This window comes from Prionailurus bengalensis, chromosome D1, assembly GCF_016509475.1.
Source record: "Prionailurus bengalensis isolate Pbe53 chromosome D1, Fcat_Pben_1.1_paternal_pri, whole genome shotgun sequence".
NCBI lineage: Eukaryota > Metazoa > Chordata > Mammalia > Carnivora > Felidae > Prionailurus > Prionailurus bengalensis.
This window is the reverse complement of record NC_057346.1, coordinates 599944-744122: the sequence shown is the minus strand read 5'-3', so window position 1 is coordinate 744122 and position 144179 is coordinate 599944. Positions and strand designations below refer to the sequence as shown.

The following is a 144179-nucleotide window of genomic DNA, read 5'->3' as shown; positions in this document are numbered from 1 at the left end:
TTTAAGTAGGCTCCACACCCAGCATGGAGCCCAACACAAGGCTTGAACTCATGACTCTGAGATCATGACCTAAGCTGAGATCAAGAGTCAGATGCTTAACTGACTTAGCCACCCATGTGCCCCTCAATATATTTTTTTTAAAGCTCATTTAATTTTTTCCATATGGTTTCCCAATCTTACATATATTTTTGTAAGTTTTTATTTAAATTCCAGCTAGTTAGCCTACGGTGTGATATTAGTTTCAGGTGTACAATATAGTGATTCGACACTTACATATAGCACCCCAGTGATCACAAGTACATGCTGTAATCCCCGTCACCTGTTTCCCTCTGATGACCATTAGCGTGCCCTCTATAGTTAAGAGTCAGGTTCTTGGTTTGCCTCTCTCTCTCCCTCTTTTTTCCCCCAATGATCATTTGTTTTGTTTCTTAAATTCCACATATGAGTGAAATCATATGTGGCATTTGTCTTTCTTTGACTTATTTCACTTAGAATAATACTCTCTAGCTCCATCCATGTCATGGCAAATGTCAAGATTTCCTTCTGTTTATTTTTTTTAATTAATGAATTTATTTTGAAAGCGTGCATGCTAGCAGGGTAGGGGCAGGGAAAGGGACAGAGAGAATCTCATGCAGGATCCATGCTGTCAGCGCAGAGCCCAATTCGAGTCTTGATCCCATGAACTGTGAGATCATGACCTGGGCCAAAATCAAGAGTCAGATGCTTAACTGACTGGGCCACCCAGGCCCCCCTTCTTACGTTTTTACACTCCACCATATACAGGTCCCAAATCTGTTGTTTCCCCAGACCCAGGATTAGGGTTTGGTTTTACAGCTAGAGGGTTTTACATACCATCCAGGTCTCATCTGAATACAGCTCAAAAATGAGTAGGAAAAACACAGCGTCCATGGAATCAGGCAGAAAAAAAAAAAAAAAAAAAGAGTCAGGCCACTGAACGCTTTGAAGGCCAGGACAGGAAATATGGACATTGTTTGGAGGTGAGGTTAGAAGGGTAGGGAGAATACTTGATGGTAATTGAAGGACTTACATGATCAAAACTGCATTGAGGCAAATGGCTAAACATGTTGGGGGAAAAATCAAATCTCTACCTCATACTGTACAACGATTTCCAGGTGGATTAAAGATATATCTATATATGTATAATGAAACCATAAAATTACTATAAAAATATATAAATATTTATAAAATCTTGGGGTTTTCCTTTAAAGCAGGATACCAGAGGAGTAACCTGGAGGCATTCTTTTTAAACATGGTAAGAAAGAAAGAGAAAGACTGACAGATTTAGATGAGAAGATTAGAAACATATGCACATGTAAAACACCATAACCAAAAAAGAAACTCAAATGATAGTTGGAAAAATCTATTTGTAAATAAATCAAATAGATAAGGATTGCTATCCTGAATATATAAATGGCTCATAAAGGTGAGTTTGAAAATAGAAAATTGGGTAAAGTATTTGAACAACCAATGCCTGAAAGAAAAAATAATAAGTAACGAAGCAAATGGGAAAAAAACCCCAATATTTCTAATAATAATAGAAAAGTGTAAGTTAAAACAAGATGTCCTGCTTCGTCACTTACCAGCCTGGTGAAGTATGCTAGGCACTGTGGTTGCCGACCCCAAGCCTGCCCAGCCTCCTCCCTGCTAACAGGTTCATAGGGACATTTTCAGATTGGGTAGAGGTCCAACGTCCTCAGCCCCACTCCCTCATTTAGGGAGGCCGGTTTCTGCTGTCAAAACAGAAGGTTAAGTCAGCTGGAAGCCTGCTGGGGAAGACTGTCCTCCCTGGCCATCCCGTGAGATTTCTCTAGTATGTTCACGTCTAGTATGTTCCACTTGATGAAAACTCTTCACCACGACTTTGTCCATCAGCTCTAAACTCTACAGTCTACCTGCCTCATATCTGAACAAGCAAAATCGAAGCAATCAGGATCCCATCATTTTCACACCATCAGCCTCTGTGACCAGCCTCTGTGACTCGCCCCTGTCCCGCACCCTGTCAAACGCCAAACCTTCACCTGGATTCTGTCCCCTCTACTTCCTCAAGGACTTCCATCCTGCATTTCTTTCTTTCTCTCTACTTGATTCTACATGATCTTCTCCAGCTGATCATTCACACACATATCCACTATTATCTCCCACCCTAAAAGCAAAGCAAGCAAAAACCCATAAAATCTTTTTTGGAGATTCCTGTCCCCTTCTGGCTGACCCCGGCGCTTGGCTTCCCTTCAGAGCAGAGCACCTGCTGGACTGGTCTGTAGTCACTGTCCTCGTTCAGACTTCTGTCTGCTAAGACTGCTTCTGTCAAGCTCATTCGTGACCGCCAAAGTTTTTAAATCTTATGGTTTCTTCTTCATTCTCCTCTTTCTCACCCTTTTAGGAATTGTGTAAAAGTTCCTCTCCTTATAAGGACATCGGTTCTTTTGGCTTAGAGCCTCACCCGTATGACTTCATTTAACTTGAATTACTTGCTTAAAGGCTTTATCTCCAAAAACAATCACGTTGGGGGTTGGGCTTTGACAAATGAATTTTGGAGGGGGACACACAATTTCAAACAAAACAGTTATCTTAGTTTTAAATACCCTCTACATGCCAGGTTTTTTTTTTTTTTTAAGATTTTATTTTTAAGGAATCTGTACACCCAACGTGGGGCTCAAACTTACAATCCTGAGGTCAAGAGCTGTCTGCTCTGCTGACTGAGCTAGCCGGAGGCTCCCTGCGCCAATTGTTTTTAATCCCCGGCTCTGACCTGTGTCTGAAATCTCCAAATGCCCCCTTAACATCCCCCAGTGGATCTGAGGAACACCCCGTGTAACATGGCCCAAACAGGCGCCTCCCACTGCTGCCCTACCACTTTCTAGTGTTTTCGAGCCTACTCAACAGCCTCTCCATCTGTTTTGTAATTTCAGTCCCAAATATCAGAATTACCTTAGATTCTCACCTTTCCCTTATCTTCCACATCGATCTACCAACGACTTTATCAACTCTATTTGTAAGACATATTCCCAACCTGTCCACTGCTCTCTCACACCCCAGTGCAGCCCTTCATTCTCTCACCTGGACCGTAAATCTTCTCCTGATTGACCTGATTCTACTTTGGCTTCATTATAATCCATTCTGACTTCGGCTGCGTGCCCTTGTTAAAGGATCTTGTCACCCCTCTGCTTAAACAGAGGCCCAGGACTAAATGTGAAACCGAGGTAGACCCATGGTTTGAACTTCCCCAGAGATGATGCACGGAGGGCGAATGAACACATGAAAAGTGCTCAGCACCACCGGTCACTGGGAAGCTCCACCTAAAACCTAGGGAGATCTTGTTCCTCTGCCCCAAACCAGCAAGCTCCCATCACGGCTCACGGGCACTAACCGGTGCTAACCGGTTCTCTGCCTGCTCTTCGTGATGGTCCATTCTCATAGCAGCTGCATGACCTTGTTGGATGACCCGGTCACTTCCCTGGCTAAAGCCCTTCCCTAAAGCCCTAACGTAAGGGTGCGGGGTTCTGTGGAGAAAGGGCAGCCCTTCAACAGGTGCAGCCGGGACACGGGACAATCCGAACAAAGGGATTCAGCCACACCTTGCCCCATACACAGAACTACCTCACAGTGGGGCTTGTCCCTAAATGTGAACCCACAATTACAAACTCCTGAAGGAAAACATGGGAGGAAATCTTGTTGCCTCGGGATAGGTAAAGATTTCTTAGATAAGACACAAAAAGTGTGAACCTTAAAAAAATGGAGAAGTTGGACTTTAGTTCCACAAAACAGAACAAAAAACTTCTTGGTCTCAAAAGACATCACACAAAGACTTGTACTTGAGTGTTCATGGCATTTTTATCCATAACGGCTCCCAACAGGAAAGGCCATCTGTGTCCACCCGCTGGTAGATGCATCAGTTGTGGCCCGTCCCACAGCGAGTGGCCCTCGGCAGCAGCCATTCACCCCTAGGCAAGTGAAAGATGTGCCCAGCAAGGAAACCACATACTGAGTAGAGGGCTGGCTCCCTGGCCCTGTGCTCCGAACGCCCCCCCCCCCCCCCCCCCCCCCCCCCCCCGTTGCTCGGCTTAATGCTCTGCTGTGAAGCCTTAAAACTCTTCTTTTTAAAGTTTATTTTTACTAGTCTCTACACCCAGCGTGGGGCTCAAACTCATGACCCTGAGATCAAGAGCCACGCGCTCCACTGACTGGGCCGGTCAGGTGCCTGAAGCCTTAAAATTCATAATAATTGCTAAACTATGGGCCCCACATTTTTATTCTGCACTGGGCGGGCCCTGCAAATTAAGTAGTTGTCTTCACTGTGTGACTCCACTGATCTGACCTTCTCCAGAAGTTAAAATTCTAGTGACAGCAGGTTGGAGGGGATTGGTTAGAGGGGCAGGAGGAAACTTTTTTGAGTGTTCAAAGTTTTACATCATAGATCATGGTGTTGATTATAGAAGTGTGTATGTTTTTAAAAATTAAATTATGGACTTAAAGTTGGAGGATTTTACTGTGTATGAATGCTACTTCAGTAAAGATGACCCATATGCATTTCATGTAAAATAAAGTCCAGTGGATTTGGAAGAGAACTCCAGACCCCTCTCCCCTCTGCTGGGGGCACCCAGGCCATCCTAATCTCTTGGCCTCATTTCCCTTCTGGCTCAGTACTCGGTGGCTTCAGCCTTCTCTCTGTTTCTTACATGGGGCGAGCTTATTTCTGCCTTAGGCTTTTGCACTGACTTTCTATTTGCAATATTCTCACCATTATCTTTGCATGGCTGCCACTGGTAGTTTGATCTCAACCCAAGACTCTCTTCAACCATCTAACTGAGGGTTGTCTCAGACATGCAATCACATCACCTTATTTTATTTATGAATTTTTTAAAGTAGTCTCTAGCCCAACGTGGGGCTTGAACTCACAACCCCTGGATCAAGAGTGGGATGCTCTACCCACTGAGCCAGCCAGGCGCCCCGCATATCACCTTATTTTAATTATTTGCACGGCACCTATTAGCCCTGTGGTCTCATTCTCTGCTCATTTTTTGCTTACTTTCTCCTGCACCAGCCTGCTATCTCCTTGAGACTGTGAGCCCACTCTGTGATACTCAGCACCTGATCCTCGGTGCCTCAGACAACACCTGACACGGGGTACCTGCCCTGTGACTATTTGCTGGACGAATGAACGTCTGGTTAAACAGTGTTTACTGATCTGGAAAGAGCTTCTGGATATACTGTTAGGCAAAAAAGAGGAGCTAAGAAAAGTTATGTAATGATGATCCCGTTATTTGTAAAACTCATAATAAGGAAAAAGACTAGAATATACTGCAAGTTGTGGTTCAGCTGCTCATTAAATGCAAATCTTCTCTGGAAGAGGTAGCCTTTTCTGGTGGACTGTTTCTTCTGGGGGCCGTGGTGGGGGCCAAGGGGGGGGTCAGCCGAGGGGGTCTGCTGGAGGCCTGGGGTCTGCCAAGGGCCACGGGGGTCTGCTGAGGGTCCAAGGGGGTCTGCGGAGGGCTGAGGGGGTCTGCAGAACTGTTCCCACAAGTGATATTTGGGATTGGATTCTGAGGGTGGCAGTTTCCTCATTTGTTGCCTGTGTTTCTAGCTTTTAATCTCAGTTGCTTGGAAACCTCCACCCTCCACTTCCTTTCCCTCTGACTTCTGCCAATAGCATTACCTATGGCTCCCACAAACTGCCATACAACCCACCCTCCATCCCAGCTTCCCAACCCACATGGGCCTTCAATCCTAAACAAAGTTCACCTACCAGAGGATCTTTCAAACCCTGCCTAAAAGAGTGAAAGAGATCCCCTAAATTGGGGTCATTTTGAAACAGAACTGGTGGCCAGGGTGTGAGTTGCATGGTCCCTTTCCAAGTCCAAGATGAAGTGTCTCCACACTCAGGTAGTTGCAAACTTGTAGAGATTTCATCGGACACTCTATCTCCCTAGTGTTCTTGTTGTACCACGATTATGGAGACGTTAGTTTAATGAGCACCCTGGATCGTAACCTGTGCTTACGTATTCCCATCTCCAATCTAGACAGACTCCCCAGAGCCTAGGCCTACAGAAAGCGTCGCCGCTCATTTGGTCCAGAGAGGGCACCTAACAGAAGAGGCACCGCACCCGTTGAGATCAAGGTTTAAGATCAAGCATTCGCATACTTTCTAGACCTGACCTTGCCCTTATTCCAGGTCTGGGCTGAAACACTCCCAGTTCATGGCTCCGTGATCTCTCAACACCTGCACCCAGGAGCTGGCCGGTACCTGCAAGATTTGCAGGCTGCTGAAGAGGATGTGCAGGTGGCAGGATGGTGCCAAGATGAAATGGTGATCACGTGATGAGAGAATGATAATAAAATACAACTGGTCCTTGAACAACGTGGCGCTTAGGGGTGCCAGTGCCCTGCGCACTCAAAAATCCCCTTATAACGTTTGACTCCCCCAGAACTTAACTACTAACAGTGTACTATTGACTGGAAGCCTTACCAGTAACATAAGCAGCCAATTAATGCACACTTTGTATATTATATATGTTCTATTCCTTATTCTTACGGTAAAGTCAGCTACAGAGAAGAAAACGTTATTCAGAAAATCAAAAGGAACAGAAAATACATTCACAGCACTTACTGTACTGGACGTAATCACGTAGAAGTGGACCCACACAGTTCAAATCTGTGTTGTTCAAGGGCCGACCGCAACAGCTAATATTGTTGCACATGTGCTGTTTTACCAGGCAGCGTCCTAAACATTTTCCGTGGGTTGTCGCTTAATTCTCTTAGGTGAGTTAATACCCATAAGTTGGTACCACTAACAGTGCAAAGTGTTGCTATCTCGGCTTCTCCTTCCAACGCATACACACTGCCTTCCCGTAAAACGAAGACACTGCATCAGCCAGTCCTTCACAGCAGCCCAGTCCTGGTCTCACCACTTCCTGGCTGCACTCGGCCAGCTGAACTTGCCCTTGCCTCACACGCTCTTAATCTGAGATGGGTAAGCACATCAGCTGGGGAAAACATTAGATTGTCTTTTAATAATTTTTTTTTTTAGAGAGAGAGAGCACAGAGCCACGCACACACTAGTGGGGGAGGAGCAGAGGCAGAGAGAGAATCCCAACCAGGCTCCACTCCCAGCGCAGAGCCTGACACGGGGCTCGAGCCCACAACCCTGGTATCATGACCTGAGCCAAAATCGAGAGTCAGATCTCAACTGACTGAGCCACCTGGGCGCCCCTAGATGCTTTAGACACCAACTCAGTTCAAGTACTTAGTGTGTTTGTAAGAGTGCTTAGAAGCTGAAAGAGGTCATGTGAAAACTCATTCACCTCCAGAGTAGCCTGGAACTTTTCACAACTGCGCAATGGGTTAACCAGGAAAATACTGATTCTACCCTACCTGGGAGAGAATTGGGTCCATTTCCACTCTGGACCTTAAACTTGGCTGTCAGCCCATGCTCCACACCCTGGCCAGCTTATGTCAGCAAAACAAAGGACAGATCTGTCCCAGACCTCTGCTTGTGATCCATGGATCGGTTAACACCTGTCTCCCAGGTTTTATATTCTTGGTGACTTACACTGGTTTTTGTATATGTTTCTAGGCTACTCAATTTGTAGTTCACCCTGGCTTCTTGAAGGTTAGTTTCCTGTTCTTTTAATTTGGGCTTTGCCACCCTGTGGTCTTGTGAGCGATCCATTTCTGCAGCCTGGGTAGCAGGGTAGGAATTCATACAATTGGAAAATTAACTCTGTGCCAGGAGAGAGGTGGGTTATCTATGGGGTTTCTTAAATTTAAGATGAAATTTTGAATGCTTCAAAAAAGATTGCTATGGAAAAGAGTCGGCATTTTAAAAGCATGTTCCCAAACTGCTTGTACCTAATGCTTTCTTTGATTATGTCTGTTGGTAATTTGCAGCTGTTTTCTGTTCTGTTTCCTAAGTAAACCTTCCATGACTTTGTCCGAGCTACTCATGAAAAATGTTGAATGCAACAGGCCCAGATACAAAGTCCTTCCATTAGAGATGGGAAAATGAACGTATGGTTACTTAACTGCATTATACTTTATGAGAACGTCATAAAATACTTTGTCCACTGAGTTTTGGAAAGTGAGATCTGGGGGCGCCTGGGTGGCTCAGTCGGTTAAGTGTCCGACTTCGGCTCAGGTCATGATCTCGCAGTTCGTGAGTTCGAGCCCCGCATCGGGCTCTGGGCTGACAGCTCAGAGCCTGGAGCCTGTTTCGGATTCTGTGTCTCCCTCTCTCTCTGGCCCTCCCCCGCTCATGCTCTGTCTCTCTCTGTCTCAAAAATAAAATAAACGTTAAAAAGAAAAGAAAAGAAAAGGAAAGTAAGATCTGCTGGGTCTCTGGCAATCTCTGGGTGCCTAAGTGATTTCAGGGTGTCTTCCATGAACCCTGAACCTTGGGGAAGTGTGTGGGGCTGCTGGGGATTGGGGAGGAGGAGTGTGGCTTTCCTTTCCTACCATAGTTAGACCAGCACCACTCTGATCTGTTTGAGAAATTCAAGTGCTGGAGAAGATTCTACTTGTAAACAGGATTCTTTGGCTTTGAAATATTTGAAATCCCTCTTTTTTCCCCTCAAAGTAATGACTAATTCCTTTATGCCACCAGTTCCTTCTGGGTCTGCGTTGGCTCATCTCTCATTACAATCCAGGTATGGGTGTCTGGTCTATTGTCTAGACACATTTCTAGGCTTTTAAGGACTAATGGCGGTGACAATATGGGTCAAAGGAAAATTTATTCCAAATTTTAAGATGTAGTAAAGTAGTTAAGAGTGTAGGCTCTGGGGTCAGATCTCCTGGTTAGAATTCCAGCTTATCATACCTTCTGTGTGGCTTTGGGTGACTTTCTTGAATTCTCTATGCTTCACTGTTCCCATCTGATAAAAGGGGGAGGAATTATCATACCTACATTATACGATTTTGAGGGCCTTAGATGAGATTATCATGTGCTGTGTCTGTCAGAATGCCTGGAGTGTGACAAGTGCTCAATAACTTGTCATTAAATTATCATCAACGTCAACTGACATCACTTATAAAGGTCAAGGAACTGTCATTACAGCACCTTGTTCAAAAGCTGCTGTGACTGCACAACACTGTTTACTTCTGAAAAGTTATCTAGAGTTCCTTAGCTGAGGACGGCTTGACAAAGCGCAGTCCTCCACACAAGATCAGGGATCTTTGCTAGGTGCTCTCCTGCCTCTCTATCGATGCGTACGTGCATCTGCTGCCGGATCATAGATGTTAACCCAACGATCACTTAAATTATTTTTGTTTGACTGCTTTAATCTTCAAAGAGTCTTATCAAGGGGCGCCTGGATGGCTCAGTCGGTTAGGCGTCTGACTTCAGCTCAGGTCATGATCTCACAGTTCGTGAGTTTGGGCCCCACATTGGGCTTTGCGCTGATGGTGCAGAGCCTGCTTGGGATTCTCTCTCCCTCTCTCTCTCTGCCCCTCCCCAACTTGTGCATGTGCTCTCTCTCTAAGTGAATAAAAAAAAGTTGTATCAAAATATGTCATTAATAGAAAGTTTGAATTTTACCTTAAAACTAAATATATTCTGGAAATTGTGGGACAGGAAAATGATCACTCTTTTTGAAAGTAGAAAATTCTTGAGGCACCTGGGTGGTTAAGTTGGTTGAGCATCTGACTCTCGGTTTCGGCTCAGGTCATGATCTCACAGTTCATGAGATAGAGCCCCGTGTCTGGCTTGTGCTAACAGCCAGAGCCTGCTTGGGATTCTCTCTCTCTCCCTGTCTCCCTCTCTCTCTCTCTCTGCCCCACCTCCCCGCCATGTTCTCTTTCTCTCTCTCTCAAAAATAAATTAAAAAACTTAAAAAAAGTGGGAAATTCTCAAAGTAGTATATTCTAATAGAAACATTAAAATGTATGCTAAGTTTATCTTAACAAGAGTGTGGACACAATATGTAGATTTTAACATTGTGTTAGCATTTCAAATTCATAATAAAATGGACTCTAGAGAGTCTAGCTGGACATAGCACATTGCTGCCTTCCAAACATCCGAAATGAGGTGTTTGAATGTTCTATTCCTTATGATGATTCTTGTTTTTGTTTTTATCTTCTTTAGAAATTTCTAAAAAGTGTTTATGTTTTATCTGGTGTTTATTTAGGAACCAAAGCTGAAAGATGAAGGTCCATGAGCCCTTGGACAATCAGTGTCAGTGAAAGCTCCCCATAGGAGAGGAACACCAAGCAGACGTTTCTGGGAAGAGGTTACCTTCTGTTTATAGCTGACTTACAAACATGACTCAAATGATTAAAAAACCTGCCAATTAAATCCCATGTAATTTCTAGGTTGTTTGTCACGGAAATAAACTGGAAAGTGAGGAGATAGTTTTATTTAAGAAGCTGCTTTCGTTTTCTCCCATTTAATGTGATGCTTCTGGCTCACGATTCACTTGGATGAAAGGTCCCCTTGACTCCGCAGCCAGGCGCACCTTCCAAGTCCCTTCATGTAATGTCCCGATAGCATCTCGGCAGCTTTGATGGTATTTTTGCCTTCTCAATCCATTTGGTAAAAAGCCATGTGAAAACCTTACTTACTTCAGGTAATACTCACATTTGGAAAGCAGGCTAAATAAATGGAGTATTTTGCACTGGGGTAGATCAACTAGATTCTCTTAGAAATGCAGTATCTACTTGCTAAACCTGTGGCTTTAATAGTTTTGTGTGTGTGTGTGTGTGTGTGTGTGTGTGTGTGTGTATGTGTGTGTGTTTCCCTCGAGCCAAGGAGAAAACAATTCTACTTCTCTATGTTGATAAAATAGATTCTGTGGTAGTTTTTTTTTAAGATTATTTATTTTGAGAGAGAGAGAGAGAGCGCACACTAGTGGGGAAAGAGCAGAGATGGAGAGAGAGAGGCCCAAGCAGGCTCCACGCTGCCAGCACAGAGCCTAATGCAGGGCTCGATCCCACAAAGCCTCAAGATCATGACCTGAGCTGAAATCAAGAGTCAGATGCTTAAGCTACTGAGCCACCCAAGTGCCCCACAATTCAGTGGTTTTTAATACATTCACAGAATTGTTCATTCACCACCACTGTTTAATTTTAGAATATTTTAATAATTCCATAAAATAACTCCACACCCAGCCGCAGAAACTCTCTATTTTTCCCTCCAGCAGGCTTCAGCGACTCATACTAACTGCACTAAGTTATTTTCTGCTCCTGTGGATTTGTCTATTCTGGACATTTCTTATAGATGAATTCATATGATATGTGGCCTTTTGTGACTGGCTCCTTATACTCAGCATCATGTTTTCTGTCTTTCTTTTTTAAAAAAAATTTTAATGTTTACTTGTGGGAGAGAGAGAGAGAGAGAGCAAGCAAGAAGCAGAAAGAGGGAGACACAGAATCCGAAGCAGGCTCCAGGCACTGAGCTGGCAGCACAGAGTCTGACCTGGGGCTCGAACTCACAAACTGCGAGATCATGACCTGAGCCCAAGTCAGAGCTTAAGCAACTGAGACACCCAGGCGCCCAGCATCATGTTTTCAAGATTCATCTATGTTGTAGCTTGTATCAAAACTCCATTCTTTCTTATTGCTAAATAATATTCCATTACGTGGATACACCACATTTTATTTATCCATTCTTCAGTTGATGGACATTTGAGTCCATCAACTCTTTTTAGCTATTATGAAAAATGCTGATATGAACATTGTATGCAAGTTTTCGCGTGGACATATTTTCAATTTTCTTGGGTATATATCTAGAAGTGGTATCACTGCTTTTTCTTTTTTAACTTTCATTTAATTAGGTCTTTTTTTTTTTTTGAATGGGAATTTTATTTTTTTAACTTCTTTTTTTAATCTTTATTTATTTTTGAGAAAGAGGGAGAGACAGAGTGCAAGTGGGGGAGGAGCAGAGAGAGCGGGAGACACAGAATCCTAAGCAGGCCCCAGGCTTCAAGCTGTCTGTACAGAGCCCAATTTAGGGCTCGAACTCACGAACCGTGATATCATGACCTGAGCCGAAGTCAGAGGCTTAACCGACTGACCCACACAGGCGCCACCCATTTAATTAACTCTGAAATGTAATCTCTTCATTTTTATTCACATTTTTAGTTCCTTTATTAATCACCTATTTATTTACATAATTTATTTACAAATTATGATTTCCACATATAATTGTCATTTATGTAATCTAATTTTTCACAATTGCTTTTCATTTAAACTCTACCAAAATTATATATAAAAATCTACAATTTATTGTAGAAAAATCTACAATTTATTATGAGATAGTGGTACCAATCTCCACTCCTTCTCACCAGCGATGACCACTTTTTATGCTTTCAACTTTCCCTTTCATATTTAATTCCATATTTCCAAACAAAATGCCTATACTCTCATTCTTGACAGTTCATTTTTTAAAAAAAATTTTTTTTTTCAACGTTTATTTATTTTTGGGACAGAGAGAGACAGAGTATGAACGGGCGAGGGGCAGAGAGAGAGGGAGACACAGAATCGGAAACAGGCTTCAGGCTCCGAGCCATCAGCCCGAAGCCTGACACGGGGCTCGAACTCACAGACCACGAGATCGTGACCTGGCTGAAGTCGGACGCTCAACCGACTGCGCCACCCAGGCGCCCCGACAGTTCATTTTAACATGTGGTGTGTTAAACTCCTCTGTGACATTCCTCATAGCACTCATCACCCTTCTCCCCACATTTCCCTTCCTTTCAGCCTCCTAAAGTCATCAATACTCATCAATATACTCATCAATATATTGTATCAATATATTGTAATTTTTAAAAAATAGTCATCAATATATTGTAATTTTTTTTTAAAATTTATTTATTTTGAGAGTAGGGAGGGGCAGAGGAGGGAGACAGAGAATCCCAAGCAGGATCTGCACTGTCAGTACAGAGTCCAACATGGGGCTCGAACTCATGAACTGTGAAATCATGACCTGAGCTAAAATCAAGAGTAGGACGCTTAACTGACTGAGCCACCCAGGTGCCCTCAATATATTTTATTTTTTGTTATGTTAATATTTACTGTGTGTATTATTATGGCTATATAAATATATATTTTTGCTGTTGTCATTTAGTATACTATGAATATACTTTCTTGTTCAACTTTTTATTTTGGTAGTTATTAAAAATTACGAATTTGTTTAGATTTTAATGTACTTGATTGCTAGTTCTTACTCTGCCAGAGTGCTAAGAAATAGCACTCAAACACAGTAGGTTTTCTGTCATTTTCATCTTTTTTGTGGCCATCCCTTCTGCACTGGTCTGACCAGTTGCTTCCTAGGCCTGGTGCATAGCTGGAATCTTCCTTTACCATCGTCCCAGGGATTTTTTTTTTAGCTTTTTCCTGTGTTGGCACTGGGTCCTCTAAGAGCCAGATGCCAAGATAGGGTTCAATGAATGAAAATTCTATTAGGAAATTCTTGTGAGCAAAAAACAGAGAGGGAACTGGGAGAGAGTGGCTGAGCGACCCATCAGAGCACGAGGCAAGTGTGACCCTGAGGGTAGGATGGTGGGGTGGAGGTGTCTAAGACCTTGTGGGCTCTAAGGCAAGTTAAGCGTGTCTTCCTGTGGCCCATCGGTAGAGTCGCGCATATCCCAGGAATCGGCTTGCCTTAGGAATACAGTCATTTGCTGGGACCAGCGCATCGGAAGTGTGGGCTGTGCTGGAGGACGGAGCACAGCTCTAAGGGCCTGTGGTCAGTCACGCTCCTATGGCTGTAGGTGCACACTCGTGGCACCACAGCTGCCTTGTTGCTTAGATTTCGTATCTTTGTTTTCTCAGTTTACTCCTTTCCTTTGGCAGATCACGTCTCCTGGTTAATCTTCAGATCACTATGTCCTATACTCCTTCAATATTTGGTTATTCCCCTTTCGGGGTGCATTCACTGACATGGCACTGAGGGACTGAGGGAATCTTTACAGCATGTATTTGTCGAGCATGCTGTCGGCTCTTTCTTCCCGGGGACCCGGTCGTCTCATCATTCAGTGGGTTCCGGATCTGAAGAGTGGCTCAGGTCTGGGAACTGAGCCAGGCATTGTGACCTTTTATTGGGACCCTTGTCTTCAGCCTCCTGCTCTACCGTTCCTACCCTCGGATTGTAGATGCTCAGTAGTACTCTGAAGGGTGCCTGGCTACTTTGTCCCCAGGAACACCAGAGTTTTTTAATCATCTTGCTGCCGGTCAGGCTCTCCTGGCCGCATCTTTAACCTTTCTGGTTGTCATGGTAACCGTGGTCCTTGGCTTCTGGCAGTCAAGTGCTGCTGCCTGGTCCCTCTTACTCTGAGGGCTCATCATTGTGTGCGTCTCCCATGAAGCAGAACCAGCGCTGAAGTTCTCGGTGACACCACTCCTCTGCATTAAGAGCTGGCATTTGCCCCATGTGAGAAGACCCTACCGGGCCTCTCTGCCGTGAGGCCCTAGGCAACCCCAGTGCTGCTTCCGTGTCCTCTCCCATTGGGCAGGCGGAGGACTATGGTCAAACCCCAGCTCAATGCAGCCAGGGCAGTGCTGGTCCTGAAAGATGGGGAGGAACCACCTGTATGGTCACAGAGGCCCTGGGGCACTGAGGTGAGTGGCGGCTCCCTTCTGCAGCCCAGGGCTGATGGCGGGAGGCTGGGCACTGAGCGGGGAATCTGTTGAACCCTAGTTCTTGAGGACGTCTACGCAGGTGTCCCTGTGGCATGTGTCTGAGCTCTGACCACTCCTACCCGAGCATCTAATTGTCTCTGCAGCTCCTCTGTGTGATAAGCTCTGTGACTGTCCCTCGGCTGTGTTGTCTCTTCCATTGCAGGGCGATGAGGGTCTCTTTATAACCACCACAGGCATATACTGGCTCTTGGTTCGCTTTTGCTACTTGTCAACTTCCCTCAGTTTCCCATTATTCTTTGCAAGGGCAATTCACTTCACAATGACCAGCCATGACCTTGCAGGCATGGATGCTCCTATTTTTGAAAGATCTGAATGACTGGATTGGCCTGTTCTTCTTTTTCCTTAGAAAAGTCTTGCATATCTTCTTTTTTTTTAAAGTTTTATTTCTTTATTTATTAAACATTTTTTTAAAAGTTTATTTGTTTTTGAGAGAGACAGAGACAGAATGCGAGTGGGTCAGGGGCAGAGAGAGAGGGACACACAGAATCCGAAGCAGGCTCCAGACTGCAAGCCATCAGCACAGAGCCCAACGTGGGGCTTGAACCCACGAGCAGTGAGATCATGACCTGAGCCAAAGTCGGATACTTAACCAACTGAGCCACCTAGGTGCCCCCGCATCTTTTTTTCTTTCTGTTCTCTTTTTAAGGAGGCTTTCACACCTAGCTCGGAGCCCAAGGCAGGGCTTGAACTCACAACCCTGAGATTAAGGCCTGAGCTGAGATCAAGAGTTGGACACTTGACCTACAGAACTGCTCAGGCTCACCTTGCACAGGTTCTAAGAGTCATCTTTGGTGGTTAAAATTTTTGTCATTGGTGTAAACGGTATCTTTTCTTTAAAAAAAAATTACATTTTACATTTCTTGCTGGCAAATGTCATGCCTTTCAGAATTGTCCCATGTCGAGATTGGGAGAACAAACATTGTTAAGATATCTATCCTCCCCAAAGCAATCTATACATTTAATGCAATCCCTATCAAAATAACACCAGCATTTTCCACAGGGATAGAACAAATAATCCTAAAATTCATATAAACCACAAAAGATCAGGAATAGCCAAAACAATGCTGAAAAAGAAAAACGAAACTGGAGGTGTCACAATTCCGGATTTCAAGCTATATTATGAAGCCCTAGTCATCAAGACAGTATGGTACTGGCACAAAAACAGACACTCAGATCAATGGAACAGAATAGAAAACCCAGAAATGGATCCAAAACTATATAGTCAACTCAACTTTGACAAGGTAGGAAAGAATATCCATTGAAAAAGAGACAATCTCTTCAGCAAATGGTGCTGGGAAAACTGGACAGCGATGTGCAGAATGAAACTGGACCACGTTCTTACACCAACACAAAAATAAACTCAACATGGATGAAAGACCTAAATGTGAGACAGGAAACCATAAAACTCCTAGAGGAGAACACAGGTAGCAACCTCTTTGATCTCGGCCACAGCAACTTCTTACTAGACAGATCGCCTAAGGCAAGGGAAACAAAAGCAAACATAAACTGTTGCGACTTCCTCAAGATGAAAAGCTTCCGGACACAGAAGGAAACAATCAACAAAACTAAAAAGCAACCTATGGAATGGGAGAAGATATTTGGAAACGACAAATATGATAAAGGGTTAGTATCCAAAATCTATAAAGAACTTATTAAACTCAACACCCAAAAAAACAAATAATCCAGTGAAGAAATGGGCCGAAGACATGAATAGACACTTCTCCAAAGAAGACATCCAGATGTCTAACAGACACATGAAAAGATGCTCAATATCACTCATCATCAGGGAAATACTAACCAAAACCACAATGAGATACCACCTCACACCTGCCAGAATGGCTCGCATTAACAACTCAGGCAACAACAGGTGTTGGCGATGATGTGGAGAAAGGGGAGCCCTCTTGCACTGTTGGTGGGAATGCAAACTGGTGCAGTCACTCTGGAAAACAGGATGGAGGTTATTCAAAAAATTAAAAATAGAACTACCCTACGACCCAGCAATTGCACTACTGGGTATTTACCCAAAGGACCCAAAAATGCTGATTTGAAGGGGCACATGTACCCCAATGTTTATAGCAGCACCATCAACAATAGCTGAAGTATGGGAAGAGCCCAAATGTCCATCAACTGATGAATGGATAAAGAAGATGTGGTCTATATATAAAATGGGATATTACTCGGCGATCAAAAAGAATGAAATCTTGCCATTTGCAGCAATGTGGTTGAAACTAGAGTGTATTATGCTAAGCAAAATAAGTCTGAGAAAGACAAATACATGATTTCACTCATATGTGGAATTTAAGAAACACAACAGATGAACATAGGAGAAGGGAAGGAAAAACCAGATGAAAACAGAGAGAGAGACACAGACCATAAGAGACTCTTAAATAAAGAGAACAAACTGACAGTTGCCAGAGGGAGGTGAGTGGGGGGATGGGCTAGATGGGCGACGGGCATGAAGGAGGGGCACCTGTTGGGATGAGCACCGGGTGTTGTATGGAAGTGATGAATCACTGAATTCTACTCCTGAAACCAATACTACACTGTATGTTCGCTAACTAGAATTTAAATAAAAACAGAAACAAAAACAAAAACAAAAACAAAAAAGGATTGTCCTATCTTGAAGCATAGGGGCCTGGAAGGGCTGAGGCTGCCCTCAGGGACCGAGCGTGACCCGCGGGGGTGTCTCTGGGCCCGAAAGCATTGACACCAGCTGGCCCAAGATGCCTCGGCCGAAGGGGTCTTGTCAGAGCGTCACAGTGACCACCACCTGCCCTTTCGCAGGTTAAACAAAGTTCTCCTTTCGTTTCTTACATGTTTCGGCTTTGGTCAGAGAAGGGGTCGCCCAGCTGTATGGCAGGGGATGCCGGATGTGGGGTCTAACTGCTTCTTAAACAGACTTTTAACCAACCCTGTTTCAACGTCATTTTACTCCCCCTCCAGTTCCAGAGTTACCTGTTGTCCTCTAGACCGGCTTCCCGGTGCTTGTGCAGGCCGAGCGGCTGTTAGGGCCTCCCGCCGGCCCAGGGTCTAGCCTCCTGGGCCACTGGGTCCGTTAGCAATTGACCACCGCTTCCCGGCCTTCAGAGGGTCGCTGCTGTCCCCCTCGGGGTGTCTGGCTCGTCACCCTCTCCTGGGTCCCGTCCTGTAAGTCGGGCTCAGGAAGGAGCAGAGGTGAGAGTGTGCTCCGTGGCTCTCCTCGCGGGGAACCCCCTCCGCGGTCTGACTCGGGGATTTATGGGTGTGTGTTGACACTCGCCGTTTCTGATGCCTGAGCTCACCCCTCCTTCCTTCTCCCGCCTGGCTGGTCTAATGCTCCTTCAGGCCCCTCTTCCGGAGCCACTGCTGAGGGGAGTTAGAACCCGGGTCACTCCTGGGGGAACATTTGTCACACTTTGCTGCAATTGCTCGTTTCCTAGCCCTTCGTTTGTTGTACTCTTCGGGCTCTTCGTTTGTTGTACATGTTCCCTCTTGAGTCTGACGTCTCAGGCAGAGAGAGAGGATTTGAGAGGTATTCAGTATAATTGTATTGCCTGAATACGTACAGAAGGAAACCACATCGCTTTGAACCAACTTCCAATAAACGCGGTAACTTTTCTGTGGATAAATACGTTTTTCTTTTCTTTCTTTGCTGGAATTTAGAAACCAAAAGGCAAAATACTAGTTTAATTTCCATGAACATTAGAATCCTAGATGTCAACGTTTTAACCAATGTTAAATCCAATGCTTGGATTTCATTGCTGACCCGAGGCGTTCGGAGTAGATGATGTGTAAAGTTCTTTCGTACTTTGAAGTTCTCCGGACGTGATAGGCAGTGGTTGTGACGGTGTTGTGTTTGGGCTCAGAAATATTGCTTTAGACGCCTTAGAAGATGCCTTTGTGATCAGCACACTCAGCCTCTGGTGTGGAAATTCTGGTTCATGGGCGGTAACTCAGCCTCACAGGAAAACCGGACGGTAAGACTTTGCGGGCCGCTTTCTCCGCTCCTGTGTTCACTTTGACCAGGGGAGACAATCTCATGTGCTTTTAAGTTTTTTGGACCTTATCTGATAAAAAAAGGTAATAAATGCACACAAAACAGATAGTATGAGAAATATATAAAAAGTTATTATGTTAAATAAAAATCCCCTGAAATCCTGCTACCACTACTGCAAACACTCGGTTGCATGAATTTTCTGGTTTTCTCCGTGTTGGCCTGTCCTGTCCCCTCCCAGGGTTCAGACACGGCACACTTACTCCACACCCTCTCCTCCCCCTTTGTAACGGGTCACTGCTATTTCTCTACTCCATTAGGTATTCTTTAAAAACACGATTTTAATGGTTGCATGATAGTTATCATATGAATGTATGTAATTTATCGATTTTCCTATCATCACATAGAGCATTTTATTACATTTTCCTATTATAACAATAAGCTTTACTACATATATACATCTTGTCATCCTTGAGGAAATTCAAGGATCTAACTCTGAAGAATAAAAGTAGAGAGGTTTGTTTCACACTTGTTTGAGATAATACATGCAAAATGCATATAAATTAGAAAATATATTTACTTGGTTTGATTATTAGTGTTAGTACATGGGGCATTTTATTTGTTTCATTTCTATTGTTTGTATTATTAAACTAACTCAACTTACTATTTGAGAAAAAGTTAGATCATAATCTACTTCAGAATGAATTATATCATGAACCATAGTCTATAACAATAAATTAAAATAAATAAATGTCAGAGATGACTGATTTTTTTCTTTTGAAATTTTTATTTAAATTCTAGTTAACATAGAGTGCAATATTGGTTTCAGGGGTAGAATTCAGTGATTCATCACTTCCATACAACACCCAGTTCTCATCCTAACAAGTGCCCTCCTCAATGCCCATCACCCATCTATCTAGCCCATCCCCCACCCACCTCCCCTCCAGCAACCCTGTTTGTTCTCCATCATTAAGAGTCTTCTATAGTTTGCCTCCCTGTTTTTATCTTATTTGTCTTTCCCTTCCCCTATGATCATCTGTTTTGTTTCTTAAATTCCACATATGAGTGAACCAGAATTTTTAGAGTGAAAGCTACTGGCATTGACTGTGACAGAAAGTTTTGTAACCACTAGAGGGCGGTATATCACATTAATTAAAAAAATCTCAAAGCAGTTTAATACTTCTTGACCTACTTTTACAACTGATCATGATAGACATGAAATTACACTTCAAAACATTCTTGGAGTGTTAATGTTATTTAAGGACCTACTACGTGACATACATTGACAGTACACTGAGACGTGTTTTCAAAATCAGTAAGAAGACAACCGAGGTAATACAGGCGGTTGCCCGCATTTGGGCTTCTGTCTGCCTCTCCAGCCTCCTGTCTTGCCCTCCCTGACCTCCAGCTGCTGAGGTCGCACATGTGCCTTTCTCTTTGTCCGGAATATCGTTTGTGCTCCTCCCTGCCTGGTGAAACCCAGCCTACACCTCAGGCTGCAGCATTCTGTTTTTCCCAGGCAGAGTCAAGTACAAACAAGTATGTGCTTTCTCCACCCTGTTCCTGGGGGGCCACGTTCAGTCCTATTATGTGATTGCTTGTGTCTCTTTTCCCCAGGAAACTGAGTTCCTGGAGGCAGATGATGTGTTAACTCATTTTTATTTGTCCAACTGTGGTAGGGCCTGTCACACAGACAGTGCTTAAATATATGAACACAAGTGCTATGGAAAGTTGCCGGAACGAGATCATTTCCCCGTAATCTCTCCACGGATACTTCCACCCTCTTCTCCTGTACAGGCCACTGAAAAAGATCTCCAAAGCAACCTGAATACACACTGTGTTGACTTGCTGATGGTGAGGGAGAGTCCCGCTTTGCCAAATAAGAAAAGGAAGGGGGATTTTGGAGAAGAATGTAGATTTCCCAAATATTTCCCTGGGAAGCCTTGGGGGATGATGTCAGAAATACACAGCTGAAATGAAATCATTCCTGTTCTTCATTCCCTTCTTACACTAACCATATAGGTAAAGGGGGTTTGTTTGCCATTTGGTTAGCAGGTAGCCACCCTGATGCCTTTAGCATGAGGAAGACAGGGTGCCTAGAACATTCCACCGTGCTCTACAAAAGCTAAAGGAGTTAGACTCAAGTTTCAACACGCCTGAAGTATTCATCAGCTAATTAAACAAGTCTCCATCCAAAAGGCATATGTTTCTTAAAGTTTTTGTTATATGTTCACTTTAGATATGTTTGCAAAAAGATTAAAAAAAAAACCCTTTTAGCTAGTTTTTAATCTTGTAGATATGCCCATACTCAAAATCATCTAGAAACTTCTGCTCTGAAATGAGACCTGGCTATACAGGATAGTGGTTAAGTGAGCTCTAAAGTCAAACAGACTTTGGTTTCACTCCTTCATATGTCCTTTCCCATCCTTGTGACCTTGGGCATGTTACTCAACCTCACCTCACCTCAGTTCTTTCATCTGGGGTCTGGACCCAACAGCATGTACCTCACTGCATTGCTAGGACAGGATGAGGTCCTGCATACGCACAGTGTTGCACAAGGTCTGACATTATAAGCTTTCAAAAACTGTTAGCTGTTATTACAGGATACGGTTCTTTATTGCAAGACAAAGTCATTTTTCTTGGCATGCAGGCTTTTTGTTTTCTTTCAAGTAACCCATACCTAATGGATGTTTCCCCTCCCATGGCAGTAAAAGGGCTTATGTTTTCATTTTGATGAGACGTGTGCCAGTGACAACAGAGGGCTTGTGAGCATGAGAATCTTGGAGAGGTGAGGGAAACCTCACTCTATAGGACACCACGGCCCCGGCACTCCAGGAGCCTCGAGCCGACATCAGTGTCCACATCCACGCAGGTCTCACACTGGCTGTGCCTGGAGGGGCAGCACTGCCCGGCTGTCAAGCACCTTGCGGTCTTCTACCGTGGCAACAGCGACATCGCTCTCCTTCCATATCCCCGGTGTTGGCTTGGCATGTGGCTTTCAAATGCATTGTCTGGATTATTAATTCCTGTGGGTGCGAACGTTACTCTGTATAATCCATATCAAAATGGCATCTATATATAAGTGCTTCATACATTTTTAAGAAACTACTAAGTATATGTTTTAATATTTTATATAATTACAGTGGTATTTGTTATGAACCAAAAATTGCAACATAAGGTACAGCCCAAGATTTTAAACATTTTTAGAGCTTTGAAAATTATGGGGCGCCTGGGTGGCGCAGTCGGTTAAGCATCCGACTTCAGCCAGGTCACGATCTCGCGGTCCGTGAGTTCGAGCCCCGCGTCAGGCCCCCCGCGTCAGGCTCTGGGCTGATGGCTCGGAGCCTGGAGCCTGTTTCCGATTCTGTGTCTCCCTCTCTCTCTGCCCCTCCCCCGTTCATGCTCTGTCTCTCTCTGTCCCAAAAATAAATAAAAAACGTTGAAAAAAAAATTTAAAAAAAATTTTTACTTTTTGGGGCACCTGGCTGGCTCAGTCGGTAGAGTGTGTGACTCTTGATCTTGGAGTCGTGAGTTCCGGCCCCACATTGGGTGCAGGGATTACAGAAGACTTGTAATAATAGTACAGAGTTCCTATATACCTGTTTCCAGCTTTCCCCAGTGTTGACATCTTACATAACCATGTCAGAGTTATCAAAACTTAGAAACAAACATTTTCGTAAGACTGTTAACTACACTACAGATTTTCTTGGGATTTCACCAGTTTTTCTGCTACTGTCCTTACTCTGTTCCAGGGTCCGATGCAAGGGATCATATTATATTTTATGTCCTTTAGTATCTGCTCATCTGTGACAGTTCCTCTGTTACTCCTTTTCTTTCATGACCTTGACACTTTTAGAAAGTACCCATCAGGCATTTTGTAGAAGGTCTCTGAATTTGAGTTTGTGTGATGGTTTGTTTTCTCCTTGATTGAAGTTACACCTTTTTCAACACATTGTGTCAGGGATCACAACATGATTTCAACGTTTTTTATTGGTAATTATGACCTTGATTACTTACAGTCAAGTGATATCTGCCAGGTGTCCCTACAGTAAAATGACTTTTTTCTCTTTGTAATTAATAGATATTTTGAGGGAGATACTTTGAGGCTATGCAAAGGTCTTATTTCTCCTTAAACGTTGAAGCTAATGTTAGGATTCATTTGTGGATCCTGTTTGCAACAATTGTGTGGCTTTCCTTTTTGTTTAATTAAAAAATTATCTTACTTCATTTTAATTTTTTTAAGTAGGCTTCATGCCCAGCATGGAGCCCAATGTGGGGCTTGAACTCATGACCCAGCGGTCAAGATCTGAGATGAGATGAAGAGTTAGAGGCTGAACCAACTGAGTCACCCAGGTGTGCCACCAATTTTAAAGATGAATCTAAATTTCTCTTACCAGTTATTAGAAGTTCTGCCTTTCACAAATGTTTCCAAACTTTTCTTTTGATTTTTTTATATCCTTTGCCCAAAAGATTATTGTCTCTTGTAATGAGTCTTCCAGGTTTAGTCACTGATAGAACTGGCGTTTCCTTTGATTTCCTCTGAACTTATCTTCTCAGTTTGAAAGAGGATCCTTTTCTTCCTGAAGACTTAAAACTCAGTATATATATAGGCATTTTGCTTTCTTATATTTTAAAATGTTACATATATATAACCCCATCATCACTGTCATCACTTTTAGCACGCAAAATGCTATTCTCTTTCACTATAACTGATAACGAATCTTGATCTACTTTTGTCGCTGTCAGTGAGCCCTCTCTGGATCTGCGAAAATTCTGGCACCTAAATCCGGAGGATTTAGGGCTGGTATTGCATAGGGACTCTGGTCACACCACAGTCTCACAGAAGGACAATGTTGTAACATACAAGTACTAGTAAAATAAATACCTGTCCTGCTTTACAAGCTCACCAGATAAACTTGTTTGGCCCAGACTGACCAGATTTTAACAAATTTTTAAAACTATTTTCAACTATCCTTTGTTTGTAGAGACATCCTTTGGTATGCAGATAACAGGTACTAGGGTTGGGGATTATTAACCATGACACTGGCTTGGCACACAGCTTGCTGCTCAGTGTGGCTACAGCAGCACGTGACTATGCTTTCTTGCCTTTCTTTTTAATTAATAAAATAGAGTTTGAGGTGCTTGGAATGTTTCACAAAAAAACACGGCAAATCCCTTTGGCTTGCTTGCCCCACGGGAATGCCCTTTAAAAATAATATCCCAATTAGGGCACCTGGGTGGCTCATTTGGTGGAGCGTTCGACTTTAGCTCAGGTCACAATCTCACGGCTGTGGGTTTGAGCCCTGGGTTGGGCTCTGTGCTGACAGCTTGGAGCCTGGAGCCTGCTTCGGATTCTGTGTCTCCCTCTCTTTCTGCCCCTCCCCTGCTTGCACTCTGTCTCTCAAGAAATGAATAAAAATGTTAAAAAATTAAAAAAAAAATCCCAATTCACAAAATTGTGTCTTGATAGCATAAAAAAATGCCCCAATTATTTGCTAGAACTGACATGCAGCTTTCTATTTTTTAAAACCTGAGCCTGGGGCGCCTGGGTGGCTCAGTTGGTAGAGTGTCTTACTTCGGCCCAGATCACGATCCTGCACTTTGTGGGTTCGAGTCCCGCGTCGGGCTCTGTGCTGACAGCTCAGAGCCTGGAGCCTGTTTCAGATTCTGTGTCTCCCTCTCTCTGACTCTCCCCCGTTCCTGCTCTGTCTCTCTCTGTCTCAAAAATAAATAAACATAAAAAAAAATTAAAAAAAAAAAAACCTGAGCCTGGAATTTTCTGTTGCCTTCCTGAAACCTATGCTTCTACCCCCAAAATAGGAAAGTACAAAATGTTTCCTCTTTCAGTCATGTCTTCCCATTAATCTTCATTTTTCCTTTTCTTCTTTTTTTTTCTTTTGTTAAATGTGGATTTATTTTTGAGAGAGACAGAGTGCAAGCCGGGGAGGGGCAGAGAGAGAGGGAGACACAGAATCAGAAGCAGGCTACAGGCACTGAGCCATCAGCACAAAGCCTGACGCGGGGGTCGGACTCAACAACCGTGAGATCATGACCTGAGCTGAAGTCGGACGCTTACCTGATCGAGCCCCCCAGGCGCCCCAATCTTTGTTTTTTCATTTCCTTTTCTCCTCTCCCTTATTTCATCCAGTGGCCGCCATATGTAGCAGAAAGAACACGGGTGCTGCAGCCAGACAGACCTGGGTTTGAATCTCAATCTGCCACTGGCCAGCTGTGTGACTCTGGATGGGAGTAACATCTCTGAGTCTCTGAACTCTAACCTGTAAAGGGAGATGAGAATATGTGTTTTGGCTGCCTGCCTGGAGCAAATAATAATCCATGTACTGTAATGGTAGGTATTCCTGGGTGCGCACCCTCGGCCAAAACCACTCCTAGGAAAGGAGTATCTCTCTAAATACGTGATCAGTCCTCTTAGACAGATCTGGCTGAAGCATCCCTTGTCCCTGGGACTGAGTCCTGTCTTCTCTCTTCTGGAAACGTGAGGGAAGAAACGCACATAGGCATGGCCGCCCAAGCCCGCGGCTGCCAACGGGCCTGCTTGTCAAACACCCTCATGTGCAGTGAATCCTGCCTTATTCTCCCAGGACCACTCACCTCCACCTCGTGCTATTTTCGTCACTACCTTCACCCGAGGAGGTAAAATGCCCATTTTGGAAATGTCCATTTTACAATTTCATTAACAATTCAGATTTGAGAGCACAGTTATAAATTCTAACTTATTTGCATCTGTATTTAGAGTTCTCTATTTGCACCTCTTCCTAGATCAATCCTGAATACAAGGAAGCTCTGAGGGCCGGAGCAGGGGCTCCGGGTGGGCTTGTTGAATGGAGTAACGACCAAAGGGCCGGAGCCTCCGGGTAGGGACCCAGGAAGGATGGTGTTTGCCACCTGCTCTCTGTCTCCTCCAGGCCCGGGAGGCTCTTCTCTCTTCATTCTCTTAACAGTATTCTTTCGGTGAAGTCTGAAGGTTTTTTCAAAATGCAGAATGTCATTTGTGTCCCTGTGTTCACAGAGCTTGAAGTCACAGTGTCCTCACACTGATGTACCAACGCCCACTCACATGTGCACGTCTGCGCTGGGGACAACAAAGCACTGGGAGAGCAGGAAGGGGGGTGACCTTCTGGTTTCTCATTGTTGCTTCCAGATCACTGTTTCTTAACCTTGTCTGCTCATTACAATTCTTCTGGGGAGATTAAAAAAAAATGGAAATGCCCAAACCGCACCTTGGTGTTAAAGTTTCCCGTGTAAGTTCAACTTGCAGCTAAGGTTCTGTTCTAGACCCTTGTTTTCTAGATGTGGACCACGGACCAGACACATGTGACAAAACCCCCCCTTTCCTGCCCGCTGGCTGAGCTCTCCTCCCACTCCCACCAAGGCCCCCTTCACTTTACGTGGATATTTGCGCAAACGTCACCTTCTCAGAGACCTTCTCTGGCCACCCTACCTGTTGTCTGAAATCACCCTGCCAGCGCTGTGCCCCCTTACTGCGCTCTGGTTTTCATTCAGCATGCTTTATAACTCGGCTGGCATATTCTTATGTTGAAAATCTGTATTCCCTGCTAAAATGTAAATTCCATGAGACAAAAAAATAATTACTTTTGTTTTTTATTGTGTTCCTAATATCTGGAGCAGCACCTAGCACATAGTAGGGGCTTGATAAAGGGAACGGTTGAATATTTTCCCCTACGTTCGTTATGTTGATTTGCCTCTGGGTCCCCGCTTTAATTCCTAAGGCAACCGATGCGAATGACCACCTCTAACTGTCAGGAGCTCTCTATCCACAAGAGAGGTATGTCCACACAAATAACTACAGTCAGGGAGGCACATAATTTATACCAGCGGTAGTAGAGAGGATTCTTAGGAAGCACTCGAGGAAGTCAACCTCAGCAGTGTTTGAGGGGACTCTGGTGGATGGCAGTGGGACAGGAAAGGCATGCTGAGCCCAGGGTGCGGTGCTGGCTGGGGGAACCGGTGCCCTGAGGGAAAGGTGGCAAACAGGCTGCCAGCTGGGCGGGAGGCCTCAGGGGGCGGAACCTTGCGCACATTCTCTCCAGGGGCCAAGGGCAAAGTTCTGAGGACCTGTAAGATAGGCCTGGTACGAGAGATTTTTACTCTGGCCATCTCACCATGCTCTACAAATGCCATGCTGTCAGCCTTACTGGTGTGAGAGGTCAGAAACTCAGCCTGAAGCAATCCAGAAGAGAGCCTGAAGTAGAAAGGTTGATTGAAAATAAAAAGACATATGCGATTATCATAATTCTATGAAAAAACTTTGATAATCATATGAAGTTTCATGATCATACAAGGGGTTTCTCTGGTTTTCTTGTTTCTTTATTTAAATATTTATTTATTTATTTTCAGAGAGAGAGAGCGCGTGAGCACGAGTCAGGGGAGGGGCAGAGAGAGAGTGTCAGAGAGAGATCCTTGCCCCTCTTTTGGTTTTCTTAACATCCCTTGGCAACAACTCCAAAGTACAAAGATCCTTCAAAGTCTTAAACAAGTAGCTTTAATATATATATGTGGGATATTACTGACTGATCATAAACTTTTTAGGGAATGCCTGGGTGGCTTAGTCGGTTAAGCATCTGACTCTTGATTTCAGCTCAGGTCATGATCTCACAGTTGGTGGGTTCAAGCCCCACATTGGCTCTGTGCTGACAGCTTGGAACCTGCTTGGGATTCTCTCTTTTGCTCTCTCTCCCTGCCCCTCCCCCACTCTCTCCCTCAAAATAAATAAATAGACTTAAAAAAATCATCAACTTTTTACACCACTGTACCAAAATTTAATAGAATTTATTAGGAATTTTAGAAAAACAAAGCTTCACAACTACAGCTAATACATAATTTTAATAACAAAATATCCTGTTGTATTTTTAAATATAATGAATTTATTTTCAGAAGCATGCCCATTAAAAACAATGAAGCATTTCCATTCACTAAAAATGTATCAATAAAATACATAATAAACTTGTAGCATAAATGTAAACTAGTCAATTTATCTCCATTACCCATGTTATGATTTACCTTTATTTTATGGTTATAGTATTTTAAATTATTAACAAATGCAGAAATCGAGGATATATTTACAGGAGATTATCAAAAATAATGATTCCATTTAATAGTTACTGTTATTCTTCATCAGTATTTTCTCTGCACTCTGGATCCAACATCAGGAGATAGACTGGTCCTTGGCTGGCTGTTCTGTAACATAATTTCAGAACACTATTTTACTGTAGTATTCATAGGCAGATTCACAGGTGGATCTCCTTACAGATTATGGATGTTAATAACACTAAATTCATAATTCAAATTCTCAAGTGCTACATATACATCAACCTCAACATAATGAGTACCACTTCACATAAAGCATAATCTTCACCCTTTGCTATTGGAAAAGGTGATTAGCAGGTGCCTTTTATCATAATCTGGTGTGTAAATAGTCACAGTTTAGCAATTTTATTTTCTAAGGGAAGCTCCAGGAACTCATATAACACCCTAGGTGTAGTTTAACAACATATATTGGGTTAAAGAAGTTGCTTGAGAGGGCATTAGGTAAAAATTCATTAAATTCATAAATTCATAAAATTTATTAAAAAAAAAAAAGTAAATATTCCAAAATAAAAATTCTGCTTCTAAGAGTCATAGTTTTTACACTGAAAAGCCATGGCTGGTGTCTTCAGGATGCCCTGGGACAAGCTCTGAGAGGACAGTGTTTGCATGTTGTCTCTATTAGAACGCAAGAGACTTGAAGGCAGGAAAGTGTTTTCCTCTTTCTAGTCCCAGCCCTCACACACAGGCACTGTGTGTCTGACACAGTGAAAACCCAGGCAATATCTGTTCAATGAAGAAAAAGAGGGCACCCAGGGAGCTCAGTTGGTTAAGCGCTGACTTCAGCTCAGGTCATGATCTCACGGTTCGTGAGTCCCAGCTCTGTATCAGGCTCTGTGCTGATGGCTCAGAGCCTGGAGATTGCTTCAGATTCTGTGTCTCCCTCTCTCTCTGCCCCTCCCCTGCTCGTGCTCTCTCTGTCTCAAAAATAAACATTAAAAAAAAATTAAAAAAAGAAAAGGAAAGAAAAAAAGGAGATCAGTATGATAACTTCTATGAAAAGAAAAAAATCAGGCTGCTATAGTTGCCAAAAAGATGAAGTTCTAAACTTTGACAGGATAAAACTTGGGCTGAATAAGCCTTCCTAGAGAGAATGGCAGTGAAATGAAGCCTGAAAGAATGAGTAGGAGAGAAGTATGTAAGAGGACAAGTCCTGTGAGGCAGGGGATGAGGGGAAGGCAGTGTGGGCCCTGGAAGGACAGGGAGCTCCAGGGAGACCTACCTGTCGCTCAAATGTATATAACTTACAAGCTGGGGAGCAACCAGAGGTGCAGCTGGGAAGGTCGTGAATGCAGTTCTCCGGAGTTTTAATTCATCTTTTAGGTGACAGGTAAGTGCTGACACAGGAGAGTGATATGTTCATATTCTTGGTTTACAAAGATTACTCTGGGCTGATGGTATGAAAGATACCCTGGACAGATCACATCTCTTCAGGTGAGACATGACACATTCTTCTTCTTTTTTTTCAAATGTTTTTTATTTATAGAATAAATTTAATGTTTACTCGATGTTTTTATTTATATAAACCAATTTTTAATTAATTAATTTTTTTAAATTTACATCCAAGTTAGCTGGCATATAGTGCAACAATATTTCAGAAGTCGATTTCTGAATGCCCCTTACCCATTTAGCCCATCCCCCCTCCCACAACCCCTCCAGTAACCCTGTTTGCTCTCCATATTTACAAGTCTCTTATGTTTTGCATCCCTTCCTGTTTTTATGATTGCTTCCCTTCCCTTATGTTCATCTGCTTTGTATCTTAAAGTCCTCATATGAATTGAGTCATATGATACTTGTCTTTCTTTGACTAATTTTGCTTAGCATAATACCCTCTAGTTCCACCCATGTAGTTGCAAATGGCAAGATTTCATTCTTTTTGATTGCCGAGTAATACTCCATTGTATATATATATCACATCTTCTTTATCCGTTCATCCATCGATGGACATCTGGGCTCTTTCCATACTTTGGTTATTGTTGATAGTGCTATTAACGTTGGGGTGTGTGTCTCCTTGAAACAGCACACCTGTATCCCTTGGATAAATACCTAGTAGTGCAATTTCTGGGTCATAGGGTAGTTCTATTTTTAATTTTTTGAGGAACCTCCATACTGTTTTCCAGAGTGGCTGTACCAGTTTGCATTCCCACCGGCAGTGCAAGAGGGCTCCCCTTTCTCCACATCATCGCCAACACCTGTTGTTGCCTGAGTTGTTAATGTGAGCCATTCTGACAGGTGTGAGGTAGTATCTCATTGTGGTTTTAATTTGTATTTCCCTGATGATGAGTGAAGTTGAACATTTTTTCATGTGTCGGTTGGCCATCTGGATGTCTTCTTTGGAGAAGTGTCTATTCATGTCTTTTGTCCATTTGTTCACTGGATTATTTGTTTTTTGGGTGTTACGTTTGATCAGTTTTATAGATTTTGGATACTAACCCTTTATATGATATGTTGTTTGCACATATCTTCTCCTATTTCATTGGTTGCCTTTTAGTTTTGCTGATTGTTTCCTTCACTGTGTAGAAGGTTTTTATCTTGATGAGGTCCCAATAGTTCATTTTTGCTTTTGTTTCCCTTGTCTCTGGAGATGTGTTAAGAAGTTGCTCTAGCCAAGGTCAAAGAGGTTTTTGCCTCCTTTCTTCTCTAGAATTTTGATGGCTTTCTGTGTTATGTTTAGGTCTTTCATCCGTTTTGAGTTTCTTTTTGTGTATGGTGTAAGAAAGTGGTCCAGGTTCATTCTGAACTTCACCGTCCTGTTTTCTCGACACTATTTGCTAAAGAGATTGTCTATTTTTCACTGGATATTCTTCCCTGCTTTGGCAAAGATTAGTTGGCCATATGTTTATGGGTCCATTTCTGGGTTCTCTATTCTGTTCCATTTATCTGAGTGTCTGTTTTTGTGCCAATATTATACTGTCTGGATGATTACAGCTTCGTAATACATCTTGAAATCCAGGATTGTGATGCCTCCAGCTTTGGTTTTCCTTTTCAAGATTGCTTTGGCTATTCGGGGTCTTTTCTGTACAAATTTTTTCCATACAAATTTTAGGACTGATTGTTCTAGCTCCGTGAAGAATGCTGGTATTATTTTGATACAGATTGCATTGAATACGTAGATTGCTTTGGGTAGTATCGACATTTTAACAATATTTGTTCTTCCAACCCAGAAGTATGGAATATTTTTCAATTTTTTGTCTTTTTCAATCTCTTTCATAAACTTTATATAGTTTTCAGTGTGTAGATGTTCACCTCTTTGGTTAGGTTTATTCCTAGGTATTTTATGGTTCTTGCTGCAATTCTAAATGGCATTAATTCCTTGATTTCACTTTCCGTTGCTTCATTATTGGTGTATAGGAATGCAATTTATTTCTGTGCATTGATTTTATATCCTGTGAGTTTGCTGAATTCATGGATCAGTTGTAGCAGTTTTTTTGTGGAATCTTTTGGGTTTTCCATATAGACTATCATGTCATCTGTGAAGAGTGCAAGTTTGACCTCCTCCTGGCTGATCTGGATGCCTTTTATTCCTTTGTGTTGTCTGATTGCTGAGGCTAGCACTTCCAATACTATGTCGAATAACAGTGGCAAGAGAGGACATCCCTGTCTTGTTCCTGACCTTAGGGGGAAAGCTCTCGGTTTTTCCCTATTGAGGATGATATTAGTGATGTGTCTTTAATATATGACTTTTATGATCTTGAGGTATGATCTTTCTATCCCTACTTTCTTGAGGGCTTTTATCAAGAAAGGATGTTGTATTTTGTCAAATGCTTTCTCTGCATCTATTGAGAGAATCTTGTGGTTCTTATCCTTTCTTTTATTGATGTATCGCAGTGATTGTTTTGCGGATATTGAACCAGCCCTGCATCTCAGGTGTAAATCCCACTTGATTGTGGTGAATAATTCTTTTAATGTATTGTTGAATCTGGTCAGCTAGTATCTTGTTGAGGATTTTTGCATCCATGTTCATCAGGGAAATTCGTCTATAGTTCTCTTTTTTATTGGGGTCTTTGTCCTGTTTTGGAATCAGGGTAAATGAAATGCTGGCCTTGAAGAAGGAATTTGGAAGTTTTCCTTCCATTTCTATTTTTTGGAGCAGCTTCAAGAGAATAGGTGTTAACTCTTTCTGAAATGTTTGGTAGAGTTCCCCTGGAATGGCATCCAGCCCTGGACTCTTGTTTTTTGGGAGATTTTGATTACTAATTCGATTCCTCTACTGGCTATGGGCCTGTTCAAATTTTCTATTTATTCTTGTTTCAATTTTGGTAGTTTACATGTTTCTAGGAGTCTGTCCATTTCTTCCAGATTGCCCATTTTATTAGTGTATAATTGCTAATAATATTCTCTTATTGTTTTTATTTCTGCTGTGTTGGTTGTGACCTCCCCTCTTTCATTTGTGATTTTATTTATTTGGGTCCTTTCCTTTATCTTTTTGATCAAAATGGTTAGGTGTTTATCAATTTTGTCAATTCTTTCAAAGAAGCAGCTCCTAGTTTCACTGATCTTTCCTACTGATTTTTTTTTTTTTTTTTTGGTTTCGATAGCATTGATTTCTGCTCTAATCTTCACTATTTCCTGTCTTCTGTTGGTTTTGGGTTTTATTTGCTGTTCTTCTTCCAGCTCCTTAAGGTGTAAGGTTAGGTTGTGTATCTGGGACCTTTCCTCCTTCTTTAGGAAAGACTGGATTGCTATACACTTCCCTCTTATGACTGCCTTTGCTGCGTCCCAGAGGTTTTGGTGTTGTCATTTTCATTGGCTTCCATGTACTTTTTGATTTCCTCTTTAACTTCTTGGTTAGCCCATTCATTCCTTAGTAGGATGTTCTTTAGTCTCCAAGTATTTGTTATCTTTCCAAATTTTTTCTTGTGGTTGATTTCGAGTTTCATAGCATTGTGGTCTGAAAATATGCATGGTATGATCCATCTTTTTGTACTTGTTGAGGGCTGATTTGTGTCCCAGTGTCCAGATATTCTAGATATCTTCCTTGTGCACTGGAGAAGAATGTGTATTCTGCTGCTTTAGGATGAAATGTTCTGTATATATTTGTTAAATCCATCTGGTCCAGTGTATCATTCAAAGCAATTGTTTCCTTGTTGATTTTGTATTTAGATAACCTGTCCATTGCTCTAAGTGGGGTGTTGAAGTACCCTACTATTATGGTATTATCAATGAGTTTCTTTATGTTTGTGATTGATTTATATATTTGGGTGTCCCACGTTTGGAGCATAAATGTTTACAAGTGTTAGATCTTTTTGGTGGATAGACTCCTTAGTTATGATATAAAGCCCTTCTTCATCTCTTGTTACAGTCTTTATTTTAAAATCTAGATTGTCTGATATAAGTATGGCTACTCCAGCTTTCTTTGGCGACCATTACCATAATAGATGGTTCTCCACCCCTTTACTTTCAATCTGAAGGTGTCTTTAGGTCTAAAATAGGTCTCTTATAAATAGCATATAGACAGATCTTGTTTTCTTATCCATTCTGTTACTCTATGTCTTTTGATTGGAGTGTTTAGTCCATTGACATTTAGAGTGAGTACTGAAAGGTATGAATTTATTGCCATTATGTTACTTGTAGAATTGGAGTTTATGGTGGTGCTCTCTGGTCCTTTTGGTATTTGTTGCTTTGGGTTTTGTTTTGTTTTGTTTTTTTCTGTCTTTTCTCCCTTCAGAGAGTCCCCCTTAAAATTTCTTGCAGGGCTGGTTTAGTGGTCATGAACTTGCTCTAATTTTTGTTTGCCTGGGAAACTTTGTATCTCTCCTTGTATTTTGAATGAAAGCCTTGCTGGATAAAAATTTCTTGGCTGCATATTTTTCCTATTCAGCACATTGAATATATTCTGCCACTCCTTTCTGGCCTGCCAAGTTTCTGTGGATAGGTGTGCTGCAAACCTGATATGTCTTCCCTTGTAGGTTAAGGAATTTTTTCCCCTTGCCGCTTTCATGATTGTTTCCTTGCCTGAGTATTTTGTGAATATGATTATGATATGCCTTGTTGATGACTGGTTTTTGTTGAATCTAATGGGAATTCTCTGTGCTTCTTGGATTTTGATGTCTGCGTCTTTCCCTAGGTTAGGAAACTTTTTCGCTATGGTTTGCTCCCATAAACCTTCTACCCCTTTTTCTCTCTTTTTATCTTCTGGGACCCCTATGGTTCTGATGATATTCCTTTTCAATCAGTCACTGAGTTCTCTGATTCTTATATCATGCTCTTTTTTTTGCTTTGGTCTCCCTCTTTTTTTTCTGCTTCATTACATTATTCTCCATAAGTCTGTCCTCTATATCGCTGATTCACTGCTCTGCTTCATCCATCCTTGCCACCTGAAACATGATAAATTGTTAAACAAAGGCACTAACAGTAGGAATGAAGATAGTGGATGGATTTGAGGTGTATTATCAGGAGGACATATTGCCTGTGGGCATGGGAGAAGGAGAAGCCTGGATGAGATACACATTTCTGTCTGGGAAGTCTGGAGGATGGTGTCATCAACTGAAGTAAGAATTAAAAGAGGTAGAAGAGTTTTGGGGGGAAACTTGGGAAACTGAATCTTGGCTCTGCCACTGAATATTTGTGAGACTTGAGAAAATTCCTTGATGTCCTTTGCTTAGAATATTAAACAAGATAATGTGTGTGAAATAATTTGGGACAGTACTTTTCAGTGGTAGGAATCCCTAAGTGTGCTTCCATTCTTGTTTCTAAATATATCTCAACAAAATTTGGGTGCCATTAAAGAGTATTAATTGACATTTAGCATTCACCAAGGGGCTTTGCAAGACAACAGTGGTATTTTATGGGGCATAAAATCTTGCTTCAGAATATTAAAAACGTTTCCAGTTCAAATACATCACCTCATTTTATTGTAGCCTGAAAAAGGTACATCATATATTTAAAAACCAGGTATAAAAAAATCATAAAGTCTCAACCAATATTTTCAAGTATGTAGTATGTGCTAGTTTCTATGAAGTAGACAGGTAAATGGAAAAACAGCCTCAAGAATATAGTTCCAAAGAAGATCACTCATGTAAAAAGACAACCCACAAAAATACCTATGGAGTAGAAGTATAAAACCAGTGGTACTACAGTAATTAAGTTCAGAGGAGAATGTGGTCATCATAAGCTGGATTGGTCATGGAGAGATTCATGGGGGAAGTGACATTAAGTTGGTGCTTAGATAGGTTGGATTAGGAAGGTAGAGCAAAAGTACAGCTGGTGCAGTTTGGAGCTGGGGTGAACATGAACAAACAATGAGAAAAACATGACAGCATACAGAGTACTGCAGACTTGAAGGACAACGCATTAAATTTGTTTGGCTGGAAGGAAGATTCATAGTGTAAAAAGAGAAGTAGGTGGGACTATGAATTGTTACAAATTGTTATGATTCCTATTATTTACAAGGAAGTTATGCTTTGCATGTGCATTTCACTTAAGTAGTTTCAGGAATGTTACCTTTTTCTGAAACGATGCAACCTTTTTTTTGAGACGATGTAAATGGATAAGATGATCACAATAGTGGCACTAATGATAATGCAACCCAATGGTGTCTAGCATGTGTTGTGTTATAGGCACTGTTCTAAATACTTTACACTGGTTCTTCTCTCTAGAAGCCCTCACAGGTACACTAGAGGATAGATGCCAGTACCATTAAGATGATTATGACTAATCAGTGAAGGGATACAGGAAGGGATGGGCCAAATTTTGTTCCTCTGAAATCTTACAACAGCACTTGCTCTGAGTGGTGGAAGCTGACTGCCTGCCACCTGGGAGATCCTGCTCAAAATTATTTCTTTTGCTCATGTTACAAGTGTCTAAAATCCCACTTTTAGAAATTCACTATACTTCTTCCCAGAAATTGTTTTTAAATGATTTAAATGGTTTTAAGTCTTTTAAAATAATTTTTAGAAGTGAGGGGCACCTGGGTGGCTCAGTCAGTTAAGCCTCTGACTTTGGCTCAGGTCATGACCTCATGGTTCATGAGTTTGAGCCCCACATTGGGCTCTGTGCTGATAGCTCAGAGCCTGGAGCCTGCTTCGGATTCTGTGTCTCCCTCTCTCTGCCCTTCCCCTGCTTGTGCTCGCTCTCTCCTTCTCAAAGAATAAACATTAAAATTTTTCAAAAAATAATTTTTAAAAATGAAAAATTATCTTTTAAAATTCAAGCCAAGTATTTCAACAGGAGTGAATATGCCAGTCCATTTCTTTTCCTAAGAGGAAAAACTCAAAGCAACACCACCAAACACTGTGGGAGAAGAAAACACAAGGAGTGACAGAATGGGGGGAAACACAAAAAACAGTAATAAAACACACATGTGGGGGGTGCAGCATGGTGGATTAATATATAAACTTCACTCTCGTGAATTTTCCAGAGAGATATATAATTTTTGAGAATTATAGAAATTATAGAAGAAAATAGATCAGGAGTCAAAGTGACAGTTGCCAAAAGACTCCTGTACAATAGTCACTGCATCAACAATGCCACACCAAAAAGGCCGTTTCTGAGAACCATTTGCAGAGACCGAAATAAGAAGCTTCATGAAGGCAGGGGCAGCCTCTTTCTTCTTCTTTACTACCACACTCAGGACACAGCAAAAATCTAAAATGTGGGCAGGAAATGTGTAACTTTGTTTATGTAAGAGCAAATAATAAGAGATGAAGTATACTTGTGTCGTCGTACTTTTTCCTGTCAAGATTACAGAACTGAGGGTATGTGATGAAAAACAATTGAGCAAGCATCCAATGAATTCTCTAAGAAAACATTTTTTTTTTTTAGAAAAAATTTTAATGTTTATTTATTTTTGAGAGAGAAAGAGACAGTGTGAATGGTGGAGGGGTAGACAGAAGGGAGACACAGAATCTGAAGCAGGCTCCAGGCTCTGAGCTGTCAGCAGAGGGCTCGATGCGGGACTCGAACCCACGAACTGGGACATCATGACCTGAACCAAAGTTGGACGCTTAACAGACTGAGCCGCCCAGGCGCCCCTCTAACAATGCATTTCTTTGTCGAACACCTAAGTTGAGGATAGTAAGAGTCCAGGTGCCTCACATAGTCTTAATTCATATTATGGTAATTTGTATACACTATCCATGTGTGTTCTTTCTCCCTGTTAGACTGAAAATTCCTTAATGCACTAAATTGCCACTTACATGTGTATCTTTACCAGAATCCAGTGTCAAGGCAAAAAACCAAAACAAAATTCCAAATAATGATGTCTAGTTTTGAACTTTGAAAACACAAAAGGGAGATGGGCAAGGGTGGGATCATTACCATGGTAAAATAACCAACAATTTTCCGGTTAGGCTACATACCCATATACTACATATCAGTAGTGCAATGATATCAGTTTCTGTTCCCATGGATGATGAAATACTCTGGATGGAAAAAACTTTATATTTTGATTTTTTTTAATTTTTAAAAAATGTTTATTTATTTTTGAGAGAGACAGAGAAAGAGAGTAAGTGCAAGTAGGAGAAGGCAGAGAGAGGGAGACACAGAATCCAAAGCAGGCTCCAGAGCTCTATGTGGGGCTAGACCTCTTGAAATCATGACCTGAGCTGAAGTCGGATGCCTAAGTGATTGAGCCACCCAGGCGTCCTATATATTTTGATTGTTTTAAATGAAAGGATATTTGCTGATTCTAACAAAACGTCTCATCATTGAAAGTTGACTGGGAGAAAAACTCCCTAAAAGCCAATATCAAGAAAAATTAATTTCAATACAGGATTCTTACACACAAAATCATGACATTTCCTAAAATGAGAAAAATAAAAGCTTCTTAAAGTACTTACCAGAAATGGTATTATTCGTAAGGTATTTTTGATGGATGGATTTTTGCAAATGGTTTCTTGTACATCTGAAATAATTATACCATGACACAAAAATAATTCAGTTACGTATGCTGACAGAGAAGAATCAAATGTTAAGTTCTGGTGTCAAATACTCAACGTGGGGAACAGACTTTCTTCTTTGGTCACCAGAAACAGTCTTTAGCCTTGTATTAGGTTAGGAAACAGAAGTAATTTGATGACAAACAATTACATAAAATTAATGTTGATAAAAAGAAATTCCTAATACTTTGACTATTCTATAACAATCTTCCTTCAAATGCTGGGTTTTCTTGTCTTTTTTTCTTCCTTTTTAAAAAATACAGTACTTTTATTACTTTTTAAAGTTTATTTATTTATTTTGAGAGAGCAAGAGAGAGCAATCAAGAGAGAGTGAGTCAGGGCATGAACGAGGGAGGGGCAGAGAGAGAGAGAGAGAGAGAGAGAGAGAAAATCCCAAGCAGGCTCAGTGCTGTCATGCAGAGCTTGATGTTGGGCTGGAACCCATGAACCATGAGATCATGGCCTAAGCCGAAGTCGACACTCAACTGACTGAGCCACCCAGGTGCCCCTCTTCTTTTGTAAAACAAAAGGTAAATTTGATTCTTTGAGTATCTCAGGAAAGAAGAGATGTTTATTTAGCTATTAAGGCATAAAAGTTGAATAATTCGTCAACTCTTGCCTTTTCAGTGCTTAAGCTTTGGTCCATATAAAAGCAAGGGTCTGGGCAAAAGAAAAAAAAAAACCACCTTCAAGCAGAATCCTATATGTGAAGCATTTAAGTATGTCGAAGTATCTAATAGGAAAAAACCCTCTAAAAAAACTGACCTGAGTTTTTTACTCTGGATCTTCATAATTGGACATCTTACAGCCTTAGTTATATATTGCTTCTGGGGTTGTAGCTCCCTGCTTTTTATTAATATATTATTATTAACGTTTATTTATTTTTGAGAGAGAGAGAGGGAGAACTTGTGCATGAGCAGGGGAGATGCAGAGAGAGAGGGAGAGAGAGAATCCCAAGCAGGCTCCACATTGTCAGCGTGGAGCCCAATGTGGGGCTCAATCCCATGAACCTCGAGATCATGACCTGAGCCAAAACCAAGAGTTGCCCACCAGGCACTCTTATTAATATTTTATTCTTAAATTTTAATTTTTAAATTAACACAAAAAACATATAGAGCATATATACATATTGCAATTAATTATAATGAAGCTAATGTCTATGTAATGACTTAGACTGAGAAATGTGCACATTATCACTATTTTAGGAACTTCCCGGAGCTCCCATCTCCATGCCTCTCTGGGGATTGCACTTCCTTTCCTTGCCCACAGAGGTGACCGATTACATGGGCTTTGTGTCTGCATAATTATAGCACATGAGTATACATGCATATCATATTGCTTGTTTTACCTGTTTCTGAACTTCAAATAAGTAAAACTGACCTGATTTTTGTTCTGAATTTTTATTATTGTTTAAATTTAAATTTTGATTCATTTACAGTGCAATGTAGTTTCCTGGGGTAGAATTCAATGATTCATCACTTACATATAGCACCCAGTGCTCATCACAAGTGCCCTCCTTAATACTCATCACCCATCTAGCCCATCCCCCCCACCTCCCCTCCATCAGCCCTCAGTTTGTTCTCCATATTTAAGGGTCTCTGGTGATTTGTTTCCCTCTCTTCTCTCCCCTCCACCTTCCCATATGTTCATGTTTTGTTTCTTAAATTCCACATACGACTGAAATCATATGCTGTTTATCTTTCTCTGATTGACTTATTTCACTTAGCATAATACATTCTAGTTCCATCCACATCATTGCAAATGGCAAGAGTTAATTCTCTTTGATTCCATTGAATATATACACCCATCTTCTTTATTCATTCATCAGTTGATGGACACTTGGGCTCTCTCCATAGTTTGGTTATTATAGATAATGCTGCTATAAACATCAGGGTGTATGTACACCTTCAAATCTATATTTTTGTATCCTTTGGGTGAATACCTAATAGTGCAATTACTGGATTGTAGGGTAGTTTTATTTTTAGTTTCTTGAGGAATTGTCATACTGTTTTTCACAGTGGCCACACCAGTTTGCATTCCCACCAGCGGTGCAAGAGTGTTTCCCTTTCTCCGCATCCTTGCCAACATGTGTTGTTTCTTGTGTTGGTAATTTAGGCATTCTGACCGGTGTGAGATGGTATCTCATTGTGGTTTTGATTTGTATTTCCTTGATGATGAGTGATGTTGAATATTATTTCATGTCTGTTAGCCATCTGGATGTCCCCTTTGAAAAATGTCTATTCATGTCTTCTGCCCATTTCTTAACTAGGTTGTTAGTTTTTTGGGTGTTGAGTTTGAGAAATTCTTCATAGATTTTGGATACTAACACTTTATCAGATACCTCATTTGCAAGTATCTTCTCTCATCCTGTAGGGTGCCTTTTGGTTTTGCTAATTGTTTCCTTCGCTGTGTGGAAGTTTTTATCTTGATGAAGTCCCAATAGTTCATGTTTGCTTTTGTTTCCCCTGCCTTCAGCAATGTTGTCTAGTGAGAAGGTGCCCCAGCTGAGGTCAAAGCAACACAGGTTGCTGCCTGTGTCCTTCTCTAGGATTTTGATGGTTTCCTGCCTTACATTTAGGGCTTTCATCCATTTTGAATTTATTTTTGTATATGATGTAAGAAAGTGGTCCAGTTCATTCTGCATGTTGCTGTCCAGTTTTCCCAACACTATTTGCTGAAAATATTGTCTATTTTTCACTGGATATTCTTTCCTGCTTTGTCAAAGATGAGTTGACCATATAGTTGTGGGTCCATTTCTGGGTTTTCTCTTCTGTTCCACTGATTTATGTGTCTGTTTTTATGCCAGTACCATACTGTCTTGATGACTACAGCTTTGTAATACAGCTTGAAATCAAGAATCGTGATGCCTCCAGCTTTTCTTTTTCAGGATTGCTTTGGCTACCCAGGATCTTTTGTGGTTCCATACGAATTTTAGGATTGTGAGTTCTAGCTCTGCAAAAAATACTGGTGGTATTTTAATGGGAACTGGATTAAATACACAGATTGCTTTGGGTAGTATAGACATTTTAACAATGCTTGTTCTTCCAATCCATGCACATGAAATGCGTTTCCATTTCTTTGTGTCCACTTCAATTTCTTTCATACGCTTTCTATAGTTTTCAGAGTATAGATCTTTTACTTCTGTTTTTATTTAATGTTTTATTTTTATTAAAAAATTTTTTTTAATATCTATTTATTTTTGAGACACAAAGACATAGCATGAGCGGGGGAGGGGCAGAGAGAGAGAGAGACACAGAATCCGAAGCAGGCTCCAGGCGCTGAGCTGTCAGCACAGAGACCGATGTGGGGCTTGAACCCATGAATAGTGAGATCGTGACCTTAGCCGAAGATGGATGCTTAAATGACTGAACCACGGACACTTAACCAACTGAGCCACCCAGGCGCCTCTATATCTTCTACTGCTTTAGTTAGGTTTATTTGTAGGTATCTTATTGTTTTTGGTGCAATTGCAAATAGGATCAATTCCTTGATTACTTTTTCTGCTGCTTCATTATTGGTGAGAAATGCAAGAGATTTCTGCACACTGATTTTATATCCTGTGACTTTGCTGAACTTATATGTTAATTCTAGCACCTTTTTGGTGGAGTCTCTTGGGTTTTCCACACAGAGTATCATGTCATCTGCAAATAGCAAGTTTGACTTTTTCCATGCTGATTAGCATGCTTTTTCTTTTTGTTGTCAGAATGCTGAGGCTAAGACTTCCAGTACTATGTTAAATAGTAATGGTGAGAGTGGACATCCTTGTCTTATTCCTGACCATAGGGGAAAGGCTCTCAGTTTTATCCCATTAAGGAGATTAGCTGTGGGTCTTTTGTATATGGTTTTTATGATCTTGAGGTCCATCTATCCCTCCTTTTTGAGGATTTTTATCAGGAATGGATGCTGTATTTTGTCAAATGCTCTTTCTGCAACTATTGATGGGATCATATGGTTCTTATCCTTTCTTTTATTATAGTCATGTATCACACTGATTGATTTGCAAATATTGAACCAGTGCTGTAGCCAAGGAATAAATTCCACTTGCTCATGGTGAATAATTCTTTTAATGTACTGACTTTGGTTTGCTAATATATTGTTGAGAACTTTTGCATTCATGTTCATCAGGGATACTGGCCTGTAATTCTTTTTAGTGAGGTCCTTGGTTTTGGAATCCCCAAGGCAATGCTGACTTCATAGAATGAGTTTCAAAGTTTTCCTTTTCAATTTCTTTGCTGGCTATGGGTCTGTTCAAATTTTGTATTTCTTCCTGTTTCAGTTTTGATAGTTTGTGAGTTTCTAGGAATTTGTCCATTTCTTCCTGATTGCTCAGTTGGTTGGCATATAAATTTTCATAGTATTCTCTTATGATTGTATTTCTGTGGTGTTGGTGGTCATCTCTCCTCTTTCATTTGTGATTTTATCTATTTGGATCCTTTCTCTTTTCTTTTTGATAAGTCTGGCTAGTGGTTTACCAATTTTGTTAATTCTTTCAAAGAACCAGCTCTTAGTTTCATTGATCTGTTCTACTGTTTTTTGTTTGTTTGTGTGTCATTTATTTCTGCTCTAATCTTTATTAGTTCCCTTTTTCTGCTGGCTTTTGGCTTTATTTGCGATTCCTTTTCTATCTCCTTTAGGTGTAAGTTTAGGTTGTATATTTTGGACCTTTCTAGCTTCTTGAGATAGGCCTGGATTGCAATATACTTCCCTCTTAGGACTGCCTTTGCTACATCACAAAGGTTTTGGACTGTTGTGTTTTCATTTTCATTTTCTTCCATGTATTTTTTAAATTTCTTCTTTAATTTCCTGGTTAACCCATTCATTCTTTAGTGGGATGTTCTTTAACCTCCATGTGTTTGAGTGCTTTCCAACCTTTTTCTTGTGGTTGACTTCAAGTTTCACATTGTTATGATCTGAAAATATGTATGGTAAAATCGCTATCTTTTTGTACTTGTTGAGGGCTGATTTGTCACCCAGTGTGTGATCTGTACTGGAGAATGTTCCATGTGCCCTCGAAAAGAATGTATATTCTACTGTTTTACGATGAAATGTTCTGAATATATTTGTTAAGTCCAACTTGTCCAGAGTGTCATTCAAAGCCATTGTTTCCTTGTTGAGTTTCTGCTTAGATGATCTGTCCATTGCTGTGAGTGGGGTATTAAAGCCTCCTACTATTATGAATGGTTTTTTTTAAAGCTTTATTTCCGAGGTGCTGACCTCTGAAACGTCACACTTGGCACACTGTTGTTTATAAAAACCTAGTGGTATTGAAACCCTCTCCTTTTTCCCCCATCAATGGTTCTGGGGAAAATTTTCTTGTCTAGTCCCCAGAGCATGTTTTCATTCTTTCTCTCTAGCTGCTTTCGGGGGGAAGTGCTTTCCTGCAAAAACTCGAGGTGCTGCTCTCTCCCCCTTTCTCCTCTCGGCAAAAACGACTCCCCCCCCCTCCGAGGTACCCTGGCTCTTCTCGCCCCCCAGTTCACCTCTCAGCACCATGCACCTGCTGCGTTCTCTCCCTCAAACTATGCAGATCATTGTGTGAATCCTCAGATCGATTTCCTAGGTGTTCACAATGCTTTGATACTGATCTAGCTGAGTTTGAGGGACAAGTCCAGGGTCCCCTCACTCATCTGTCATCTTAACTCCTCCTGACTTGTTGCTCTTGTGCTGTGATTTGCCTTATTTTGCCCCAAATTATATTGTTTAGAATCATCTATGATGATGTGTGTAGCTGCAGTTTGTTCATTTTCCTTGCTGAACAGCGGCACATGGATATTCCACATTTAGGTGTTTTCAGTTTGGGGCTTCTAAAAACAATGATGATCTTTGTATACTTCTGCATGTCTTCTGATGCACACATGCAGGCTTCCTCGAGGGCATGTATCTGGAAGGGAAATTACTGGCTTGTAGGGTCTGTTCATGTTCAACCTATCGGATGATGGCAGGACATTTCCTCAAGAGACTGCACCCACTCACACCCCAAAGGCACTGCGGGAGGGGCTCCCACTGCTGCACACCATTACCAATGCCTGGCATCCCCCACTGTTAAACCTGTGTCTTTCTGAGGAATATGTAACTGTATTCCATTGCTTTAAAAAAAAAGTGATTATTTATTTTGAGAGAGATGGGAGAGAGGTGGGGGAGGGGCAGAGAGAGAGAGAGAGAGAGAGAGAGAGAGAGAAAGAGGGAGCCTGCCTCTCTATGCTCCATGCCCAGCACAGAGTCCAACATACAACCCTGGGATCACGACCTGAGTGGAAATCAAGAGCCGGAGGCTCAACCCCAACTGAGCCACCCAGGCGCCCCTATTTATATACTGTGAATATGAGTCCTTTTTCTTCTTTTTTTTAAAGTTTATTCATTTATTTTGACAGAGACAGAGACAGTGTGAGTTGGGGAGGGGGAGAGAGGGAAAGAGCGAATCCCAAGCAGGCTCCACACTGACAGCACAGAGCCCAACTGACTGAGCCACCCAGGTGCCCCAATATGAGTCCTTCTTGTACGTGTTCTAAATATTCTCTCACATCATGCCTTTTTCCTTGTTTTAATCATGTTTTGATACAAAGACAAGTTTATAATTTTGACATAGTCAAATTCATTATTTTTCTCCTCTTTGGATCATGTTCCATGTGCTCTAAGAAATATTTCCTTACCCTGAGGTTAGAAAATATTTTTATATAATCTCTCAGAAGCTTTATATATTTTATTTCATATTTAATCTTTAATCATAGTAATTTGGCACTAAATTTTATATATGATGTTTGATAGGAGTTCACTTTAATCTCTACCTGGTATCCCTTTTTTCCAATATGGAGCGATAGCTTGTCTGAACATGACCCCAGCAGTTGTGGCATTTCTGTTGGTGTGCTGCCTGGGACCCCAGGACAGGCGTTGACACCTTGTGAGGGCAGCATGTAGCATCCAGCTGCCTGGGACTCTCCTCCAGCAGAAAGAGGCTGCAGCATGTGTACCTGCCTCCCTTCCCCCTAGAACCTTTAATACATTAGTCACAGCCACTTAAAGCATCTGCACGAGAGTTCCAGTGTGTGAGTCACCTCTGGGTCTGTGTCTGCTGCCTGCTTTGTCCCCTGACAGTGAGCGTCTTTCCTCACTTTTTTGGTGTTTGTTAATTTTTGACTGAATGCTAAACTTTATGTTTACAATGGTGGTTAGTGAGGCAAATAGGACTTATGCCAGGAAATGGGGATGCCTATTCTGCTAGGCAACTGGGCCATGTGTGTGGTTAATCACCAGGAATTGAGTTTTTGGTTCTGTTTTTGTTTTTGAGAGAGACAGAAAGGGCACAAGTGAGCAAGGGCAGAGACAGAAAGAGAGAATCCCAGGAGGGGCACAGGGAGAGAGAGTGAGGGAGAAAGAGAGAAAGAAGTGGGGCTTGAGCTCATCCAATGCAGAGCTTGAACTCATGAACTGTAAGATCATGAACTGAGCCAAAGACAGATGCTTAATGATGCAGCTACTCAGGAGCCCGAGACTTTTTTTTTTTTTTTTTTAAGTAGGCTCTGCACCTAACATGGGGCTTCAACTCTGACCTGAGATCAACAGTCCCCTGCTCCACTGAGCCAGCAGGTGCCCCTGGGTTTGGGCTTTGTTGTTGCTTTGTTGTTTGTGCCTTTAGTCCCTCACTGGTTTACATCCCTCTGGTGTTGTTCTATGTTTCTGCAGGGTCATGGAGGTTTTTTCTTCAATGTTCCTACTCCACTCTTAGTGTCTGGCCTTCCTGTGTGCCTGCACAACCCAGCCAGGCTCTCTGTAGGCTCCTGGCTCTCCTCTGGCAGAGTTCTAGTGCTTGCTACTTTGCTCTTTTTGGTCTCATCGTGGGGGAGCAGGGAAGTTTTCTGTCCTCACAGTTGTCAACTTTGCTTTGTATCTCTGACAAGTTTTGTGCCAGAGAATTTTGTGACCCTCATGCAATAGTGGGAGACTTCTGCTGACCTTGGGGGAAAGTTCTGTTTTTCCCCATTGAGGATGATATTAGCTGTGGGTCTTTCATATATGGGCTTTATAAGCTTGAGGTATGATCCTTCCATCCCTATATTCTTGAGGGTTTTTATCAAGAAAGTATTTTGTATTTTGGGGGTGCCTGGGTGGCTCAGTTGGTTGAGCGTCCGACTTCGGCTCAGGTCATGATCTTGCATTCTATGAGTTTGAGCCCCGCGTCGGGCTCCGTGATGACAGCTCAGAGCCTGGAGCCTGCTTCAGATTCTGTGTCTCCCTCTCTCTCTGCCCCTCCCCCACTCATGCTCTGTCTCTCTCTCAGAAATAAACTTTAAAAAAATTTTAGAAAGAAAGGATGCTGTATTTTGTCAAATGCTTTCTCTGCATCTATTGAGAGAATCTTGTGCTTCTTATCCTTTCTTTCATTAATGTCATGTATCATCATGATTGATTTGTGGACATTGAACCAGCTCTGCATCACAGGAATAAATCCCACTTGATTGTGATGAATAATTCTTTAAATGTATTATTGGATCTGGCTTGCTAGTATCTTGTTGAGAATTTTTGCATCCATGGTCATCAGGGAAATCGGTCTGTAGCTCTCCTTTTTAGTGGGGTCTTTGTTTTGGAATCAGGGTAATGAAGTGCTGGCCTCGCAGAATGAGTTTGGAAATTTTCCTTCCATTTCTATTTTTTGGAACAGCTTCAAGAGAGTAGGTGTTAACTCTTCTTTAAATGTTTGGTAGAATTCCCCTGGAAAGCCATCCAGCCTAGGACTCTTGTTTTTTGGGAGATTTTTGATTACTAATTCAATTTCTTTGCTGGTTATGGGTCTGTTCAAATTTTCTATTTCTTCCTGTTTTAGTTTTGGTAGTTGATATGTTTCCAGAAATTTGTCCATTTCTTACAGATTGCCTAATTTGTTGGCATATCATTGCTCATAATATTCTCTTATTAATGTTTGTATTTCTGCTGTGTTGGTTGTGATCTCCCCTCTTTCATTTGTGATTTTATTTATTTGAGTCCTTTCCTTTTTCTTTTTGATCAAAATGGTTAGGTGTTTATCAATTTTGTTAATTCTTTCAAAGAACCAGCTCCTGATTTCATTGATCTGTTCTTCTGTTTTTATGATTTCAATATCATTGAATTTTGCTCTAATCTTTATTATTTCCCTTTTTCTGCTGGTGTTGGGCTTTGTCTGCTCTTCTTTGTCTAGCTGTTTTAGGTGTAAGGTTAGGTTGTGTATCTGAGACCTTTCTTCCTTCTTTAGGAAGGCCTGGGTTGCTGTATACTTCCCTGTTATGACAGCCTTTGCTGTGTCCCAGAGGTTTGGGACTGTCGTGGTTTCATTTTCATTGGCTTCTATGTACTTTTTAATTTCCTTTTTAATTTCTTGGTTAATCCCTGAATTAAAACTTTGGTCATCATGATCTTTTTTATGTAATTTAATGTTTTCTATTTTGTCTCATAATAAGACACCAAAACCAATTTGCCTGTGGTTAGAATTTGTTTGGTACATATTTTCTATCTTCTTTATTTTCAGCTTTAAGAGTTCCGATTAAGAGTTCCCTTATTGGGTGCCTGGGTGACTCAGTCGGTTGAGCATCCAACCCTTGACTTTGCCTCAGGCCATGATCTCATCGTTTGTGGGATCAAGCCCCGAGTTGGGCTCCACACTGACAGTGCAGAGCCTCCTTGAGATTTTCTCACTCTCTCTCTTTCTCTGCCCCACGTGCACATGTTCTCTCTCTCAAAATAAATAAATAAACTTAAAAAAAAAAGAGTTCACTTATTGTGATGAGCACGGAGTAATGTATACAATGGTCGAATTAGTATATTGTACACCTGGAACTAATATAACACTGTATGTAACTATATATGAATGGAAAAAAGTTAATCTGCACCAAATTCCTTAAGAAGAATCCCAGTGCAACTTAACACCATTTATGTTCTCCCAACTTATGCATTACTTTTAAAAGGCATTTTAAAAGATGTTTATTTATTTTGAGACAGAGAGCAAGCACATGAGTAGGAGAGGGGCAGGGAGAAAGGGAGAGAGAGATTCCCGATGTGGGGCTTGATCTCACGAACCGTGAAATCATGACCTGAGCCAAAACAGAGTGGGACGCTTAACTGACTGAGCCACATAGGTGCTCCCTTTAGTAGGCATTTTAATGGTAATGTTTTTCTCTTTGAAACACACACTACTTTATTACATTTAGTATTTTATCCAATGTTTTTTCAAATTTACCCTCTCAGACTGTCCATCTGAAATTACTTTTGGTCTGCTAAAGTGCATTCTTTAGCATTTCCTTTAGTATGAGGCTGCTATTAACAAAACATAGGGCAAGGGCTACAACCTATGCAGACACACACACAGACACAGAGAGGTGAACAAAGCCTGCCTGTTTTCCTCCCTCACTGGCTCAGTGCTGAAGTTCAAGATGTACATGCTTTTCCACCCGTGTGTGTGTGTGTGTGTGTGTGTGTGTGTGTGTGTGTGTGTCTGTGGGGTGTAGCTCTTTGGGAGGCCCAACTTTATGGAGGGAGGATTTTCTGTGAGACTACCCATCTTGAGGATTCTTATTTCTAATTATTAAGTTAAAATAAATTTTAAATTACAATTATCTAAGTACGAAGTGTAACATTTCTCACAAAAGGTGATCTTCCACACTTACAGGACAGCCTCTCATTGAGACGACTGAGGGACTGTAGGATCTTCTGTTCATCAGCTGACAGTGCACAGATGTTGAACGGTGGGGTCTTATTTGAAGTCAGATTTGGTTTCTGTAGCTGCTTGCTATTTATGACAGTGAGAATTTCATCCTCAGGCACTGAAGCTTTCACTAGGTTTTCAGCCATCAAAAACTCAGAAGTACTATCTGAAACTACAGAAACTTTACATTAATTACTCTTCAATCCTTTTTTCTCTTTGGGATTTTCTCTTACACCTACTTAATGGACACGTGCTTGTATGTATTCGCTTCACAAAAAGAAACCCTCTAAATCTTCTGTTACTTTGCATTTTATTTATCAAGATTATTTGTATCTAGCATGTTCCCATCCCTAATTAAAACACAGAAAGTCAAAGTGATGGCGAGGCAATAAACATTCCTGGCACGTTATCTGAGCTAAAGGAAAAATGCAGCATGTTTAGATTGATTATTCCTGTGTTGTGTTTTTGTTATTCATTGGTAGTACAAAGAGACAATGAAGTAGATTGTCTTTTTTTTTTTTTTGAGCGTGAGAAAGAGAAAGAGAGGGTACACACCTGGGAGGGGTAAGGGCAGAGAGACAGGGAGAGAGAATCCCAAGCAGGCTCCGAGCTGTCAGTGCAGAGACCGACATGGGGCTCAAACTCAGGAACTGTGAGATCATGAACTAAGCTGAAACCAAGAGACCTACACTTAACTCACTGAGCCACCCAGGCACTTCTAGATTGTCTTTATAATAACAATTAAGATAAAAAAGAGTAAAAGAAAAGGAAAGTAAGGAAAAGTTAGAAAGTGAGCTAATGAGCTGAACTGAACTGACAGCTTAGAAAAAAGACCCAATCAGATCGAAAAACTTAACTTATCAAAGAAGCATCAGAGTCTTGAGAGAAGGGAGAGATAACTCAAGAAATTAGTTTGCTGCTTTTACAAGAATCAATTTGCGTTTTTCTATTACATCATATGTTTAAACAAAATCAAAGGTAACTAAAGAATTTAATTTAATGAATCACACCATTAAAGCAATCTGGAGGAGAAAGAAATAAACACTTCTGAATTTCTGTATGGGAAAGGTTCTTTGATCTTAAAAGTAATGGAAAAATCACTAAGAAAAGACTAAAACATGTTTATTTAAAGGCCAGTCTTCCCTAATAGACTTTAAATTTTTGAAGGGCAAGACTTTTATATATTTTGTTCATTACAGTGTATCCAATCTTTACTTGTATACAAGAAATTAGCTGTCATCTGTTGAATGAAAAATGCAAAGACTTCTATATGTAAACATATAAGTGGAATAAAATGCAAATAATAAAGTAGTAAAAACATTTGCAACTAATATGAAGAAAAGAACTCCTGACATTTAAGGAATTTCCCGGAATCACTAAGGAAATACCCGAGCTCCGGTACCTACAGGAAATAAGATTATGAGGGACCAAATCACCACAAGTTAACACACATACAAAACAATGAAGCATGTTATTAATAAAAGGAATACAAATCAACAATAAAACACAATTTCTTTGCCTACCATGTAAGCAAATCATAGAAATAATTGCACCTCAAGTTGGTTCACATCCCAGAAAAGTTTTAAATGATGTTTTTCAGGAAAGTATTTTAGGGATATATATGTACAGCTATAACAATGCTTATTCCCTCTGATCCAGTATTCATGTAATACAGAGTTTCACTCAACAAGTATTTATTGGATGTCAATGACATGGCAAATAGTGTAATTTTAATTCTGGGAATCTCCATCTCATGGAAATGGTTGAAAAGTGAGGAAAAAGCTTCATGTAGAAAGATGTCCAATACATCATCATCATCATCAACATCATCATTATTATTAATTACTATTATTATTCTTTCTTTTTTTTTAAAGAAAGGCAACTGCCACTTGCAGCGCCTCATGTGGATGTGTCTGGAGTCCTGGAAGCTAGACTACCCTACGTTTTCCTACAAATGGACCTTGAGAGCTAGTTTGGAGGTTCTAGCAGGGGAGCGCAGCTAATCGTATACCCTTGATGGAAGCACGGTCCTCCTCTATAGGGGAATGTCGTCCTCTTCGAGCGCTCAGCTTTGGAAGGGACGCACATGGACCGGTGAGGGAGGAAGGGGACACCCGCCTAGCCAGCCAGATCAGCCAAATCAACCCTGGTGATAGATGGGGTGACAGATGTCTCAGCCAGATCGTCCTCACATCCATCTAATACATTATTATTTAGAATAAAAAACCTGGCAACAGCCTGAATGTGCAGGGCAAGGGGGGCTCAGCCCCCACACGGTGGTTCACCGCTCAGGTATGTGTGCACTTAGGAAAATACACGTAACAAAATATGAAATCATGGGGAACAAAGCTCAGAGAGAAATTTTAAACCAAAACATACCTTCTTCAACATCAGAAGTACCCCTTGTTGTTTGTTTTGGCTCCCTTGAACTTAGCTGGACACTTTGTCCAAAATTCTATAAAAATATAACATGAAATCAGAACATAATTCCATATTAAAAATTCATTATTATACATTAAACAAACCCATATTCACTCTATATGTTTTTGGTTATCACTGCTCATGTAACCTGTAGGGTTTTTTTTTTATTAGAAATCAAGAATTACTGGAATAAGTCCTTTCTAGGGTATCTGAATATTAAAAAATATATATTTTATGTCAACTTTGAAAAAATTTCAGGTTGCTGTGTTGTCGTGGATGCTTGGAAGAGGGAAGTAAGGTGCTGCCTAAAGGAACAGCAAACATTTCCCTTGAGGCTTCTAACCTCCGTTTGTCGTTGCAAGGGCGGGGCGGCCGCAGGTGACTGATGTCTGGGACAGGTGTCCGGCTCGGAACGGCCAGGCTGGAGCTCTCACAGCACTGGCCGCTGGTGCACCGCTCGGCTCTCCGGCCCAGAAGGACCCCAAAATGCCCCGCAGTGGGCAGGGACTGCCTCTCACACAGGACAGGGCCTGGCTGCCACTCCCCACCCCGGGCCTGTGCTCGGCCCGGTCCAAACAGCCGCTGGCGCAGGTTTGCGCAAGAGCCCTCCTTTCATGGCCTGGGCGGCCTCACCTGGCCTCCACCGCAAATGGGAGGCTCACTGGACTGACCCAGTCCAGGCACCAAGTGGCATCTCTGCCTTTTCTAGCTTTCACTGGTCTCTTTCAGGTGCTTTCCATGTGGAAGTGGTGGGCTGGGCAGATCCAGTTGGATAAAGCAAGTTTCCCAGTACATGGTGACTGGTTGTGGGGGCGTGGTGGGCACTGCTGGATGACTGAACCCCTGTGTAGTAGGATCCTTAGTTAGAAAGCAAAACAAAAAAACAAAAATCAAAACAAAACAAAAGGGATGAGAAAGTTAAACTTCAAAACTTGATTTTGATTCACCTATTCTAACACTAAGACTCTGGAAGATGTTTAAACAGCCGTGTGAATGGAAGATGTGTGTAAAGATGGGAGTGAGGCTTCTGGAAAGAAAAGCAAAAACAGACTCTAAAAACAGTAAGACCGAGTGCAGAGGGAGAACACATGGGACAGAATAAGACCCAGAAAAATAAAAAGAATTTGGAGAGGGCACTAATCACAAGCACTAAAAATTTGTTTTTTGGTTAAAACAAGTACATATTGCTTTAGAATTTAAAATATATTAATAAAAATAAAGAAAAAAATTGTTCACTTGACAGATTTTGAGATGTTTGATGTGAACAATGTGGAGGTTAAAAAGGAAGGACTTAGGAGGCATTATTGTATTTGTAATAAGTTATGTCTATGAGTGAGAACTATGTTATGAAGCAGTAAGAGTATGTCGGTAGTGGGGCAGCTTTATTCACACGATACATACAACTACATGACTTTTGTCTTGCCATTAAGAATATTTCGTGGTTTTCTTCGTATTAAAAATCTTATCCATATAAAAAATTAATAGTTCTTATGATATACAAACAATAGAATCCTCAACTCATAACTCAGATATAAATTCTTCATAAGGCAATCTATTCCAGTTCTATTAAAAAATCAAAAGAAGTGGTATTTAAAGTAGAAATTCCAAGTGAAATGCGATTTACTCACCCATCTAGATGTTTTAATATTTTAAATTCAATCCTTGGATCAGTAAGACCTCTAGATCTCTGTTTACTTTGCTCTCACAGAATCACCTCCACTAATTTTAAAATTACTGTTATTAACCTTTTGACTTTTACTGAAGATCTCTATCTCAAACAGCCATATGAAACTCCTTATTCATTCATTGTTGACTGTTTATAGGAATAGATCTGTTATGAACTCAACATGCCTTACAGAAAAGCCTCAGTGGGAAGTGTCTTTTAATGTACTGAACCCCCAACAGCATCATTATCAATAATTCCTGAGAACTGTACACCTCCCTCATCCTATTTTCCTTTTGCCATGTCTTCCAGGAAGCTCAGATCCAAAGAGGATATTCAAACACACGAAACTAGATTAGTCTTCATGATTAACATACATACTTCCTCTATCCAGGGCTCTAACTTACTTTTCTTTTTTAATGTATATTTAAAAACTTTGTTGTAAATAAACATGTTGGTAATCCAGAGGTGACTATAAATAACAAAATAAAAGAGTAATGGTGATTTGTTGGGGCACCTGGGTGGCTCAGTCGGTTGAGCGTCTGACTTCAGCTCAGGTCATGAGCTCGCTGTCCGTGAGTTCGAGCCCGCATCGGGCTCTGTGCTGACAGCTCAGAGCCTGGAGCCTGTTTCAGATTCTGTGTTTCCCTCTCTCTCTGCCCCTCCCCCACTCACGCTCTGTCTCTCTCTCTCTCTCTCTCTCTTTGCCCCTCCCCTACTCACGCTCTGTCTCTCTCTCTCTGTCAATAATAAACAAACACTAAAAAAAAGAGAAACAATTAAAAAAAAAAGAATAATGGTGATTTGTTAAAGTTGGTTTAAAAGCTTCATTAGGAATTGATCATATAGGCAAATTAGAGTATAGCAAATAAGTCTAGTACAGTAAGTTCCTAGAATAGATTCCCAGGCTGTCTCATAATGACTTTGGCTATACTTATATTTACGTAGTGGTCCACAGTTTATAGCAAAAGCACAGTCCTTTGAGAACATTGTTTTCCAAGCAATTTTTCACCACAGAATTGAGATTTTTACTAATTCTGTACTCACATTCATTTGCTCATTGTACTTCTGTCCCACAGATCCAGAATTTTGTCTTTTCTGTTCTAAAAGACGCCTCTGCTTATTTTCAACAATTCGTTTTCTTCTTAAAACAGTAGAATCTTAAAACAAATGCCAGCAAAATGTCAAAATTTACGAGTACATAGTATATATGCACAAATGTCTGAGTTACCTTCAAACATCACAGAAAACCTCAAGTTTCATACATGCAGACCTCTTATTGAGGGGCACCTGGGTGGCTCAGTTTGTGGAGTGTCTTACTTCGGCCCAGATCACGATCCTGCGCTTTGTGGGTTCAAGTCCCGCGTCGGGCTCTGTGCTGACAGCTCAGAGCCTGGAGCCTGCTTCAGATTCTGTGTCTCCCTCTCTCTATGCCCCTCTCCCACTCTGCCTATCTCCCAAAAATAAACATTAAAAAAATATTTAAAAAACAAAACTCTTATTGAGCTTGTTATATGTACCATGCACAACACAATTACAATGATGAATTAAACAAAATCTCCGCTTCTGAGTTTATGGCTTAGACCAGTGACCTCTGAGGTGTGGTGCTAGAATGCCAGGGGGATATGCAAAACAGATCACTGCTGTGTAGGAAGAACCTACTAGAATTTCTATTTATTTATTTAAAATGTTTACTTATTTTAAATAAATGTTTATTTTTTTAAATGTTATTTATTTTTAGTTTATTTATTTTAAATGTTTATCTTGAAAATGTTTATTTATTTATTTATTTAAAATGTTTAATTAATTAATTAATTAATTAATTATGCTTATTTATTTTAAGAGACAGAGTGTGAGCAGGGCAGGGGCAGAGAGAGAGGGAGACACAGAATCTGAAGCAGGCTCCAGGCTCTGGGCTGTCAGCACAGAGCCCAGTGTAGGCATTGAACCCATGAGCATTGAATCCTGACCTGAGCCAAAGTCGGATGCTTAACTGAGGCTCTCACGTGTCCCTAAAATTCCAATTTAAATTTATAATCTAAAAATTAGAAGTTCAACTTTACTACGGTAACATACAGTTGACACTGGTGCCCTTGTCAGTTTGCACGGTTTGTAGACGGTCATATACTGCATATAGTAAAACAAAGCTCTCCTGGAAGGACAGAACAGGTTCTCCATGTGACAGGTTGACACTGGTATCATTAATTAGTGCTCCCTCACTTCCTGTAGTGTAACTAAACTGTAATGTGTGCCCTGGTAGGTGGATTTGTTGCTATCTCACAGCGTCCGAATGACTCCTCACAAAATGGGAAAGAGTCTAAAAAAGACTTTTGTAGGCTTCCATCATATGTGAGGCAGGCAAACCAAGAAACAGACTAATATTAATTGAGTATTTATAATTGCCCAGGCATTGTTCTAAGGGCCGTAGGCACTATTATCATCACTATTTTTACAGAAAAATTAGGCACAGGAAAGGAAAAGTAGCTTTCCTAAGGTCACAAAGTCAGTAAAGTGCAAAGCTGGAATTTACCTCCAAGCAGTCTCTAAAATCTAAATTCTAGCTCTTACCTTCTACGCTAGCAACTTTCATTCTGATTTGACTGTGTCTCACAGAAAGATACTTTGCATTGTGATCTAGGATGTTCTACGAAACATACTTACCTTTATAATATATGATGCCCTCTGGTAGTTTCTATACTAGAACATTCTGATTTTAAAATTATATATCATTAAAAAAATTCTGATCACAACTCATTGAGTTCATAATCCACTAATAAGTCACATCTTATAGTTTAAAATTTTCTGTTATTATTTTTATTCCCACCCACATGGCTAAGCTAAATGCTAATATGCTAAGCTAGGTATGCTAAATGCTATAGTTTTTAGTGAGATCATCTGGGCATCAATACGAGTTTCTACACTGTTTTCTATGCTTGGAAGTGTCTTTCACTAAATCTTGAAAAGTCCCTATCTTTTTTAGGAGTTTTAAAAATGTTTTAAATGAGGGGTGCCTGCGTAGCTCAGTGTGTTAAGCATCCAACTCTTGATATGGGTTTAGGTCATGATCTTACAGTCGTGAGACTGAGTCCCACATCAGGCTCCACAATGAGTGTGGAGCCTACTTGGGATTCTCTCTCTTTCCCTCTCCCCTCTCCCTTGCCTGTGCTCACTCTCTCTCAAATAAAAATGAAAATACCTGAAATGAAAATTTTCTTGGCCACATGACTGCAGTGTTAAGAATTCTTCTCTTCCTTCAAGCCTGTTTCTAATCTTTTGGAGTCAAGATCTGCCCACACTTTTGTACTTTGTTGATTTGTAGCATAATTATTTGTTTTTGAGCTTTATTATTCTTTGTGTAGGTGTTCAGTTTTATTGATTGTAAATTATTGATCCCAGGGACAGATGAGAACCTTGGGATATTTGCAAAAAAAAATAGTTTGCACTGGCATCTCCGGCCAAATTTCTAGTCTCATATGAAAATTCTAGATGATAGTTTTACCACCAAAACTCAAAGCTACTAAGCTTTAATTATTACATACTTAATATGTATAGTATTCTTACGTATAAACACAAGGAAAAATTCTGCAGATATCCAAAGAATGACAGCTTTGGAAGAGATCTTAGAAATTAACAGGTCAACCGTTCACTCAGATCTCACTCACAGGTAGACGAAGCTCGAATGGCTTAGTGAAGGGGAGCCCCCCCCTCTTGCGTTGTTGTTGGTGGTTTTAGCTCAAACTTGTCCTTACACCGAACTGAAAGTATCCTTGCAATTTTCACCCTTCATTCAGTTAGGTTTTCTCTTTCTTTCCTGTAATACACCTTCAAATATTTGTACACAGCTACAATGTCTTTTAAACTTGTGTTCTTTTATTGGTTTTCAGACCCACCCCCTACTTCCGGAGGGGTCACCCCGGTTTGTTTATATAGCCACCGAAATATACAGACAATATATAAAATAGAGCACAGTAGTACTTCCAAAGATCTGTTTATTATTGCCTAAAATTATATTACATTTTTAACAGCTAGAGCAAACTCTTTTTGGGTGGGGACTTTTTTTCTTTTTAAAAAAACAATGTCAAGACAGAGATCTTTTTCTTGGAACTGTAAAAAAAAAAAACCAAAACTAATAAACTAACTACATACAGGGAATCTGCAAAGGAAAAGACCACATTTAACTGAAATTATATTCATCAAGAAGGAAAGGACATGTCACAAGCTGGCAGAAAATAGGTATCATGCATAAAATGACACAGAATCCTGGAGTATATGCAGAACTCTATCACTAAGGAAAAACCCAAGGAGCAGATATCTCTCAGAAGAGGAAAGGCAGACGGTACACAAACATAGGACAGCGCTCCCTTCATTCGTAACCAGGGCAATGCAAGTTGTTCTAAGTAGACATTATTTCTCACCCACAAGACTGAAAACAGTAACATGTCTGACTGCCAGTTTTGATGAGCATATATGGCTCCAGAAGATAATTTGGCACCTAGTTAAGTTAAAAATACACAACCCTATGACCCAGCAACGTGTGTACCAGCAGGCATACCAAACTATTCCCAGAAGCATTATTGATTCAAGCAAGAAACTGGAAGCAACCCCAAAGCCCAATGACAGAAGAATGAAAAACCTTTGTGCATTCATACAATGAAATGTAATACAGTAATGAACATGAATGAAGTACACCTAAACTAATAATAATGGATCTAAAAAATAAAATTGAAAATAGCAAATCACAGAATCAGATGAAATGGCTTCATTTACATAAATTACAGAACTAGGCAAAAAATATGTTGAGATAAATTTACAAGCGGTAAAATGATAAAGAAAAGCATGGAACAGGGGCACCTGGGTGGCTCAGTCGGCTAAGCATCCAGTCATCATCAGGTCATCAGGTCACGATCTCACCATTTGTGAGTTCGAACACCGCATTGGGCTCTGTTGCTGACAGATCAGAGCCTGGAACCCACTTCAGATTCTGTGCCTCCCTCTCTCTCTGCCCCTTCCCCCCTCGCACTCTCTCTGTCTCTCTCAAAAATAAACATTAAAAAAAAAAAGCATGGAACAATTAACACCATCCTATATAGTGGCCTAGTCTGTAATAGATGAAGGAGATACAGGTGGGGAGGGGCTTATGAGATCTCAGCAATACAGTAAGTTTCTTTTTCTTTCTTTTTTAATGTTTATTCATTTTTGAGAGGGAGACAGAGAGCATGAGTGGGTGAGGGGCAAAGAAAGAGAGAGAAAGACACAGAACTTGAAGCAGGCTCCAGGCTCTGAGCTGTCAGCACAGAGCCCGACGTGGGTATTGAACCCACGAATTGTGAGATCATGACCTGAGCCAAAGTCAGACGCTCAACCAACTGAGCCACCCAGGAGCCCCAGTAAGTTTCTGTTTCTAAAACTGAGTAGTGGGTACAGAGTTCTTTTTTTATTATTAGTCTTTACTTTGTACTGTATATTTCTTTTTTTTTATACATTTCTCTTCTAAGATATATTTCACAATAAGAAAAACTGTAAAAATTGCCACGACTTTACAATTATATTTTCCAAACTGAACTTTATTACTCTGGTTTACCACTTCAGTTAGAAAAGATGATTTGATTAAATATATGATATGAAAAAGTCCAATTGAAGTTGAAGTATATTTGTATTAGCAAAAGAAATAGATTACAATGTCAATGGGAAAAGGGAACTGTTGTTAGATTCTTTACTTTTGTTATAAATGTTATAATGACCATAAAAAATTTTATTATCAATGATAAGTAATAACAATCTGAAGACCATTCCAATCAAGTCAATCACCCTAATTCAGTGGTTATTCTTAGCCTCACTCATGCTGAGATAACCAGAAATGTTTCCTGCTGTGATTAAATATAAACTAGATAATATCACCTGCAATGTAAACTAGCTAAAAATATTTAACTTGAATATACCAAGGCTTAAGATGTAAATTCCAGTTGCAGGAAATGAAGGAGATAGAGGAACAGATAAATGACACTAAAGAAAGTAATTAAGGATTGTTTTTCTATGTATTGGGTCTTAAGTGTTTTCCCTTAAAATTTTTTGATGTTCCCTGTTAAGGTCCTATACTTCTTTTATGACATTTATTTTTAAAACTTTCTATCCTTTACTAGTGCTATAAAATATACCTTGCTTAAATTTTCTGTTTGTTGTTGAAGTAAGAAATAAAAATAAGATGTAGATTCCTGGAAAAAAAAGAAAAAAAGAAAAGATGATTTAAATCTTAACTCCATTCTCTGTTTCATTAATAACTTTCTTATGCCTTCTACAAATTGTATATAGATCAATGTACTTTTAAAAAATGTACAGGGGTGCCTGGGTGGCTCAGTTAGTTGGGCCTCCGACTTTGGCTCAGGTCACAATCTCATGGTTCGGTTTGTGGGTTTGAGCCCCGCGTCAGGCTCTGTGCTGACAGCTCATAGACTGGAGCCTAATTCAGTTTCTGTGTCTCCCTCTCTCTCTGCCCCTCCCCAGCTTGTACTCTCTCTCTCTCTCCTCCCTCTCTCTCTCTCAAAAATAAACAAACATTAAAAAAAATTTTTTTAATGTACATCACTGAAAAATCTGTGGATATTCAATTCTAAAAAGTTAGGTAAGTTAACTTCTATTTTCTGAGACTTCTGGGGACGGTGGCAGAGCAGGATGACCCTAAGCTCACCTTGCTAGTCCCCTGGATACAACTAGAGAACACCCACATGAGCATCAATAACCTGGAAAATGACCTTAAGGCTGGCAGAATGGTCTCCACAGTTGAACATTGAGAATCAGCCACGAGGAAGAGGGCAGGAGAGGCAGAGGTGCCGTCAGGAGCTAAATGGAACCCTGAGGGGCCCCTGGAAGGGAGAGACTCATGGGAGAGAAACAGAGACGCATTGGGACCCTGCATGGGCAAGATGACTCCCTATACTGTTTGACTTTGAAAACGAGAGGGGGCCGAATTTTGTGAGTTCTTACAATCAGTGGGCTCAGAGAGTTGGGAAGGTGGGAGGAAACGGAGTCTGCACCCTTAAAGAGACAGCATAGGTAGCAATTTGAAAAACACCTCGGGCACACAGGATGGAGATGTGTTTAGTCATCTCAGGGCAAGTGCTGAGGGGCAGGGATCACTCCCAGTATCCCTCCAGGGGGGAGGGAGTGATTCCCTCCAGGAGTCCCCTGCTTCCCCCTCCCCCTGCCCCCAGCAAAACACATGGCCACCTGAGGGGACCAGCACAGGGCCTACACTCACTACCTGACTTGCTCACAGCTCAGCCAGCCAGGCCTTGATTCCAGGTCTCCTCCCTCAGCAGACTCCGCAAACCTTCCTAACCCTGTGTTCTGCCCTGGGTGCTGCTGGGGATCCAGTCCCCCCAGCCCGGCCTGCCTCTGTCCTGGCAGCTACAGGTCCCCTTCTGCACAGCACTACTGCAAACCTTGCTAATACTGCCTGCCCTGCCTCCGTGTTCCCCTGCGGTCCAGAGCTCATCCAAACCGGGGCTGCAAGCCTGGCGGGGCACAAGCAGCCCCGACGAGGGCCAGTGCCACTCCGAAATGAGTCCCGCCCCAGGGGGAGGGGAAGACAACCACACATACCGGTCCCAACTGGCTGCGGTAGTGGGTGGGGGTGGGGGTGGGGGCAGACATCTGGTCTGACGGCAGGCCCTGCTCACCAACAAACTTCTCAGGGAGCAACAAGCACAAGGCCGGTGCTACTGCATCTCTGGCGAACCCCTGCTCTGACTCAACTCAAACCCAAGGTGGCCCCAGACTGGCCCACAAACAGCCCAGGGACAAAACCCTGCCCACAACAGGCAAAGACACCCTGTGCGGACGACTGGACTTAAGGCAGAGGGAGCTCAGCCACCACAGGAGGGCGCACATCACATACAGGACATGCCCCTGAAGGGCCAGGTTCTGGGGAACAGGGGACAGCACGGCAGGACATGGAAGGTTCTCTCCTTCATAAGGACACTACTTTCAAGAGCAGGAGATGGAGCTGACTTTCCTAACACACAGAAACAGACACACAGACAAGATGAGGAGACAGAGGAATATGTTCTAAGTGGAAGAGCAGGAAAAATTCACCGTAGGAGAGCTAAGCAAAACAGAGATAAGTAATTTTTCTGATAGATAATTTAAAGTAATGGTCATAAAGATACTCATGAGACTCAAGCAAAGAGTGGAATACTTTGGTAAGACCCTTAACAAAGAGATAGAAAACAAAAAAGAGCCAATCCACGAAGAACTAAATAAATGAAATTAAAAACACACTGGATGGAAGGAATAGTAGGGGAAGCAGAAGAGTGAATCAGCAGCCTGAAGGACAGAGGAATGGAAAGCAGTGAAAGTGAACAAGAGACAGAGAGAAGGAAAAATAATAATAAATGAAAATAGACTCAGGGAACTCAGTGACACCATCAAGCATAGTAACATTTGCATTATAGGGATCTCAGGAGGAGAAGAGAAAGAAAAGGGGATGGAAAATTTGTTTGAAGAATATAGTAGCTGAAAATTTCCCGAAGCTGGGGAAGGAAAAACAAATCCAGATCCGGGAGGCAAAGAGAGCCCCCAACAAAACCAACCCAAGGAGGTCCACACCAAGACACATAGTAATTAAAATGGCAAAAAGTAGAGACAGAGAATTTTAAAACCAGCAAGAGAAAAGAAGACAGTTATATACAAGGGAAATCCCAAAGGGCCATCAGCTGATTTTTCAGCAGAAACTTGGCAGGCCAGAAACGAGTGAAAGGATATATTCAGAGTGCTGAAAGGAAAAACCTGCAACCAACAATACTCTATCCACGTAGGCTATCATTCAGAATAGAAGGAGAGATAAAGAGTTTTCCAGACAAACAAAAGTTAAAGGACTTAATTACCATGAAACCAGCCCTACAAGAAAATGTTACAGGGACTCTTTGGACAGAGAGGAAATACCATAAGTAGGAGTAAGTAAAATAGGAAGCACAAAAGCAGTAAAAATAAGTATATCTGTAAAAAATCAGTCATGGGATTCATAAAATAAAAGGATGTAAAGTATGACACCATATACCTAAAATGTGGAGGGCAGAGGAGTGAAAAAAATGGGTTGAAACTTAAGTGACAATCAACTCAATATAGACTGCTATATGCAGAATTTGTTAGATACGAACCTAATGGTAACCATAAATTATAAACCAGTTACAGATACACAAAGAATTAAGAGAAAGGAATCCAAGTATATTGCTAAAAAAAGCCAGCAAACTGTGGGTGAAGAGAGCAAGAAAGAAACGCAGAAGAACTGCAAAAAACCCAAAAACAATTAACAAAATGGCAGTAACTACATACCTATCAATAATTACTTTGAGTGTAAATGGACTAAATGCTCCAATCAAAATAAACAGGGAGACAGAGTGGGAAAAAAAAAACAAACAAGACTCATCTATATGCCTGCTAGATATATCTATATCTATATGCCTGTAAGATACTCCTTTCAGACCTAAAGACATCTGAGGATTGAAAGTGAAGGGATGGAAAACGTTTACCATGCAAATGAAAGTAAAAAGAAAGCCGAGAGTAGCAATACTTACATGGACAAACTGGACTTTAAAACAAAGGTTGTAACAAGAGACAAAGAATGACACTGTATAATCATAAAGGAAACAATCCAACAAGAAGATTTAACAATTGTAAATATGTATGCATCCAACATGGAAGCACCCCAATACCTGAAACAGTTAATAACAAACATAAAGGAACCAATTGATAGTAATACAATAATCATAGGACTTTAAAACCTCACTTACACCAAACAGAAAATCACAAGGAAACAGTGGCTTTGTTTGAATGATACACGGGATCAGATGGATTTAACAGTGTATTCAGAAAATTTTATCCTAAAACAGAATACACATTTTTTTCAAGTCCACATGGAACGTTCTCAGTGTAGATAACCTATTGGGCCATAAAACAAGACTCAACAAATTAAAAAAGACTGAAATCATACCACGCATCTTTTCTGACCACAACCCTAGGAAATTAGAAATCAATCAGAAGAAAAACTCTGGAAAGAACACAAATACTAAACAATGAATGGGTGAACCAAGAAATCAAAGAGGAAATAAAAAATTACATGGAGACCAATGAAAATGAAAACACAACTATCTAAAATCTTTGGGATGCAGCAGAAGTGGTTTTAAGGGGAAAGTTTATAGTAGTACAGGCCTACCTCAAGAAGCGAGAAAAATCTCAAATAAACAACCTAAACTTACACCTAGAGGAGCTAGAAAAAGAACAAACAAAACCCCCAAACAGCAGAAAGAAGGAAATAATGAAGATTAGAGCAGAAATAAATGGCATATAAACAATAAAAACAATAGGACAGATCAATGAAGCCAGGATCTGGTTCTTTGAAAAAATCAATAAAATTGATAAACTTCTAGCCAGGCTCATAAATAAAAGGGAAAAGAAGATTCAAATAAACCAAAGTCAGAAATGGACAAGGAGAAATAACTACAGAAACCACAGAAATACAAATGATTGTAAAATAGTATGGAAAATTATTATGTCAATAAATTGGACAACCTAAAAGAAAAGGATAAATTCCTAGAAACATATAACCTACCAAAGTTGAAGCAGGAAAAAATAGAAAGTTTGAACAGACACATTATCAGCAATGAAATGGTATCAGTAATAAGAAAAATTCCAACAAACAAAATAGCTGGACTAGATAGCTTCATAGGTGAATTCTTCTAAACATTTAAAGAAGAGTTAATAACTATTCTTCTCAAACTATTCCAAAAAATAGAAGAGGAAGGAAAACTTCCAAATTCATTCTATGAGGCCAGCATTACCCTGAAACCAATACCAGAAAAAGGTACTGAAAAAATAAAGAGAACTATAAGCCAATATCTCTGATGAACACAGATTCAAAATTCCTCAACAAAATATTAGCAAACTGAATCCAACAATACATTAAAAAAATCATTCACTGGGATCGAGTGGGATTTATTCCCAGGATGCAAGGGTGGTTCAATATTTGCAAATCAATCACTGTGATACATCACCATCAACAAGAGAAAGGATAGAAACTAATAAAGGCCATGTATGAACAACCCACAGCAACATCATACACAATGACAAAAAACAGATTTTCCCGAGGTCAGGTACAAGAAAAGCGATGGAAAATGGACAGTCTTCCACAGAGTACTGGAAGCCCTAGTCATAGCAATTAGACAACAAAAAGAAATAAAAGGCATCCAAATCAGTAAGGAAGGAGTAGTATTTTCAGTATTTGCAGATGACATATTATATACATAGAAAGTCATAAAGACTCCACCAAAAAACTACTAGTCCTGATAAATTAATTCTGTAAGGTCGCGGGATACAAAATTAATATGCAGAAGTCTGTTGCATTTCTATACACTAATAATGAAGCAGCACTTAACGTGATTAACACTGAGTAATGTATGGAATGGCTGAATCACTATACAGTACACTTGAAACTAACATAACACTGTATGTTAACTATACTGGAATTCAAGTAAAAAATACAATAAAAATTAGTTTTTGATTTTCCAGCTTCATTGACATGGCATTGATATATAAATTATGTAAATTTAAGGCATACAATTTGATGATTGCATACACACATATACTGCAAAATGATTACCACAATAAGGTTAGTTAAAAGTTCCATAGAATTATGCCTTTTAAGGCATTTTATTTATTTTTTAAAAGTTTATTTATTTTTTGAGAGAGAGAGAGGGAGGGAGGGATAGGAGATAGGGGGAGAAAGAGAATCCCAAGCAGGCTCTGTGCTGTCAGTGCAGAGCCTGACACAGGGCTTGAACCCAGGAACTGTGAGGTCATGACCTGAGCCGAAATTAAGAGTCTAAAGTTTAACTGACTGAGCCACCCAGGCCCCTGAGTTGTGTTTTTTGTTTTTTTTTTTAAACAAGCATAATAGCTAAGTAGTTAAGAGCATAGATGCTAGAGACAGAATGCCTCCATTTTAATCCTGACTATGCCATTTAGCCTAGCAATGTCCCTTACACAAGTTATTAGCCCTCTGTTTGCCTCAGTTTCCTCTTCTATAAAATGGAAGTTATATTATTTACCTCATAGAGTTATTGTGAGAATTAAATTTGTCTCCATATGTAAAGTGCCTGGAATAGTGACCAGCACACTATCTAATCCTTACCTAGAATAATTTGCTTCAGGGTCTCTGACTAAATTTCTGATCTCAGGGTGCCTGGGTGGCTGTCAGTTGAGCGTCTGACCTCGGCTCAGGTCATGATCTCATGTTTTGTGAGTTCGAGCCCCACATCAGGCACTGTGCTGACAGCTCAGAGCCTGGAGCCTCCTTCGGATTCTGTGTCTCCCTCTCTCTGATCACGCTCTGTCTCTCTCTCTCAAAAATAAACATTAAAAAAAAAAATTTCTGATCTCATCATGGGCGCCTGAGTGGCTCAGTTGGTTAAGCGTCCGACTTTGGCTTAGGTCATGATCTTACAGTTTGTGAGTTTGAGCCCTGCATCGGGCTCTGTGCTGACAGCTCAGAGCCTGATGCCCACTTTGGATTCTTTGTTTTCCTCTCTCTCTGCCCTGCCCCCACTTGCACTCTGTCTTTCGCTCTGTCTCAAAAATAAACAAACATTTAAAAAAAACTTCTGATCTCATGAAAACTAGATTACTGTAAGGTAAGAACAGTAGGGCTGTAATACAAAATCCTGCCTCTGCTTTAATCTAGCTATGTTATCTCAAGCTATAATTTCACTTATAATGTGTATCAATGTCCTTATCCATTAAATGTAGGAGTTAAACTCAATTGTATCTTTGGTTCTTTCTAGTAATCACATTTCTTATTCTTTGAAGATATTCTTGATACTACCTGGAAAAGGGAAAAAAATGCATCCTGTTTGAAATCATATTTCAAAGGATTTATATGCTGACATCATTTGGCTTTTTAAGAAATGCAAGTAAAACTGCCTGTAGAAATGTGTACAAATTATGGGTATACAGATCCCATATAAACACCCAGATTGCACAGCCATCCAAATCAAAAAGAAGTAAAACCAGCACGGAGAAAGCGTCCCTCCTTCCCTGTTTTCACATACCGCCCCCCACCAGAGATTTGCTTGTTCTTGATAGAGTATGAATATAAACCTGATAGAAATGGAATGTGTGTTTTTGTGACTGGCTTCTTTTGCACAGTATTATGGTGTGAGACTCATCTATGTTACTGTTTCCTAGCAGTGGCTCCCTGATTTTCATTCATTGTGGTGTTTCATGGAATGAGTGATGTGATTTCATTTTCTTTCTATATCAGTGTTGAAGGGACTTCTGAGGTAATTTCAGGTCCTGGCTATACAGCTCGTGGACATGTCTTTTTCTGTCAGACTGGAATTGTGGGGTTATAGGACATGCCCATCACAGTTGACCCTTGAACAACTCAGACCTCTGTGTGGCCAAAACTCTGCAATGTTTGGCTCCCTCACAACTGAACTAAGAGCCTACTGCTAACAAAGAAGTCTCATTGATAACAGAAACACTAGATGAACACGTTTCTTGTAAGTCATATATATTATATGCTGTATTCTCACAGTAAAGTCAGCTACAGAAAAGAAAATGATACGAAAATCGTAAGAGAAAATACATTTACAGTCCTGTGCTGCAGACATCCACTTGTAAGTGGGCCGGTGCAGTTCAAATCTGTGTTGTTCAAGGTTAATTGAATTTAACTTTAGCAGATATGAGAGTTTCTAGGTGTGTCACATCTTTGCCAACACTTAGTATTGGAACTTTTTAATTTCAGCCATGCTGCTGTACGTAGTTGTATCTAATTGTTTTAATGTGGATTTTCCTGAGGACTGAGCCTGAGATCTTATCATGTTTATTGACCTTTTGGCTATCCTCCTATATTAAAAACATACTATTACTATTAATTATTATTATTATTTTGAGAGAGAGAGAGGCGGAATATCCCAAGCAGGCTCCACACCCAGCACTGAGCCTGGCACAGGGCTCAATCTCACAACTACAAGATCACGACCCGAGCCAAAATCAAGAGTCAGCTGCTTAACCAAGCCACCCAGGTGCCCCTGAAAATCTTATTTAAATATTTTGTTTTAAAAAATGGGTGTGCTGGTCTTTCTGATGTACCACCTAGTTTACAGTCCCATTGTTCAGTCAAATACTATGGTAGGTGTTGCTGTGCAGGTATTCTACAGATGGTTTTAGCTCAATCAATTCGCTTTAAGTAAGGGGGATTACCTTGGATAATCTGTGTGCGTCTGATTCAATCGGTTCAAAGGTCTTAAAAGCAGGACTGAGGCTTCCTTGAGAGAATACAAAGTTCAGCCTGTGGACCACAACTTTCAGTGCATCCCTGTGAGCTCTGGCTTGCCCGTCCTCTTGGCCTGCCCTAAAAATGTCAAAATTGCCAGCTCTCATACTCGTGGAAGCCAGTCCCTTCCAATAAAGGTGAATACATCTCACTGGACCTGCCTCTTTGGTTGAACCCTGACTGATATAGTTGGGTTGTCTTTTTCTTATCACCTATAAGAATTCTTCATATATTCTGGATATGAGCTTTTTCTTGGTATTAGGCACTGCCAACATCTCTCTGTGGTTTACCTTTCCATTATCTTATGGGTGCTTTTGGATGAAAAAAATTTGTAATTTTAATGTACAATTTGTCAATCTTGCCCTTAATGGTGTTTTTTACGTTCACATAAATCTTTGCCCACCCTAAAGTCATAAACATATTCCCTACGTTATTTCCTGTTTCACTTTCCTTATTTATATCTATAGTCCATCTGGGATTGTGTGTATGGTGTGAGGTATGGGTCATTTTGCTAATTCCATACAGTAAAGGGTTCACTTGAAATGTTTAATATTTAGGGGTGCCTGGGTGGCGCAGTCGGTTGAGCGTCCGACTTCAGCCAGGTCACGATCTCGTGGTCCGGGAGTTCGAGCCCCGCGTCAGGCTCTGGGCTGATGGCTCGGAGCCTGGAGCCTGTTTCTGATTCTGTGTCTCCCTCTCTCTCTGCCCCTCCCCCGTTCATGCTCTGTCTCTCTCTGTCCCAAAAATAAATAAAAAACGTTGAAAAAAAAATTAAAAAAAAAAAAGAAATGTTTAATATTTAGATAGTTTGGACAAACCACGTGTTTAGCATTGTTAGTACTGGATTTTCTGAGTATGATTACATATGAAGAACACACAACAGTTTGAGTATTTGTATCTCTTTAAAAACAGGCTTGCCTGATAAAAATTTTTTTTAAAAAGGAGTACCTTGGGGCGCCTGGGTGGCGCAGTCGGTTGAGCGTCTGACTTCAGCCAGGTCACGATCTCGCGGTCCGTGAGTTCGAGCCCCGTGTCAGGCTCTGGGCTGATGGCTCAGAGCCTGGAGCCTGTTTCCGATTCTGTGTCTCCCTCGCTCTCTGCCCCTCCCCCGTTCATGCTCTGTCTCTCTCTGTCCCAAAAATAAATAAACATTGAAAAAAAAATTTTTTTTTAAATAAATAAATAAATAAAAAGGAGTACCTGGCTGACTCAGTCAATAGGGCATGTGACTTGATCTCCAGGTCAAGAAAAATTAAAAAGAAATATTAAAAGCAGGACTAAAAATGGGGTCCCTGGGTGGTTCAGTTGGTTAAGTGTCTGACTTCAGCTCAGGTCATGATCTCACGGTTCATGGGTTCGAGCTACACGTCAGACTCTGTGCTGACAGTTCGCAGCCTGGAGCCTGTTTCAGATTCTGTGTCTCCCTCTCTCTCTGCCCCTCACCTTCTTGCACTCTGTCTCTCTCTCTCTCTCTGTCAAAAATAAATAAACATTAAAAAATATTTTAAAAAAAGCAGGACTAAAACTGTTAAATTCATTATATTTTCCAGTGTTCCTGCTCAACTACCCCGAAGAACTACCTCTACGATGAAATGTTAGAAACATATTGACTTCTCCAGATGAACATACATTATATTCATTCATCTGAGAATGAGAACATCATTTTAATATGCTACTCTTCCATGCTTAAGTTGTTGGGAAATTATGTTTCCTTATATTTTTCCTGATCAGCTCAGGCTCTGAAAGATGATGTTTGCTTAATACCTACATTTATTATACAGTTTTAGTACAAAACTCCTGGGACTTGGAGCCACAGGTATTTGGAGTGAAATGCTAACTTTGGTATCTATTAGCTTTTGACCTTGGGCAATTCAATTTCCTTTTTGCAAAATGGGGTTTTCAAAAATACTTATTTATCAGGCTTGTTGTGAGGCTTAAATGAGACACGAAGCGTACACTTAGCACTGTAACTGGCACAGAGTAGGAACTCAAAAACGTAACCATTATAATTAATTTATCATTACTTTAGAATATCCAATCTGTATAAAGCTTTCATCTTTTTTGGGGGGGAGAAGTAGGGTGAAAACTAAAGTCACATTGTATAATGACTAGATAAAAAGAGAATAAAATCTTTAGTGAGGAAAATAATCTAAAGCAATGTAGGTTTTTGCCAAGAACCAGACTCTGAACTACACAGAACACACTGGGGGTCACCAGAGGGGAAGTGAGGTGAGGGTTAGGGCAACAGGGGATGGGAATGAAGGAGGGCACTTGTCCTGATGAGAAGAAAATAAAATGAAAAAAACAATTTAGATTTTTATAGATAACTACTGAAGATTTTTAGATAGGAGTCTTTGCATTTAGCTGATATGACTTGTGTCCATCAATTTAAGAAAAATTTGGGTGATGACCAAGCACCATGTAATGAATTACAATAAAAGCCCTCTGTCCTTAAAATCTCACAGTCTAATTATAGAAGAGTTTGAATATTAAAATTTAAACTGACTCCCTCGTTACATCATCTTAGTATTTAGTCATACCTTTGGGAAAAGGAAAGAATTGCTTTTCTGACTTTTTCCCAAGTCCTATCTATTTCTCAATAGGCAACTGATTACTACTGGTAGGCAAATTTACGGGCTTCTAGTCCATTCCTCCAGAGGAAAATAGCTTCACCAGGAGTTAACCAGCTACTAAGGGTGATGGCATTTTATAGGGAACTGATTTTCAAAACTGTAGAAAGGAATGCTATCATTCCCCATACGTAACCCAGCATACAAAACATCTAAAAGTAGAGCAGCCGCTCTTTTGGAAAGGGAGTGGGAAGGTCAAACGCCACCTATGATTAGCTTGTAACTATTCAATTTAACATTTCAAAGAAAAATGAAAGAAAGTAGTATAACCACATTTACTTACCTATTTAGAATAATTAATTAAAAATATTTTTCACTGTGCTTATTTTGACAGAAATTTTGACTATAATACTGGGGTAATGTAATGACAGAAAGATATGGGATAAGAATTGGACCCTGTTCTTTGTTTTCCCTCTTTTAAACTAACAAGAAAAGTCACAGAAAAAAATGGAGGCTGGGAAAAGTTTCTAATTTTAGTTGAGCAAAGGTTGGGTCATTCTCTTAAAAGCTTCAGCTAGATAGACAAGGATAGAATATTAAGGGAGATTAGTAATTTGTATTTACTTTTAAACATTTTTCTTAAAAATGTTTATTTTTGAGAGAGACAGCATGAGTAGGGGAGGGGCAGAGAGAGAGAGAGGGAGACACAGAATCTGAGGCAGGCTCCAGGCTCTGAGATGTCACCACAGAGCCCACCATGGGGCTTGAACCCACAGACAGTGAGATTATGACCTGAGCTGAAGTCAGATGCTTAACCGACTGAACCACCCAGGTGCCTCATGAGATTAGTTATTTTTTTTTTTTAATTTTTTTTTTTCAACGTTTATTTATTTTTTTTGGGACAGAGAGAGACAGAGCATGAACGGGCGAGGGGCAGAGAGAGAGGGAGACACAGAATCGGAAACAGGCTCCAGGCTCCGAGCCATCAGCCCAGAGCCCGACGCGGGGCTCGAACTCACGGACCGCGAGATCGTGACCTGGCTGAAGTCGGACGCTTAACCGACTGCGCCACCCAGGCGCCCCGAGATTAGTTATTTTTATAAGGCTAAGTTATTACTTAATATTATATCTATAGGGTGTACACAGCCATACCTCAATGACAAAAATTTCACATGAATTTAAAAGCTGTACGCTTTATCTATAAAAATATCCAAGTTTTTTCTTACCAGCAGCCTTTTCATTTTGACCCAGGATATTATTTCGTCTTTTCCACAAGGGAACAGATTCTTCTTTAGTAGTTCTAAGAGTCACAGTGTGATGACTTTCTTCATAAACAGGACATCTGTGGGTGCAGTGAAACACCCCACCTTGTTGGGCAACCGTTTGTGTGCCGTTTGAAACATGTATTTTTGCTAAAGTTCGGCACTCAGGAGAACAGTATGGCAGAGAAGGCATCGTAGTGGCTAATTCAGAGCAAACATCTGAGGGCGGAAAACTACTTTCTTGATTCCATTCATTTAACCTGTGTTCTGTTGGAAGCACAGGTTGTGAATTAAAATAGTTTTGTGTCATGACGTTTTGAGAATTTTCAAGCGTTACTGATGGACACTGAGACACCTGTGTATCTTTACCACCCCTCATATGCGACGGAGACTTAGGGGGAGGATGAGGCACAGTCAGTCTACCCCGAGCTGGTAAAAATGCGTCAGCTTTGCTTGCGGACTGTGGCCGAACGACAGTGCCTTTTCTGCTGGTACACGCAGAGTGTGCCTGGGCTTGAGCACATCTTGTTCTCCTCACGACTTTTGCGCCACCTCTTCGTGGGTGAGCTTTCTGAGCTTTAGAATTACCACTAGGTATAGGGGCTTGGCTTTCCTCTTTTTCTGAGGCTGGCCACGCTTGTTTAGCAACATCATAACCTGAAGGTATGAGACAGCTCCGAGGCACACCGTCTGTTCCAGGTTCTCCTAAAGCAGCGGCATTTTCAGAGATAGAGCCCTCCGTGGGCTTTGTTCCCTCAGCAGAATTCACAGGACAGGCAGGAGCGTTAATGATGTTGCCGGCAGCACCACTTTTAGTCTGAACGTGGAATGGTTGAGACCACTGTTGAGATAGTTCTGTTCTCTTCTTCAATGAATGAGTATCCGCAGCAGTTTTTTCTGTATCTCCAGTTTCATCAAACCACCTCAGTTTTTTAATAGTCTTTGGTATTTCTGTACCTTTTTCTTTTGTTAATTCAATACTATCTCTGATAGCTGCTGCTCTTTGATTTCCGAACTTAAAGCTTCGGTTTATAACTAGTGCCTTAAAACAATCGTGTTCGTATTTAGATTCTTTTTTTAAAATACTTTTAAGAAACCTTACACCGTTTCTCTCATGAATGTTGTATTTCATTTTCTTGTGCTGACCGACTAAGTCACAGTTAGAGATTACGTTAGACACTGATGTTGATGTTTCCGCTATTTTTTGTTTTCTATCTTTTGAATCAGAGTTGTGAGGTATATAGGCAACTTGAAAATCATCTGAAAATAAAGGCCAGTCTTCCTTATTACAATTAAAATATTTTATCTTCTCATCTGTTACATTTTTCAATTCTCCTAACTTATCAGAACACTGCACTGGGTCGATTTCTTTTATATGTAGGCTGCTGTTTGGTAGGGGCCTAGCTGATTGCATATTAGGCAAAAACAAAGGTGTCGCCGTGGGTACAAATGAAGTAGGAACCGAAGTAGTTCTATTTTCCTGTATTAATTCGGAATTTTTCCCTTGGTCTGTAGATGCAGTCGTTTCCTGTGTTAGGGAGTCTGGAGTGGTGTGGTTAGAGAACCTGCTGAACTTAAATGCCGGGCTCTCAGTAACAGAGGGTCTCTCTCTTCTGAACACTCCAGTAGAGGACTGAGTTGTTCTCACAGCGCTGGTTTTGGAGACCTCTTTGTTTTTTCCATCTTGTACACATACGGGAGGACTATACACAAAGGTTACTGAATTATTAGCAGTATTTGCGACTCTTTCCACAGGTGGATTTTGTTCTGTACCGTTAAAACGTTCACAAGAAGATAGAACATTAGGTTTACTTAAAATATCTGAGAAAGGAGTGACAGTCCGAGTATCTGGATCATGTACATTTATGAGCCAATTATTTATATGTTGAGTTTTAGAGAGTGACAGTTTATCTTCATCAAAGCAGCTTAGATTTGTTGATTGTAGATTTACTGATTTGAGAGAAACAGAATTTTGCTGGTTTGATGTGGAAAGCTCCTTGTTAATTGTTAAATATATTTCTTCATGTTCCCCAGCCTCGAGACTGTCTATACTTGAGAGGGTTTCAGAGTTTGTTATTTGATTAACTTCATCACAAAATTTCTGAAAGAAAAAAAAACCCATTGTTCCATAGCTTAGAACTTTTCAAATGCCAAAATTAATGATTCAACACCCCACTGTTACTGAGACCTATTGTCCTTGGCATATAAAATAATGACTACAAACACTGTAAGTATATAAATAGTCTATATCCCTGGAGTAGTCCTCAGAGTGAAAAAGAGGGAGCCAACAAAGACTTACAATAAAGTGTGTTTGCTTTAATTTCTACACCTGAACTAACTACCTAATTATTCTAGTCACAGTTCTAGCTTAGAAAATAATTTTGCTATTGCTATTCCATTTGGAGTATTGAGTTTCTTGAAAGTTCCATAACAGCAAGTGAAAATTCTGAAAAATAGTTATTTACAAATGGTATTTTTCCCCCTGAAACCTTCACTGGATTTGCATGAGATCCCTAAAGTTCTGTGACCCTAATGTGAGCTTCCTGTAGGTAGGGCTACATCTTTGTATAACAGTTAATCTTGTGGCCTATACAGTCGAATTCTCCACTCCGGCTGCATAGTGCAATCACATAAGGAGCTTCGTAGAAATAACTAGGCCTGGGTGCTGCTGCTTTAAGACTGGTATGGGGTTCATGTATTGGTATTTTTGTTTTAAAGTTCCCCAGGTAATTCTAATGTGGATGTAGAATTGAGAATTCTGGATTTTAATGACTCCTTTTCTGAGACTTAAAACAGTAATAATTTCTATGAATTTCATAGACATTCTCATCACTATTTCAATGAAATTTAATGGAACTTATCAGTCTTTAATAAAATTTCATGATTACTTCAAAGTATGGTATATGTTTAAAGATATTTCTAATTTCTCACATATACCTAGAATGTACTGATCTGTATCACATATCAATAAATATATTCAAGAGGATTTTAGATTGTAAATCCTAGTCAAAAAGTTAAATGGACTCAAAAGGAAATTATTGTCCTCAAAGATTTTTCATGAATTCTAGAAAATTTAAATATTCTGATCCTAAACAAAAATATACTATTTTTCTAGCCCATTAAATAAATGAAGAAACCCAGGAAACTGATTACAGAATAAAAATATTTTAGTTTGTATAGTTGATGTTTATTGATATATTATCATGAAGTAAGTTTTGAAAAAGATTCATGAGAGTTTGATATTCCTAGTGTTTACCACCTACTTCTCACATCCTTCAGGACTATGGGGTCTTTTTAAAGCGATGGTCGGTCACTAGCCTAATCGGGAGAACAAAACAGAGCTTAGGTCCTTCACTGCCTGTTTCTGCAGATGAGCTGTTTTAAAAGATAATGATAAGGAAACCCAGGAGGGCTTCCTTTGAGTTTACATGTAATAAGATGTAGAAATCTGGGTTTGAGGGTCTTTCTAGATGTATGTGTGATATTCATGGCTCTAAGATTTCTGTTGTCATAGGTCTCTGATGGCCTCATATCCCAAAGCACCTGGAAAGAAGTTTAGTAATTTCTGATTTCACTAAACTATTTTTTCCCCCAGATTTTTTCTCATACCTAAGAAATGAAACCTATAATCAGCTTCAACTTCTGCTGGTAAGTTACTGATGTAACTGTACTAATTTATTGTTGTCTTTCAGTATTTCTGTGTTTTAGTTTTAAAATCAACCTTATTGAGGTAAACTTATCTAGTAAATGCATTTTAAATGTATATAGTTTGATGGATTTTGACGAATTATTCACCCAGACCCACCATATCTAACATGAAAGTCCGTACCTGTCCACCACTAACCACCATTAATCTGCTGTCACTACAGAACTGAGTTCTCATCTGGTATCATTTTCCTTCTGCCTGAAAAACTTCCAGTGGCATTTCTTCTAGCTCAGATGCTGGTGTAGCACAGTGGTGTTCAGCTTGTTTAAGATGCCTATTTTGCCTTTGTTCTAGAAGGATACTGTTAGCTGGATACGGGATTCTAGGTTGGAAGTTTTCTGTTCTTTCTCAGAACTTTAAAAATGCTTTGCTGCCTTCTGTCCTGCAGTTAATGTGGTCTGTCTTGTCTTTGTTCACCCACATGTGTAGGTGGATCTTTTTCTCTCTCTAGGTAAATTTTTCAAAATAATTTTTTAAATGGGCACAGTTGACACACACAATGCTACATTAGTTTCAGGTGTACAACACAGTCCACAAATCTGTATGTGATGCCGTGCTCACCACCAGCGTGGCCGCCCCAGTCCCCACACAAAGCTATCACACCACTGACTACATTCCCTGTGTTGTGTAGCTGCACTGAATGTTGATGCGCCTTTCCAGGGTGTGTGTGAGTGTGTACACGTGTGCATACTTCTCCTTTGGGGAGCTTGCTGAGCTATTTGGATCTGAGGATTTACAGTTTTGCCAACTTTGAGACATTTTCAGCCATTATTTCTTTTAATACTCTGGGATTTTAATTAAATGTATGTTAGACTGTTTGATGTCATCTCAAGATTCTGTTCATTTTTTTCCTGTCTTTTTTCTTACAATGCTTCGATATGGATCATTTCTACTGCCATGTATTCAAGGCCACTGATTTTTTTTTTTTTGGTCTGTAATGCTTGCACTGTTAAGTCCACCCAGTGAAATTTTCATTTCAAATATTTTTCAGATCTAGAAGGTCTATTTGGTTCTTTAAAAAATATCTTTTTCCAACAGAATCATTTTTACTTTAATTCCCTAAAAATATTTACAAAAACGGTTTTAAATTCCCTGCCTGTTAATCTTTCATCTCTGCCCTCTGTGTAACTGATTATATTGACTAATTTCTCTCCTGGTTATGGGCCCTATTTTTTTTTTTTTTTTACATGTCTGGTAAGTTTTGATGGAATATTGGACATCATGGAGCTTATGTTGTCTGACTAGATTTTAGTCTTTAAGAGACAGAGAGTGGGTTAGCTGTGGATTTTTTTGAGGTTCGTCCAGAGAATATGTCCAGGTAAAAAAGCCTAAGTGAGTATAGGGCTCCTCTCATTTGTTCACCTGTTTTTGAGATTACAGCTGATAGTGCCTGTTGGCTAATGTCTAGACACAGCTGTTTCAGATACTTTATTCAGAATTATGGTTGTTTATAGCAGGAAGGCATTTCATCATAGTCAGAAGTCTCCTGCTTTGCTATTTTTTAGCTTTGTCACAATTGGTTAGTTATTGGATAAATCAGGCCAAGGTTATGAATTTAATCTTGATACCAGCCTATTAAGAATCTCATAAAGGTGTGTAGTTACTCATGAAAAATAAAGTGCGCAAACATTTCAAGAAAATGAGCTGAAACTCATACTCATTTGTGGGGAAAGAAAACAAAGTGAATGCCTGACCAGAGAGCTAGAACAGAATGCCATTTCTAGCTAATTGCAACAGATTTTCATTAAGAACCTAATGTCCACATGTATTATAAATTTTAAGGATGCCTTTTATAATCCAGTGTCTAACAATGATACTTATGTTACATTTTACTTAAAATAGCTTTCATTTTTGATCAGAAAATAACATTCATAAAGCATATTTTTCCAAATATGAGAGACGGCAAAAGAATAGAGAAAGCAGAGTGAAAAGTGAGCAAAAGGTAGAAAAATCTAAAAAATTATTTCTGTAGTATCTGTGATGAATTTGTGTTGATTCATCCACGTGCTATCCTCGGTGAATGGCATACTTTTCTTTAGTGTAGAATATGCAGAGATGGGACAGAATTATTACTAGATATTAAAATATTAACATTTATAGTTTCATACTTGCAAACTGCTTAGATGCTGATCTTCTAGGAGTTTCTGAGTTTCTTCCAGTTTAAGCTGGAACGCATCTTTGTTAGTAGCCAAGTTTGCCCTGTTGTTTTCCTTCATTTCTTTATCACAATTGATTTTGGATAAGAGATGTTTCTGATGCTTGTGACCATTTTTTGACAATGATGAAGGCAAGGCATTATCTATAGCTCTGTGAACCATACACAAAAAATATTTAGTACATTTAAATAAAGTTAGTTTCTCTCTATATATAAATGACACATTTATGTTTGGGGTGTGTGTGTGTGTGTGTGTGTGTGTGTGTGTGTGTGTTCAGATAATCACATGTAAGGATACTGGAAGGGGAATTTAAGGCAGTCAACAGAATAAAATGGGTGTGGGATTATAGTACCAATAAAGTACTCCACCTTGACGTGGGAATACCCCATTATTCACGGCTTTGATTATTAAATGCTGTTCCTCTATTGTTCAGGATAGAGGTAGAAGGAATTCCTATAGATATGTAGAGTCAGTCCTTAGTTCTTTAAGAGCATTCCTATCTGGATAAGAATATGCTGTATTACCCTTAGTTCTGAGTCGATGTGATAGCTGGTAGGTATTCCTATAACCCAAATAAAGTTGGTTGAGGATTCAAGCAGACAGAAAATATAAAATTGCCTGTCAGGGAAGGCAGGAATTTCCATCCCACTTTACTAGGCTTGGGAGCCTGGGTCTTACTTAAGGGAGGGCAGTATACACACTTGTTTACAAATGTAAACATGGTTTTCACGCCACAGAAAGGGTATCTTTAGTACAGGGTCTACTTCTAGTGTGCGAGTGCACCCACAAATTATTAGTGGGTGACATCACCTTCTATGAAAATTCTGCATCTTCTGGAAACTTACAGCATGTTCGATTTCAGCATAGGCACACAGTGAAAAGCAAAGAACAAAGGAGCAGTGTTTCAGGGGGATGGGGAGGAAGTATATCAAAGAGCTGACTGCTGCTGCATTATAGCCAGTGGAATGGACCCCAAGGGCCTTATTCCCAATTCACTTGCATTATTCCCCATTGAGTGAGGATAAAAATGTTTGGAGGACACACGGCCACATGTACCATATACCTATCTCCAATACGCATATATGTCTTTATTTGGACAAATGGAATAGTCAGGGCCTAGATTCCTGACTACCCTCTTGTGACCACAGGGAGGGTATTTAATGCAAGCCCCTGAGCACTGGGAGTATGTTTCTCTCTCTTCCTTGTAGGCTTCCTACTCTTACAGATTCCTTCCCCTTCAGTCACCCTTCCCAAACAGAATGTTGCTAAATCTACAAAATATCTGATAAACTCAATTTATTTACCTTTAAAGTTGACGTCTCTCAACTTTTTCTTCTCTATTTCTTTCTTCTCTATTCCACTTGCTTCTCTTCTCTTCTCTACTTTCTTCCCCCAGGGAGGAGGGTTGAGGGGATGAACAGGAATAAAAGGAGATGGGGAGGCAGGAAGAGAGGGAGAGTAAAGCACGGGGGGAAAGGAGGAAGAAACAGGACAGGCTGGAAAGGGAAAATTTAAACATGTTGGAGGCAAATATGGTGAGGGAGCTGAATGCAGAGGTGAAGAAAAAAGAGGGGTGGATGAAGGGGGTAAGGATGGAGAAGTGGGAGAGGAGAGGAAGGGAGAGGGCAGAATGGATGGAGAGGATGTGGAAGTGGAAGGTGATGGAGACAAAGAGGAGCAGGGAGAGTGACAGGGAGGCAGATGGCAGGGGACTGAGGCCAGAGGATGGTCTACAAAGGCCTGGGACAGATCTGACAATGTTGTGGTTTGTGGAACAGACCGCTGGGCTGACCGGAAAGGATCTAAGATAGTGGGATGTGCAGGCACCAGACTGGTATCAGGGAGAGTGGGGGCTGGCTGAGGAGGGAGGTGACTGGGTAAACAGGAAGGCTTCAAAGCAGGGAGAGCTTCCATGGGGACTGGGGATACAACCAGTCGAGCTGGAAGGGAACGACGAACAAGGGCAGGCATTAGAGTGGCTGGAGTACAATGCTGTGGGGGGCAATGTCTGGGTCTGAAAGTTTTGTAGAATAACTGGCCCTGTGAGTCAGGATCAGGAATGACCACAGAACTTCGGGGTGGGTGGGGCACACGGTCAGGTTGGCCAGAAGGCATTGGGGCTGGTAGACGGGGGAAGCTGCTAGAAAAGCTGGTGGTTACTGGGGCTGGGGGGTGAGGAAGATACGTGACTGGGGAGGACAGTATTGGGGCTGGTAAAAAGGTCTTTGGAGGAACAGAGGGGACAGCCAGGCGGATAGGCAGGGCTTGGGGCTGGTGGGGGGTAGAAACAGTGGGACAGCTAGGGAGGATCTGGGAACGGTGGGATAGCAGTGGGGCCCGCACAGGAGACAGCTGAACAGGTAAGCAGGGATAAGGTGTGGGAACAGCTGGACAGGCAGGAATGGATCTGCACAGGTGGAAAAGCATTTGGACAGGCAGGTAGAGAGACAGCCTCATTAAGATGTTTTTTGTTGTTGACGTTCATTAGGCTGTCTCTAGGCTCTTGATTCGTATCATATTTTGGTCCTGAGGGTCCATGCATGACACTCTTCTCATCACCCAGCGCCCTCGCACATGTGGGGAGAGCAGTGTGTAGTTTATTCACGACCCCTTTTCTCTTTCCTCGAAAGAATACTTTCACCTCTTGGAGGCCTGACAGTCAACTGGATAATGAACATGGGCTAGAAAAATCTGATTTACATTACTGGTATGGAAGGAAAACAGAGGTCCAGTGGACCACGGCTGGGCTGTGGCCAGATTTCTCAGGGTTGCATGTGGCTCAGGATCACCTGTCTCACCACAAATACATGGATATTGGAGATAGATATCTAACATCATCATTTTAAAGTATAAAACTTTAATTTGGGGGAAATACAGCTTCTTTTACCTTGTATCTACCAGAAGGGTGAAGTAAGTTATCCTTGTGATAAAGATTTGCTCATGATGGAAGGCTGATTACTTGTATTTTTAATGTTAGTTCCTTATTAATATTCTTATATCTCATTACTTCCTGAGCAACTTCTATTTTCATATGGATTTATTTCTCTGATTGTCCTTGATGCTTCAGCATTGAATGCCCTCCAGTTTTTCATACAATTTTTTTCCTTTAGATTATCACATTACCAACATCCTACTGTTATTATCTGCCACTAATATTTTCCACATTAGAACAATTGTGTTTGAGTACCAATAGAATCAATTTCCTCGGATGCTCCCTACTTCTTGGCATTACTTTATTCCTTAACACATTTTAGGTTTATATTCCACATGCAATGTATTTTTGATGTGACAATATTTGTAGCTTAATCATATTTTCAATAAATAGTACAAATAAGTATTTCTATTAATACTTGATCCTCAATATTCTGATATTTCATATTTGTATAATTTACAAAACATTATAATTTACAAAACATTTTCATACATATTATTTAATACCGTTATCTGTGGAGAAAAATTCACCTTTTTAATAAGTAAGCCATAGTGCTCTCTCTGTAAATTTGTTATATACAAATTATAAAATTTCTCTGTATACATTTGTTGTTTTCTAAATACGTAACATTTATGTGTGTGTGTGAGTGCATATATATATATATATATACGTATATATATATATGTATATATATACATACATGGGTATAGATGTCATGAAGTCATGGTCAAAAGAATATATTACAATAGCATATGAAAATGATATACTCTAATTTAGAATGGAGAGCACGGCTCATAAAACAAAGATGATGTGTGCTATTTAATGGTCTTAGCCCAGATTGGGTGTAGTGCTAGCTACGTTTGCTACAGGGAAATCAAAGTTATTCTGATACTTCATCTCTTCTAAGACTCTAAAGAACTGTACACTGTTGAGCAAAAAAGGTCTAGCCTTTCATTTCTAGCACTAAAGAGCCTTTTTTATTGAAAATATCTGATATCACAAAGGATAACAACTGATACGTGGAAAGAGAAAGCTGTGAGTAAGGAAAACCTGTATACAAAAATGCGTATTACTTTTATACTAAACGATTGGGATTTTTTATTACTCTAAATTCCTCCTGGACCCTAAAAGCTCCTGTAAATGTCTGTCTGTCATCTTCCCCTTCCTGCCGAGTACTCTGAAAGTCTATTGCTGTCCCTGCCTCGACTCCCACTTGTCCCTCAGCCGCTGCCAGCTGGCCTCCACCTCCGCTGGTCGGGGCCCAGCTCTCACTCGTGATTGATGAACTGACCGAATAGCTGCAAACATGGACACTTCCCGACTGGAATCCCCTGGTCTTCATGCCATTGCTCTCCTGATTATTTCCCTATGTCCCCGGGTGTTCCTTCTCACGTTCCCTCTTGAGCTCCTCTCTTCGCTTGTCCTTTATACACTGGATTATTTTATAGTAAACTTTAAAGAATTTATTTCAACTTCATTTACTTATATTTCTTGGAATGGGAATATGTATATTATTCACCAATAAATGCTTACTGCTTTAAATTTACAATTACCTTATTTGCAGAAACTTAAAAATTATTCCAATTAAATGAAAAAAAAGTACAAAAAAATTTCTTTTGCATTTTTACAGCAGCCAAATGTTGTAACCAAAACTTGTCAGCTGCTGTTTCCTAAGCTTAAAGCATTCTGACTTCATATTTTGATTATCAACAGCAGGGGAAGAAAGACCATAGCTTTTACACTGCACCTAGCACAGTCTCCCTTCTGGGCACTCACAGCTTGATCCTGGATTATTATTTTACTGTTCAAACACAGCCAATTGCTCAAACTTTCAAGAAAGTTTAGGCGCACCTGGGTGGCTCAGTCCATTAAGCGTCTCACTCTTGAGTTCAGCTCAGGTCATATTCTCATGGCTCGCAAGATCGAGCCACAAGGTGGGCTCTGTGCTGACTGTGGAGCCTGCTTACGATTCTCTCTGTCCCTCCCCTGCTCGCTCTCACTCTCTTTTTCTACCCAGAAAAAAAAATTTTTTTTAAATAAATAAAGTTTAAAAGGACTTTTGGTACATATTACTGGTAATGCTTGCTAAGATTTAAGAACCCCCAAAATGGGAATCAGAAAATGACCCACAATTTAAAAAAATACCCTAAGGGACTGACTACTACACAGCACAATCTGGTGTTCAATATCAATAGTGTTTTTGAATTAGATGGTATTTTTCACAAACCACCTCGTTAAGTATCTGGTAAACACTTTGCCATTACAGTAAGTGTTGGGAGAATAAGTTCCAAAGAGAATTAATCTGATTTGCTTAACCTAACACTGCAAGACAAAATCTCCAGCATAACCAAGACTAGGAACGTATGCTGTGGGTCTGCACGCCCTTAGGGATGCTCATCTAGACTGGTACTTCGCTTCTAAAATCCAGAGAATGGCTAAACACTGAAATGGACTCTTGCTTTAAAAGCGATCTGTTGGGGTGCCAGGGAGGCTCAGTCGGTTAAGGGTCCGACTTTGGTTCAGGTCATGATCTCGCAGTCAGTGAGTTTGAGCCCCGCGTCGGGCTCTGTGCTGAAAGCTTGGAGCTAGAACTTGCTTCAGACTCTGTGTCTCCCTCTCTCTCTGCCCCTCCTCTGCTCATGCTGTCTCTCTCAAAATAATAAACATAAAAAAAAAATGATTTGTTAAATGTGTTTGTAAAACTAAAAAAACTTTCCAAAAGGTCAAAAGAGATACAATTATTTTATCTCCTTACTCCAGGTAATTCTGTTAAAAAGATACAGTCTGAACTCTCATTTTAATTTATAAAGTTTTGATGTAAAAGCTAATGTATTGAAATCCAGTAAAGTTCTTTTTTTTTTTTTAATTTTTTTTTTCAACGTTTATTTATTTTTGGGACAGAGAGAGACAGAGCATGAACAGGGGAGGGGCAGAGAGAGAGGGAGACACAGAATCGGAAACAGGCTCCAGGCTCTGAGCCATCAGTCCAGAGCCCGACGCGGGGCTCGAACTCACGGACCGCGAGATCGTGACCTGGCTGAAGTCGGACGCTTAACCAACTGCGCCACCCAGGCGCCCCAAATCCAGTAAAGTTCTGAAACTTCATTTAAATTAAAAAAACAACTATGCATTTTGGTGAGTTTTTACAAGCTGTACTCTTGACAGAAAGAATCACTTTTTTTATCTTGCTGGGATTTTTGAGAGTCACATGACCCACTTCCTTGCTTCTCCGTCCCTACCCTGCGTACAATCCAGAGGACTGGTTGGATACACCACAGCTAGCTGACATCAAGCTACAGCTCTGGGTTTCCCTGAGTGTGGTAACTCGTGTACCTGGACACGTGTCTCACACGGACCTCGGCAGCATCGCTGCTCTGGAGCCATCGCCAGAAATACTGGTTCCTGTTTGGAAGATGGGGTTTCTGCCAGGGTGGCTCTACACCCACCCACTGGGACCTTGTTTCCTTACAGGTGAGATGTCACTTGAGGGGCGAGGGGCATAGCAAAGACTGACCGCTTTGTGCTGAGCCACAAGGACTCCTCCTATTGAAATAGAACCTTGTCCGTTGCCATGAAGTGTGCTCTGTCCTCTAAGTGAAGCCAAACTCGGCTTGCTGTAGCTGTGGGAGTCCGATGGCCTAGCTGAACTCATGAGCCTCATCTTTTTATTTTTTTTTTTCAACGTTTATTTATTTTTGGGACAAAGAGAGAGCATGAATGGGGGAGGGGCAGAGAGAGAGGGAGACACAGAATCGGAAACAGGCTCCAGGCTCTGAGCCATCAGCCCAGAGCCTGACGCGGGGCTCGAACTCCCGGACCGCGAGATCGTGACCTGGCTGAAGTCGGACGCTTAACCGACTGCGCCACCCAGGCGCCCCCATGAGCCACATCTTTAATTCCATCCATTTGTTGGCAACGATCACATCTATATTTGTGGCTGAGATTTCTAACCATGAGAAACTGACTTGGGAATATCCTACATGTGTCCCGACAGTTTGCTATCCTCTTGCCAGTTGCTCTGTCCCTTAAGCCTCTCCTTCCTTAACAATCCTTTTGATAAACGGTGTCACTACCTCGTAACTGACCAATCTCCGTCCCTTTCACTCCTCCTTAACCCCTGGTTCCAGTTCGATTCCACCTCCTAAACAGCTCTCACGAGGTCTTCATTTTCACTAAGTATCACTTGACCTGATTTTCCCACCGTTAGCCTTACCCTACTTTTGTCCATTCTGACAGTCATTCTGAAGTATACGCGTGGAATGTTTCATTCAGTAATTGTTTTTAGGACAGACTCTTTAATAAGGCCCTTGATGAGTTAACTTGTGGCTTCCTTTCAGCCAGCCTATCTGCCCCAACTCCTCTCTGTGCGCACACCGGACAGGCCGAACTGCGCTCAGTCCCGTAACACAACATGCTCTTTCATGGCATCATGCCCTTCCACACACGACTTGTTCCCTCGTCTGTGGTTCCCTCCCAGTGTTTGCCTTTCCTGAATACCCTCCTCGTCAATTAAGCTTCAGATCAAGCTCATACTCTCTGAGGAGTGTTCACGTCTCTCCACTCCAAGTATTTACTGAACGCCTCCAACATGCACAGCACTGAGCCAGGAACACCACCGGCACAGCACCTGCACGTGTGACATCTAGCCTTTATCACATCCGGTTGGGGAGACACTAGTACATGTAACAAGCAACAATATACATAATCATGACTTTCAAATGTATTTCTATAGCTTGATCTCTCATTTCATCTTAGGTCAAATTGTTTTTATACATTTCTACTTGGATATTTATCCCCTCAATTCAGAAGCCTCAAATGAAATTTATTTACTTATTTAAAAAATTAAAAAAAAATGTTTATTTTTGACAGACAGAGTACAACTGGGTGAAGGGCAGAGAAAGAGAGGGAGACGGAATCCAAAGCAGGATACAGGCTCTGAGCTGTCAGCACAGAGCCCGACGTGGGGCTTGAACTCACGAACCGCAAGATCGTGACCTGAACTTAAGTCGGAGGCTTAACCGACTGAGCCATGCAGGCGCCCCTAGAAGCCTCAAATGAAATTCAGCAATATCTCACCAAACCAGTACTGTTTCATTTTGTTTCTTTTTAAAGTCACCAAACTACCTCAAAATTTCAGTTCCTTTTGATTTCGTTTTTTTCATTTTCTTTATTCCCTCATACACCAAACTCATAATCTAATTTCTATAATCTATTTCTATGAAATGTCTTTTCCTTCTTTCTTTTCAACTTTCTTTTAACATAAGTCCTTTTAAATTCATGGCTGTGCCTCCTGATTTTCCTGCCACTAATCACTCTGTGCTCCAATTTGTATATGTCTAGTCGATCAACATTCTTAAACTCTTATTTCTTTATGTCATTTCTCTGTTTCGTGAAAAGGCATTTTCATTTCTTCTCTCATCCTTTCCTTCTAATCACTCAAAATATTTATATTCTTTAACAGATCTATCATTTCCTCGCTATACAAAATTGTACTAGTCCAGCACTGGCAGTGACGACCTCTCCTTGGGATCATCCCATTAATTTCGTCTTGTGCCCTTTGCCTTCAATGTCTCTCCATCCTTTTCATTCTCCAACACTCATACCAGTTATCTTTCTAAAACAACAGAGGATGAGATCACTCCCTGATCGATCACCTGCATGGGTTCTCTACTAGTTATAGAACAAACCTCAAACTTCCTAGCCAGAAATAAAAACATTTCACATTCAATTTCAGTCCATTTTCTGGACCATCTCCTGTCCTTCCAGCAACACACCCTACAGTCCCGTCTCTCTGAGCGAGTCCTATTTCCTCCTACCACACTGCAGGCCTGAACAGGCCTACACTCGGCCTCTGCTTCTTCATGAGACAACGTGCACCCATCCTTTAGGACTTATTTCCAACTTCACGATTCATACGTTGCCACTTGGCTAATATTCCCGTTACAGCTCCCCTTACACAGTGTTACGTGTGTGTTCTAACGTAACTGCAAACCTTTCCCGAGAGGAGAACCACATCTCACTCATAGTGTAACCCATGCTAATCCTCGTCCAGCTCAAACTAGGTACGTAAGATGCTCCACATGCTTGCCCTCCTCTGTCTTTCTAGAGCACATTCTGTTACTCATCAGTCTGTGGGACCTGACTGGGCCCTACGTCTTTTCTGGCTATCGTTCTATCACTCTTTTCCTTTTGAAGACAAACTACGCTTCTTATCTTTACTTTCTTGCTCTCCGTGTCTTTTCAACTTCTAGTAATCTCTTTCCTGTGCCTATCACTTCACTGAAACTACTCTGACAGAGTCACCACTGTGACTTTTTTATTGTGAAATATAGTAGACGCACTGCTTCTTCTTTAAAAAATTTTTTTAACGTTTTTTATTTATTTTTGAGACAGGGAGAGACAGAGCATGAACAGGGGAGGGTCAGAGAGAGGGAGACACAGAATCTGAAACAGGCTCCAGGCTCTGAGCTGTCAGCACAGAGCCCGACGCGGGGCTCGAACTCACAGACCGCAACACCATGACCTGAGCCGAAGTCGGACGCTCAACCGACTGAGCCACCCAGGCGCCCCTAGACGCACTGCTTCTATAGTGGACACTGTCTTTTCCCCTCCAGATTCACTTTCTGGGCTTCTCCACTTCTCTCTGCTTGGCAGATACTAAATGATCCTTTGCATTCTGATTTATGGCTCAGTTTGGTTGATGGGAGGCACAAGAGACAGGAGGACAGAGGGAAGAGGCGCTTGAGAACTGTCCTTAGCCTGACCTCTGCCCTCGGCAATGCTCCCCTAGCCGGGACCACGGGCTGGCCAGCAGCCCTCTTGCACAGCAGCTGCAGAGCTTCCGGTTCAGCTCCGAGGTGGTCACGGTCATGCTGATTCTATTCTCAGTACCTGGGGCACTTCGTCATTCTTTGTTGGCTTTGCACTTCCTTTATCCACCTCTTTTCTGTCACCCCTTTTTTATGTGCCACCTGTTTCATGTCAGGGTAACAAGTTTTTATGTCACTAACTCCCTGGAAGCCATTTGAACTCTACTAACTGCTTTTTTTCCAGGAAACTCCACACTTCTTAAGTTTGCATGATCCCACCCTGTCCCGTCCTACGTCAACCTTCTGTTCTTATTTGTGGGCCTGTTTTCTACATCCTTAAATGTTGCTATTCTTCAGGGCTCTGCCCTACACCTGCCTTCGCGGTACACACTCTCCATGGCTGCGTCTCATCCATGAGCTGTGTTGAATCAACTTAAGCCTATATCTTTCTTTCAAGCTATGAACTCATATAATTTCAATGACATATATTGGAATAGCCTCCTGTTTTGTCCTCTTCTAATCCATTATCCACACGTGTAGATTGGAATGATAAATGATAAAAGAGAGAAGCTGATCTTACCCCCCTTCTACTTGAGATCCTTCACTGACTCGTCTCGAACTCTCAGGATAAAGTGTGCACTCCTGAGCGCACAGACGCATTTACCCCTCCAATCTCCTGCCTGGACAGGCTACTGGGATTCTGTGCTCTGGCATTCCACGTGCTCTCCTTCCCAGAGCACATCACTCCTTCTACCACTCTTGTCCTGCACACACACTCATCCCTCTCTGTCTGGGGTACCAGGGCTCACTCATTTCATAATTAATCCCTAGTCTCTTCAAAGCTTTGTTGAAGAATCTTCTATTCCATGAGGTCTTTCCTCAACTACAATGAAGACTGAGAAAATGAATTGTTCTTAGCTCTGATCAAGGGAACTACTGGCCACAGATATTCTAAAAATGGAAGTACTTTAGTAAATAACATTATGTACAGGCAAAATATAAACATTAATTAATGTCTCCATTGTAAATGTCTTTATATAAATAAATATTACATATTATTATCATTACTCTTGGGGTACTAGTCTATACTTTTTGCAGTATTACACTTCTCTCCTAGATTGTACACTAGGAATTGTATTTTACCACGTTCTTCTTCCCCATATCCCCTTTACAAAGCCTGACTAATGTTATGCAAGTGGTAGCTTTAATAAACATTTATAATAAATAAATGGAGACATAAAAGATGTCACAGGGCACTGTGTGATTGGTTGACCGACTCTATTGCTTCTAATAATTCATTTAAGCTCCGGGAGAGGAACCACAAGCCATTACCTTTTTCAAGACACCCAGGAAAGATTCTCCATGAGGAAACACCCATTTTTCCCATACAGTTACTCCTTTTATCTAAAAATATATCACTACAATTCAACACTATTTTTTCCTTGCAGTGAAGGTAAATAATGAACATCAATATTTTAAAATGGTTTGAATGATAGTTTCCATAGAAATTTATTCAACATAGGCAGCACTGTAATACCAAAGACAATAAATTAGAATTTTGCCTTACTCTGGAAGCAATTTATATTCTACTCTACCTTAATGTAATCTGTGAAAATAAAACATTAAACTCTACAAGGGTGAGTAGAAACTGATGAAATGGCCTACAAACTCAGTAATAGAAAGCTATTTAATTATTACATATTAATAATTATACATAATAATAATACATTACTTACCTCCAATTCACTGTTGGTCTATGGGAAGAGGGAAGGTTTACTTCTGATTTTAAGTTGGATTCCTGAATTTGTTTGAGGGCTTCTTCCAAAGGAGGAACTGGTTTTTGAAAAGCTAAGAGAATAAAGAAAAATCAAATAGTATAGAATCACTTCATCTTCTATCCTAACTGGTCAATAATAAATACTACTTTATTTTTATTTATTTATTTATTTATTTGTTTGTTTATTTAAGCAACTCTTCCTTTTCTTTTTTTTTTTAACATTTTTATTTATTTTTGAGACAGAGAGAGACAGAGCATGAACGGGGGAGGGTCAGAGAGAGGGAGACACAGAATCTGAAACAGGCTCCAGGCTCCGAGCTGTCAGCACGGAGCCCGACGCGGGGCTCGAACTCACGAACTGTGAGATCATGACCTGAGCTGAAGTCAGACGCTCAACCGACTGAGCCACCCAGACACCTCAATAAATACTACTTTAAAACTTTTGAAAAAAGAAAATATTTTTTAGAATAGTGTAAATATTTTAAATTTAGATATTTAATTACCCAAAGAGAAACTGTGACCTCAAAATTCACGTCACCAATTTTAAGAATATTTATCTGGAAAAAAAACTGAGAAATGTTCAGGCCCTTCATCCCGGCATGCAAACCACACTGTATTTGATCTCATGACTCCATAAATTTCTGACAAAATTTATTAATATTCTTATGAAGAAAAGGGGAAGGTATAAAAACACCAGCTGATGTTTACTGAGCACTTACCATTACAGACATTATTTTTGAGCATGTTGTAACAAATGTAATCCTCACTACAGCCTGTGAGGCAGATGCTCTTTGAATCTCCATTTTGCAATGGAGGAAACTAAGTATCTTGTTCGAGGTCATAGACCATGTGGACGTTCGTTGACATGCTACACAGTACAACCTCTTACCCAACTCTACTTTGCGTGCGTAGTAACCACTTTGCAAAGCCCTTTTGCTGGGCACGTTGGTTTCAATGTACTCAACCTCTCCTACTTCTCGAAATACCCTTTCACTTATGTGGTCAAGTTGAAACTCAGCTGTCTTAAATGGAAACTCACCTGCTTAAATGGAGGCATTATTTTGCATTATTTTGCATCACATACTACAGAAAACTCAAGGCCTGGAGGTAGGGTAGCTGACTTTCTAGCTCTCTACAGACACCTCCAAACTGTCTTTCCTCCTTCTCCTTTAAAAACGCTGTATGTTTTCAGGCTTTTTCATTATTGCAATCTTTGTTATTTACCTTAAAATTCTAAAGCAAAGCCAGTACATTATTATGTATGCTTTAGTTCAGACGGAACTCTAGAGACAGTCCATTTCCTTAATTAAGAGGTGATGGCATAATATTCTGATGAATACAGCTGTATGACAGGGCTTGCAGGATATTCCAATCATAAAGGACCAATCCTTTTGAGGCAGATATTGTCAAGTGTTATATATCAACTGGTTTTCTGATTGGTATACTCAATGTCTAACATGGGTTTTTGTTGGTGAAAAGAACAGCCTGGTGAATATCTTGTTGAATGTTAAAAATGGGATTTCTTTGTTGAAATTAAAGGTATTCAAGACAAGTGCATTTTCATAAATATATTTTAATCACTCCCTACCTTTACATGAACAGGGAATAAGAATGCAGGGAGGTCTATATCCTTTACCCTATCGATGATCTCTGAGTCTTGATGTCTACTCAGCCTTGTGTCTGACCGTTAATACAGGAACATTTCTCAATGTCCAATGCCAGATGGCACAGTTCTGTCTCTGGAATGTGGCTGTGTGTATCTCAGCAGACCTCTCATAGAAGGTATAGTTAGAGTACCTACAAGGACAGAAAGCTGGGACTTTATTCAGCTCACTGAACAAGCTGTATGAATGTTCTGTGTCTAGTCATACAAGATTAGAGTCTGAGACTTGCTTTTATTAACCTTCACCACTTGATGCCTATCAAAGAGAGCCTAAACACTAATTTTAATGCTAACTCAGGTCAACAAAGACATTACATCGAAGAGATAGATGTACCTGTATGTTCACCCCAGCATTATTTACAACAGCCAGGAAATGGGAGCAACCTGTGTCCACTGATAGATGAATGGATAAAGAAGATATGGTATACTGGGGCTCCTGAGTGGCTCAGTTGGTTAAATGTCCGACTTCGGCTCAGGTCATGATCTTACAGTTCGGTGAGTTTGAGTCCCGCACTGGGCTCTGTGCTGACAGCTAGGAGTCTGGAGCCTGCTTCGGATTCTGTGTCTCCCTCTCTGTGCCCCTGCCCCATTCATGCTCTGTCTCTCAAAAATAAATAAATGTTAAAAAAAAAATTCAAGAAAAAAGAAGATGTGGTATATATACATTATGGAATATTATTTAGCCATCAAAAAAGAATGAAATCTTTCCATTTGAGACAATGTAATGGACCTAGAGAGCATTATGCTAAGCGAAATAAGTCAGACAGTGGACAAATACTGTATGATGTCACTTACATGTGGAATCTAAACAGAACAAGCCAAGTGAACAAAACAGACTCACAGAGAGAGGAAACAAACTGTTACTAGGGAGGGCAAAGGTTGAGGGGCTGGTGAAGTATGAGATAGGTTGGGGGGGTTGGATTAAGAGGTATAGACATCCAGTTGTAAAATAAGTTAAGTCATGAGGATGTTATGTACAGCACAGGGAGAATAGTCAGTGAGGCTGTTAGAATTTTGTGTGGTGACAGATGGAACTAGACTTACTGTCAGGATCATTTAATAACGTATAAAAATAAAGAATCACAATGATGCATGCCTGAAATGAATAGGATATTACATGTCAGTTATACTTCAGAAAATGAAAACTACCTTAGATCAGTGTACGACCACCCATGACTGCTTCTTGTTGCTGTTAATCTAACGACTCCTGGTTACCACCCCTCATGCGCTGGGGATACTGGAAGCCTGTTATTTTTCAAGTCTTACTGCAGACCACAGCTGCATTCCTTCATTTAGCCCAGGAGCTCTGGTTTTTCCAGTTCTTCTACCCTAATATGCTCACTCCAACGGTTTTCTGACCTCATTCAAACCCCCAGCCTGCTGCCCTTCTTTGTAGCACGGGGAAGAGCCGACCACCAGGCTTCCTGGTGAGCTTGCGGTTAGCCTTCAGGGTTTGGGAATAAAGTGAACTAACAGTCAATTAAGTAGTAGTCTTTCATAGCTGTGTTCTTGCTCTCCACTGATAGCACTGGCTTTTCTTAAAATTTTATTTTGACAGGGGCGCCTGGGTGGCTCAGTCGGTTAAGCGTCCAACTTTGGCTCAGGTCATGATCTCGCGGTCCGTGAGTTCGAGCCCCGCATTGGGCTCTGTGCTGACCGCTCAGAGCCTGGAGCCTGTTTCAGATTCTGTGTCTCCCTCTTTCTCTGACCCTCCCCCGTTCATGATCTGTCTCTCTCTGCCTCAAAAATAAATAAACGTTAAAAAAAATTTTATTTTGACATTTTGCATAGGTGACATACTCATACTCAGAAGTGAAAAATATACATGATACATTTGGAAGTCTTGCTCTCCTTGGTCACTTGTATATTCTTTCACTGTTTCTTTATGCAAATACAAGCAAATGTAAATACAGTAAAACTTTGGATTGCGGGGAACTTGTTCTGTGAGTGTTCCGCAAGATGAAATTTCTCTAATAAATTTTAACTAGATAAATGAGTGGCTTGCACTTGTTGCAACTCGTTGCAAGATGAAGGAGTGATACCAAATGTCACATGATCAGAACTGAGCCAATGGTTCTTGAAATTCACTTTGGCATATGAGTGCTTTGGTTTATAAGCATGTGTCCGGAACAAATTATGCTCACAAACCAAGGTTTTACATATACATTTTAATTTTGACAACTACTTCTCAAAATCCATTTTTTGGTTTTTCTTGCTCTACCTACAGTATACACTGGTATGTGTTAAGATCCTATTTTAGGCCCTGTCCTCAATCTATGGTCTATATCCTGTTGTTTAGTTTATCTTTCCCATGGCTTCATTTATCAACTATGTATCCATTCATTAGTGACTCTTAAATATATACATCTCTATTCTATATCTTGTTCTTAAGTTTCAGACCCACATTTCTAGTTGCTGATTTGATTTCTCCATTTGGACAAGCCAAAGGAGGCTCAAAATCAATACATTTAAAACTTAATGATCATTCACACTTGTAATCTGATTCATCCATAACCCTGATTAATATGATCATCTGCCAAAATCATTAATTCTGTAAAAATGTCTAAAAACATGTGAGGCTCTCTGCAAAATCCTAGGGCACTGTTCTCCACCTGGACCCTTGGCACTTTCCATTGATTGTAACTGAAATCTACTGATTACATCTCCTGAATATATTACCACTTCCCTCCACATCCAGTACAGTGCTTTAATTTAGCAGCTGGACCTCTCTTGCCACAAATAACGAAATAGTCTCATACTAGTCTATCTACTTCAGTGTCTTTACTGGAACCCAACATCCATGTTGTAACTGTAATTATCTTTCTAACAAACAAATCTAATTATAGTAGAGACCCCAAGTTTCCCACCCAGTATCCATTTTCCCTTTCTTCCTTGGCAACAGACCCTACATTAATAGAGGAGTAGCAATAGAGCCTTAAAAATTTTTTTTTTCATTTTTCAGTACCCCCTGCACATGAAGTTGCCAATTGTAAATTACACTAAGCAGACAGATGGATATTTATAGGAACATAATTTAAAAGGAGCTCAGAGGTACAACCTTTTTTCCTTTACAATTCTTCCTTCTTCATGCCTACAACATGGCATGACGGCTGGAGCTTTGGCAGGTACAATGTGACCATGAGGGTGAAGATATAAATCACAAACTAAGAATAGGTGAGCTGAGAGACAGAGGCATTGGAGTTCCCAGTGATACTGCACAGTCCCCAAACGAGCTGTGACTGCCTACCTCAGGACTTCATATTATCAGAGGGAGAAATAAACCCCGCCATATTTAAGCTGTTATTATTTTTAATGGTGTTACCACCTGCCCTTACTCACTGTGACACACAGTAATGGCTTCATTTTCAATTAAAAACCTTAAGTGGATTGCATTTTGGAGAAAGACAACATTCCTAGCATTCCTAGCATGATATGCAAAGCTCTTTGGGTCCTGGTTCTAACTTAGTTTTTTAAACTTATATTCATTTTTCTTCACTTTTTCCCCACCCTATGCTTCAGGATACACCAAAATACATAATTTATTTGCGAAAGCTTTTCCTTCCACTGGGGATTAAAAAATTTTTTTCTCTATGCATGGCAAAATGCTCATTCTTTTTTTTTTTTTTTTCAACGTTTATTTATTTTTGGGACAGAGAGAGACAGAGCATGAACGGGGGAGGGGCAGAGAGAGAGGGAGACACAGAATCGGAAACAGGCTCCAGGCTCTGAGCCATCAGCCCAGAGCCTGACGAGGGGCTCGAACTCACGGACCGCAAGATTGTGACCTGGCTGAAGTCGGACGCTTAACCGACTGTGCCACCCAGGCGCCCCAAAATGCTCATTCTTCAAGATTCAAATTAAGTCATTTTTTCAGGGATAATGTCCTTGATGTCCCTGTACAGCTGTAGTTTTCTTCCTTCTGTGTTCACACAGAGCTTCACATATTTTGTTACCACAGCAATCATCAGTGTATTTATTGACATTGTTTACATTATTCTCACCTCCAAAATAAGCTGTGAGATCTTTAATGGTAGAGTAGGACTAGATTTCTCTCTGTCTCAGCCCAGGGCTAAGTACAACGTAGTACAACGTATGTTTGTTGAACATAAAGGTTCTGCCTGTCCTTTTCTTTTTGAAGCTTTGACATTTTATTCTTAATTCTGTGTTGCTATTTAAGGTATAAAAAATGTAGATGTGATACCAAAGAATCAACCACACTCATATTTAGATTCTTAATAGCTTCTAGGTCTCAGATTGTTGGATTGTATCACTTTGTACACTTTATTTTTATTTAAATGTTTCTCAAACAGGAATTTGAACCAAAATGTGAATAAAATACCAGAATGAATGTGACACTAATTTACTGAACCTAAATGTTAAATTTTCTTTTTACTAAATCAGTTTTAAAAAGACAAAGCATTGTGAGCCAGGATATAGTAGAATCAAACTTGCAAGCTTTCAAAATTTACTAATAGAGCCAACAAAATATTCTCCAAGTTAAAGCTAAATCAAATTACAATTTTTCACTTGGTTAAAACCTTATTACTCAAAGGCATATTTTTTTAGTTTGAATTTATACTTCCTTTCTTTTTTTTTTTTTAATTTTCTTTTTTAATGTTTATTTTTGAGGGGGAGAAAGAGGGCAAGCAGGGGAGGGACAGAGAGAGAGGAAGACACAGAATCTGAAGCAGGTTCCAGGCTCCGAGCTGTCAGCACAGAGCCCAACACAGGGCTTGAACTCAAAAACTGTGAGATCATGCATGATCTGAGTCGGAGTTGGACGCTCAACTGACTGAGCCACCCATGTGCCCCTATATTTTCTTTCTTAATTTATCATTTTACTGCCTACTCAATATTGAGTATTAGATATAACTTTCATTTTTGTTCTCAGATTGTTCTAGAGATTAAGGTACCTGCTCTCCTCCGTTGTGAAAGAGGAATATGGGCACGTTGGAATTTTTCAGTGACTTCTTCAAACTTCTCTTTTCTTTGTTGAAGTATTTGTTCTCTGATTTGTTGTTCTCTTTCTTCTTGTTCTTTTCGTTTCTCTTCAAAGGCTCTATATTTAAAACACAAAGTAGATAACTGAATTAGGGATTAAATTTTAAAAATCTCAATACAGAAAACAGCTTCAAACTGGTGATTTATTATACAGTGATGTTTTCATATTTCAAAAGTCTACTTACTTAGAAACAAATTTTTAAAAAAAGGCCCTTAGATAAGACTTTTAATATCTTTATATGTGGTAATTCCAGAACCTTATCCAGGCCTGGCAGGCCTACATACATGTTTCCACCTCCCAAAGCCTGCTGTGGAAGCATTCTTTACTATTTTCTGGAATGTGAAGAGCTAATTCATTGGTGAAAGAATCAGTCTTACAAATTATGGGGCAGTCAGGACAATGTTGTATATTTCTTTTTTTCTTTTAGGCCAAAAGTTTAAAATTGGCTGTCATGATAAGTCTGAAGTATGCTAAAAATCCATGCAATTTATGTAAAAATATTGATTTCCACCTCCTCTGGAAAATATGTAAGATTTGTCAAGTATGAACTCCTATTCACACATTCCCTATTTTTCTTAACTTTCCTATTTCATTTATTTCTGACTGCACCTGGGCACTTGAGTTTATATTCTCTAGTTTCAAAAAATTAATTTTGCTTGTGAAAAATATGTGTGTGTGTTTCAATAATTATTTGCTAGACAATGAAAAAAATGGAAAAGGAGGATTGCAATTCACTGGTTGAGAAACTGCCAAGTGGTTCTCCTCTTCAGAAAGCATGGGGCTGAGAGGTGGTAGGTAAGAAGTCTTTAAGATTTTTAGTGCCATGCATTACTATTAACCATCCTTCCAAAGGCCTTCACTGGCTGGAGCATTATTCTACTCTAAATAACTCAGATTTAGGGAAGTACACTTCTGGGAAGTAGGGATATGTATATTTAAGTGGTCTTACCCCAGTGGTAGGTAGGAGATAGTGGGTTTGATGCAACAATTACAACACTGTATTGCAAACTTCATAACATGCAGACATAAAGAAAATCCATGAGCAAAAGGATGCCAATATGGGGGTGGGACTAACAGAATCATAAAGTTGAAGGATCCTTATATTTATGTGAAATGGTCCAGTTATAACTCTAAATAGTTAAGAATGAATATTATAATGCCTAGAGGAGCCACTAAAAAAAAAGTAAAATTGAAAATATTTTGACTAACTCAAAGGGAGGCAGGAAAGGAAGAAGAAACAGGAAGAAAAAAAATAGAACTGATAGAAAACATAGTTAAATGAGAGACCTACATCAAACTGCTTTAAGAATTATTAGATGTAAAAAGACTAAACACAAGGCAGAGTCTTGTTTTTGGGAGACAGTTCTCTGTAAATATTTCGTATTTCTGCATAGCCCAGGTTCTCTGAATGAAGACATTCACAGCCAACTCATGAGTGTGTGTGTAGACAGTGCAGTATAGTAAAGCAAAGAAAGGTCTCCCTTCCTGGAGACGTGGGGTAGCGAAGATAAAGATCTCTCTCTTCTCCAAAGAGTGCTTACACTCCAGATCAAACATAAGGTTTCCTTCTCTCTGAAGAGGGGGATAGCAGCGGCCATGTAGTTTCCATGTGTCGTGGTTCTTAGTCTGTAATGAACTAGTTCCTACTCTGTGCAGGAGCCATCTGGCCCTCACAGCATTGCCCTTTGGGGAGTAGACTTTAGGAAACTGACACAAGACATTGCTTTGGCTACGCTTTTTCCACGAGTGATACACAGTTTGTTTTCTTTCAGCCTGCCACAATACATACGAAATAGTGGTAAGCTAAAAAAATTAGCTTGCTTGTCAAAACCTCAGATCCTATACAGTTCTTCACAGTTTCTGATTTAGCGCTTGCTAGACTGAATATAACCAACACACAAGAGGATTTCCACAAACACAGACAGGTTGAAAGCAAAAGGATGAAACAGTAGAAGACATTTACTAAATTAATAGCAGAAAAAGTAGGCTTTAAGACAGGGAGTATTACCAGAGATGAAAACAATATTTCATAATGATAGAAGGGTCAGTTCATCAGGACTACATAAAAATCATAAATATGTATGTAACTAATAAGAGACCTTCGAAATACATGAAGCAAAGAACTAAAGGGAGAAACTGATGAATCCATGATTATAGTTGCATATTGCAACATACCTCTCAATAATTGATAGAACAGTCACAAAAAAAATATCAGTAAGAATACAGATTTGAACACTATCAACTACCTTGACCTTGTTGATATTTACAGAACAACTATTTAGGCCCAACAATTGCAATACATATTCTTTTTGAGTGCAACATAAGAAATCTTACATGGGCCCATAAAACAAATGCCAATGAATTTCATAAGATTTAAATCTTAGAGTATGTTCTCCAATTAAAAAATAGATTTATATTAGAAATCAATTATGGTATCTAGAAAAGCTCAATAATTGGAAATTAAGAAAAAAACAAGAACATACTTCCAAATAAGCTATAGGTCAAAAAAAAAGAAATCAAAAGGGAAGTAGCAAAACAAAATGAACAAAATGAAAATGCAGCATACCAAATTTATTGAGTGCAGTTGTTCAGAGGAAAATTTATCTTATTATTTTTTAATGTTTATTTAATTTTGAAAGAGGGGGAGCAGAGGATCCTAGGCAGACTCTGCATTGACAGCAGCAAGCCCGATGTGGGGCTTGAACTCATGAACCGTGAGACGGTGGTCTGGGCCTACGTTGAATGTCTAATCAACTGAGCCACGCAGGCGCCCCCCGGAGGGAAATTTATAACTTTAAATGCCTACAGTGGAAAACGATAAAAACTTTAAATCAGTGATTTTAGTTCCCACCTTAAGAAGATGGAAGACGTGCAACTTTATTCTTTGGTAAGAAGAAAGGAATGAATAAAAGAAGAAAGCAATGAAACACTAAACTAAAAAATAGAGACCACACAGACTAAAGTTGTGTTTGAAAACCTTAGTAAAATTGATAAACTCCTACCAAGAATGATGAATGAAAGAAAAAAAGAGTGAAGAAAAAAAAGTAAACAAAATGATCACTCTCATGAATGAAAGATAGGCTATCACTACCAATACCACAGACATTAAAAGAATAATATGACCAACTTTCTGCTAATAAATTCAACAACTTAGATAAAATGGATCAATTTCTTGAAAGAATCAACTTAGCAAAACTGACAAAAAAATACAAAAACTTTATTAATAAATTTAATTTATAATTAGCAAGCTTCCTACAAAGAAAACTCCCTGTTCAGATTTTTTATTATTACTTTTTGTCAAACATTTAAAGGAGAAATAACATCATAGAACCTTTTTCCAAGTATAGAAGTGGAGGAAACACTTTTTCAACATATTTTATTTATTAAAAAAATTTTTTTAATGTTTATTTATTTTTGAGAAAGAGAGACACAGTGCAAGTGGGAGAGGGGCAGAGAGAAAGGGAGACACAGAATCCGAAGCAGACTCCAGGCTCTGAGCTGCCAGCACGGAGCCCGATGTGGGGTCAAACCCACATGAGATCATGACCTGGGCTGAAGTCAGACACTTATCCAACTGAGCCAGCCAGGCATTCCCCCCACCACCCACAACATATTTTATAAAGCTTGTATAACCTTGATCTCCAAACCTCACAAAGATATTACAAGAAATTTATAGACCAAACTGTACACAAAAATCCTTCACAAAATATTAGTAAATAAAATCCACCAGTTTATTAAGAAAACTCCCACATCACCAAATGAGAGTTACCCTTAGAAGGCAAGGCTGACTTGATATCTCAGAATTAATCAGTAAAAGAAAAATAAATAAAAAATAAAAAGGGGTGCCTGGATGGCTTAGTCAGTTGAGCATCCATCCGACTCTTGATTTCGGCTCAGGTCATGACCTCAGGATTGTGGGATCAAACCCTGCATTGGGCTCTGTGCTGGGCACAGACTCACTCTCTCTCTCTCTCTCTCTCTCTCTCTCTCTCTCCCCCCTGTCTCCATCTGCCCCTCTCCCCTGCTCACGTGCTCTAAAACAAACAAATAAATAAATGTCAAAGTTAATCAGTAAAATTAACCACACTGACCAAATAAAGGAGAACAGCTGTATGACAATATTGAATACATGTTCATGATAAGAACTCTCAGCATACCAGGAATGAAAGGAAACCTCCTCAATCTGATAAAGGGCAATTATCAAAAATCCATAGTTAGCAGCACAGTTAACTGTAAAATAGTTAATACTTCCCTCTCCAAAGGGACAAAAGGCAAAAAAGCTCATTATATTGCCTCTATTCCCCATTACACTGGAGCTCCTAAAAAGTTCAATAAGGCCAACATAAAAACAAAAGGCACATCAATTGGAAAGATGAAGTTAATTCCCTTTATTTCAGATGACATGATTATACAAACAGAATATGCTAAGGAATTTAAAAATAACTCCTAGAACTAATGAGTGAATTTAACAAGTTCTCAGAATACAAGGTCAATGTAGAAAAATCAATATTTCTACATATAACAATGGAAAATGAAATTTAAATCCATTTAAAACAGCATCATAGAATTTGAAATACTTAGGAATTACGTAACAAAAACCATGTAAGAACTTCACTTTGAAAACCAGAAAATACTGCTAAAAGAAATTATACAAACAAGAACAAAAAGAAAAAAACAGGAGAGAGGAAAGGAGAAATATACTGTGTTCATGGATTTCATGTATTACAAGACTCAATATTGTTATATCAATTCTTTCTAAATTGATCTGTATGTTCATCATGGTATGTTCAAAACCATGCAGGTTATTTATATGGAAAAGCAAAAAATACCAAGAAGAGACAAAACAATCTTGAATTAAAACAAAACTGGAGGGTGTGGCGCCTGGGTGGCTCAGTTAGTTGAGCTTTGGCTCAGGTCATGATCTCAAAGTTCATGACTTCAAGCCCTGCATTTGGGCTCTGTGCTGACAGCTTGGCGCCTGCTTCAGATTCTGTGTCTCCCCCTCTCTCTGCCCTTCCCCTGCTCACACTCTCTCTCTCAAAAAATTAGTAAACACCAAACAAACAAGCAAACAAAACTGGAGGGTGTGCACTGCCTTATTTCACTATGAAACAGTGGTTCTCAACTGGGGGCAATTTTGCCCCTTCACTCTCAGTAAATATTTGGCAAGGTCTGAAAACATTTTTAATTGAGCCACCACTGGGCATACTATTGGTACCTAGTAGGTAGAGGCCAGGATACGTCCCATAATACATCTCATCCAAAATGTCAGCAACGTTGTTGAAAATCTCTGCCATAATGCCACAATAAGCGAGGCAGTGTAGTCCTGGTGTAAGGATAAACAGACCAATGGAATACAATATGGAATATAGAAATAAACCCCCACATACATGGCCAATTCATTTTTTTAAATATTGTTTATTTTTTTTAATGTTTATTTATTTTTGAGACAGAGAGAGACACAGCATGAGCAGAAAGGGGCAGAGAGAGAGGGAGACACAGAATGTGAAGCAGGCTCCAGGCTCTGAGCTGTCAGCACAGAGCCCGACGCGGGGCTCAAACTCACGAACTGCGAGATCATGACCTGAGCCGAAGTCAGACGCTTAACCGACTGAGCCACCCAGGCACCCCATGGCCAATTCATTTTTTAAAAAGGTGGCAGGGCCACTAAACATAGAAAGGAATCGTTTCTCAACAGATGCTGCTAGAACAACTGGACCAACCGAAAGGAATAAAGCCCAGCCTTACATAAGAGCACAGACACAGACTCTGATATGGATGGTAAGCCTAAAAGCCAAAACCAGAAACTTTCCAGAAGGAAACAAGCAGACACTCTTCATAACCTTGGAATAGACAAAATGTCTTCCGGAGTACACAAAAAGCTTTATCTATAGGGGCTCCTGGGTGGCTAAGTCACTTCAGCAACCGACTCTTGATTTTGGACAGGTCATATCTCACGGTTTGTGATTTTGAGCCCCATGTCAGGCTCTGTCCTGACAGTATGGAGCCTGCTTGGGATTCTCTCTCCCTCTCTCTCTGCCCCTCCCCTACTTGCACTGTCTCTGCTAAATAAACTTTTTTAAAAAGATGTTTATTGGGGCTCCTGGGTGGCTCAGTCGGTTGAACATCTGACTTCGGCTCAGGTCATGATCTCGCTGTCTGTGAGTTCAAGCCCTGTGTCGGGCTCTGGGCTGACAGCTCGGAGCCTGGAGCCTGTTTCAGATTCTGTGTCTCCCTCTCTCTCTGACCCTACCCCACTCATGCTCTGTCTCTCTCTCTCTCTCAAAAATAAATAAACATTAAAAAAATTTTTTTTTAAAGATGTTTATTTATTTTGGAGAGAGAGTGAGCACAAGCAGGGGAGGGGTAGAGAAAGAGGGAGACAGAGAATCTGAAGCAGGCTCCAGACTCTGAGTTGTCACCACAGAGCCTGACATGGGGCTTGAACCCACTGAGAGATCATGACCTGAGCCGAAGTCAGATGCTTAACTGACTGAGCCACCCAGGTGCCTCAAGCTTTTTTTTTTTTTTTTTAAATCACTAAATATAGAACAAAGAACTGACAAACTATACTTCATCAAAACTTAAAACTGCTTTATGAAAGATTTTATAAAGTAAATAAAAAGGCAGGCCATAGACCGGAAGAAAATACTTGCAATATATATCTCTGACAAAGGAACTATATCCAGAATATATAAAAAAATCTTACAACTCAAAAAGAAGACAAATAATCCAATTAAAAATGGACAAAATGGGGCGCCTGGGTGGCTCAGTTGGTTAGTGTCTGACTTCGGCTCAGGTCATGATCTCACGGTTCATGGGTTCGAGCCCTGCCGCAGGCTCTGTGCTGACAGCTGAGACTGGAGCCTGCTTCAGATTCTGTGTCCGTCACTTTCTGCCCCTCCCCTAGTCATGCTCTGTCTCTGTCTCTCTCTCAAAAATAAATAAACGTTAAAAAAAAATTTTTTTTAAATGGACAAAATACTTAACAGAGATGTCACCAAAATCACATAAAAATAGGTAAGCAGGGGAGTCCAAATTACAACTACTTCATATCTACTATACAGCTAAAATTAAAAAGACTGACATTGCTGGTGGGTGTGTAAAATGGTTAGTCCTTTCAGAAAACTTTGTGACAGTTTCATATATGGATAAACACAAATGTACCCTAGGATTTAGCAATTCTACTTTTACTCAGGGGAAATGAAACATATGTCCAGAACAAGATGTCTTATAGTAACTGATTCTCTCATGTTTTACAATTTCAGCTTGAATTATCTTTCAGTCGGCAGCTTTATTAATAGCCTCAATTATAACAACCTAATGTCCATCAATAGGAGAATCGATAAACAAATTATGATATATCCTTACAATGCAAAACCACTCAGCACTAAAAAAGGGATAAACTAATGATATATACAATGACATGGGTAAATCTCAACATTAAGTAAAAGAAACCATTAACAGAAGTGCAAGGACTGGCAAAACGAATTCTGATGACAGAAATCAGAACAGTGGTTGTTGAGGGGTGGAGACTGATGATAATGGATTTGAAAGTATATGCAAGGGAATGACAGGGACAAACTAGGGAGTGAGAAGCTCAGTCTGAATAGAAGTGAGAATTCAAGGGATAAGAATAACAAAGAAAGGGGGATAAGATAGATGGACTGGGGTGGGGTCTTACAATTGCTAAACTCAGGGTACAAGAGGAAGTGACACGGAGAGGCAGGTGGTACAGATCACAGATTGAGATTCCAGGAACTGAAATTTTGGAGGTGAAGAAATAATTGGTGGTAGCTGAGGTGAGATGCCATTGAATGGGTGAAGTTCAAGAAAATGATAGGTCACTATGTTGAATGGGTGATCTATGAAGATACTGAAATTACAAAGAACGATCACCGGAATAGTGGTTGAAAGGGCGAGCCTATGCCTGCCGACTCCATCTTGTTCTGTGTCCTTCACCTTGACCACGCCTCCTCCCCTTGAGTAACCTCCCGCCCACCTACCTAACAGGACTCCGACCCCCACCCTTCCCCAGCCAATCGGCTGAGGCCACAGCCATTACCTCACCAACTGCCCCTAGGCCCCAGTAAAACCTTTGTCCTTTTGAAACTCGCTCTCTCTCTCCGGCATCTCACCACTGCCATGCAGGTACGGGATTGAGCTCGAGCTAGCTCGAATAAAGGCTCTTTGCTTTTGCATCGGACTTGGCTCCCTGGTGGTCTTTGGGAATCACGAATTCTGGGCATAACAGTGGTAAGGAGGCAAGAAGAGCCAGGTGCTAAAACTTTCAAGCAATGACACAGGATCTATAGAGCATCATAATAATAGTGATATTATTACGACAGGTAATAGTGTAAGACAGGTAAGACGGGTAATAGTGAGCAGTACAGTTAGATAGCATGTGCTTTAAAAGATCTTGGGGACCAGGGCACCCTGTACCCACTCTGGCCCATATCCACGTTAGCTATGGCTATTCCAGCAGGGTAGTCACAGCATAGATTGCCCTGGGATCCCCAGCCCATGCCAGACATAGCTCCAGTCACCGGCACGCACAGTCTACACAAGGAACAATGACACACAAGACCACTTCATCATGTTTAGGAGAATTATCTGTTCCACCCGATTCATAGAAACAAACACAGAAAGTAAAGCAAAATTAAGACAAAGGAATATGCTCCAAGTGAAATAAGACAAAACCTCAGAAAAAGAACTAAATGAGAAGGAGAGAACAAATCTACCTGATAAAGAGTTTAAAGTAATGGTCTTCAAGATACTCACCAAACTGGAGAAGAGTGGTTGAACTAAGTGAGAACTTTAATAGATAGAAAACATTAAAAAAGAACCAATCAAGATTTGAAGCATACAATAACTGAAATGAAAAATACACTAGAAGGAATCAACAGGAGATTAGAAGGTGCAGAAGAATGGATCAGCAATCTGGAAGACAGGGTAATGGAAAAAAAAAAAAAAACTCCTAAGCTCAACAGCAAAAAGAGGAAAAACAAAAAGATTGGTTAAAGGATCTCTTGGATAACATCAAACAAACAAATATTTGCATCACAGGGATCTCAGAAGGAGAAGAGAGAAAGGAACAGAAAGCATATTGGAACAAATAATAGCTGAAAACTTCCCTAACCTGGGGAAGGAAACAGACATCCAGGTTTGGGAAGCACAGAGAGTTCCAAACAAGATGGACCCATGAAATTCTCTCTACACTGACACATAATAATTAAAACACCAAAGATGAAAAACCAAGGAAGAATTTTAAAGCAACAAAGGTGGGAGCACCTGGGTGCCTCAGTTGGTTGAACATCCGACTTTCGCTCAGGTCATGATCTCACAGCCCATGAGTTCGGACCCTGCGTCAGGCTCTGTGCTGCCTGCTTTGGATTTTGTGTCTCCCTTTCTCTCTGCCCCTCCCCGGCTCATGCTCTGTCTCTCTCCTCTCTCAAAAACAAATAAACATGAAAAAAAAAAAAAAGAAAAAAAAGGCAGCAAAAATGAAGCAACTAATTATGTATAAGGGAAATGCCACAAGGCCATCAGCTGATTTTTTTCAACAGAAACTTTGTAGGCAGTGACATGATATATTCAAAGTACTAAAAGGAAAAACCCTAGAACTAAGAATATTCTGCTTAGCAAGGCTATCACTCAGAAGAGAACAAGAGATAAAGAGTTTCCCAGACAAACAAAAATTAAAGGAGTTAATTTACTACGGAACCAGCCTTACAATAAATGTTAAAGGAACTTCTTTTAGTGTAAATGAAAAGGCCATAATTAGAAAATTATAAAAAGAAAAAATACCATGAGTAAAAGCAAATATACACTAAAGCTATAAGAGCAATCATTTGTAAAGCTAAAAAGTTAAAAGACAAAAGCAGTAAAATCAATTTTATCTAAAAAATTAATTAAGGGGAACTCAAAAAACATGAAGATGTAAAACATGACAATATATACATAAAATATGGAAGAGGAAGTAAAAATGAAGTTCTTTTAGAATGTGATGCTATATTCTTAGGATATAATATATGAATCTCATGATAACCACAAAGCAAAAAACTATAATAGATACAAAAAGGAAAGAGAAAGAAAGCCAAGTCTAACACTAAATAAAGTCATGAATCACAAGGAAAGAAAGCAAAAGAAGAAAGGGACAGAGAACTATGAAAACAACCAGAAAACTATGAACAAGATGGCAGTAAGTACATATCTATCAATAATTACTTTAAATGTCAATGGTCTAAATGCTCCAGTGAAAAGACATGGGAGGGTCTCCATGGGGAGGAAGAGGATTGAGGACCAAGGGTCTGCTGCCTCCCCTTTGTGCTGTGGGACCAGTTATTTCACGGGGGGGCGGGGGGGGGTAGGTTTTATCAGGGGTGGATACCCATCCCCCTCTCCCAACAGTGTCAAGGACATGTGATTGGTGCTGAGCTATGGGTGTAGCTCCAAGGACTGGAGACCTCAAGTGCTCTAGGAGGACAGACATACCTCCCCATCCCCAGCTGAGGAAGACACATTTCCATTCAAGGGCTCAGAGTAGGCCGTGGCCAGCATGGCTTCAGCAGCTGGAGGAGCACAGCGTGACATCACTGCAGTGGAAGACACAGCTCTGTCCTGCTGCGGCCACCTGGCCACCCGGGGCCACCCGGGAGGAGCCTTGTAACAAGAGTCAATGTGGGCGCCTGGGAGGGCGGTGGGGCAGGAGGACCCGAAGCTCACCACACCCAACAGATACACCTTGGTAAAAGCCACATGGGTCGGCAAACCCCGAAAACAACCCAAAGAGTGGCCAGTCTATCCACAGTTAACAGTAGAGGGGAGGCCACATCAAGATGGGTGGGAGGGTGGAGATGTGGCCAGGAACCAAATTTCCAGTGAGATTAACCACGAACGAACGGGAGGGTCACCACAGGCATGAAGAAGGCATGGAACTGGACCCCCCACCAGGCTCCCCAGACACAGGGGCCCTGCACTGGGAGGACAGATCCCTAGAACATTTGGCTCTGAAAGCCAGTGGAGCCAAACTTCTTGAGATTTTACAATCATAGGCTTAACTCTGGGTACTTTAAAATCTGTGAGCTTAGCTCCGGGAGAGGCAGAGGGTGAGGACTACAGGAAACGGAGTCCCTGCCTTTAAAGAGACAGCTAACAAACCACCGCTGTGAGCTTTTGAGCTAAGGCATAGAAACAGCAGTTCGCAAAGTGCCTGGGGCACACAGGTAGAAGATTTAGTTACTAACCCCAGAAATTTGCTGGAGGGCCAGGGATCTTTAGGAGGCTTCTCACTTCTCCAAGAACAAACGATCTGGTACAAATCTGGACAGTGACATGCAGAAGAATGAACCTGGACCACTTTCTTACACCATACATAAAAATAAACCCCAAATGATTTAAAAATCTAAATGTCAGACTCCAAACCATGAAACTCCTAGAAGAAAACAAAAGATATCCAAATAATCTCTTGGACATCAACCATAGATGTCCTCAGGCAAGAAAAACAAAAGCAAAAATGAACTATTGGGACTACCCCAAAATAAAAATCTTTCGCATAGCAAAGAAAACCACTGACAGAATGAAAAGGCAATGGAAGAAGACATTTGCAAAATGATATATCTGATAAGGGCTTAATATCTAATATAAATAAAAAAATTTATACCACTCAACACCAGAAAACCAAATAATCCCATTAAAGATGGTTAGAGGACCTGAATACACATTTTCCCAAAGAAGATACACAGATGGCCAATAGGTACATGAAAAGATGGCTGTCAATCATCATGGTATGGAAATCAAAACCAAGTGAGGTATCACCTCACATCTACCAGAATGGCTGTTATTAAAAAGGTAAGAAATAATAAGTATTGTTGAGGATGTGGAGAAAAAGGAACTCATGTGCACTGTTGGAGAAATGCAAACTGGTAGAGCCACTGTGGAAAACAGTAGGAAGGCTCCTCAAAAAACTAAAAAGAGAAATATCACATGATCCAGTAATCCCATTATTAGGTTTTTACTCAAAGAAAACAAAACATGAATTCAAAACGATATATGCACCCCTATGCTTATTGCAGGATTATTTACAATTGTCAAGATATGGAAGCAATCTAAGTGTCCATCAATAGAAGAATAAAAAAGATGTAAATATATACATATGTACACACACACACACACACACACACACACACACACACACTGGGATATTACTTAACCATAAAAGGGAATGAGATCTTGCCATATGAGACAGCACAGATGGACCTAGAGGGCATTATGTTCAGAGAAGTAAGTCAGACAAAGACAAATACCATAAGATTTCACCTAGAAGATCTAAAAAGCAAAAGAAACAAAGTAGAAACAGATCCACAAGTAGAAAAAACTGATGCATGCCAGAGGGGAGAGGCATGAGGGAAGGGGCAAAATGGGTGGACGGGAGTGGGAGATTCAGGGGGATGGAAGGCACAGCATAGGGAACACAGTCAATGATATTGTGACGGTGTTGTATGGGGATAGATACACTTATGGGGAGCATAAGGTACAGAGAGGGCCAATCACGTTGTACCTAAAACTAATGTAACAATATATGTCGACTCTATTCCAGTTAAAAAAAAGGGTGCCTGGGTGGCTCCGTCAGTTAAGAGTCTGACTTGATTTTGGCTCAGGTCATGATCTCACCCTTAGCGAGACAGAGCCCCGCGCAGGGCTCTGCGCTGACAGTGTGGAGCCTGCTTGGGATTCTCTCTCCTTCTCTCTGTTCCTCCCCTACTCATGTGCAAGTGCATGTGCACACTGTCTCTCAAAATAAATAAACTTAAAAAAAGTTAAAAAAATAAAAGAGCTAAGGGACTTTAAAGAAAAGTGCAATGGTTAGAAGAGACAACAAAAAGCAACAGTGACTCTTCAGGCTTCATCCTGTGTGTCTATCAAGTATCTATTATAGTGTCTTAACATACTTCCCACAATAGCACCTATTCCTTCCCTCCCACGTTCTTTATCATAAACAAAAATAGAAGCTGTAAGCAGAGAATTTGTTCCATACCTAAAAATTACTTGTATCCATATTTACCTCAATTTGAGTTCTAACAAATTTCTAATACAATCACATGTCTTCAACTCCTTTGTCTTACTTTTCCTTTTGGTTAAACATTCCCATGTCTGCTCTCTTCCAAAAGGCACCAACTACACTTGTGGGTAATTGCTTATGTAACTGACTTTTGTCTTTGGGACAGGGGATACAATCAGGATTGTAGGGACTGATGTAGAAAGTAAGTTTGGGAGAAGGCTTCTGGCAAAGCAAAGTTCATCACTAGACATAAGATGGACTGTGAAAATGGAATAGAACACCACTCATTTATTACGGCCAGGCAGTGCATCAGAATTTCATGTGTGCGGTCTCGCTTTAGCCCACAATTCTGGGAGTTGAATATTTTACAAATGAAAGAAATGAGTCTTAGAAAGGGTAAGTAATTTTTTCAAGGTCACATAATCACTAAATAGAACAAACAGGGAGTCTAAGCTAGGCAGTCTGACTCTTCCTGGTTTTTAATCGCTTTCCTAGAGACCATATAACAGACTTTTTATAACTTTTCTCAAGGCACCTCTATTCTCAACATCGACACATACACAACTTTGCCTTCCCATGGAATCCTAAGCTTAACTTACCATAGTGTTTATCTTACTAAATTGTAATTATGTTTACTTTTCTGTATTGCTTATTAGACTTTAAGTATCACAAGACAGATAATGTGTCAGCACATAACATAGTGCTTGAAACATAATAGGAACTACATAGAATTGCTGAATAAAAGAATTAATTGTATTTTAACTATCTCCCCCATCAGATGCTAAGTTTATTGAGTGTGGGGACTGAAATTTTAATTTCTGGAATTTTGGTGCCTAACACCAAGCCTTGAACCTAAAAGATGTTTAATACATAATTGCTGAATGAATGCTTGTTCATATGTCAGCTTCAAATATAATCAGAGCACTTCTAAAAGCGGTTATTTATTATTTTGATTTAATAATTTATCTGCTGGGAATATAACAGTAAGCAAAAATAGATGTGATCTGTGCAGTTTTTTTTTTTTTTTTAATTTTAAACGGTGAAAGCACATGAGTGGTGGAGAGATGCAGAGGGAGAGAAAAAGAGAGGGAGAGAGAATCTTAAGCAGGCTCCACACTCAGCATGGAGCCTGATGTAGGGCTCGATCCCACAACCCTGGGATCAGGACCTAAGCCGAATCAAGAGTTGGACTCTCAACAGAGTGAGCCACCCAGGTGTCCCTATGCAGTTATTTATAATCTAATGAAGCAAGCTAACAAAAGCAAGTATACAAAGAATTACTGATTGTCATATGTGATGTGAAGTAAAGAAACTCTAGTCCAAGACAGAGAACTTATTTTATTTTTAGTTTTTTTAATGTTTGTTTATTTTTGAGAGAGAGAGACAGACAGACAGAGCATGAATGCGGGAGGGGCAAAGAGAGAGAGGGAGACACAGAATCCAAAGCAGGCTCCAGGCTTTGAGTTGTCAGCACAGTGGGGCTCGCAGGGCTTGAATTCACAAACCATGAGATCATGACCTGAGCCGAAGTCGGACGCTTCACTGACTGAACCACCCAGGTGCCCCTAAGGGAACTCTCTTTAAATGAGGTGAAAGAGGGAATATTTCTCTGGAAACATAACATTTAAACTAAAAATTCAGAATACGGCCAGTCATGAAAAGAAGTGAGTGGAGAAAAGTGCTCTAGGTAGAAGGAAGAGCATGCCAAAACAGTAAGTTGGGAGAAAGAGAAAATAAGACACTAATACCAGTTCAGCCAAGTTCGGCAGTGAGGAACGATGAATTTCTAAAGCTAACAGGTGATGCTTTTTTTGCTATAATCAGGGAGCAATTCTGATAGCAAGTTACCATCACTAGTATTTAATACTGTTCTCTGGGCTCAAATGCATATACAAAGTAATAATAATTTCACACAGTACTTTCTAGGACCATAGGAAATAATGTGTGTTCCAGACTGAATAAAATTAAACCAGGGATGCAATGTGATCAAGGACAGAAGTTTCTACTCCTGAACTCAGTGATGGGCTCAACAAGAAGTTTTGTTTTTAAATTTTTATTGAATTTATTTTTTCAATTTACATCCAAGTTCATTAGCATATAGTGCAACAATGATTTCAGGAGTAGATTCCTTAGAGCCCCTTACCCATTTAGCCCATCCCCCTCCCAAAATCCCTCCAGTAACCCTCTGTTTGTTCTCCATATTTAAGAGTCTCTTAGGTTTTTGTCTCCCTCCCTGTTTTTTTTTTAATTATTTTTGCTTCCCTTCTCTTATGTCCATCTGCTTTGTATCTTAAAGTCCTTATATGAGTGAAGTCATATATTTGTCTTTCTCTAATTTTGCTTAGCATAATACCCTCTAGTTCCATCCAAGTAGTTGCAAATGGCAAGATTTCATTCTTTTTGATTGCCAAGTAATACTCCATTGTATATATTTACACCACATCTTCTTTATCCATCGATGGACATTTGGGCTCTTTCCATACTTTGGCTATTGTTGATAGTGCTGCTATAAACATTGGGGTGCATGTGCCCCTTTGAAACAGGGATAAATACCCTTGGATAAATACCTAGTAGTGCAATTGCTGAGTCGTAGGGTAGTTTTACTTTTAATCTTTTGAGGAACCTCCATACTGTTTTCTAGAGTGGCTGCACCAGTTTGCATTCCCACCAGCAGTGCAAGAGAGATTCTTTCTCTGCATGCTCGCCAACATCTGTTGTTGCTTGAGTTGTTAAGTTTAGCCATTCTGACATGTGTGAGGTGGTATTTCATTGTGGTTTTGATTTGTATTTCCCTGATGATGAGTGATGATGAGCATTTTTTCATATGTCGGTTTGCCGTCTGGATGTCTTCTTTGGAGAAGTGTCTATTCAGGTCTTTTGCCCATTTGTTCACTGGATTATTTGTTTTTTGGGTGTTGAGTTTGATTAGTTCTTTATAGATTTTGGATACTAACCCTTTATCTGAGATGGCACTTGCAAATATCTCCTCTCATTCTGCCAGTTGCCTTTTAGTTTTGTTGATTTTTCCTTGGCTGTGCAGAAGCTTTTTATTTTGATGAGGTCCCAGTAGTTCATTTTTGCTTTTGTTTCCTTTGCCTCTGGAGACGTGTTGAGTAAGAAGTTGCTGTGGCCAAGGTCAAAGAGGTTTTTGCCTGCTTTCTCCTCGACAATTTTGATGACCTCCTGTCTCACTTAGGTCTTTCATCCATTTTGAGTTTCTTTTTGTGTATGGTGTAAGAAAGTGGTCCAGGTTCATTCTTCTGCATGTCGCTGTCCAGTTTTCCCAGCACCACTTGCTGAAGAGACTGTCTTTATTCCATTGAATATTCTTTCCTGCTTTGTCAAAGGTTAGTTGGCCATATGTTTGTGGGCCCATTTCTGGGTTCTCTATTCTGTTCCATTGATCTGAGTGTCTGTTCTTGTGCCAGTACCATACTGTCTTGATGATTACAGCTTGAAGTCCGTAGACAGAAAGTTTTAATAAGCAATCGTAGAGGTGACTGATGTAGTTCTTTCCCTCATCACCGACTCCTCTTCATGCAGTTATGTGCCAGGCATTGTGGTAAGTACTCTGGGAACAGATGGGGCTGGTGATAAAAACAAGACACCTGCTCCTGCCACTGTAGAAGGCAGAGCTGGAAGAGCATGGTGCTGCTTCCCATTAACCCTGGAATCAGTCTTTTTTCAAGGTAATCATCACTTTTTATGTCTTTTCAATTTATTTATTTAACTCCAAGTTAGTTAACATACACTGTAGTATTGGTTTCACGAGAACCCATTGATTCATCACTTACATGTGACACCCAGTACACATCCCGACAAGTGCCCTCCTTAAGGCTGATCATTCATTTAGCCCATCCCCCACCCACCTCCCTCTAGCAACCCTCAGTTTGTTCTCTGTATTTAAGAGTCTCTTATAGTTTTCCCCCTCTCTGTTTTTATCTTATTTTTGCTTCCCTTCCCCTATGTTCATCTGTTGTGCTTCTTAAATTCCACATGAGTGAAATCATATGATATTTATCCTGAATGACTTCTTTCACTTAGCATAATATACTCTAGTTCCATCCACAGTGAGGAAACAGAGAGCTTTCCCCCTAAGGTCAGGAACATGACAGGGATGTCCACTCTTACCACTGTTATTCAGCATAGTCCTGGAAGTCCTAGCTTCAGCAGTAAGATAACAAAAAGAAATAAAAGGCATACAAATTGGCAAGGAAGAAGTCAAACTTTCACTATTGGCAGATGATATGATACTCGACATGGAAAACCTAAAAGACTCCACGAAAAATCTGCTACAACTGATACATGAATTCAGCAAAGTCACAGGATATAAAATCAATGTACAGAAATCAGTTGCATATCTATACACCAATAATGAAACAGCAGAGAAATCAAGGAATCAATCCCATTTACAATTGCACCAAAAACCTTAAAATACCTAGGAATAAAGCTAACCAAAGAGATAAAAGATCTACATGCTGAAAACTATGCTGAAAACTACACAAAGCTTGTGAACAAAATTGAAGACACAAAAAATGGAAAAACATTCCATGCTCATGGATTGGAAGAACAAACATGGTTAAAATGTTGATCCTGCTCACAAAATCTACACATTCAGTGCAACCCCTTGGAGTTAGCCTTTTTCATGGAAGAAACATGGCCTGTCTTAGGAACTTAAAAAAATTCATTTACTGATTTGTGCTTGGAAAACATAAACCGGGGCACCTGGGTGGCTCAGTCAGTTAAGCATCTGACTTCAGCGCAGGTCATGATCTCACAGCTCATGAGTTCGAGCCCCATATCAGGCTCTGTGCTGACAGCTCAGGGCCTAGAGCCTGCTTCAGATTCTTGTGTCTCCCTCTCTCTCTCTCTGCCCCTCCCCTGCTCATGCTCTGTCTTTCTCTCAAAAAAATAAACACTAAAAAAAAGAAAAGAAAACCACAAATTGTATATATTGAAGGTGTACAATATAATGTCTATATGTGTAAACACTGTGAAATGATTATCCAAACCAAAGCTGTGGACATATCCCTCTCCTCCTATAGTTATCTTTTGCTTTTTGATGATGAGCAAACTGGAGGTGTACTCATTTGGCAAATTTCAACTATACCATACACTATTAATTAATTACAGTCACCATGCTGTACATGAGATTTCTAGAACTTACTCACAGCTCAAGGTTTGTTCTTTTTTTTTTTTTTTAATTTTTTTTTTTCAACGTTTATTTATTTTTGGGACAGAGAGAGACAGAGCATGAGCGGGGGAGGGGCAGAGAGAGAGGGAGACACAGAATCGGAAACAGGTTCCAGGCTCTGAGCCATCAGCCCAGAGCCCGACACGGGGCTCGAACTCACGGACCGCGAGATCGTGACCTGGCTGAAGTCGGACGCTTACCCGACTGCGCCACCCAGGCGCCCCAAGTTTGTTCTTTTTGATCAATAGCTCTCCTTTTCCCCCACCCCTCTCTGCAGTTCAACCTTTTTTGGATTCCACATATAAGTGAGATCATGCGGTCTGTGTCTGACTCATTCCACTTAGCATAATGTCTTCCAGGTTCATTCATGTTGTCACAAATGGCAGGGTATCCTCCTCTTTTTAAGACTGAAATAATATTCCATGGTGTATGTATCTCTCACATTTTCTTTGTATATTCGCCAGCTGATGAACATTTAGATTATTTTCCTATCTTGGCTACTAGAATAATTCATTTCAGCAAATTTTGAAGGGTCTATTTAACGTGTACAGTTCTGCCTCATGAAACTTGTAGACCACCTTGGCTCAATGTGAGCCCCGCATCACATGATTGTCGCATGTCAGATTGTTTGTTCTGTTTTTCCAGGAATCCACAACTATGGAGTATTATTTTCTTCTGCTGGAAATATTAAAAAGTGAAGAAATAACTGTCATGGCAACAATTTTAGCAAGAGAACCTAAGCATAGTATTAAGAGCACCTGAGGTCACAGGAGACACAGGCAGAACTGGAAAGCTGGCCTTTTGTAATGTATTTCTTTTTTCTGGATGGAACTGTATTTAAGATTTAAATAGGTACAATATTCTAGAGATATGATCATTTTTTTTTAGTTTAAAAGTTTAAAAACTATATTTTGAAATAATTAGAAATCAAATTTAAAAATAGAACAAAACAGCACTCCAATTAAAAAACTATAACTGGAGAAAGAGTAGTTTTCAGGAATAAAGCATAAGATTTTAAATACATGATAATGCCAATAGCTTATAAGAAATAACACTAAATACAAGAATATACTGTCACATTTCGCTGCTTGTCAAAGAAACACGTGTCACAGTTAATTCTTTACTTGTTAACACTTAAAATTATTTGAGATCCCAAAAACCTGTATTGAAAAATCCTATTTCCAACTGATTGACTTTCCCTTGACTGGAAAAGAAAATAAACGGAAAGTTTCAAACAGTCATGAAGACACCAGTGCAGGAAAAAACACCCAAACAACAAAGATCTATACTCTGATTTCCCACACATGACTAGTAACGCACGGACTGCAAAAGGAAACCATAACAGCCCCTCACTTCTTTCAAAGACTGAGATGTCAGCCAGAAAAACCGTGCCAATATCAGTTAACTAAAGTTCATAAGTTTTAATCATTAGAGAGTCTCCTAGGTCCTTATTCACATATATTCTTATCTCAGATTCAGTTCTAATGAAAATCTTCTATTTACTAGGTCATAATGTATTAGAAATATAAAAGAAGCAAGGCTAAGGGGTTAGTTCTAAAAGAGAAATACTAACATCAAAAAGAAACAAATTCTGCTTCAGGTAAAATGGAAGTACACATACTTCTTGCCATTTCTCTCACTAAGTACAAATAAAAATCCTAGACATTACATATATTTAAAAAAAGAATAAAAAAGTAAAAGGTGGAAAGAAGGAAACAGAGTAACCATGGACCCCGGGACCTGAGGAACGACACGATGGTAAGTTTCCTGGTTTTTCTTTGGCTTCAAATATCCCATACTTGGAGTGGAAGAATCAGGCAATGTGTATATGTCAACAGGTTTAGACAAAATAAACAAATAAACTAGCCAAACGAAGCTTGCTCTCTCTAGCCCCAGGAGAGGAAAAGCCAACCCAGCAAGACAGAAAACTTTTATTCAACAGCCCACCACTCTACCCAAATACCACCAAAGAAACACTGTGGCTCTGCTCCCACCCTTGCCAGCAAAGACTGCTGGGGGGCCTGGATTTCCACGCTTGCCAGGCAGTAACAGGGCACCCCCAGCCCTCCTGCTGGAATAACGTCAGAGAAGCTGAACAGAACGCCGGGCTTGCATCCCTACCTGGTGGTAATGAGGCCCACCTCATCACCTGGTATTAGCAGAAAAGAGGTCCGGAGTCTGGCAGGATGAGTCTCTGCCCATCTCTGCCCAACTGGGTAGTGTCTGAGGAAGACTTTCTCCATCAACATCTAGCAGTAATGAGGCCACACACACTGCGGTGTCAATGGAAACGCCCACGCCCCCTGAAGTAGTAAGGGGCCCCTCCCCTAACCTGGTGTCCACAGAGACTGAGGGGTGAACTAGACCGCCACCTCCATCTGTCAGTAATGAGGCAGCGTCCACCCCCATAGCCTTCCCCAGCTGGTATGGTGCCAGAGCCAGCTAAAGGTGACACTTTAGGAAGTTCCAGAGTCTCATAACATAATACAAAAATGTCCAGGTTTTAATAGAAAACCACTTATTCCAAGAACCAGGAAGATCTCAAACTGAGTGAAAAAAGACAACAGATATCAACACCAAAATGACAGAGATGTCAGAATTATCTGACAAAGATTTTACAGCAGCCATGATTGATAAAAGTGCTCAATCAGCAATTATGAACATGTTTGCAAATGAAAAAAATAGCCTCAAGAATAGATGATTACAGAATCACTATGAAGAACCAATTGAAAATGTTAGAACTGAAAAATACAATAACTGAAATAAAAAACTCAGATTGATTAAAGAAAAGATGTCAGTTCTCTCCACACCACATAGATGTAAAGGTATAATGCAATTCTTATTAAAAAACTCATCAATGTTTTTGCAGATACCGATAAGATTATTCTACATTTTATATATAAAGGCAAAGGAATTAGAATACCTAAAATAATTCTGAGAAAGAATAAAGTGGGAGGAATCAGTCTATGTGATTTGAAGACCTACCTTATTACACAAGAATAATTATATAACTACATATTATATAGCTACATAATCACAATAAAAACCGAAGTATTGGTGGAGGTTTAACAAAAGAGATTAACAGAAGAGAGAACCCAGATATAGACCCACACGAATACTCTCAACTGAATTCTGATGAGGGGGTCCTAAGTCTCACACCTTATACAAAAGTTAACTCAAAATGAATCATGGGGGGAGGGTGCCTGGGTGGCTCATTTGGTTAAGTGTCTGATTCTTGATTTTGGCTCAGGTCATGATCTCACGGTTTGTGGGTTCTAGCCCTGTGTCGGGCTCTGTGCTGATTGCATGGGCCTGCTTGGGATTCTCTCCTCTCTCTTTCTCTCAAAATAAATAAACTTAAAAAAATTTTTTAAAAATGAATCATGGACTTAACTATAAAACATTAAAATAGAACGTTTAGGAAAAAGAAAATTTTTAGGATCTAGGTCGTTAAGCACAGAGTTCTTAGACTTGACATTAAAGCACAATCTATAAAAAGAAAAGTGGATAAATTGGACTTCATAGAAATAATAACTTGTGCTCTGGGAAAGACCCAACTAAGGAGATGAAAAGCTAAGCTCCAGAGGAGCACATGCCTGACAAAGTATCTAGAATGTATACAGTTCTCTGACATTCAACAGTAAAACAGCAAGTAATCTAATTAGAAAATGTACAAAAGACATTAAGAGAAACTTCATTAAAGAGGATAGATAGCAAATACGGACATGAAAAGATATTGTCATCATTAGCCATTAGGGAAATGAAAATTAATACGATGAGCTATTACTACACACCCATAAAAATGAAGAAAATAAAAACTATTAACAACACTGGTGCCAGCTGGTGAGGATGTGAAACACTGATCAATCTTACAGTGGTGATGGGTACAGTCACTCTGAAAAACAGTTTGGCAATTTTTTAAAAACACGAATATGCAATCACCATATGAACCAGCAACTGTATTTTCAGTCATTTATCCAAAGAAATAAAAATTTCTGTTCACACAAAACATATACATGAGTATTTACAGCAGCTTTATTTGTCATAACCCAAACTGGAAATCACCCAGATGTCCTTCAGGTTAACCCCCCTTTGGTGCACCACCCACATCACGGAGAACACTCAGCAATAAAAACAGTGAACCGCTGGTGCACATAACAACCTGGACGGATCCCAGCGTGTTGCACCGAGGGAAAAAAGTCCATCACTAAAGGTTACATACAGTATGACGGCATTTATAGAGCGCTCTAGAAATGCAAAACCTGAGATGAAATGAGAACAGATTAGTGATCTCCAGAGGGTGGAGTGGGAGGGAAGTGGGTGTCACTATAAAAGGCAACGTCAGGAATCTCTGCGACGATGTTCTGTATCTTGCCTGCCTAAGTGTCATTATTCTGGTTTTGAGGTTGAACTATAGTTTTGCAAAATGTTACCATTGGGGAAAACTAAGTAAAGGGTATTATGGGATTTCTATTATTTTTTTTACAACGGCATGTGAATCTACAACTATCTTAAAATAAAGACTTCAATTTAAAAAAGAGAAATTTCAGCCAATAGAGAGAAAATCTTTAATAGATAAACTCACCAAGCTTACCTGTCAGGCTACTATTATAAACTAAATAAAGGTTAACAGCTCAAGGCAAAACAGCAACACAACAGGGAATATTTGATGCTTATCATAATAATCCTAGGGCATAAAGGAAAAATAAAAAATTTATCATAATTTGTATAAAAGATCACAGAAATTTAGGAAGACTGGTATTAAAAACGTTAAGGTTTACAAAATCCATAAGTATCCCATTTTGACAATGCTCCTTACGCACCACCCATGACTTGAGATCCCCCAGTGACCCTCCCCGCCTTCTTGCCAGGTCAGTGTAACAACTCTCTACTTGTTCTTTTGTTCTTGTCTCCAGGTGCTTTCATTTCATCCTCTAGTCCTTGGCTGTAATCAGCTAAAATGTAAATGCAGTCATGACACTCTGGTCTTCCTCCTTCAACAGCATCTCCGAGTACTAAGGACAGGGTTTAATTGCTTTTTAGATCAGCACACAAGTGGTTTTATGAAGTATCTCCTTACCCACTCTATAGCTTCATCTCCTAATGCTCTTCCACATTTTCCCGTGTGTAAATCACATAACGTTTCTCTCTTATATTCCATAACATTAAACCTCTCCACATATTGTCCTCTTTGAGTTAAATTCCCTTCCTGCTCCGGCCGCCTGGATAACTCCTGGTCATCTAACAAGACTTCCAGAAGTTCTTTGTTCCGGACTATGTGAATGTGCTTCCATAGTACGTCACAGTATTCATCGCATAGCATTGCCAGCCTTTATTCCTTCACTATTAGTAAGTTGAGGGCAGGAATCATGCATTTACTTTTTTATTCTTCAGTATATGAAATCTTTAAGTCTCCCAGCAAATATTACTTTAGTGAGTAAATGGCTGTCTTCTAGATTTTTTTTATTTAAAAAAAAAAAAAAATTTTTTTTTTCAACGTTTATTTATTTTTGGGACAGAGAGAGACAGAGCATGAACGGGGGAGGGGCAGAGAGAGAGGGAGACACAGAATCAGAAACAGGCTCCAGGCTCTGAGCCATCAGTCCAGAGCCCGTCGCGGGGCTGGAACTCACGGACCGCGAGATCGTGACCTGGCTGAAGTCGGACACTTAACCGACTGCGCCACCCAGGCGCCCCTATTTTTAAATGTTCAAAAATCACTTGTAAATGTCTTAAATTCCTTGAATTTTTCTTTTAATATATTCTGGATAATATAACCATGGATATTTACACACACTGATATCTAAACCTACTTGAATCTATTTATATTTTTTAGCTTACGATATATACCCACATGTAGAGGTTTGATAAACATGACTTACCATGTAAAGTATAATTTCTTCTTATTTATTCTAAGGGTATATATTTCCGGCTTCATGGGAAACTTCAAACTTCATCATTTTCCCAAACAGATAATGCAGTTACCCCATATTTCATGTTCACCAGGTAATTCATTACATGATTCTCTAGCTAATTTTCTTCTGCCTTTATGATATTTAAGAAATCTGTCTTACAAATTTTAGCGACTCTTCCAAAGTATTTGCCCTTCATTTATTACCTGGTAGTCTTTGTTCTCTTTATTTGGGTTCTATTTATTTATTTCCCCATTCTGTCCTTTTTTTCTCTTTTTCTGCCAGTTAGTTACATAGGAATTTTGTCTGATAATCTGATCTTTTAAGTCTATATGCTTACATTAGTATTTTAAAACTATTTGGAGGTTGAGTTGGGTCCAAGATAGCAGCACAGCAAGTCCTGAACCATGTCCTCCCCTGGACACAAATCTACAACTATGTATGGAATAATTCCCACTGAAAGGGACCTGAAAATGGAATGAACGGAGCCTCCACAACAAAGGATAAAAGGGCAACATCGGTAAGAGAGGGAGGCAGAAACACGAACTTGTTAGGGGAAAACAACACCCCAGCTGCTATGGGTCACAATCAGAAGGGATATAAAAGGTATGCAATGTTTGCTGGAGGAGTAAGAGATTCCAACTCCATATCCTAAACCTTAGATTCTGCACAGGAGAGAGGAGCCCCCAAAACAGTGAACAGGGATTATGTTCAGGAAAACTATAAAACCATAGGGAACAGAAAACTCACTCTAACGGCCTTTGGCACAGACTCAAACACTAGTCTGAACTGCACACAGACAATAGGGAAAGGAGACAAATTCGTTCACCTTAAAAAGTCTGTGGGAGGGACTGGAAACAGCAGGGACTTTCCCCTGGGGAAAGAGACAATGGCAGAAGCCACTCAGTTTACCTTCCTAATTCTAGTACCAGGGAGCACCCTTGTGGAATTCTTCCTCTAATCTGCTAGCACCAATGCCTATGCCCCTGAGAGCTGTGCCCACCAACGTGCTGCACAGTCAGGAATGTGCTTTGCAACTGGGGTCAGGAGCCACCCCTACCTGCCAACCCATGACAGCAGTCACAGGGGCTTCCTGCAGCAAGACTGAGTCCCGGCCCCGCCCACTAGCACGCACAGCTATGGCCTCACTGTAGTAAGAGGGTGCACACAGCCCACACAGAAGACCATCCTTGAGTGCCATGCTCTGGTGACCAGAGGATACTGCACTTTTGAGCCTCGTAAGACATCTCTTACATAAGGTTACCCCTTCCAGACTGGGAGAGGTGGCTGTCTTACCTAAATATATAGAAACAAACACAGAGCATCAAGAAAAAGGAGGAGAAAAACAAATACGTTCCAAAAGAAAGAACAAGATAATACCACAGAAAAAACTAAATGAGGAGCGCCTGGGTGGTTCAGTTGGTTAAGTGTCCGACTTCGGCTCAGGTCATGATCTCGCGGTTTGTGAGTTTGAGCCCCACATCAGGATCTGTGCTGATAGCTCAGGGCCTGGAGCCTGCTTCAGATTCTGTGTCTCCTTCTCTCTGTCCCTCCCCCGCTTGTGCTCTTTCTGTCTCTCAAAAATGAATAAATGTAAAAAAAAAATTAAAAAAAGGAAAAAACTAAATGAAATGGTGATAAGTAATCTGCCTAATAAAGAGTTTAAAGTAATAGTTATAAAGTTCACCGAACTTCAGAGAAAAATAGACGAACACGGAGAGAACCTCAACAAAGAGACAGAAACATAAAAGGTATGCAATGTTTGCTGGAGGAATAAGAGATTCTGAACTGAACTTGTAACAGAAAGTTGTAACTGAACTGAAAAATTCACTAGAAGGGTTCAACAGCAGCTTGAATGAGGTCGAACAAATCGGTAAGTTGGAAAACAAAGCAATGAAACTCACAGAGACTGGGCAGCAAATGTAAAAATGAATTAAGAACAGTGACGATACCCTAAGAGACCTTTGGGACAATTATCAAGCAGAATAATGTTCGCATTATAGAGATCCCAGAAGAAGAAGACAGAGGAAAGAGCCAGAAAAATTATGTGAGAAATAATGGTTGAAAACTTCTTCAATCAGGGGAAGGAATCAGACATCTAAGTCCAGGAAGCCCAGAGAGTTCCAAATAAGATGAACACAAAGAAATCTACACTGAGACATATTATAATCAAAATGATAAAAGTTAAGGATAAAGAGAGAATCCTAAAAGCAGCAAGAGAAAAACAACTTGTTACACACAAGGGGAAACCCCAAAAACTCACAGCAGAATTTCCAGCAGAAACATTATGGGCCAGAAGGGTGTGGCATGACATATTTAAGATGCTGAAAGAAAACAGAATCTTTCAATCAGGAATCCTCTACACAGTGAAGTTACCACTCAGGATTGAAGGACAGATTTGGAGTTAAAGGAGTTAATTGCCACCAAACCAGCTCTGTAAGAAGCATTAAAGGGTCTTCTTTCAGCTGAAAAGAAATGGCACTAATTAATAAGAAAACACAGAAAAGTAAAAACCTTACTGGAAAAGGTAATATATAACAAAGGTAGTAGATCAATCACTTATAAAGCTAGCATGAAGGTTAAAAGACAAAAGTAGTTAAAATTATTAAAAGTACAATAATTAATTAAAGGAAACATAGGACAAAAAGATGTAAAATGTGTTATTGAAAATATAAAAGCTGGGGGGGGTGTTGTAAAAAGGTAAAGTTTTGGAATATGCTTAAAATTAAGTTGTTATCAACTTAAAACAGACTGTTATTTACATACGATATTCTATGTGAATCTGACAGCAATCACAAGGAAAAAACTTATAACAAATACACAAAAGAAAATAAGAAAGGAATCTAAACATGACACTACAGAAAGCCAAATCACAAAAGACAAGAGAAGAAAGAAACAAGAAAGAACAATAAAATTGCCATAAAACAATGAGCAAAATGGCAATAAGTGTATACTTACCAATAACTATTTTAAAAGTAAATGGCCTAAATTCACCAATCAAAAGACAGTGACTGAAGAGATTAAAAAAAAAAAAAAAAGAAAAGAAAAAAGAAAAAAGAAAAACAAGACCTATCTACATGCTGCCCACAAGAGACTAACTTCAGAAATAAGCATGCATGGACTGAAAGAAAGGGATGGAAAAAGATATTCCATGCAAATGAAAATGAAAAGAAAGATGGAGGAGCTATACTCATATCAGACAAAAGAGACTTGAAAACAAAGACTGTAATTTAAGGCAAAGAGGGTACTGTATAATGACAAAAGGGTCAATCCAGCAAGAAAACATAAAATTTATAAATACATAGGAAACCAATGTACAAGCACCAAAATATATAAAGCAAATTTTAACAGACCTAAAGAGAGAAAATGAAAGCAATACAATAACAGTAGGAAACTTCAATACCCACTTTCATTAATCAATAGATCATTCAGACAAAAAAATCAATATGGAAACATCAGCCTTAAAAAACACACTAGACTACACAGACTTAATAAATATACACAGAACATTCAATGCAAAAGTTGCAGCATACACATTCTTCTCAAGTGCCCATTAAACATTCTCTTGAATAGATCATGCATTGGACAACAAAACAAGTCTCAATGAATTCAAGAAGACTGAAATCATATCAAGCATCTTTTCCAGCCACAATAGTATAAAACTAGAAATTAATTACAAGAAGATAAATGGGAAAACTATAAATATGTGGAGTTTAACAATATGTTACTGAGCAGCTGTGTAAGAGAAGAAATCAAGGAAGAAATTAAAAAAAAATCTAGAGACAAATGAAAACAGAAATATGACATACCAAAATCTATATATAGCAAAAGCGGTTCTAAGCGGTAAGTTCATAACAATACAGGTCTACCTCAAAAAACAAGAAAAATGTCAATCTAACTTTACACCTACAGGAACTAGAAAAAGAACAAACAAAGCCCCAAACTAGAAGAAGGAAAATAATAAAGATCAGAGGAGAAAGAAATGCAGAGAGACTAAAAGGACAATAGAAAAGATCACTGAAACTAAGAGCTGGTTCTCTGAAAAGATAAAATCAACAAATCCTTAGCTAGACTAACCAAGAACAGAAGAGAGAGGACTCAAACAAATATAATCAGAAATGAAAGAGGAGAAATTACAACTGATATCACAGATATACAAAGGATCATACCAGATTACTAGGAGCAATTATACATCAACAAATTGGAAAATATAGAAGAAATGAAAAAATCCTTAGGAACACACAATCTTCCAAGACTGAATCATGACGAAACAGAAAATCAGAACAGACCAATTATTAGTAAGGAGAATGAATCAGTAATCAAAAATCCCCCCAAAAACAAAAGTCCAGGACCAGATGGCTTTACTGGTATTGTCTACCAAACATTCAAAGAAGATTTAATACCTATACTTCTCACACTCTTCCAAAAAATAGAAGAGGAAGGAAAGCTTCCAAACAAATTCTACAAGGTCAGCATTACCCTGAGAGCAAAACTACACAAGAACATCACAAAAAAAGGAAATTACAGGCCAACATCCTTGATGAACACAGATGTAAAAATCAACAAATATTAGCAAACCAATTCCAACAATACGTTAAAAGGATCATAAACCACGGCCGCCTGGGTGACTCAGTTGGTTAACAGTCCAACTCTTGATTTCGGCTCAAGTCATGATCTAATGGTTCATAAGATCAAGCCCCACACTGGGCTCTGCGCTGACAGTGCAGAGCCTGGTTGGGATTCTCTCTCTGTCCCTCTCGTGTCTTTCTCTCTCTCTCTCTCTCTCAAAATAAATAAATTAACTTTAAAAAAGAAAAAGAAAAAGAAAAAGAGTCATACACCAGAATCAACTGGGATATATTCCAGGGATGCAAGCTTGGTTCAACATCTGCAAATCAATTAAAATGATTCACTATATTAACAAAATGAAAGATAAAAATTATATGAACATCTCAATAGATGCAGAAAAAGCATGACAAAAGTCAACATCTATTTATGATAAAAACCACTCAATGAAGTGGGTAGAAAAGAATGTACCTAAACATAATAAAGGCCATATATGACAATCCCACCGTTAACATCATAATGGTGATCCTCTAAGAACAGGGATGCTCACTCGTGGCACTAGTATTCAATAGAGTACTGGAAGTCCCAGACATGGCAATTAGGCAAGAAAAAAAAAGTCATTCAAATCGGAAAGACAGAAACAAAACAGTCACTAATTGGCAGATGACATGATATTATATACAGAAAACCCTAAAGAATCCACCAAAAGACTGCTAGAACGAATCTATAAATTCAGTAAAGTTGTGGATACAAAATCAATATTCAGAAATCCATTTCATTTCTATGCACTAATAATGAGAATCAAGAAAACAATCCCATTTATAATTCCATCAAAAAGAATAAGATATCTGGCAATAAATGTAACCAAGGAGATGAAAGACCTCTACACTGAAAACTGGAAGACGTTGGTGAAAGAAACTCAAGAAGATGCAAATAAGTGGCCCCTGGGTGGCTCAGTTGGTTGAGGTTGAGCGTCGGACTTCAGCTCAGGTCATGATCTTGTGGTTCGTGACCTCAGGCCCCACAAAGGGCTCACTGCTGTCAGCCTGTCAGTGCAGAGCCCACTTTGGATCCTCTGCCCCCTCTCTTTGCCCCTCTCTTGCTTGCTCCCCCTGCCAATAAATAATTAAAAAAAAAAAAGAAGATGCAAACAAACAGAAAGATGTTCTGTGCTCATGGATTGGGAGAATTAATATTGTTAGACTGTCCATACCACACAAGGCAATCTAAAGATTCAATGCAATCCCTGTCAAAATACCAATGGCATATTTTATAAAACCAGAATAATTCTACACAAAAGATCTCAAAGAGCCAAAACAATCTTGAGAAAGAACAGAGCTGGAGGTATCACACTTCTTGATCTCAAACTATGCTGCAAACCTAGACTAATCAAAACAGTATGATATTGGTATAAAAATAAACACACAGATCCATGGAACCAAAGTCAGCAAATGACAAATTTCATATGATTTCACTCATATGTTTAGGAAACACTATAGAAGAAGATAGGAGAATGGGAAGGAGAAATAAGATAAAAACAAGAGGGAGGCAAACCATAAGAGACTTAAATACAGAGAACAAACTGAGGGTTGCTGGAGGGGAGGTGGATGGGGGGATGGGCTAAATGGGTGATGGGCATTAAGAAGGGCACTTGTTGGGATGAGCGCTGGGTGTCATATGTAAGTGATGAATCACTGGGTTCTACTCCTGAATCAATACTACACTGTATGTTAACTAACTTGGAGTTTAACAAATAAATTAAAAAAAAAAATACAAACCAAACAAAATTAAAACAAACTTAAAGAAAACCACAACCATCTGAGGCTCCTTTTGGACTCTTCTTAACATCTGTTTCAATTTCTTACCCTTATGAAGTCACATTAAATCAGATCGTCATTTCTAAAGTTTAATAATAGAATAAACAAAATTTTTTTTTCTCCTGATATAATGTTTAATCATGTGTACTCAACCAGTTATGCTTGTTCAGTAAATAGATGCCTTTTTAGTTATAGATAAAAGATAGTTCCAAAACTGAAATTTTTTAAAATGTAGGAAATAGTTAATTTCTTTGTGTGTGTGTGTGTGTGTGTGTGTGTGTGTGTGTGTGTGTATCTTAAGATTACTTGGTCTACATAGTAGCATAATAGAAAACTATGTGAGGATGTGCTCCAGCAAACTGTTATAAAACAAAACAAAAGGGATGCTATGGGAAATAAGAAACTGTGTCTCCAAATCCCAAGAGCAAAAAGGGGAAGTCCCAGAATGCCAGTTATGCATTAGGCCTACAGATAGCCAGTACATATGAGGGCAGTATCTACAGAAGGTAGGAGGTCTTGGAGTAAAAGAAAGGGGACTCCGTTCTACAGATACTGAATAAAAGAATGGAAAACTTGAGAATGTGATAAAAACATTTAAGAAAAATACTGGCAGATAGAAAAGCAAAGCAGTAGTAAATAACAAGAAAATTAAATGTGCGTGATTTTAAGCAATGAATGGGAATAAATAAAAATTGATGCTACGGACATTTTCTTTGAATACTACTGGGGACACAGCACTGACAATGTCAAAGTATAACTTACCTAAGAGTGGAAGGAGAACAGCTCTGCTTGTAGGAAAAAATGGTTTTTAGACAGAAACTGTGACCACAATGGGAGCGGACAGCATAAACTTACATGAAGTAAAACATAAATAGATAACAGCAAGGCCCAAAAGGCCATTATAATAGACACATTTTGAAATTCAGGAGTGCACAAATAACTTGGCCCCCTTTATAAAAAATGAAATGATTTGGGGCACCTGGGTGGCTCAGTCGTTTAAGTGTCCGACTTTGGTTCAGGTCACGATCTCACAGTTCGTGGGTTCGAACCCCGCGTCAGGCTCTGTGCTGACAGCTCAGAGCCTACAGCCTGTTTCAGATTCTGTGTCTCCCTCTCTCTGCCCCCTCCCCTGTTCATGCTCTGTCTCTGTCTCAAAAATAAATAAACATTAAAAAAAATAACAAAATTTTTAAAAAATTTAAAAAATGAAATTAGTGTTTAAAAGGAAATTTTTACATGTCTTTACACAGCACTGGAAGGTAACAAAAATAAAACATAATTAAATTATATTGGAAAATGTCCTCTTAGAATTTTAAACCAAAATTTCTCTTCTTTCTACATCAGAATTGTTTTTTTGATGAGAAAAGTATTTGATGAGAGAAAACAGGAAGTCACTTTGTACTATTTTACAAAGCAACTCAATTATTAGAAAACACACAATTGACAAGTATTATTAATCAACAAAATAAACTAAATAAGGAAGAAGCAGTACTGGTCAGACACTGTGATACGTATTTTTCCACATGTTTTCAACTATTCCTCTTCTAACATTACCTTTTTGCTCTACATAACAATCCCTTGAGTTACATGTTATTGATTCCAATCATAAAAACAAGAAACTGAGGGTGAGAGATTAAATACCTTGCTCTAACTCATGGAACGAGGATTTAAACCTAGATATTTGATCTAGCCCATGAATGTTTCAACATATGACTATTCATCTTCATTGAACACCTGGCACGTGCCTTTTATAGGTCCCCAGAGCCAAAAGGTAGGGGAAACACAGTAAGACACAAATACAAAACAAAACTTCATTAAATAACTTTATACCAGATAATGAAAGAGCTAATCTAAAGAGAAATACCATGCCAGAAAAAAATTACAGGTAAACAATTTTGTATTCCCCAAATGGGATTTGCAACACATGCCCAATGATGCAGTTGATAAACGCTAGGGATTTGCTGCTATTGACGTATTGTGGAAATATAGACAAGGTAGCAAAAACATTGTTACCAATCTGTCTAAAAAACCAAAATCTAATAATTCAAAGAAACCTTGAAAAATGTGAAGCAGCGACTGGATGGTTTACACTTTTACTTTATTAGGCTTCCAGTTTACACTAGAAAACTGCATTTTTTTATGGAAGTCATTTATAATATTCTTTGTATCATATTTCCACAATTGTTTATATTTTCCCCCATTTTTCTGATTGGATGAATGAAGACAGCCATATAAAAAATTATATAGAAGTGAATAACAAAATCAAGTTACATTCCATTAGAGACTAAGGCTCTAATTGGTCATCTTTTAATTTGTCATGAAATGATACGGAAGACAAAGAGAACAGTACATTTTGCAGTCACATGACACTGTTATAGGAAGTTCTATGACAAGAAAAGACTGCTATGGTCACAGTCAGTGGAATTAGACAACATACCAACATCTTTCTGCTTTAGGCAAAAAAACGGTTAAGAAAACTTATGAAGGGACAAAAATCTTGATCAGTGTTTTACAGACAAAGCAATGTCATGACTTAAGTTCATAAAACGCTACAAAGTAGAGAAACTATTAATTTATAACGACTTTGATTTTCTACAATTCTGAAGAAAATACGATTACTTACTTTTTTCTCCGGTTTGATTCCACAAAATATTTACGAGCTCGATTTCGACATATTTTTTGTTGCTGCAGTAATATCTGGCGCTCTTCTTCCAAATTTTTCTCTAGATGGATTTTCATGTCTCTAATGGTAGCACAAAGTTAAGGACAATGGCTCATGTCTTCAGTGGATGAGTGTCAGTGCTATCTGATAGATGTAATCACAGCCTCATATCAACGATGCAATGATTTTTTGCAGAACAATCAATATGTGTATACATTAGTGTTAGCATATGGCCAGCAAATGTTTTACGTAAAAAAGATTCTGAATTAGTATTAGCACTGAAGACACATCTCACTTTCCCTGGGGAAAAAATTGTACTTTTAGGTATTATGAATTCAGATAATGAGACTGCATAGCTTTACATTCATTACGAGCCTCCACAAAACCAGCTAAATGCAAATCTGGATTGGATTTCTCATTCTTTGTTGTTCTCTATAGCTCCCTGTCACATTTGCAATAAATTCTCTATCTCTAGACCCAGTATATAAAGCATTTTATAATCCGGTCTGTTTGTTCAGCTTCAATTTGCAACGTTTCCCTGCATGAATCCTACGTCCAGACACATGAAGACACTGACGGAACAGACCGGGCGCTTCATACCATTACCACCGCCCAGCACCTCCTTGGCTAACTCCCCACATCTGCCTGGGGCCACCGCACACAGTTCCTCTCCTATTTTCTAGCCACTGGAGAACTTGACATCTTCCTGAGTACATGCTACAAATATCTGTCTCTACATTTCTAGAACTCCAATGCATGGCATGGTGCTTAGAATATAGTAATGGCTTAATAAAACCTCACAGAACCATTTCCTTGGAGAAAATTCTCCACAGACATACAGGACAAGATATATATATATATATATATATATATATAAATAGTTTTTGGTGTTGTTTATATACATATAAATATATATATTATATATAAATTATATATATGCATATAAATATATATGTTTCTATATATACAATATATATATATTTTATAGTTTTTAGTGTTGTAGTGTAGTGTAGACATTAATCATCTACTATAGTGGAAGTATTTTCCCCAGTTCATTGTACTGACACAATTTCTCCTTACACTAAAGTTTTAAACTAATGAGTCATCTTTGAAGCAGCTTTTCTTTAAAATTTCTTTCCTTTCCAAAGGTAAACGTCCTATACCTTCAAACACATGAAAAAAAAATAGGAGATTCTATTTTCTGTCTGTATTCTTTCACAACTTTATACTTCTATTTTATTAACTTAAGTTTATTTCGGAAGGCAGTACCAAGTGTGACACAGGTAGAGATGGCGAATTTAGATTACTCTTTTCAGAGGTCTGAATACAGAGACTGAGAAGATACCAGAATAAAGTTAAAAGGGTTCTTAGGATCAAGGGGTTTGAGTCTTAGTTAATTTTAAGGATGGTCAAGACCTGAGTGTGTTTATAAAGCTGTAGGGAAGGGAAGAATGGCATCAGCAGGTGAAGGTAAATTATAAGAGCGGTGGGATAACTTGCAATCCAGGGGTGCTGAGGCGAAGAAAAGCTATGCAGATAAGGGCACAGGTGAACAGACGCACCTTCCGCCGCGACATCCCATCAGTGAGCCGGAAGCAAGGTTGGGGGTAGGGGGTGGTGCTTGGGAGTATGGGAGTTTGCGGGGTTTGTGAGGAGGGACCTGAGAGCCTCCGTGCTGCTGCTGTCTTAGGAAGTGGAGGGACAGTCCACGGAGAGCTGGAGGCGTCGACTGGCACAGGCGTTAAGAGGAACAACAGAGGACCCTGTTCTTGTTCGGGTAAAGCTGGAAACTGGTGGTCTGTGTGGTGGCGGCCCGTGTTGTTCTGCGATTCTCCTCCGCAGCATTTTTCTTACTCGAGTGAAGGAACAGAGAAGCAGGACTGTAGTAGCTACGGGGTGGTTGAGGCCGAAGACCAGGGCTGCAAAGAACCAAGGATGTTGGCGAGAGAGCAGGTGCAGGGAACCAAGAGCAGGGTAGGAGACTGGGCAGGGAAGAAAGAGGCAAGGTGGGTGCGGCAATATTTCTACTGCCGTAGGGGCGCCCGGGGGGCTCAGCTGGTCACGCGTCCCACTTGGGCTCAGGCCACGATCTCACAGCTCGAGAGTTCGAGCCCAGCGTCGCGCTCTGTGCTGGCAGCTCGGAGCCTGGAACCTGGGGCTCTGAGCTGGGCTCAGCTGCCTCTGGGGCTGCCTCTCTGCCCCTCCCCCACCCATACTCTGTGTGTGTGTGTGTGTGTGTGTGTGTGTGTGTGTGTGTGTGTGTGTGTCTGAGAGAGAGAGACAGAGAGACAGAGAGACAGAGACACAGAGACAGACAGAGAGAGACCGACCGACCCGGACGTTTGACGAACCGCAACAGGAGACACGCCGTTCCCCGCTCGCTTGCGGACGGTCCCCACCGCCGCCAACGCGCCCTTCGCGGACACAGGGCCTAATTCTGACTGTGCTGCCGTGCTCTGCAGGACTCAAATCGGCCCACGGATTCGGACAACAAAACTCGCACAATTTTCGACCGAAGGTGGGCTGCACCGAGTCCCGGGGAAGAGAGGCCGGGTCCCGGCTCCGCGCCTCCGTCCGCGGGGCCCGGCACGGCTTCGTCAGCCGGGCTGAGCGGGTCGGAGCCGGGTGGGGGGCGTCCCGCGCGCAGCTGCATTCGCGGGGCCGGGGACCCGCCGCCCCGCCGCCCTCACCCCAGCCGCCCATCCCCGTCACCTCCGCGCACCGCCGTCACCCTGCTCACCCTTGCCCGTCCCCGCCGGCGCGCACCCCAGTCACCTCCGCGCACCCGGCCCCCGCCGCCTCCTGGAAGGATACAGGTCGGCGCCAGGCCGGCGGCACTCGCGGCCCGAGCGGGGGCTAAGGGGGGCTCCGTCGCGGGCGTCCGAAGACTCGGTGCCGCGCGCCGCCACCGCGCTCCGGGCTCCAGGCCTCCAGGCCAGCATCCCTCACCTCAGCGCCGCCGTCCGGCCCGCCGCCGGCGCCTCCCTCATGGCAGCCCCGGCCCCGTCGTCCTCCTCGGCCCCCCTCCCCCCCCCCCCACTCCGTCTCTCAGGCGTCGCGTCACGGGCGCGGGAGGCTTGGCCGCGGCAGCCCCGGTTCCCGTGCAGCAGCGACGGTAGCTGTGGCGGCGGCGACCTTGCCCGGCACCGGCAGAGGGGGCGGCAGCAGCCCAGCCGACGCCGCCGCCATCTTGGCAACCAACGGACGCCGCGTCCTTGGCGACCGAAACCACGGCGCGCGGGGCAGCCAATAGGCGCCGGGGGCGGGGCTCCGGCCGCTCCCAGAGCCGAGTCTGCGCAGCAGCCCCTCGCTGCGCGGTGCCTGAGCGCCGGGTTCCGTCTTACCCCCGCCTTCGCGGGGCGTGGTCGCGGGAGCGTTGAGAGCGGGGTGGGGTTTGCGGTGCGGATCTTTCCGGGCGGCGTGGCTGGGGTTGGGTTGGAAAGGCCGACTCCGGTGGGGTTCCAGCTGGGAGTCTTCTGGGAGTCAGCATCCCTGACAAGGTTTGCTGACGTGGAAATTTCCTTGCCCCGAATCCCCGCGCCGCTCCGGGATGCTCGGCCAGTCCCTCCGCAGTCTCTTTCTTGTCTGCCAGCTCCCCGCTGGAAAGGTCTGCCTTTCAGAGGCTCCGGACGCTGCCTGTCTCGCTGCCAGACGCTGGGAGCCGACCACCCCAGTGTGGCCTGGACACAGATCCCCCGGGAGGATGTGCCTACGGTGGTCACCACGCTGACATTGCTGCAGGGGGCGTGGAGAACAGAATGGAGTTTAGGGCCATTAATGAAATGGCTTTGCTCGTGAAGTTTTGAAAAAAAGGCTGCAACTTTTTGTTGGAGCTCATTAGAAAAGTACATATAAATTCTGTTTCAGCCAGGGTTCTTTTTTTTTTTTCCTTCCGGTGGAAAAACTCCCAGACTGGAAGCAGAATGTACAAACCAAATAAAAATCACTCATCCACCATTAAAATGCCTCTGCCTTTGTGAATCAGTTTGTTCATTTTTGGAGTTCAAATATAAACTTTTCCAGTTGAAACTATTTAAAACAGTTTTTGCCAAGTTGGATGCAGTGACTCAAATTGAAATGTCATCTGGTGACGGAGATTTTAAAGTGCCACAACATATCCAGCTTTGACTTAAAACACAGAACACATAAGCTCCCTTCAGGACCATGCCTAGAGGATAGAATGTATAATGTTGACAAAGAGAGGCTAACTGTGCATACATGGATCATTAGCTATCTTGGCAAGTTTTAGACCAGCCTAGCCAGGGCGCTGACCTATCATCACAAGTCTGTCTCTCTAGGGCCTATTTGAAAGAGAGGAAGAAAAGCGGGCAGGGCACACAGAGTGCAAACAACAGAAGATTGTGGTTGCTGTTGTGGGACTAAGTACTCTTGTGGAGTATTTAGGCATGCTTAGACTTCTCGGAAGTCTAACTTTTGTTATTAGTCTGGCACTTTTGTGCTTTGTTGCACGGTTTATTAGCATTAAGAAGCAAGGCTTGGTTTCTCAATTGCCTGGAAATGCTTGTTTATATAATCATTCTTTGTTCAAATGTTGCTTTACAATGATGACCAAGAAGAAAAAATTTAAACATTGTTGTTAGTTTTTTTTTTTTTAAGAGAGAAAGAGAGAGAGAGAGAGAGAGAGAGAGAGAGAGAGAGAGAGAGAGGCAGGTATGAGCAGGGGAGAGTCAGAGAGGGGAGACACAGAATCTGAATCAGGCTTCAGGCTCAGAGCTGTTAGCACACAGCCCGTCAACGGGCTCCTGAACCGTGAGATCATGACCTGAGCTGAAGTAGGACACTTAACTGACTGGGCTACCCAGGCGCCCTAGTTACTTTTGTTTTTTTTTTAATCATAGGATTTTTTTAACCTTTAAATTATTTCTTCAAAATATTAGGTTTCCGTGTTTATTTGACTTGTATAGTCCTAGATTCTAAAGAAAGAGCCTTTACGATTAAATATGTGGATAATAGATAATTTGAGGCATTTATCAACTTTATCTCTTGGCAGAAAGTCAAGTATGATTCAAGCAATAAAAAAGAATATTACACTAAAATCTCTATATTTTGTCAGAAGACATCTGAATTGAATATAATGCTTAATTCTTTTGCACTTTAAAACCATGATATATTCTATATAATAATAAACTTCATTCTTTTATTAAGGAAATATACATTGAACACTTACTATGTGCCAAGCACATTCTAGGTGCTGGGAATACAGCGGTGAACAAAACTTCAAAGTCCCTATGCTCATGAAGCTTGTATTTATTTTTCTTCCCCTCCCCCAAGCGAATATATTAGGGAGTGAAAAGCACTACAAGCAGAGATGGAGTAGTGTAGGGGACAGAGACTGACCCCGCTGTATTTTGGGTAGGGTGCTCAGGGAAAGCGTCAGACGATCTGAACGAAGAACGGAGGTTACCATTCAGATGTCTGGATGAAGAATTTCAGAGGCAGAGGGTGCTGTACATACAGAAAGCTCTGAGGGAAGACCTATATTTGACATATTTGTAGACCAGAGAGAAGACACTGTGTCTAGAAGAGGGTGAGGCAGGGGAAGTGCGCAAGGACATGAAATTGTAGAAATGCCTTGTGGATGTACTTGAGCCTTACCAGGGATTTAGACAGTATTCAAGGAATCAGTATAATATCCAACTTCAAATGAAGAGGGAGCCATTGGAGAGTTTTGAGTATGAGAAAAATATGATGTAAGTCACTCTTTAGAAAGGATAACTCTAGGGGCACCTAGGTGGCTAAGTCAGTTGAGCTCCAGACTCTTGATTTTGGCTCAGGTCATGAACCCAGGGTTATGGGATCAAGCCCCATGTCCGGCTCCGAGATGCGCATGGAGCCTGCTTGGGATTCTCTCTCTCTCCCTCTGCCTCTTTTCTCCACTCACTCATGCTCTCTCTTTCTCAAATTTATTTATTTATTTATTTTTATTTTTTTTTTAAATTTTTTTTTCAACGTTTATTTATTTTTGGGACAGAGAGAGACAGAGCATGAACGGGGGAGGGGCAGAGAGAGAGGGAGACACAGAATCGGAAACAGGCTCCAGGCTCCGAGCCATCAGCCCAGAGCCCGACGCGGGGCTCGAACTCACGGACCGCGAGATCGTGACCTAGCTGAAGTCGGACGCTTAACCGACTGCGCCACCCAGGCGCCCCTCTTTCTCAAATTTAAAAGAGAGAGAGAGAGAGAGAGAGAGAGAGAGAGAGAGAGAGAGAAATATATCACTCTAGTTCCTATAGGGAAACTTAGACTCTAGTTGATAAGCCTAGAAATGAGGAGGTTAGTTTGAATGTCATTACAGTAGGTCAGGGGAGAGATCAGATGGTGGTGATTGAAGTGGTAAAAAGTGTTCAGAATTTTAATGTTTTTATTTATTTTTATTTTTTTGACACAGAGAGACAGAACATGAGCAGGGGAGGGGCAGAGAGAGAGGGAGACACAGAACTGGAAGCAGGCTCAAGGCTCTGAGCTGTCAGCACAGAGCCCAATGCGGGGCTTGGGCTCACAGACCACGAGATCATGACCTGAGCCAAAGTCAGATGCTCAACGGACTGAGCCACCCAGGCGCCCCAAAAAGTGTTCAGAATTTTCAACCTTGACCCAATAAGATGTTTTGATGAATGGTTGTGGCAAGTGAGTGAAATGGTTGTGAGTGTGACTCTGTGATTTGGGCCTGAACCAAGTGAATGAAAGGTATTGCCAGTTACTAAGATGGGGAGGAGCAAGTTGAAGGGGGAGGAATAAGACTTGGGCTTCAGACATGAGCTGATTAGGACATGTCTAGTAGACACCCCACTTCATTCACACGTCTCATAAGTTGTTAATGATGTTCTATCTACAAAAGAAACCAATAATAATGCCTTTATGGTTGCAAAGCATGTTCACACAGCTTATCTAATTTGAATACCATAAAAACCTTGTGAATTACGCAAAGCAGCCTGAAATGGACAATCCTTGAGCTTCCACTTTCATCTTGACTGAGGCTATTTTTTGCATCTTCTGCTGAAGTATTTTCTTGCTCTGGTAAGAATTTCCTGGATTTGTCTCTGGGAAAGGTGTGAAAGAACGAAGAATTTTAACATCTGATGGCTGATGTAAAATTACTGAAGTTCTGCTATAGGTGTCACAATTTTGCAAGATCTCAACTAGAAATTTAGGATTAGAGGTAACTTCTCATCTACTCCTAATATAGATGATAAAGGTCATCAATATTGTCAGCAATGTTAGAACTGCAATATAGATCAAGTCAAATAATAGTAATAATAGTAATACCTAACATTTCGATGTTTGTTTTTGTCACGCATTGTGGTAAGTGCTTATGTATAAAAATCATCGAATCCACACAGTTGTCCTCATTCTACAAAGGAAGTAATCAAGCTATAGTGATATTAGGTCCCAGAGCAAAGGAGTGGTGCAGTCAAGGTTCAAACCCAGGCAGATTGGTCCCAGAGCCGGCTTGCCCAAACGCCTCTTTCTGCCCCCTGGAGAGACAGAAAATTTCAGGAGAGTAGGAGATAAGTGGTTGGGTTAAACAGTGGTGGTGAGGAAGTAAAGTCAGAGAATACATAACTGGTTTAAGATATTATTTCATTAATTAATATTTTAGTGCCTGTGGTCCCAGTCACTATATTAGTGCCATTAAAACCATGGCGTGGTCCCCATCTGGTACTTCTGAGGCTGGCAAATGAAATGGAGAAAATAATACCTTGAATAGGAAGCAAGACTCAGGAAAGTTTTGGATTATTTTATTTTATTTTAGCATAATGAATACTATACTCTTCAGTATAGAAACATGTCTCTTCTATACTGAAGAGAAGGAACTGTTGTGAGGGAGTGTTTGAAGAGTCATTACAGACATTGATCTATCAGCTTTGAGAGAGTGATCATTTTCAATAACAATAGTTCCCTTATGTTAATAATTTTTGAAGTTTTAGTAATACAGATGTAAAACATACAAATCAGAGATCTAAAATTTGGTAATGATAGGATTCATGTGACCATCATTGGTGGCTAAATTCAAAATAGGTAGAAGCATATTTTACATCTGAATTAGCTTCCCTGCATGTCCACATTGGTTGCATTTCTGCTTGGTGTTTCGTAAAAAGTTTCTTTTTTTTTTTTTTTTAAACATTTATTGATTTTTGAGAGAGAGAGAGAGAGAGAGAGAGAGAGAGAGACAGCACAAGTGGGGGAAGGGAGAGAGAGAGGGAGACACAGAATCTGAAGCAAGCTCCGTGCTCTGAGCTGTCAGCACAGAGCCTGATGTGGGGCTCGAACTCACAGAGTGAGAGATCATGACCTGAGACGAAGTCCAACACTTAAGGACTGAGCCACCCAGATGCCCCAAAACAGTTTCAATATAACATTCTTTCTACTCCATCATTCATTTCTACTTCCTTACTGTTTTTATGCAAACTGGTTTACAGTTATTGAGGGATAGTTTATCATTAGATGACTTTATAAATTCACGTTTCATCCATTTATTTATTTATCTAGTTATTGCCTGTATTCTAAAAGCAGGCATGTAGTGATAAAAAAAGGTTTGCATAACTTAAAAAGGACAGGATCTCTAGAGGCTACTTTGTTTTCTGTATGAAGGGTGTTGTTTCAAACGAGGGCATGGAACCAGTAAGTTTTGGCTTCTGTTTTTGTTGTACACTTTCCAGAAGTTTTTAACTGAAGACTCTATGCACTGTAGTTCTTTCCACAGAGAGCTGACTGGTATTTGAAGAAGTTTTTCTTTTCTTCAAGAAGAATATGATGTATCTTCCTCAAGCTTCACTTCTGTTCTTAAATACATTTATTTTTATTTGTGGAGAAGTTATACAAGGTAACTGTGTACGTCATTCTACGGTAAGAATTTCAGCAATGTTATTTGACCTAGGAAGTATGATTATATAGTTTTCAAGATACATATTTAAAACTTGAAAAGATTAATTGTACCATCCAATATAATTATGGAAAACTTAAAGTATTTAGAAATGCTGAGATTCTGCTTTAATATTATTTTTAAACTTAGGAAACCATAACTGAGGATTGACACTTAACATATTTCTCGTGAAAAAATTTTAAAGAAATTACAGGCCTAACTTAAAAACCAGCTGGCAACTTTCTGGTTAACTTTGATAATGAAATACTGGTAGGTAATAACAAATTTATTTTGTTATTTAAAAAAATAAATATTTTATAAACGTTTATATTTCAAACACAGTCTTGTGCTTCCTTTTCCAGGAAACTAGAAAATTTCATTTAAAACAATGTGAAAGTGACAGCTAATAAAGTATATGCAATACTCTGAGTAGATGGTGATTTGAATCTCTACATATTTAAATACTGGTTTATGATTTTAAAATGTTCTACAATGTATTACCGTGATATCAATCCCAAATTCCAAAGTTCCAAGGTTTCATAAAGATAAATTTTAGGAAAGCTACGGAAATAATAATAATATAGTTCTCTAAAATACTCAAAATTTAAAAACCTTATTTTAGATCAGGAAAAATGTAGTTGTTGTCAGGTTTTTGAAAACATCTAGGATGCCTATTATTACAGGAGTAGAAGGGAAAGAATAAGAAGTTAAAAGTAGGTCCATGTAACAAAATATAAGCATCTTTAGGTGGCAAATATCTTTCATACTATGATTAGCTTTTCACCTTTCTCTCAATATCCAGGTCAAAGGAAGATAAAGCTTGTTACTATTTTCTTTTAAAAACAGTTATTTAAATCTGTATAAGTTCCACCAAAGAATGTTTTATGTAGAAAAACCAGCATTTACTAACAAGAATAAATACCTTTGGAACGGCGGCTGGTAGCTGGCTTTTCAAGATGACATCTGTTGTTGATTTTGCAAAGGAAAATCCCAGGCTTTTTTTCTGTTCTGATATGTTTCAAATCAATGAGTACTTTACCTTTCAAATCTGTAAATACTTCAGCTTACATAAAAGTGACAAGCCTCCCACACATCCATCTCTACCCCTAATTCCTGATAATTGCTGGCAGAAAGTCCATTTGGCATAGAAATGTAATCTATGGAGAATAATCAGGGAACCTTCTTAGTTCTGTTCAAGGAACTTCAGATTCCCAGATGTTTGGCAGAAGGCTGGCTCAGCGCTGTATCAGATGTGGAAACATGCCAAAGTTAAGGATAAAGGCCATGGAGTCACGGTTATAGAAAGTAGACCCTAAGTATATCCTTTTGGTATTTGGAAGAAAAGGGGAGAGCAAAAATATTGAATTAATGTATACTTTTTTATTGATCCTTAAAATTTACCCATAAGGTTTATTTGTAGACTTCTAACCAGTTCATTATGTTCTTGTCTAGTGATCATCCTTGTGTATGTCCTGAGATTTCACCTTTTCCATGTACTCTTATATTTATTATGTATAGGTCACATAACATACTTCATATATTCTTTTCTCATTTCTATTTTTTTAATGTCAAGGATTCTCCAGGAGTCAACACTGTAGAAGATGTATCTAATGCAAAAGATGAGAGTAAAAGTAATGATACTGTTTATAAGGAAGACTGTGAAGAGTTGTGTGATGTTAAAATTAAAATTACACGAGAAGAAAAACATTTCATGTGTAGTAAGTAATAAAAATAATCACAATTATAAGGGTATATGATTTATTACTTCTAAGGTATGGAATACATAGAAAGAAATACACCTTAGCTTTGTTTGGGTCATTTAATATGTATCTTGATCCTTCTAAGTCAGAGGTTTTCTGTGTTTGGCACATAGTAGGTGCTTAGTAAGTGTTTGGTAAATGAATGAATGAATCCTTCCAGGTAGCCCTTTCAGCTGGCAGCAGAGGAGAGGGGCGAGCCAGACGGCACTGAGAGTTACGTTTTATCAGTTCACCAGAGGCTACTCTCAAACTTCCATCTGAGCCGTTACGAAATTTCACCTTAGTTTTGAGGGAGAAATTCATTAATACTGAATGAATACTACATTAGGCATATTACAAATTCATAGCCAATTTATGTAGCAAAATGTAAAAATAAACTTTCAAAGTCTTGATTTTTGTTTGCAACTGTTGAGTGACAGTGTGGGAATTTTCATGGCCTGTTATATGCACATGGGGGGGGGGTGGGATGAAGAAGGAGAATCAGAAAGGGAGGGAGTGGTGATCTGGTCTAGGTCTTAAAGGATGTAAATCCTAGGCCAGAAAGCATAAAAAGCCCACTTTAATGTGTTTAATTCTATGTGCAACACAAGCATCTCCTATTTCTCAAACCGGTGAGTTGCACTTAGGTCCATAAAGACAGACACCTAAATCCAGGAAGGCTCTAATGGAAAGCAAGAGACTGAAAGTAGAAACGAGAGATGAGCCTGGATGGGGTGCATTTTAAGATACCAAGGATTATTAATGTGAAAATTAGGAATGTAGAGGTAAAGTCACCTCTTAAAGAATAATGTGTGCAATAATGTGTAGATGCTTTTGCTGTAAAGGGCGAAATTTGTATGAGGCCGGGGAATACATGGTAGTCAATGATTACTTCCCGGTTTTGAGAGTTGTGTTGTAAGGAATGTCTTTGGTGTAAGAAATACAGACTCAAATATCCAGGGACATCATGGCAGCCTGGTGTCAAATGATTTACGAAAGTTATTTAAACTGTTTTTGCAACTATTCTCTGAGTAAGATTCCTTTGACATAAAAAAAAAAACCAACCTTCTAAAAAAAGGAAAATAGTTCAATCAGAAACCAACCAACCAAAACTCTAAGATTTATCATTTATAGGGGCGCCTGGGTGGCTCAGTCGGTTGAGTGTCCGACTTCGGCTCAGGTCATGATCTTGTGGTCAGTGAGTTTGAGCTCCACATCGGGCTCTGTGCTGCCAGCTTGGAGCTTGGAGCCTGTTTCAGATTCTGTGTCTCCCTCTCTCTCTGCCCCTCCCCCACTCACGCTCTGTCTCTCTCTGTCTCTCAAAAATGAATAAACGTTAAAAAAATTTTAAAAAAAGATTTATCATTTATATTTGTTTGCCATTTGTTTATATAAAAATACATAGCGTCAATAGAACAAAAGAAATATTTATTTTGAAAATTAACTTGCATGATATAGATTATTGCCTTTTCCTTTCTTATATGATAAGGATTGAGGACTCCCAGACCTCCTCCTTCCATATCTCTCATCTTATTTTTTTTATAAAGTTTATTCATTTATTATTTCTCAGAGAGAGAGAGCCCACGAGCTGGGGATGGGCAGAGAGAGAGGGAGACACAGAATCTGAAGTGGGTTCCAGGCTCTGAGCTGTCAGCACAGAGCCCTACATTGGGCTTGAACTCACTAACCATAAGATCATGACCTGAGCTGAAGTCAGTCGTTTAACTGCCTGAGCCTCAAAGGTGCCCCTGTATCTCTCATTTCATAAAATGAAAATTAATATTCAAAATGCTATCTCTCTGTTACATCAGATTCACTTATTTGGGGGTAATCTAAACTATTAGAAAGCATAGTTTCATTAACCAGTGTGGATACAATTATTTTCTTGGGTGATCCTGAGTTAAACAAAAGTTATACTAACTGGAGTATTTAGATAGATGGAGATATATTGTGTCTTACGTTTATCCCAAATCATTTAAGCTCATTATTTTTCACCGTATTTTCTCTAACAATATTTAGCAAACACTTTTTATTATGATTTAAGGAAATTTGCAAAATTCTATTGTTTCCTACACACGAAGTACCAAAAAACTGCTAAGAAACATGATGGATGAGCAACAAACCTCCTTGGATTATTTATCCAGTCAGGTACGGACCTTTTCCTCTTGTGTTGTTATTGCACAGATACAGCGATACAATTAGAGGTACAACTGTTTAATTTTTTAATGCATTTGTGTCTAGACATGTGTTTACTGCCTGCTCAATTAGAGGCATCCCAGGAAGCCTCAGGCAAACATTAAAAAACAAAAACAAACATAAAAAAATGGACCTTCACTCCAGGGGTGCACAGTCAAGGGGACAGGAAGACGCGCTGAAAGCCTGTTGTGAACGCTGTCAGCGTTTTGCAGAAGAGAACTCCGAGGTCCGCGCTAGGGGATAGCTTTCCAGGTGCGAGAGCCGGAGGTTTGAGTCTCTCAAGACGCACACCTGCTTCGGAAGCCGCAGAGACGGCTCAGAAAGCAGAGTCTCTTCTGCTCGGGGTTGCTGTTTGCAGCGGTGCGGGCAGGCGGCAGGTGTACAGGGGCAGCCAGTAGTGTGTGATCGGGGAGGGGAAGGACCCACTTGGGGACCGGTCTGGAGGTGAGCGAGGGTGGGAGACCGGCGGGGGAGCCGCCCACCTACGCAGGTGCGAGCCACCTGCGGGGTACACAGCGCCTCCCACTCACCCCTCCCCCCACCCCGTCCCCGCCAGGTGCCTTCGTGTCCACGAGGGGCCTGCTAGATCACCTGGGCAGGTGTGAGCCACCTGTGTGGTACACAGCGCCCCCCCCCCCACTCCCCCCTCCCCCGCCAGGTGCCTTCGCGTCCACGAATGGCCTGGCCTGCAAGCCCACCTGGGCAGGTGTGAGCCACTTGCGGGGTACACGGCGCCCCCCACTCCCCCCACCCCCCGCCAGGTGCCTTCGCGTCCACGAGGGGCCTGCAAGCCCACCTGGGCAGGTGTGAGCCACTTGTGGGGTACACGGCGCCCACTGGACAGGCGCCTTGGCGGCCTTGCTGCGGCGCTGGGGGCGTCAGGGTGGGGCGGCGGACACTGTTACACACCGCGGAGCTGCTTTGTAAGAGGCTGAGGGACGCCAGCTACACAATTCAGAAGAAGGAGTTTTGTTCAAATATAAACGTGCTGAAAGGTACGCCCGTGTGTTCAGGTTAACGAGCTCATGAATCGAGTTCTCCTTCTGACGACAGAAGTTCTCCGAAAACAGCTGGACCCTCTTCCTCACAGGCCAGTGCAGTCACATGGTGAGAACTTTTCTATTTCTGCCTCTTACTACTTGACTTTTATTGCGTAAAATTTTCCTGGACGGGTTGGTGCATTGAGAGGTTTTGTTTATAAAATACAGCTCCTTATTATCTAACAGACTGGAGGGGTAATACGTTCGCCGAGGCCGCCGTCCGCCCAGACAAATGTACTTTCCTGAATCGGGAAACTTTTCCAGGTGCCCAAAAGCCGTGGCTGTTCACAGATAACCCGAGTCCACCGCAGATGGAACACTTTTATGTAACTAGTTTCTGGGCTGTCCTTTACATTTAGTCATAATTAGTCTTCAGTCAGAAGAAAAGAAATTTTTCAGAGTTCTTTCTGCCTGCAAACAGTTTTTTTGAATTGTCTGAAATATTCCAAATTGGGACATAAAGTTTGAAATAAAAAAGGAACTTAAGACAGAAATAAACTGGAATTTAGAACCTTTTGTATTCAAATGCAGTGTAGTAATTCCTAGAGGCTTGTGTTTCTAAGAAAAATAGCCCATCACTCTTACAATTATGAATTCACACCAGAGTTCCAAGTAAATAACTATTATTGAGGGCCTACTGTATGATTTTTTTGCTTACAAAGGGAAGGAAATAAACAATTACTGAGAGTCTCCTAAGTGTCAGGTACTAAGGCACTTCCGCATGGTATTTTATTTTACATTTTTATTTTAGCTCATGTAGTTAAGAGGGTGGACTCTGAGGTCAGACCACCTGTCTTCAAATCACTGAGGCCTGTTTCCTCGATCGTTTCCTCATCAGCAAACTACAGTACGTACCTCACAGTTGTTGTGGGGATTGCACGGCTAAGTGCACGAAAAGCTCTTCGAATACTGCCTGAATGACAGTAAGACAATAGAAGGGTTTGCTGTGGTGATGAGGATCATCAGAGGAGGAATATGCAGCCCAGAAAAATCTAAATAATGCGTTCATACTTATGTGAATGGTGATGGCAGAGTGGAGATTCCAGCCCAGATCGGTCCTTCGTTGTGAACGTCTAGCACAGCTCTGAGCATAAGGTTGTGTGAGAATGTCTTAGCAATTCAGAACACAAGCAACGGATCTATATCTTCCAGCAATAAGGGGGAAGCAAACAATTTTTTACAGCGAATTTTCTGTAGGTGACATTTTCTGCACACGTATTGTGTGCCGGGCACTGTGCTAAGTGCTCTCCCTATGCCTTGTATGTAAATTGCCAGAATAACACTACAAAGTAGACAGTACTATTAAAAGGATGGAAGAAAAGCGGGCAGGTAAGTTTGCTAAGGGTTCTCGGCTGCTGAGGAGAAGAGCTAGGGCGGTAAGCAGGCTTTTGGCTCTGGAGTCTCAGGCTTTCATGTGTTTGTTTCACCAGGTGATTAACAATATAAGGGTTGATTTTATTTTATTACTATAGAAGATAATACACAGTAAAATGTCTTAGAATAAATGTAACACCCTTATCCACAGAATGTGCTTCCAGTCCCCTGGGAAGCGGGATGCTTTGGAGAAGGCAATTCTGGGGCGCTACACTTTTAACTATAGGCGGCAGTGCAGGCTCTGGCCGCAGGCATAATTTCCTCTTGGGGAGGAGGGATTTCCTTGTCCTCTCCCTTGGCTCTTTGTAACAGTGGTCCCCAGCGAGAGTCTCCGCAGTCTCCAGTAGTCAAGGATGTGTCAGTAGTAGTTAATCAACTTATTCATTTGGGTTTCTCCTTCCCATTCACATAGACTTCCTTTACACATTATGTCCCCAAGATAAGCCTAGATTCCTGAAAGGGAATTACTTATTGGGTGAGAATGCATGATTATAAATTATATTAAATCAATGTGGGTCCCAAATGAAAATTTTAAGTAGTATGGAGGGCTAATCACTAACAGTGATGTTATTAGTGAAGGTTTATTCCAACATAAATTCTTTAGTCTCATTTCTTACATGTATTTTCTCCTGATTTCTAAAATTGAGATCATTTTTTTTATTTTTAAGAAGTTAAAATCATATCACAATGGAAATTATATTCATAATTTCAGATAGCACTGTCAGATCTCTACAGCAAAATGATTAAGTCTTAAGTGTACACTTGAAAATATCCTAAATAACTAATTTTACTTTTCTAGGTTTAGATTGTACTGATATTAAAGACACCATTGGCTCTGTCACCAAAACACCAAGTGGTTTGTATATAATCTACCCGGAAGGATCTAGTTACCCATTTGAGGTAAAGTCTTCCCTTATTATGTGGAATAGGATAAGCAACCTATCTATTTAATTAATATTAAAATTTTAATTCTTCTCATATTTTATTTTTCCTTGAAATTTTTAAAATAAATGGGTAGAAGTTCCAGTTTCCCAATTTTGGTTTTCTGAAATTCTTTGCCCAAACCACAAGCCAGTAAAAGAACCTGAGATTCTTTCGCTTTTCCACGTGAGGTGTCATGTTTACACTCTGCAGTAGGTACATTTTGTGCAGG

General features: G+C 40.4%; 2 protein-coding genes and 1 long non-coding RNA gene across 7 annotated transcripts in view; 2 read left to right on the top strand and 1 right to left on the bottom strand.

Annotated features, from left to right (window-relative positions):
* The window catches only part of LOC122482882, a 4636-nt gene extending 943 nt beyond the window's left edge, over nt 1-3693 (top strand). Inside the window, exons 2-3 of the long non-coding RNA XR_006297234.1 lie at nt 365-368; nt 2637-3693. This is a non-coding gene — a long non-coding RNA (uncharacterized LOC122482882). The remainder of the gene's footprint in view (nt 1-364; nt 369-2636) is intronic.
* Nucleotides 3694-27505: 23812 nt separating this feature from the next.
* Nucleotides 27506-131009, bottom strand: CEP126 (centrosomal protein 126). 5 transcript variants are annotated; one of them, XM_043579158.1, is made up of 11 exons: nt 130608-131007; nt 127755-127874; nt 94494-94639; nt 87877-87988; nt 76352-76550; nt 70502-72638; nt 53424-53536; nt 50672-50747; nt 48255-48464; nt 37525-37589; nt 27506-27838 (listed from the first exon to the last, which is right to left on the bottom strand). In XM_043579158.1, the coding sequence occupies exons 1-11, from the start codon at nt 130733-130735 to the stop codon at nt 27776-27778; spliced, it is 3369 nt and encodes a 1122-aa protein (XP_043435093.1). In that variant the 5' UTR covers nt 130736-131007; the 3' UTR covers nt 27506-27775. The 5 variants fall into 5 exon arrangements, with proteins under 5 accessions (XP_043435093.1, XP_043435095.1, XP_043435094.1 ...); XM_043579160.1 differs by lacking the exon at nt 48255-48464 and having other exon boundaries at nt 130608-131008; XM_043579159.1 differs by lacking the exon at nt 37525-37589.
* Nucleotides 131010-136506: 5497 nt separating this feature from the next.
* ANGPTL5 (angiopoietin like 5) overlaps nt 136507-144179 on the top strand; it is a 15749-nt gene continuing 8076 nt past the window's right edge. Inside the window, exons 1-5 of the mRNA XM_043579157.1 lie at nt 136507-136661; nt 138251-138395; nt 140461-140564; nt 141626-141719; nt 143826-143926. Coding sequence (XP_043435092.1) covers nt 136566-136661; nt 138251-138395; nt 140461-140564; nt 141626-141719; nt 143826-143926 — 540 coding nt within the window. The 5' untranslated portion in view covers nt 136507-136565. The remainder of the gene's footprint in view (nt 136662-138250; nt 138396-140460; nt 140565-141625; nt 141720-143825; nt 143927-144179) is intronic.

Bases quoted from the DNA above. Each gene is read 5' to 3' on its own strand.
- CEP126 (XM_043579158.1), bottom strand. From the start codon at position 130,735: ATGCTGGCCTGGAGGCCTGGAGCCCGGAGCGCGGTGGCGGCGCGCGGC. The intron at 87,989-94,493 runs GTACCTTAATCT...TTATTCTCTTAG, and splicing joins TTCACAACGGAGGAGAGCAG to CTTTTCAAAAACCAGTTCCT. The intron at 37,590-48,254 runs GTAAGTGTGGAA...TAATTATTTCAG, and splicing joins TCTCAATGAGAGGCTGTCCT to ATGTACAAGAAACCATTTGC.